Raw genomic sequence first — 139,171 nt, forward strand, 5'->3', positions numbered from 1 at the left:
CTTTGTTGGAGATTTCAAGGGGATGTCGGAGAGCTAATGGTGAATTCTTAAGAAGAATATACCTGGTTGAGGTCGCCAGTATGATAAAACACCGTCATTCTATGATAAGGACCACAAATAGCAACAAGTTTTGCAAAGAGCCTGCACAGTCATGTGCAAGTTAGAATGAAGGAAATCGAATGAAGCACCCGTTCATGAATTCATCACATAAGACAACGAATTATATACCTTTGTGCCATAGTTAACATCATCCTCAGGTTTCCCTTTATCCAGGAAAGTCTTGGATGACTCCAGCAGGGTGCGGATGAGCATGCAACATGCTGCAAATAGGCAACAAAAAAAAGATTGATATCCATGAATTCTCTAAGAATTTTTTTATTCAACTATTTAATTTAGAAATGAAAAGGTTAGCCTGTAGATAGGAACAACACTGATAATATCCGATGTTTTGAATGGATGTGTCATATCCATGTCATAATTTTTTGTTACTGACTCAACTCCTACCTAAATTGGAGGAGTTGTTATCTGATTCATGGTTCCAGACTGAAGAAATACAACAAAAACGTTAAACCTTAATGAAATGTAAGATTATATTTCAATAAAAATGTAAAATTATATCACTAAATTACCTTATGGCAGAGACCACGGAGAATTACATATTTTCTTAGATCAAGACAATATTCATCTTTCCACTCCAACCAAATATCTTTATCAAGTGTGCATAAATCTGTTAATGTCCTTCCATCAACAGGGGAAAGCTCAAGTGAGCCAAAGTCCGCAACCTGATGGTACAAAAGGATGACAATAAATTAAAGTGTAACTGAAAATAAGTTTTTGATTGCTGCAAGGTAGATATATTACCAATTTCGGCAGCACCGTACCATCATAATACTTGTGTGACATCTCATTCAGTTCATCCAGTGACTACATACAGAAGCATAAAATCAAATAGCATAACATTAAAAGAATGCGCAGTCCATGATGAAGATGGACGTAAACCTTGCTAACTCTCTAGCGACGGGTAGAGAAACAGGAGGTGGGATTTGGAAGGTTACCGTCATAGGAGTTCGTGATGTCGATGGAACCGTGGGAGAAGGTGCTGAGGAGGGCGCCGCCGACGTGCTTGCCGGTGTGGCCGCCCCCGGCGGCTGTGCCCCCGCCAGACGCGCCCCTGGTGGCCTGTGCTCGTGCTGCCTTGGTAATCAGATCATATCCAAGCACAAATAGTAAGTTAGAGTTTGGGTGCTTGTTTTGGCAGAGCATGAAAGGACGACCAGGGATGAGCGTACCTGGTGGCAGAGAGGTCGTGCGGATCCTTGGAGGAGTGCCCGACGAGGCCATCGCAAGGGCAGCTCGCAAGTCACCGGAGAGGTCGCCCGCCGAGGAAGACGAAGTTTGCTCGTGACCTTGGAGTTTTTTTATTTTTTTTCCTTCATAGGCATAGACATATATACATACGTTGTTTTTTTTCTATTTTCCGGTGACTTCAGGAGATTCGAACTTGCGTCGTTCATATTCGTGGGAGGGGAGGGCGTGGCTTGAGAGGGTGAGAAGCCTCACATCAAAAGCCGAGGGTGTGTAAGGTCGTGATCATACTTCTAATCTGGGCCGTTAAATTTGTAGGATATGTGCCGTGAGTCATTGATCTTGCAGGTGGGATTTGCCTGGAGAAGATTTCAATTATAGTAGAGATACGGTAGTTCTGCCGCGTCACGCGTGCATCCGATCGGCAAGGAGAAATGTATGACGGTGGTACTTTTGATAGATATATATATACAGATGGTGCCAGTGATATTTCTACGAGAGAAGAAACCTTGTTGAGAATAATTAATTAAATACTACCAAAATAATATGAACTTTGGTGTGGGTACTCCTAAATAGCGCGCGGTGGACTGTTTGATCTAGATGGTTACTATCATATAAGAAGATCTAGCGATATTTTACGCCCCTTTAGAGTATGGGATTTTTTTCGTGTTCCTGTGTTTTTCTGTGAAAAATGAATTGATTCTTGTAAAATTTCTGTACAATTCTGTAAAATTCTTCCCATGTTTGGAGGAGGCCTTTATACCCTTCCAAATTGAAAGAATATATTTTTTTAGCGAAAAGACCCTCTAAGAGCTTCTTCAATTAGGAGTGTGTTTGATAGGGATTCAGATTTTCTTAAAATTTTCTCATCTAAATTCTCTCTAGAAACATTTCCCTCCTAGAATGATTTTTGTGGAACCATTTAGCTAGTTAGCTAGCTAGAATCTTAAAACTAGAACTAGTAGAATTAGGAGAACATAGGTTTTGGGTATTTCTCTGGACTAGTACTGAAACAAGAATCGGTCCCAAGTGATTCTCTCTTAAACCTTTTGTTCTCTCCTTGAGTCTTTTTTGGCGTTTGGCAACGATTCTACTGATTCCATCCATTGAGAATCTGAAACATTTCTTGCTGCCAAACGCACCATAAATCTCCAAGTATTGCCATCCTCTATTAATTCATAGTTCTCATTAGCAAAAAATAGAGAGTGAAGATGACTTTTCATCATAAAATTAAATGCGCACAAGATTTAGAGAAAGTGAGAAACTATTGAAGGGTAAAAAAATATAGTGATCAATTTTACGATGCTCTTACACTGACATGAGAAAATACTAAAAAAAACTGCTCCATATACATGCATGAAGAAGTGTGCCAAAGCTTGCTTGAGTTAGAGAAATTAAACGTGTAGAAGGGTGGCACCCAAAGTTTAGAAAAATGGGTGCCAATCTCGATGATGACCGCACCAAACACTAGGAAGGCCTTGTTTAGTTCACCCTAAAAACCAAAAAGTTTTCAAGATTCCCCGTCACATCGAATCTTGCGGTACATGTATGAAACATTAAATATAGACGAAAATAAAAACTAATTATACAGTTTAGTTGTAAATCACGAGACGAATCTTTTGATCTAAGTTAGTCCATGATTGAATAATATTTGTCATAAACAAATAAAAGTGCTACAGTACCGAAAACTTTTCACTTTTCGGAACTAAACAAGGCCGAAGACTCATTGGATGTTTTCCACGGATAACAGAAAATCACCCGCAAGACTGTATAGGAGTAGGAAAGCTACATCAGTTGGTCAGCATGGCTGTCAACAGCTCGTTAGACTATATGGTGATGGGCCGCTTTCCTGATGAGAGTATATCAGCACAGCCCAGTGGGCCTGCAACGCTCTAGTACGTCTCACAAATTAATAACCATGCTCTTAATAAGTCTTCTTATTACCAAACAAAAAAAAATTGTCTGTAGATGTTGGAAGAAATGTCGATGGTCCTGAATTTTTTTATGTTTTTTCCTTTTGACGTAGAAGATGGCTTTGAAAGGTATAGTAATTCAGCTGTTGTCATCGACAATTTGGCGGCTTGTGAGGAAGAGTGATTATTAGGCTACTCTCAATGCATGTTTCATGAGAGTGTCATGCATATTAAATAGAGTGTTATATAAGTAAAATTACTGATTTGGCAGGGTCATTAAATGAAAGAGTTTTATCAGATGAGAGAGGAGTTTCATCCCCATAAAACTCATATGGCTCGGTTACCTAATTTATAGTTTTAATAACTGTGTCATAAAACTATACATTGAGACTGACCTTATATACCCGACCTAGTTATTTCGACTGTTCATTTAGTGAGATGTTTAATCACCCAACGATAATACTTCCTTAGTTCCATTTCTTTAAATAAGAAAAATGGAAGTTTCCCGCTGTATATACTGATGAATTGTGTATATACCATCTCGCGGTTATATTTTATCTATTTTAAATGGTATGTCATTTTGACTTTTTTTAAATACAATGCTGAAAAAAGTCAGAACGACATACAATAATGTTTTAAACGGAGTAGTATACATACTTCTATATCATGACAAGAAGCTGCACAGGTGATGGTCGACCACCAGGGGCTGATGATACTACGTACGAGTACGATGACCAACAAGAATTCCAGTCGCCAGTACTACTCAAAATAACAAAAGGGTGCATGCATTTGCCTGAGGTAGCTATAGTCGCCTAGCCGTTCAGGCAGTTGAGCGGCGGATTGTTGATCTACCGCTACCGGTGGCCGGAGGATGAATTAACACCGCCGCAAGAGCTAACCGCCTGTGGATGTCGTGTGTACCGTGTACGTGCTGGCACTGGCATACTGTATGAGGGTGGTTCATCCATTGGCCATTGCATACAAACCGTGTGGATCCTTCAACGACGACGGATCTGAATCTGATCGATCGAGCAGCATAGAGCTGCTGCTAATTAATCAAAGGACAAGACGACGTTTGGCGATTGGATAGCACTTCAATCGATCCTAAATTATAAGCCGTTTGATTTTTACAACACCAAATTTAACCACTTATCTTATTAAAAAATTTGTAAAATATAACTTCTTTTATCGTGTCTTGGCTTATTAACAAAAGTTCTTCAAAAATGACTTGAATTTGACTATATTTGCATAAATTTTTTGAATAAGACGAATGGTAAAATTTGAAGTAAAAAAAAAAAATCAAACGTCTTATGATTTTTTTTGAGAAATCAAACGTCTTATGATTTGAAATAGAGGGAGTAAGTATGTAGGTCTAGGGTGTGGTCATTGACAGAAATGGTCTTCTACTTGACTGATCAGCACGGGTACCATTTTCATCTCAGCTTCCATAGCCTTTGCTTTCTCCAACTCTAGCGTAAGTCGTAACACGCTGGCATACTGCTTCAGGATGAGATCAAACATGTCACTTCATAATTTGTTCTGGTAGGAGGAGTGGAGGACAGAGGCGACGCGTCAATTTTAGAGGCTCCAAAGAAACTTTCCTGTTAAGCCTTATTTAGTTCAAAAAAATTCAAGATTCTCTGTTACATCGAATCTTGCGGCACATACATAGAGTATTAAATTTAGAAGAAAACAAAAACTAATTACACAGTTTGCATGTAAATCGTTAGATGAATCTTTTGACCCTAATTAATCTATGATTGGATAATATTTACCACAAACAAATGAAAAGTGCTATAATATCCAAAATCTAAAATTTTTGCCAACTAAACAAGGCCTTAATTGTCACTGAGACACGCTAGCTAGTCTTCTTTTAACACCGAAAGTTCCAGCGGTGACAGCGATGGTCATCGAGGACGACGAGGTTCTGTGTCATGGCAAGAAGGGCTGTCAGGCAAGCAGGCGAAGCCAAGTCCAAGTCCAAGTATCTGAAGGCAAATCAAATGGGCCGCCGCGATCAGGAGATGGGACGGCCCAGGAACAGGCCCATTGGGAAAGAGAGAGTGGTGTAACAGTAACGATTAGAGAACTCTGAACTCACATCCAAAACTTCCCCTCCACGGTGATCTCGGTGAATCAAAATCCTTCAGGCCGCCAAGGGGTTCACGGCGTAATGTTTGGGGGCTCCCATCCGGGTTCAAATTCTAGGTACGGTACTTTATTCTGGATTTATTCTAGAATTTTCTGGCGCTATGCATTAAGTGGTAGGAGACGTGTCCGTCGACAGCGAGGCGTCTGTGCTAACTTCGTGAACTTTAAGATTTGCAGGCTCAGTCCTTCAAAGGTGCTCATAGGGGTAGAGTTTGCGTACGTGTGTCCAAAATCCTTCAGGCCCCCCAAGTTTCAAAAGAAAAAAAAATCCTTCAGACCGCGTTCGATTAAGGCAAAATCACGGCAGGAATCATTCCGATAACTAAAAGCTTATATAAATTGCATAGCAATTCCGGCCAGGAACTCCGTCAATCGTGGAAAAGCGAACGGGGCTTAATAGTGGTTTCACTAGCTCCCTGAGAGAACTCCTTACTATATACTCCCTCTTCTCGAGAAATAACTTTAACTAAATATATAGTAAAATATATTAATATTTACAATACATAATCAGTAGTAAAACCTAAAACGACACTCTTTTTGGAACGAAGGGAGTATAGCGTACGGAAGAGCCAGAGCCACCTAGAGTTGTACTAAACATAGCTTAATTCTAGAGTTGTGGAGCCAGAGATGGAAGAAACTTCACCAGTAAACCCTTAGGTCAGTCTCAATGCATAGTTTCATGGCACTGTTACCAAGACTATAAACTAGGTAACCGAGCCACATAAGTTTTATAGGGATGAAACTCCTCTCTCATCTGATGAAACTTCTTCATTTAAGGTCAGTCTCAATGCATAGTTCCATGACACAGTTACCAAGACTATAAACTAGGTAACCGAGCCACATGAGTTTCATGGGGATGAAACTCTTCTCTCATCTGATGAAACTCCTTTATTTAATGACCCTGCCAAGTCACCAATTTTGCTTATGTGGCATCATATTTAATGTGCATGACACTCTCATAAAACATGCATTGAGAGTAATGACTCTGCCAAGTCAGCAATTTTGCTTATGCGACACCCTATTTAATGTGCATGACACTCTCATGAAACATACATTGAGACTGGCCTTAGCAAATGTCACCGCAACTACTGCACTTAAGAGCTCGCGTCCCATGGCCATTGTCATTCTTGCACGGTTGTGGCAACCTAACTGCACACCAATCTAGTCTAGGCCAAGAGTGCCTCTAGCACAAAAACTAGGTTTGAATACTGAATTTGAACAAAGTACAATTCTAAAACTTTTCGTTCTACAATGGAAGTCATTTTACTTTTATCTCAAATCAAATATTATTTTTATCTTTGATTAAATTATAGATAAATACACAAGGTTCATTAGATACAAATGAAAAACATTTTGATAGCACATTTATTTAATATATACTGTAGATTTTAATACTTTTTATAAATTAAATCAATTTAATTTCTGATAACAAAACTCTAATTAATGACTTAGAATTTAGAACGGAGCGTGCAAATCAATTTGCAGTTGCAGGTATGGCTGGCTCATTATTTTTATTTTGAAAAAAAAAAGAGAAACAACTTAACGGATCTGTGCGGCCCAAATCCACCGCGGTGCTCCTCGGCCCGCACGGCCGCGCCCGGTCACATCCTGTCCGCAACGGCTACTTCCCCCCCCCAATCCCTCCGCTTCCATTTGAATACCCCAGCCGGGCCTCCCCGAGACCCCGACCAAGCCTCCACCCCGTCTCCCACCGCGCCATGGCCGCCGCCTCTCCTCCCGCTCCCGCCTCCTCATCTCCGCCTCCTCCCGCCGCACCCGACGGCGACGGGGACGGGGCTGGGTGCGGCGCCGCCCGCTGCTCCTCGCCCACGCCCGCGCAACGCAGGAGGACCTCCCCCAACCGCAGCGGCGGGAGCGCCCGCAAGGTTTCGCTCGCTCGCCCCCATCCATCTTGTTTTGTACTACCTAACGCTTTGGCGATTTCGCCCTGTTTGGATCGCCGGGTTCTCGGCTCGGGGCATCGCTCGCGCGGTTGTTGTCGGAGGAATCGAGGTCGCTGCGTGGCCTTCCGTTCCGTGCGAGTGGCGGGCGGCTCTGGTTTCAGCTGTCGGATCTGCGACGCTTGGTTGGAGCGATGCAGTCATCCGATTTGTTTTGTCCAAATCCATCCGGTTTCTATGCAGTTGTTTCTTCTCGGTACAATTCCTAGTTGCTCGAGATCGCTTGTCAAATGTCTGGTCAAAACCCTATTCCTGTTCTGCTAGCCGCGTCTTCCTTGTTGATCTCGGTGATCTCGTATCCATTTATGCAGGAACGCCTGCAGCTTACAACCTGGTGGATCAGTTAGATTACAAATGATTTGATGTGCTATTTATACAGACCATTTTTAGTCCTTTAGGCCTTAACTTCGTAAGATAAGATTTCCTGTGGCATGTTAACTGATGTCGTCATGTGGTTCGGACTTTGTACCTAGACTAATTTAGAGATGGATCAAATAAGGGTCGTCTTTTAATCTTGAATTCAAGTTCATGCACAAAAGATTATGTGAGCCATATGCCCATGTGTCTGTATCAGTTACGTGGTTACAACCAGTGATGTTTTTCTCATCTCAAAAGTTTCGTGCTTGCCTTATTACTGTCCAATTCCTTAGCCTCAAACGTGGTTACAGCATTTTGACATGGAGCTTCATATATATTGAGGCTAGACCAATATATCTCCAGAAACAGCAGTGTGCTGTTTTAGTTCCTTTTTTTCTAACAAAAATAAGTAGCTGCCAACCAATATAATAGATAAATTTGTGACACAGTCATGAAAAAAATGTTTCTACTATTGGAGTTGTCAATTGTTGCCAGAAAGTACTATTACTAACTTTGAAGGTGTATTTTTTCCTTGTTTCGTGTGAGGTACTGAGATGTACCATCATATACTTACAATTCATGATTATCACATCGTGAGCTGATTAAATATTCTGTCTGCTCACCTCTAACCGGTTTCATTCAACTTATAGCCTACAGAAAGTCAGTAGAAAAAAACTTCTGTTCTAGTTTCAAATATTTCCATTGTAACCTTATGATTGTTAAATAAATGGTAACACGTATTTCTGCATTTGGTTCTTGCAGAGTCCGGGGTCAAGAGATTTTGCAGGAGGTTCAGTTTTAAAATCTGTGAATAAGTCAACATTGCACTTCAAGAAATCTAGGAATCGCAGAAGTGGTTCCCCTAACAACTGGACCCCTCGGAAGAAGACTGAATCATACATGAAGAGAAAGATCAAGCATCTTCAGGTACTTGATGAATTATGTGATGCTTCTCACTGATTATGAGTATGGATTTTCAATATTTTTTTTAGTGCATTTTATTGCATTTTGCAAGATTACAGAAGTTGCAATTTAAATGATTTTTCTATTTGAATATTCTCTGTCCAGAGATAAGACAAAAGAAAAAGGAGCAGGAAAATCAAATTCTAAAAACTTTTAATAGTATGAAAAATAAAGGCTCTACCTTTCTGTCATCTGTAGGAAGCTGATGGAATGACTGCGTCCCTCCATGAGACTCTAGGAAATGCAAATCCTCACTATACTAGGATGGCAAGGGAGAAGATAGCAGCGAGAGAGGCAGCCAGAAAGGCAACAGATGCTCGCAAAGCTGCTATGGTTGAAGCTTCATGGTGCAGAATTCTTCGAGCGGCCAGGTGAGATTACTGCCTCACTCTTTTAGTGTCTTTGCTGGACCTTGATGCATTCATTCTTTAATCATGTTGATTATCCTTGATCAATTATTTTATTTTATTTTGCTACAGGATCCAAAATAAAAATGCTGAAGAAGTTATGGAGAAAGCCATGCTACATGCGACTGAAGCATTTGAGGAAGCTCGAGCAATGGGTGTGATGATGTATGACAGACCTGACTGTCCACATCAGCAGTATGAGGTGGAATCATCGTCGCATACTGGAGCACAATCAACCCATAAAGTTACCGCATCATTTCAGACAGCTTTTCAGGTTGATATGGAGGTTTCTGCTGCAGTCAAAAAGGCATTTGTTCAACTTGCAAACTCTCCAGATTCAGCAAAGAGAGAAGAGTTTAAGGAGCTATTATGGAAAATCAGCCAAAATCCTGATTTCGCAGAGACTGGTGAGAATTCTGAAGATAAACAGCAGCTGGTTGACTGTAGTAATGAAGATACAAGTGTGTTGAAACTCAATAAAGAAAACATCAGCAGCAGATGTGTTTCTTCTGATTTCAATACCACAAAAGTTCAAGAATCAATAGATGTTGTTAACATTATGCTTGAAAGGCTAAAAGCTCTTCATGAAGAAGAGCTTGCCTCCTTAGCAGTCATTGTAGCTACATCTGGCCTTAATGCTGCACTTCAAAATGAAAGAAGCAAATATCATGAAACAGGCGCTGAAAACAACATTCGTGCTGGGTCACTCAGATCACAAGCAAGGAGGTATTCTACTGCAGCAAGTTTTATTGGTGTCCAAGGACCAAAGAAAGAAGTCACTTCTGAGTTACCAAGTCTGGATAAGTTCTTGGTGAAGCATCTTTCAAAACTTGAAAGAGAAGTTCAGGAAGCAAGAGAAGCAAGCAGAAAATCCATTTCAGTAAAGTCTGTCACACAAGGTGCCCACAGCCAATTTACAGTCAGCAATGCAAAGGCGCCAGAATCAACTTCAGACCTCAGCAGCATTCTGGTGAAGCATGTGTCTAAGCTCGAGAAGGAGATCCTGGAAGCAAAGAAGATCAACCAAAGAATTCACCAGGTGGAAGGAAGTTGCGAGGATGTCAAATTAAATGACAAACAATTAGAATTTAACAAGATTCAACCAGAAGCTGAAAATAACTGTGATTTAAAGGGAAGCTGTGAATCCAAGGGATCCTTTAAAGACAGCAATCGCATAGAAGATAATTATGATTGTGTGCAAGAAGACAAAGAGAACAAAATTTGGTATTCACGTCAGCTACCACCCTCTGGTGCAAAGAGCAAACAGGGTGGCAAGAGGTTAACTCGAGTTGAAGCTGCTAGGCTGGAAGCACTTAAATCATTTTGTACCATAGATGGCAACACATTAGATGCTGGCCTGGACAAGATCTTCATTAAGCCAATCCATAGATTGGAGAAGGAAAAGAGGGAAGCACGTGAAGGACAAATCAATGTGCAGAAACATCCCCAGAAGCTTGGTCAAAGCGCAACTGTGACAGAGGGTGGCTTAGATGATATCTTAGTGAAGCATGTCTCAAGGCTGGAAAGAGAAAAGATTGACTACCAAAAGAGGGACGCACTGGGAGAAGGATGGAACAATGTGCCACATGATCAGCGGAGGAATGATAACAGTGGCAAATCATCTGATAGTTTAGATCAAGTCTTAGTGAAGCATGTAAGTCGACTGGAAAGGGAAAAGTTGGAATATGAAAAGAGGAATGCACTAGGAGGAGAAAGCAGTGTGCAGGATAACAAGGAAATGCACTGTAACAATGCTGCAGCTTCTGACAGTTTAGATCAAATCTTAGTGAAACATGTCTCCAGACTTGAAAAGGAGAAGATAGAGCATGAAAAGGATGGTGGTATGATCCTGCTAAAGAAGAGTCAAAGACATTGTACAAATGAAGCTGCGGGAAGCCTGGCTGACATCTTTGTCAAGCGTCCAACGAAGCTTGAGCAGGCGAAACTGGCTTCTGCTGCCGAGGAAAAACCAGCTAGTGGCTTAAACCCTGTCGAAGAGCGTAGAAGAGCTAGACAGAAGGAGCTTCTGGATGCGTGGGGAGGAATGGGTCTGGGGAACTCGATGAAGCCCCATGTATCCAAGATTGAGAGGGATAAGGTAATTCTAGTGAACCAAGCACATCCTATGAAATGTGTTAAAGAGACATAACGCTTGCAGGCTGATATCTAAGCTAAAATGTTTCTACTGCTTTCCAGGCTGCTTGGAGGATAGCTGAGGATGAACAGAAGCAGATGGCTGCTGCAAGGGAGCCATGACTTCACTGAACCTGGACAAATATCTGATGCATTGTGCTCCAGCTTGGAGGAAAATGCATCCTCTGAAATCTGAACTCCTTCCTTTTGCTTAAGACAACTGACAGTTGTTTGGGAGGATGAGATGTGAAGGGCGTCATGACCTGTACCAGTGCTGCAAAGCGTGACACTGTCAACAGGTTACATAGATCGTATCCCCTTTATATTTGTTGTTGCCTCTGGTACAATCTCCTTCGGTTGTTGCTCCCTTGTAATTACGTATTATTGTCCAATTCTCCAGCATATAATTGGGAGCAAGTTCAAGTGAAATCAACTCTTTTGGAGATGATGAACAAAAAGGCCCAATGCAGTTTCCTAGCTGCAGTTACTAACTGCTGTGGCCTATATAGATACTGTTATTTTTTTCTCTTTTGTCAACACCCGGCGTAGATTCTGCGCATACATGCAACATTTCTGGTTGCTCTTGCATTTCCTCATGACGGATGAACAACGCGCAAAATGGCCAAATGAATATTTTCGCGTTGCGCGTTGTCTTTTTGACCTTGAGCCCTTGAGGCAGCTTTGCCATGATAACTGTTTGCATACAACTTTGGTGCATTCTATTTCTCCTATAGCTTCTATGGAACTTTGAACTGCAGCTATTACTTTTCCTTCAGTTGACATTTTTTGCATGCATGCTCTGCTCTTTGCTTCTTCTGTGAAAGTTAGGTGAAAAGTTGGGTCATCAGAAAGATAAACAGGGGGTGGACCTAGCTAGTAGTAATGATACCTGGTGCCATGTCGGCCCGAGAGATTACAGAGTGGTGGGGAGAATGTTTATAGAGAGAACTTTTACTGAATGAGTACAGTAGTAACCTTAGTTACCAGTACTAATGACATAAGGAGCAGCTGTGTAATTAGTCTCTTCATTTCGCAAGCTGCAGTGGGGTTATGCAAAACCTGCAGTTACTTTTATTGAATTGTTAATTTCTTATGGGGTTACTTGCTGATGTTTTAAAGCGACTTTTTCTACCACTGTCGCTTTTGCATGCGCACACATGTAAATCATGAACTTACATAGGCACTCACAATGCAAGACTCTATCATAGAGTCCAAAACATTTAATTACATATTATTTATGGTATTTTGCTGATGTGGCAGCATATTTATTGAAGAAAGAGGTAGAAAAAATAAGACTCCAAGTCTTATTTAGACTCCAAGTCCACATTGTTCGAGGTAATAAATAACTTTAGACTCTATGATAGAGTCTGCATTGTGAGTGCTCTAAGGCCAGTCTCAATGCAAGTTTCATGAGAGTGTCATGCACATTAAATAGGGTGCCACATAAGCAAAATTGCTGACTTGACATGATCATTAAATGAAGGAGTTTCATCAGATGAGAGAGGAGTTTCATCCCCATGAAACTCTTATGGCGGCTCGGTTACCTAGTTTACAGTCTTAGTAACTGTGCCATTAAACTATGCATTGAGACTGGCCTAAGCGTGATCATCAACACTACTCAAAGTTAACATGCAAGTAGTAGTTGTCGTTAAATCGGCAATTTGTCAAGCGAGAAGCTGGCAATTTTGGTCAAACTTAATTTTTTTTACTTTTTAAAAAAAATTAAAATAACTTATAATTTAAAATGGAGCGGAAGTACAATACAACCAACAAAACCTTGGAATCCTACAAACGCATTGACCACGTCACGCCATCTCGAGGCTGACTCGCTGCACGAGCCATGGCGACCGCGGCGGCGGCTGCTTCACCACCGGCGTCGTCGCTTCCTGGAGACGGAACGCCGGCATCGCCCTCTGAATCTGATACGGCGGCGATCCGCCGGTGTCCGTCGACGACGACGTCGTCAGCAGGCTCTCGCCGGAGATGTCCGACTCCGAGGCCAAGGGGGGAGTAGCGGTGGCCGTGCTCTCATCAGCCTCATCCCGGCGCCGCCTCCGGCCCCGGCCGCCACTACCACTACTGCCGATGGCCAGCGTCAGCTCCAGCCCGTCGTCCGCTGACGGCGGTGGCGCGACGACGACGCACTCGTCGGCGGGGAGGCGCAGGTGCACGTCCAGCGCGCGCCGCGGCTGCTGCCTGCGCCGCCGCCTGATCTGGCGCCGGCAGCTGACGAGCTCCGACGACAACATCAGGTGCTTCTGGACGCGGTACAGCCGGTGCAGCTCGTGGACCTGCTGCCTGAAGGTCTCTTCGTGCCTGAGCATGGCCATCTTCACGAGCTCCATGTCGCAGTGACTCGCAAGCTTATTCTCCATCTGCACCGACCGTCCTCTGCCCTCAATAAACAACAAGCAAATCAAGAGATACCAACAAGACAAATAACAAGGACATCAATATGCGCTCTACTGTCTAATCATACAAGTAATGAAGAAACTAATGCATCCTCACTCATAAATCATAATGATGCGTGCGTGATTACATTACATAGCACTGAAACTACACCCTCTGGATCACACACATATACAGAGGCAGGCAACTGACGACTGACCTGATATAATCCTGGTTTATATCCACAAAGAAGGTCAAAAGATGCTTGTTGTCCTCTACCTTGCTCTCTCCTTAATTTGTCTCCTTCAGTGTAGTGGTAGATTAGATTCTTCTTCAGTCAGTCAGTGACCATAGATAGATGGTGCTTGAATAATCCAGCACGCATGCATGCAGCATGAGACAAAGAGAGGAGCAAGAGATCTCTAGAGAAGATGGATCGTTTCAGGTGCTAGCTGCAGCCAGTCCACTGCTGGGGAGTGAGTGACTGGAAGGGACTAGGGGGTGTTTATATAACCGAAAACTTGGCCACCATCTCAAATCAAATTCACAATTGTCAGCTGCAGAAAATGCAATGATGCTTGGAGAGAATATTTGGGCTGGCCCTGCTGGCGCCCTGGCCCTGTGCCTTTAGGCCTTGTTCAGTTCGCAAAAACTTGTGAAAAACGACGTTGTAGCACTTTCGTTTTTATTTGACAAACATTGTCCAATTATAGAGTAACTAGGCTCAAAAGATTCATCTCGCGGTTTACAGATGAACTGTGCAAATAGTTTTTGTTTTCATGTATATTTAATACTCCATGCATGTGCCGCAAGATTCGATGTAACAGGAAATCTTGAAAATTTTTACGAACTAAACAAGGCCTTAATCTCGGTTCGGCATGCCGAACAGGCCTTGTTTAATTCCATATAAATTTTGCAAAATTTTTCAGACTACCACATCAAATCTTATGGCACATATATGGTGCATTAAATATAAATTAAAAAATAATTAATTATATAGTTTGTCTGTAATTTGTCAGACGAATCTTTTAATTCTAGTTAGTTTATAATTTAATTAATATTTATAAAATACAAATAAAAATATTACAATATTTATTTTGTAAAAAAAAATTACAACTAAACAAGACCCATAAGCAGTGGCTGGCATGATCCTTTGCAATGCATGAGCTGTCCCTCCCGGAGCAGACAGAGCCTAGTTTAGCCGCTGGGCTGGGCCCCCACGCTATGTGGGCCCTACATGGCCAGAGGCAGGGCCAGGCCAGACCAGTACCGGTTGCCGTACACCGTTTCCCTGCCCTGTGCGCGGCATGGAACGGCAACGCAGTGCATGCACTGACAGTGCTTGTGTCCACTCTCAATGCTAGAAATTACATGTAGTTTCTATACTTATTAATTTCTATAAACACTACATATAAAAATTATGGTTCCAATGGATAGTTTCTATATAATAATTTGTTATCCAATCACATTCATTCTTTCTCTATTCTCAACCAATCATATCACTTCATGTCTTGTATCTCGCGTAGATATGGTTTCTAAGTTAGACCCAGTTTCTATAATTTTTGCTCTCTCCTTTCAATAACTATCTTACCACATCAGCAAAATACTTAGATGAAACTATAATTAATATTTATAGAAACTATAATGGTTTCTGCATTAGGAGTACTCTAATCCGGCTCCAATGGTGATCGGCTATTTGCTCTCCTTCTGTTCTTTGCATTGTCGTCCATGTAGATAAGCGGCGACCAAACTAAACGATGTTTATCGGGAAGCAAACTATAGTGTTGCAAAGTTGCCTATGTGCAAAATAATTCTAGAGGTCAAGAGAGCACATTGGGTCCATCATGTCATCATAGTTTCGATCATGAGAACGGGACATGACGACATGAGCAGTAGGCCACACATATATGATATATATGAGCATCTTTCTTAACACATTTACAAAAGTAAAGTTTAGGCGAGGTGGTCGATGGGTGAAACTCAAATCAAAATTAGTGACCGTTGCCTCGCGAAGCATGCACTTGCTAGCAATAATTCATTTGGGCCTTGTTTAGTTAAAAAAAATCAAAAATTTTCAGACCCGTCACATTGAATCTTTACACTTATATATGGAGCATTAAATATAGACAAAAATAAAAACTAATTACACAGTTCACTTATAATTTACGAGACAAATCTTTAAATTTAATTAATTTATAATTAAATAATATTTATTAAATACAAACAAAATTGCTACAATTTCTATTTTATAAAAAAATTTTGAAACTAAACACGGCCTTAGCCGCAGAGAGAGCAGCGTTGAATACGGTGGTAGCAGCCTAGCAGCAGATTTATGATTAGCATATATGGCCATAATAAGGGATCTGCAGCTCTATCAAGTTACTGTCCACGCTACTTTTTCTCCTACCTACAGGTAGAACTGACAACATTAACAATGATCACATGCCTTGACTGCATGCCCTTTTGAATTGCATGCATGTATGGCGGCGAAGGCGATGGCATGTGTCTGCCTTCACCGTTGGACCATACCATGCGCAGGGCACAGGGCAGGCCCCTACCACTACCAACAGTCTCTGCATCCTCTTGTCAAAAGAAAAAAAAAACAGTCTCTGCATCCGCTGACCAAAACAACTCTACCACACCATACAAATAAAGTGACAGTATAGCCAAAGAGCATCAAAAAAACATTTGAAGCATCCGTGAGTTCAGAAAAACTTGAAACGCATGATCTAGAGGAGCGAAGAGGTAGCTAGGTGAGCATGATCGAGTTGGACGGACCGGAGGCCGGGGCCAGGCAGCTGCAGAAACTGAGATAAAAATGCACCTTTTTTCTGTCACTGAAAACAAGCACGGGCGTCGGTGGATCTTCCATCGATATGATGATCCATCCTCGCTATGACCGATTGACCGGAAGACACGGCGATCGACGCCAAGGTGCGTGCATGTATGTACTGTATCATAGCAAGGTCAATAATAAAACCAAGTGTTTAGCTATAAGCCAAGCGATTAAAGCCAAGTTATACAATAAATTGTCTCATACCTATCTCTAAAAACACATTCTTTTTTCTATTTTTTCTCACAACACTTGTTATTTGGGCCCACTACTACCTATGCATCCGTGCTCAGCTTGGTGCTTACATAAGAGCCAAACTATCATCTCTCCTCTCTTCTCTCCTCCACATCACCATTAACTTAGCTATAAGCCTATTATTATACCGCTCTCATATTGGCTGTGTATCTGCGGACGCACGACACCAAGGACGACGCACATTGCAAATGTGCAAGGTATGTAGCAAGCTCTGCTCGTTCTAGGGCTTTGGAGCTGCACGCATTGATGATTTTTGCATGCTACATCCATTTTCTCTCCATCACTTTTTAAGTGTCATTCTTACCTATTAGTGAGTCAAACATATTTAACTTTAATCAAATAATGTACAAAAATATTAATACGATACATAATTAATGCTATTCGATAGATCTTTGAATATATTTTTATAATATAAACTTATTTATAGATTTAAATGTTGCTAATATTTTCTATAAATCAAATTTGACTAGCACAAATACTATAACAACACTTAAAAAGGGATAGAAGGAGCATGATATATCAGTCCCTGTGTTAGTATTAACACTCTTACGAGGGAATTAGTTTTAGTCGTTTATATTTGCAGCACCGATAACTCTACCAAAAGGCATCACATATGCTGATTGACGTATCTTTCACATTCCTTTTTCTTCAACCAAACTTGTTGAGTAACTCCACATAACCATTGCTTCCAACATTCAGCAATTACTTGATTCAGTAAGACCACTGCTAAAGATGACCCACAAGAGTGAATGATATGGTAATGCATAGCGCGCCACTAATATAAAATTTGATTCTAAGATTAGAGGAAGAAAAAACTTACGATGCAAGAACCAAATAAGATCGTCTACTTGAGGGCGTTTGAAATGATGAAGATTGATGATAGATGGGTTATTAATGGTTGGTCTCGCTTCCTATCGTCTCTCCTCGCCTCCACAATTCGTCTGAGGGCAATTTAGTCACTACGCACAGGCCTCTCACTCCACCACCCCACGCCCAAACTCGCTGGTCTCTCCAAAATTGCACGCACCTCGCTCGTGTGCTTGACCACCGCTACCGCAACCCTGCTATATCGTTGGTTTCATCTTTGTGTTGGACGAATCATTGCAGCCTCTTTGCCCAAGTTAACATGTCGTACAGATCTTCAACTCAAATAAAAACTAAATACTCCAAACTGAATTGAAATCAAATACAATACTACAAAATCGAATTGAATCACAAAGTAAATGTCGCCCAGTCCCATACTAAAGAAAAGACATAGTTTCATCTCGGTCACAAATAAGCTTCATCACGCAAGGCTTGGGAGTCAAGAAATCACAAACCGCCATATAATCCACCAAGATAACCAATAACCAAGAAGTAAACATCAGAGAGGCAAAGAGAGGGAGAGGAAGTCAAAGCCGAGCCAACAACAACGAACTCTCCGAGGCCAAGCTTCATGGCTTGTGAGAATCACATTTCCTGTAGGTATCCTTCATGGATCCGAGCACAAGAACATGGTCTAAAAGATAAACTTTCTCTTTGGTTGGCACAACATTGCCACATGGACGTGGACGACACCTTAGCAGCGCCTGGCGAGCTTCCTGAGCCCATGGCGGTGGCGGCGGCTCATTGTGGCTCTGGGCGGACGAGAGCGTGGGTCTCCTCCGTGCAGGTCGTGGCTCCAGGTGGATGGACGCGAGAGGTGCGCATTGGGTCTTGTAGCCAACCTAAGACGAGGAAGGTGAGGCCGTCAAGGAAGAAAGAAATGAGGACGACCACGGAAGAAAGATGGAGATAAAAGAGCCAAGTTGTGTGAGCATGCGGTGGATGAAGATAAGGTTGTGTGGTGACTTTTGTGCGTGCGATGGATAGGTGAGAGAGAAAAGATGGAAATAAAATAAGTGAAAAAATTAATTAATTAAGAAAAATAAATAGAAGGATAATTCTACACCATTCGCCTTTTTCAACAAACAGAAGAAGTTGTTCTATCAAATTAACTTCGGCTTCATCATCAATAAAGCTGCTTTATCGGTCAAAGCTAAAATAAACCTGCTACACTAACGATGTTGTACCACAGATCAAAGTGCTCATGGCACAGTCGCACTGAACAATCAGACTCAAAGTTGTAACACTGATGAGTAAACTAAATGTTGGCCATGTTTTTATTATATTAGGTAATAGAGATATACATATAAATTTGATAGCTTTTTTTCCTCTCATGTTGCAATGTACGAGCATTTTTACTAGTATATTATTTAAATACAAGAAGTAGATCTTATCGAGGGCTATATCTTTTATATAGAAAGTGTATTTATTCAACATTATACAAAAAGATATGCTTTGGTATGTAATTAATGTGCTCCTTAAATTTTATATTATTTTCTTAAGCGTGTCAATGATCTCAAATAAAAACTTTAAAGCTAAAATTTGTAGGTCTCATTGATAGCTATAACTTTACTGGAAAAAATATCTTCAACGGGGAAGTTTCAGAAAAATATAATTTTTCTGAGGCGATAAGCCTTGGAGGCTAGAGCATGATTAATATACTGCTAAAATTTTCAGTTGACTCCATACAAAAAAAATATTGTTTTTCTAATACAACAAGCACTAATACACAATTATTATGTTGATGAAATTTTGTATTTTTTTCTAGTATCTTAATGTTCTCAAATAGAAAATAAACTCAAAAACTAAAAAGTTGCAGATATATAATTTTTCATATAAAAGTCAAATTGAACCGACATCATATCAAAAGTTATGATTTTTTTTAAAAAATTAAGTCTTGTAACACCACTGCCGGTGACACAGTAAAACAAAACTGTCGTACCAACAGAAGTGGCGTAATTTCCACGTAGGAAATGCCGCGCAACGTTGCAGATCTTCCCGCACCAACGAAAGTGGGCATTATTTTGTCACGCCAGCCGGACTAGCTCGACCAAATAATTATATTTACAATTTTTTTAGACGCTGTCATTTTTGAAATAAATAAAAAATATTCTCCCAGCGCACCGAGTGTCCATCGATTGGTGGCGCGGGCCAGGAGTCCGATCAGGCGCGGCCCAAGGAAAACCGTCATAATTTTTTTTTAGCCTAGCCCGGCCCGACCCGGCCTAAGATCAGATGTAGCCGGCTAGTCAATTGTTGAGGCACCGAAGCGGTTTGCATACCACTTCTGCTGAGCGCTTCGCCTGCTTCCTCCGACTCTTTACATTCAACAATGGTCGTAATAATAATAATAATAATAAAAAAGACTCTTTATATTCTCACTCAATCGGAGCTTGGAGCATCCAAAGGTTCACTCCTTCCGCCATCAGCGGCCGACGCGATGAGGCAGCCGAGGCCGCCCAAGAGAGGAGGACGCCGGATCGACGCCGCCATTCACGACCTCGCCCAGTACGGCTTCGCCGAGCCCCAAATCCGCAAGATCATCAAAACGAACTCCTGCAGGTAGCTGTTCCTCCCCTTTCTTCTCAGAAATCTTTCTTCGTCCAGTAGCGTTAGGGTAGTACTAGGGTATTCTTTTCTTCTGTCCATGTTGCTCGTCTTCAGTTCAGACTTGCTCGATCTGCACCTCAGACGGATGGGAAAGAAAAATAATTCCACTTTTTTTTTATTTATTTCTCCCAAGATTGCTATATATATATACGTCCAACCAAGATTCTTGCCATTTCGCTGTGTATGGAGTATGGACGTGGGTGAAATTCTTGTGCTGGTGGAGTAGAAAAGGTAGCGCCATTCCCTGCTTCAAGAAACCACGGGGACACGGCTAGGTTTTTTGGGGGTTTTTCTCGTCGCAGTGTTTGATCATCTAGCTCACTGCTGGACAACATCGCAGTGCTGTTCATCTGATGAAATTTAGACAGTCATGCTACAGGCATGTTCCTAGCAAAGAAATCACCTTGATTTCGTCCTGTGGGAGAGACAGAGAGAGATGTGTGCACTCTCGCTGGTGTCATATTTTTACCTTTTTTCCCGTTTATTTTACCTTTTTTCGCTGACCATGCAGCAGGATCAGGTGAGCTCCGTTTTCTTCGGCCCTGTTTGGTTTCCTCTGGTAAGATTTAACTCCTATCATATCGAATATTTGGACACATGCATGAAGTGTTAAATATAAACTATTTACAAAACTACACAACTAGAGAGTAATTTGTTTTAAGCCTAGTTAGTCCATGATTGGACAGTAATTGCTAAATAAAACGAAAATGTTATAGTGAACAGCCACAACCAAACACCCCCTTCCTCACCTGTCCATGGCACTTCGTTGTCACTTTTCTTGATTTACATTGCATGGTTGTAGTGTTTTCCTGAAAGTTACTTACATCTCAGTTGTGCATAGCCTCTTATGCCATAATGTAGAGTTGTAGCACTGATCCATATATATGTATCTGTGCCGCACACATTACTTTAGAAAATTGAAATCCACTTTTTGTTGAGCATTTTTGTTGGTGCTTTCATAAATCCACTTTGGGTTTCATCCCAATTCTTTTTGGTGCTTTGATGACTTGTCTTGATGAAAAAGATGAAGAAATGTAGTATTGCTATTGTTTGCTTCTGTATTCAACTTGTGGATTTAATTTACAATGCGTTGAACGTTCAAGTAACGAGCTGCTCTCTCTCTATTTTTATTTCACAGGATGAAGATGGTTCCACCATAACTGATGAATGATGAACTCATCAAGCGAAGATGAATGACTCATGCCTCCAGTTGCCTACCTATTTGATCCAGGAAAAAACTCTATAATAATGTTATCTGTTTGGAGGCCTACTGTTATTTGTTTGGAGGACTATGGATGTTGACTTGCTGTTTTGCACTTGTATTGAACTTGGAGTGCTTCACCTGTGGTGTTTCTCTTATCTATATCTCTTATAAAGATAATCCCCACTATTCTATCTGGGAAAAAGTCTAAATAACCCCCCGAAGTATTGATGGGCGTCTAGTTTTGGGCTTGACTTATGAAACCGGGTAAATGAGACATTAAACTTTAGATGTTGGTTTAATTTACCCACTGGGTGAGCCGACGGCCCGTCCCCTCTCTCTGCCCACGTCTTCTCTCATCGACACATGGTCCCCACTCGTCATCCCTTACCTCTAGCTCTATCTTCTGCCTTTCCCATCCATGGTTGTACGACACTAAGCAGTGGAGGTGGAACTGGCTAGGTGTGGCCCTCCCATCCTCTGATCGGTCTCAGTCATGAGAATCACGTAGCAATCATCACTGCCCCCTTCCTTTTCTCATCCGATGCAATCTCTGGCCATCAATGGTGCTGCCGCCATTAACAACATGGGAGCTGAGCTTCATACCAGCTCCTCTCCCTCGCCTCCTCCCTGTTAAAGCATAGCCTGAGGACCCTCCGCATGCGCAGCAGCCACCTCACCCCTTCATGTGCCCTCTCTAGCTCTCTAGCACCCACACCCATCGCCACCATCGCCATGGCCGAGCCCGCCGCCGCCGGTTCGATCTCCTCACCAGAGTGATCTCCCGCCACAATTCCACCTCTATTGGATTCACACTGACATAAGGAGCTCGCCCAACCACTCCTTGGCGTCGATCCATGCCCACAGCGTCTCCTCCCATGCTTAGTGGATCACACCGCGTAGCAGTAACAACGATCGGCTCCCTTCCCAGTGCCGTGAGCCCCGCCGGTGAGTTTCACTGTGGCCTCTCTACACTCTCCACCGCCAGCTAGCTCCACTCGGTTTGGTGCCATCCAGCCATGGATTGAAGCATGAGATGGAGCTGGAGGTGGGAGATAACTGGTGGGGACCACCTGTCGGTGAGACAACTAGGCCCCACAACCATCGTGTCACTACCTACCAAGTTGGAGTGCCACGTAGGCAAAACCAGGTGCCCAAAACCGTCCAGGGGGTAAAATGATTGGTTTTGTAAAGTTTAATTTGTTGGATAACCGGTTTTATAGGTTGAGGGGTTAAGTAGACCACCCACGATACGTCAGGGAGTTATTTAGACTTTTTCCATTCTATCTAATTCTAGAGCAATCAACGTCATCAGAAACGAAAACATTCAACAAGCCACGTACTAGCAAACTACTTAGGTTGTGCAGGTTTTCGTTTCATATCCCAATAATGAGCTTGTGTGCATAGATCCCACTAGCGCCCGTGCGGATTCCTCCCTAGCGTTTACATGAAGCCTTTTAGTTTCCAACGTGAAACTGTCAAACTGATGCCATAAATTGCCCATGATAGTGATTTTCCTCTACAAATCAGGTCATTTATCGTGCAACCATCAGTGTGTGTGTCTTTACACCATCATCTCAAGATCAAAGCTGAAGAGTATCTGCATACTATTAGCTATTCGTTGTTGGTTTCTATTTGTTTACATAGTTTGTATCCATTTATGATTTCTTCACAATCTCTTTTCCATCATATTTTGTACGTTTAAATTGCTAATTTGGATTTGCCATATTTCCTAAATAAACATCCTACATGAAACAACTAGGCGAATAAAATGAAGATTGTGATAATTATTCATGCATTTTTTTCACAATAGTCTTATCATTCACCTTTGTACATCGACAAATGTATGCCCCAGTTTATTGCATCTATAAGCATAGATGTAATAGATATGAAAGTCATCCTAATTCACGTGGCAATGGTGTGGAATTTACATTTCAATACTTTTGGTCTTTTTGCAAGATAGTGAAGAGTGCTTATTATGAGTTATTCAATAAGCAGCTAGATGCTTACATTTCCAAATTATACCTACAAATTCTAAATACTTTGTGCTCCATAATAATAAATCATCTAATAATTCCTGTAGCAACGCGGCCGTAAGTTCTTCTAGTTTGTAATAATCTCAACTCTCTGTGTGATTGTAGTATTTCGGAATCTGGACTAGCCCTGAATGTTCTGGTTCAGCATGGACAACATGGATTTGGACATATTGCCATGCTCTGTTGATGCTTGTACTTCTACTTTCATGGTCTATATAAATCTATAATTTTGTATCTTGTTGAAATAATGTATCTATATTTGATCATATAGGCCACCCGACATGGTCAACCCAATCCTTAATCTTCCTGAAAAAAAAACCCACGAGGCCACAATAGACACACTAGGTACTGGATGGGCGTGAGATGCAAATTTTCGACCCGGAGCAAAATTCGAGTTGGGCTGCGGCCAGAACTTTACCTCGCGGGCTAGCCCGACGGCCCAACTGAACATAAATCTCTGTTCTCCATGTTGCAGCCCAGAAACATATTCTGGCCCAACAACAGCCTGCCACCGTCCCAGCCAAAACGCCAACAGCCAACGCTCACGGCACACCACTCTTCGCCTGTTCCTTGTCGTGCATTCAAGCGGGGGAGCTTGGAGCATTCAAGGTGCTCAGGTAGGATTTTCCTACCGTCGTATTCGAGACCGAATTTGTTTAGAGGGTTCAAATCTATCCGTATTCGAATCTAAATATTCAACATTCGATTCTATATCCGTATTCGAATACTTAGATCGTATATTAATAATGTCGACATCCAATACTATCTTTTCCAACATGGTTAATATTATCCGTATTCGAATCCGAATTCGACCAGAAATATAAAAACAAATATGAATCACCGTCCGTATTCGATCCGTTTTCATCCTTATGCTCAAGTCTTGTTTAGTTCTCAAATTTTTTTCAAGATTCTTGCGGTATATGTATAGAGCATTAAATATAGATAAAAAAAAATAAATAATTATATAGTTACTTATAATTTACGAGACGAATTAAGCCTAGTTAGTCTATAATTAAATAATAATTATCAAATAAAAACAAAACCAAAAATTTTGGCGGCTCGCTTCCTCCGCCTTCAGTAGAGGGGACTGCAGGTCTGCAGCGGCCGAGTCGACGATGCGGCGGCCGAGGCCCGAGAGAGGAGAACGGCGGATCGACGCCGCCACTGACCACCTCGCCCAGTACGGCTTCGCCAAGCCCCAAATCCGCAACGTCATCCACGACCTCCTGCAGGTAGCTGCTCTGCTGCTGTCCTTCCTCAGAAATCCTGCTTGCCGTCTTGCTTGCCATCGAGTAGCGTTAGGGTACTACTAGGGTATTCTTCTGTCCATGTTGCTCCTCTTCAGACTTAGCTCTGCACCTCAGACGGATGGGAAAGAAAATTCCACTTTTTTTTTCTCCCAAGATTGCTATATACGTCCAAGATTGTTGCCGTTTCGCTGTGTATGGAGTATGGACGCGGTTGAAATTCTTGTGCTGGTGGAGTAGAAAAGGTAGCGCTTTTCCCCGCTTCAAGAAACCACGGGGGAGAACATCCAAGTGCATCTGAATTTTAGACAGGCGTGCTATAGGATGTTCGTAGCAAATAAAATACTTTGATTTCGCTCTGTGGGAGTTAGAGGTGGGTGCACTGCACTCTCGGTGGTGTCATAAATTTACCTTTTCTCCCCTTTTTTTATTTTTTGGGTGAGGAATGTAGCAGACCTTACACTTTTTTCATGATTGAAGAGCTGATCCATTTATTGTTCAAACTTTGAAAGAGATTGAGGAATTCCTTTTCTTTTCTGACAAATGCAACGAATCCTTGACTGAGGAATAAGGAATACTAACTGGTTTGTCTATGATACTCAATGGTACAGGTGTACGGGAGAGAAGGGTGGCCATTCCTAGAGGAGGGATCATACAGTTTGGTGCGTAACAGACTCCTGGAAGAACAGGCGCAGCAGGATCAGGTGAACTCCCTTTCCGTGGCACTTTGTTGTTGCTATTCTTGATTTGCATGGCATGGTTGAGTTCTGTTTTCCTGAAATTTACATCTGAGTTGTGCATAGCCTCATATGCCAGAATGTAGAGTTGTAGCATTGATTTCCATAGATATCTATCTGTCCCGCATACATTCCTTTGGAAAATTGAAATCCAGAAGCATTTTCACTGGCTAATGATCCAAGTAACAGACACCTTAGGATAATACTTTTTAGGAAAAACAACTTAATGTTCTAAATTTGCATATTTATGGACATACATCCATGTGAAGCTCTCAGCCCTGTCAGCATTTGCAAACCTGCTTACAATTACTATGAAAACTCGAAACATACACTATTATGATCAAAATTTTATGCTAGTTATCAAGAAATTGTCAAGAAAAGCCGTTCGTTTTGAGAAAATTACTTCCTGGGATTTATTTTGCCATCCAGAAATATTTTCAAATTTTTAGGCTTTCGTTATGCAGAAACAAGAAGCAGTGGCTGCAGAAGAGGCATCACCACAAAATGGTATGGAAGTCTCACGAGTGCATGGTGGGGCACCGAACGAATCTCGGTCAGCCCTTGAACTGCAAGCTTCTGCCAACAGTTCACCACACCTGAAATATGTACTGCCAGTGCCTCCAGCAAAAGGACCTCCTTGTGCAGGGCCTCCCTGCTATGGATGGATTAGTGAAGAGTCTGAGACTGAGAGTGAACCAGAGGATGGAGAAATGCTTTCTGATGCAGGGCCTGTAATTTTCGTCAAAAAGGATATACCAAATCCTGTGGAGAAGTTGCCTTCTAAAAGGAAGTGACCAATTAGATGGGATGTGCACCCTAACTGGTAATGATTCTGACTCACCCACGCTCTTCTTCTTGGTATTCTGACATAATTGTTGTGACTAGTCTCTATTTCTTTTACTATAACATGTTTTCAATAGACACTAGCATATCCACATAACATGACGGTCCATAATTATCTTTATTTCTGTAAGAACAACAGTTGAGCTTTGGAGCTTCATCTGAATGGAAAGGTCCAAAAACCTGCATAAAAAAAGTGAATCTGGTTAGATGTATATATCTGCTCTGGTTTCACATCAATGTGTTTAGGTTGATACTACTCATGTTGATCAAATCTGAAGGCCACTAATTGTCGCATTGCTTCCCTACCTCTGTTAATCCATATTAGGGCCACCTCATAGCTTATCAATGAGAACCTTGTTTTCCAGTTCTAATTTCTGATATCAACTGTACGCTTGTCTTGTGAGCCTCAGAGATTAGGACTGAGATCAAAGTTGCAAGATGGTGGGTGGCCTTCAAGGATCAACTTCACCTATATCAAGTACATATATGGTGTATCTAGCTGGCAGCATCAGGCAGGATCAAATGTAGCTGCTGAGTGGTTGCAGATTGACAGCAGAACGCAGATTGCTGCTGTTTGCGTCCGAGAAAAAAAGATTGTTGCTGTTTGACAGTGTGCACTTTAGACTTATATGTAGAATTGTCTTTGTTCATCTATCCATAACTTGGTGGCACATTCTTTTAGAATCTAATGGATCAAATTTCTCTTTACTCATTAACTTTGGTGGTGCAAGTTGATAGTTAATTTCCGTGGCTAATTGGTTTGGCATTCCGTGAGGATTAAATGATATAAAAAAAAAGCCCACCATAATCATACCAGTGTCTGAACAGTAGGATCAGAAGTGAAATTGTGAAAGCATTCAAAAGGTCAGGAGTAAAATGGACTCTTTGCACAATGGAGAATCAAGAGATGGTACATTCCACCCAGAAACTGCAGAATGATTTCAATCTTATTGTGGCTTCTGTGCAAGTCAAGGAGTGTAAACCTATTTCCCTATTTGTTTGTGCTTCTGATCGGTTTCGATGCAACGGAGGATACATTGTGTTGGTCTTTCATAGTATGCAATAGAGGAACTAATGATGACTGCATATAGATGATTGCACATTTCTGTGAGTATGGCAGTATGTAGTCGAATAGATTAGAGAATATTAAGGGTCTGTTTGGATCATGGCCATAGTTTGCTAAATTTTTTCATGGAAATGTACTTTCTTAATTTTAACTTTATGATCAATAAAGCTTTTTTTTTTTAAAAAAAATGTGTGGCAAATTTGGCATAAAACTGACTAGCTAATAGCTGGGCCCCATTATCATGAAGATGAAGATATATAGTTGACGAGATGAAATTGGAATCACATTCCCCTGTCTTCTCGTTTGTAAGTTATAACCACTACTAACTACTAATAAGTGATTAGAGAATGAATAGTTTTACACGTTGCCTTGATATGCCTGAGCCATGCAGCCGCACCTTGACATGCCTACTGCCGTGCAATGCTTAGGACCTCTTTGAAAGGGCTTGTAGGGGCTCTAGCTCTATCGGCTTAATTAAAAGCTCTACAAAACGAGTACAGAAGAAAATGGTTCTAGAAGCTGAAAACAATCCAAAAACAGTGAACCCAAGTCGTTTTGGAGTTAGAAGCTAGAGCCCCTAAAACGTGGCTTTTCATGGCTTCTCTGTTTTGGTTATTTGGATCTATACCATTACAAATTTTCAAGTTTTGAGATACACCATTATAATTCATTTATTTAGACAATTGTCATTACAATCTCTTCTCTATCTGCGCCATTCTCTACATTTTCCACCTACATGGGCTCTGACTGATCTCGGACACGAGGAGGCGCAGAGCCACGCACTTGTTCGGGACACGCGCGCGTCGAGATGAACATGCTGCAAGTGCAAGAGTCGCACGCGTTCGGCTCGGGACGCAAGCAACATTCGTTGGCATCTCAGCAAGAAACACTCGTTGGCCAACAATCTGTAATTTGCATAATGCAGAGGTACTCTATAACAATTCGTTGGCATCTCACCAGTACTGCATTCCCTGAACGAGCACTGCGCAGCAGAGGAAGAAGGGACGATCGAGGACGAACGGGAACAGGAGGGGCACGCAGGGACCTCGATGAAGACGACGCCGGAGCCCATCAACCTGAAACCGGCCTCCTGTGTTCGCGTGCGGCCGCTGCCTCCACGCTTACCATTGTTGTCAGTAACAAAACTATCTACACTTACCATTACCATAGAAATATCCTTTCCTAACTAGTGTTTTTTTTTTCCTATGGGCCTGTGAGGCATCAGGTTGGCGTTGAAAGCACTTGTTTTCCTAAGCCTTGTTTAGATCCGAAAAGATTTTGGATTTCGCTACTGTAGCACTTTCGTTTGTTTGTGGCAAATATTGTCCAATTATGGACTAACTAGGATCAAAAGATTCGTCTCGTGATTTACAGGTAAACTGTGCAATTAGTTTTTATTTACGTCTATATTTAATGCTTCATGCGTATACCAAAAGATTCGATGTGACAGAGAATCTTGAAAACTTTTTGGTTTTCGGGGTGAACTAAACAAGGCCCTAGTGTTTTGGCTTCGCCCTGGGGAGAAGAGGTACACCAAGTGCAGCCGTCCATGCTCCGTTCATCCCCGTAAGTCTGTTCGCTTGGCCGAAAAATTGTAGCTGAAAATACTATTAACTGATTTATTGTGAGAGAAAAACACTACTGAATGATTGACAGATTCGATAAATAAGCTCAAGCGATCAGAAAAGAAAACTAAGACCGAGACCAAATAAAATTACCGATCCGCACTTCAAGAGGTGGCAAGTGAAGTTATGTTGGTTTTATTACTTATGTGTACTTCAAGAGGTGGCAAGTAAAGCTATGGCTGGTTTTAGTACCAGTGTGCACTTTAAGAGGTGTCACTGAAGCTATGGCTGATTTTACAACCGAATAGATTTACTGATTTGGTGGTAAGTGAAGGTCAATAGAATAGATGCATCCAACATATTTACCAATGAACACTAACAGAGGTGGCAAGTGCAGATCAACACAAGATGATAAAAAGGAGGCTCTATTGACTTCAGTACCATGTCTTGAATAGAGTTAAAAAAAACTTCATGAACAAGAAAAAACTCTATTTTTAGCTCTTCAACTTTTATTGAATATAGATTAACCCTCGAACTCTAAAATCAGACATACGCTACCTCCAACTATTAAAACCAAACAACTTTAGTTCATGGCTGATTTGGAAGGTAATTTTGAGTATATATGTATTTTTTTTTAAAAAAATAATAGGTAAATTACTAAAATGTATGAATATTAATCAAAAAGTTAAAGTTTTCTAAAAATACAATATATCTATTTAAACATTTTAGTTATGAATTTTTAGAAATTTGAATATTATTTTATTTAAACTATAATATATGTTTAAAATTTCAAATTATTCGAACAAATTCAAATGGACAAATGACCAAATCCAAAGTTATAGATCTTATGAGGTCTACAACTTTGTAGTTGATGATTGTTTCATTTGAAATCATTTACATACCAAAAATTCTGTTTCAAGTTCTCATATTTTTAAATTTATATTTTTTTTTATTTTTTGAACATACTCCAATGAAGAATGATCACAATAAATTTATAGCTGTTAATTTTTTATTTAAAATCATTTACGAAGCTAAAATTCCTTTTGAAGATCTACTATTTTGAAATTTATTTATTTTTCGAATTTTTTGAATGAACTTTGGATGAAGAAATGACCAAAAATGATCTACAACTTTGCAGTTGATGACCATTTTATTTTGAAACTATTTATGGTTCCAAAATTCTGATCAAAATTCTCATATTTTGAAATTCAATTTTGAATTGTCCAAATCAACTCATGTGAATAACTTAACAAAATTAAAGTTATAAATCTCGATGAGATATATTACTTTTCAAAAAATTATTTTGTACCAATTTCATATTTTTGTTTTAAATAGAAAGAATTATTTATGAATTTCGGCTATTTACCTATTATTTTATTATTTTGTTGAGAGTGTACTCAACGCGCAATACGACGCCGTTTACAGCTTTTGTTGAGCACTTCACCTGCTCCTTTCTCGTGCTTTCCCTGTTCGTCTCCGAGACTACTCCGACTGTCGTTCAATCAGAGCGTGGAGCATTCAGGATTCACTCTCTCCGCCATCAGGAGGGGACCGCAGCGGCTGAGGCGATGGGACGGCCGAGGCCCAAGAGAGGAGAACGGCGGATCGACGCCGCCATTGACCACCTCGCCCAGTACGGCTTCGCCAAGCCCCAAATCCGCAAGATCATCAACGAACTCCTGCAGGTAGCTGTTTCTCCCCTTGCTCAGAAATCTTTCTTGGAATCTTGCCGCCGAGTAGCGTATTAGGGTACCTGTAGAGTGTTCTTCTGTTCATCTTCAGAGTTCAGACTTGCTCTGCACCTCAGACGGAAAAGAAAATTCTGCTTTTTTTTCCTCCCAAGATTGCTATATACGTATATGTTTCTTGCTTTTTCGCTGTGTACGGACGCGGTTTGAATTCTTCTTCTGGTGGAGTAGAAAAGGTAGCTCCTTTCCCTGCTTCAAGGAACCACGGGGACACGGCTAGAATTTTTTGGGGTTTCTCGATGTGCTGCGTGATCATCTAGCTCAGTGGAGAACATCGCAGTGCTGTGCATCTGAAATTTAGACAGGCGTGCCACAGGATGTTCCTAACAAAGAAACCACCTTGATGGCTTGATTTCGTCCTGTGGGAGAGAGAGGTGGGTGCACTCTGTGTGGTGTCATAATTTGACTCCCCCCTTTATTTTTTAATTTTTTGGGTGAGGAATGTGGCAAACCTGAAACTTATTTAATCATGATTAAAGAGCTGATAAGCATGGCTGAAACTGTTCAAATTTTGAAAGAGAGATGGCTCAGTTTTTGATTGAGGAATTCTTTTTCTTTTTTGACAAATGCAACAAATGCTTGATTGAAGAATAAGGAATACTAACTGGTTTGCCAATGGTACTCAATGATACAGCTGTATGGGAAAGATGGGTGGGTGTTCCTGGAGGAGGGATCATACCGTGTCGTCCTTGACAAACTCCTGGAAGAACAGATGCAGGAGGATCAGGTGAACTCCCTTTCTTCCTCACCTGTCTGTGGCACTTTGTCGTCATTATTCTTGAATCTTGATTTGCATGCGTGTTGAGTTCTGTTTGCCTGAATTTTACATCTTAGTTTTGCGTAGCTTCTTATTCCAGAATGTAGTGTTGTAGCATTGATCCATAGATACATATATTTGCCACATAGATTCTTTTGGAATATTGAAATCCAGAAGAATTTTCACTGGTTTACGATCCAAGTATCACAGACACCTTATGACAATATTTTTAAAGGAACAACTTAATGTTCTAGATTTGCATATTTATGGACATACATCCATGTCAAGCTCTCAGCCCTGTCAGTATTTGCAAACCTGCTTATAATTACTATGAAAACTCGCAATGAAACATGCAACATTGTGATCAAAGTTTATGCTATTCATCAAGAAATTGTCAAGAAAAGCTGCTCGTTTTGAGCAAATTACTTCTTGGGATTTATTTTGCCATCCAGTCAGATTTCAAATGGATAGGCTTTTGTTATGTAGAAACAAGAAGCAGCGGCTGCAGAAGAGGCATCACCACAAAATGAATCTCACTCAGCCCTTGAACTGCAAGCTTCTCCGAACAGTTCACCTCGCTTGGAATGTGTACTGCCACTGCCTTCAGCCAAAGGACCACCTCGTGCAAGGCCTCCCTGCTATGGATGGATTAGTGAAGAGTCCGGGACTGAGAGTGAACCAGAGGATAGAGAAATACTTTCTGATGTACCAAAAAACGATATACCAAATCCTGTGGAAACTTTGCCTTCTAAGAGGAAGCGACCAAGTAGATGGGATGTGCGCCCTAACTGGTAATGATTCTGACTGACCTCAGTCTTCTTTATTTAATTCGGTATTGCTGACATAATTGTTGTGACTAGTCTGTATTTCTTTTACTGTAACAAGCTGTTAACCTACACTAGCATATCCACTTAACATGAAGATCCATATTATCTTTATTTCTGTAAGAACAACAGTTCAGCTTTGAAGCTTCATTTGAATGGAAAGTTCCAAACCCTGCATGAAAGATGTGAAGTTGGTTAGCTGTACATACCTTTTTCTTGTTTTGCATCAATTTCTTTAGGTTGGTACGACTCATGTTTGATCATACACCCTAGGGGTGTCACAGGCGAAGCTCTGCAAATAGTTCATCCATAAAATGTCATGATAGCAGTAACTGGGTTGCTAGCGCTTGCAGAATTAATATATATAGATAGTTGCTCCTATACCTCTGTTAATCTTAATCCATATTAGGGCCACCTCATATCTTATCAAAATCAGAACCTTATTTTCCTGTTCTAATTGTTCATATCAACTGTATGTTTGTCTTGTGAACCTCAGAGATTAGGACTAAAATCAAAGTTGCAAGATGGTGGCCTTCAAGGATCAACTTTCAACTATATCAAGTACATATATAGTTTATCTAATCTGGGAGCATGGCAGGATGAGACAAATGTAGGAACTGATTGGTTGCAGATTGACAGCAGAAAACATATTGCTGCTGTTTGTATTCGAGAGAAAAAGATTTCTGCTGTTTGACAGTGTGCCCTTTAACTTAGTAGAATTGTGTTTGGTCATCTATCCGAAACTTTGTGGCATTTTCTTTTAGAATCTAATGGATCAATTTACTCATTAAGTTTGGCTCTGCAAGTTGATAGCTAATTCCTGTGGCTAATTGGTTTGGCATCCCGTGAGATTATATGATAAAAGAAACCACCATACCAGTGTCTGAATAGTAGGACGAGAAGTGAATTTATGAATGCATTCACAGGAGCGGAGGGGTAAAATGGACTCTTTGCACAATGGAGAATCTAGAGGTGGTTCATTCCACCCAGAAATTGCAGAATGATTGCAAACTTATTGTGGCTGATGCGTAGTCAAGCAGTGTAAACCCATTTCCCTATCTGTTTGTATTTCTGATCGGTTTCAGTGCAGCGGAGGGATACTTTGTGTTTCATATGTAGTAGAGGAACTAATGATGACTATTACATTACATATAGATGATTGCACATTTCTGTGAGTATGGCAGTAAGTGGTGGAATAGATCACAGAATGTTAAGGACCATGGCCATAGTTTGCCAAACTCTTTCATGGAAGTGTATTGTTTGAATGGGCCTGATTGATTTCGTATCATGCTTTCCTGGAATATACTGCATAGCTTAAATTAGTTACAACCACTACCACACTCATGAATCACATGTACGCAGGCTCGAGGCTACTAGTTTGAGAAGAAGCGCTAGTTTTATTTATTTTACACCAAATCCACACATAAGTAGGTGGTGTACGTGTGTGCACATAAGTTTTATCTGCTGATCCTATTAATACGGCACAATAAAAGTTACAAATAGTCTTACAATTTTGCTTAATTTGGTTAGTTAAATCCTTTAGAGCATCCCCAACCGTTTTGCAAATAAGCTTTGCATTCATGTATTTGCAAAAAAGTCTTAAAAATACTTATCCAACGGTTTGGCATTTAGACTTTGCAATTTTGTTAACTTGGCAAAAAGAGAGGAAGGATTGGCATATATGCCAAACCGGTTCACACTTGGCATTGGAAAATTGGCGCGAAGTGATTAATGCCAAATCATTGGAGATTGTCTCTTTTCACCTTTGCCATATTTTTTTGAGACTTGGCAAACTCCCTCATTTGCCAAACCAATTATGCAAAACGGTTGGGGATGCTCTATAATAATAGTATGTATTGCAGAAAATGTGACCAGCGATATGTAGAAAGGTTGGAACTGTGGAAAATAGCTCGTGCCATTAAAATTTGTCAAGTTTCGGCAACCTTATCCTTTCCACCATTGTAATGTACTGCAGCTCAAGTAATGTCTCTACCTCAGTGATGACCATGTGCGTTGGTACACAGTCAAGTATAATGCCATAACTCTTGTTTATTCTTGACAGAAGGCCGTCCATTGGTGCTATATATCTCTCTCTATACCAAAAGACCTCATCTGAATGCTACCATCCACTAGATCAGAAATGCTACAACATAGAAGCAACCAAACTTAGCATTGTTGTTGGTAACAGAAATACCCACACTTATATATACCATAGAAACATCCGTTTGTAAGTAATAGTATTTTTTTCCTATGCTTCTTCTCGGCTATGAAGAAAATGTATGTGCTTGTGAGGCATCAGGAAGCCTGGATACTCCCACGGGTTGAAAAAACCTTCCTTCGTATACTTCTAGGCTCTGGTGTTCTTCCCCAAGCATATCACCTAAGAGCCAAGGAAAACAATGGAAGACAAGTGGTCTCCTGCGTCAGTCATGTGTCTCGTGTCTACGTGTAAACAACAAACCATCCGTCTCTCCCAGGCCCTACATGTACACGCACTAGGTGATCGTCGACTGAACGTGGAATTGGCGCACTGCACGCACCGAGAGGAACCGGCGAGCGACGAGTGTGGGACTGTGGGTGCGTGCGACATGTCTACATGTGCAATCCTCCTTGAATCACTGGATGCCAGTAGTGAAGGGTCCAATCCAATCCTTTTTCTCTTGGTCATCGAGGCCGCAATGCAACAACATCCCGAGAGGTTAAGGTTAGGATTTTCTTGTTCAATGGATCCTTTCTTACCTAGCTATCAAATGTGACTCTATAAAGAGTAGGACATAACTAATAGTTAATAAGTAGTATAGAAATTGGCCATGGTTCTTGATGCTCATAGTCATATGTTTTATACTAATTAATTCAGGTGTTGTAAAATTTACAATGTTGTCAAGACATTTGTCTGACACTGAGAAAAGGAAATTAGAGGATCAGTTAATTCAATTGTTGGCTGTGTACGTTTATAGAGACCAAAATTTATTCCTTTTTTTCCTAAAAAATAGTTGATTCAATCATGAAAAGTGGCATACAAAAGGTTTTTTTAGCATCAAGTAGTGTTGTTACTGATGATTTTGCATCAAGAAATGTCTAAAAAAATGTATTTGCAATGTTGATGAAGTTTGAGAGTATGAAGGTCGGCATGACACACCTCAACAAGTTTGAAACGCTACAATATGTGAGTACGATGCACCCAAATAAGTTTGAAAAAATATTACTAGTTACAAAGGATGTTTTTATAATTAATTCGTTGTCAGTGGTGAATGTTGGTGAAAAGCAGAGGAGGTGGCGAAGCAAACTAGTCATAGAGCTAGAGCGGTAAAAGTGAGCGGCCATTCACTTGTCAGCACATCCTACCATCTCCTTTCCACCCTTGCACTACAGCTCAAGTATTGTCGTCAAGTAATTTCGTCCACCCCAATGATGAGCATGTGTGTTGGTACAGTACTGCCCAATATAACTCTTGTTTATTCTTGACAGAAGGCCAAAGCTACCTTTCACCCATTCGTGCTATATATCTCTCTCTATATCAAAAGACCCCATCTGAATGCATCCGATCACTAGGTTAGAAATGCTGCAACACAAAAATATCCACACTTACCATTGTTGTTGGTAACAGAAACATCCTTTGGTAACTAGTATTTTCCTATACTTCTTCTCGGCTATGAAGAAAATTAGTATGTGCCTGTGAGGCATCAGGAAGCCCATAAACGTCCAAGTTGGCGTTGAAAGCACGTATTTTGATCACCATTCAGCTTGAAGACATGGTCCTCTATGGGGAGAGGAGTGCACCAGGTGCAGCCGCCCAGACTCCGGTACTTCATTTCCAACAAAACGGAGGGCCGACACTGGAAGGCAAGCGGTCTCCAGCGGTCCAGCCTGCCTTCTATTAGTGATTTGTCTCACACCTGCACAACGGCAAACTGTCTATCACTCCTAGGCCCTAGACGATATCGCGCAGTGGTGGAGCTTAGACCTAAACCCAGTAAGGGCCAACCATTGAAGAACAATGTGTTAGGATCGGGAGAAGGGCCAAGTGCAAGTCTACTGTCTGTTGTCCGACAATGGAAGACGTAAGTGGGAAGAGTCTGAGAGAGCGGTAGAGTTGTCAGGTTACACTTGGGTGAGTTGGGTGAGCTGTTGCCAGACTGCGGCGGGTTGCTAAAAGTACATAAAGATCTGTAATTGAATGTAGCGTTAACGAAGAACGCAATACATAAACACCGCAACTCTGTTCTCTGAACTTTCTGAATCCATTTGTCTGTTCCATTATGTTCTGTCCCAATTCTTCCTCTTCTTCTACGAATTTATACGATTCCTGGCGGGATCGTAACAGTTGGTAATCAAAGTGGAGCGGTTTGATTCAAGAGGGGGAATTTTTTTTCTGACATTGCGCTTGATCTGGTACCATATCGGAAACCATCTAAGGTGCAACTGGAGATGGCAGTGTTTGTGGAGAACCTCTCCACCAAGTTTGATGAACTCTCGACAGAGTTATTATAGTCTAAACCCCACATAGTAATCCTAGAGTTTTGAATCTGAGTAAGCTTTACAACTTTGCTTAGGGCTTGTTTGGATCCATTAGCACTAAGAATTAGTAGCTAAAATTATTAGCACTAGTGGATCTAAATAGACCTGCTAATTATTAGTTGGGCTAACCACTATTAATTTCATTAGCTAATTTGGAGTTGTGAATGGATGCTAATAGTTTATATGTATCTTCGACTCAATATCCAACCACCTATTAGCTGGTTAAAAAACAGTAGCTATTAGCTTGCAAATTTTTAGTCCTAAAAGATACAAACATGCCCTTAATTTGGTTGGTTAAATCTTTCACATAACAATAATATGTGTTATTGCAGAAAATGTGACCAGCGATACAATCATACAAAGGGTGGAACTGTGGAAGATAGCATGTGCCATTAAAATTTACCAGTTGGGCAACTTTATCCTGTCCACCATTGCACTGCAGCGCTAAGTAATGCCTACCTCAGTAATGAGCATGTGCGTTGGTACACTGTCAAATATAATGCCATAACTCTTGTTTATTCTTGGCACAAGGCCAAGCTACCTTTCAGCCATTTGTGCTATATATATATCTCTATATCAAAAGACCCCATCTTAATGCAACCACCCATCTTACTAGGTCAGACAAATGCTAGAACACAGAAACGTTCAAACTTACCATTGTTGTTGGTAACAGAAACATCCACACTTAAATATCACAAAAAAAATCCTTTGTAACTAGTAATATTTTTTCTATGCTTCTTCTCGGCTATGAACAAATTAGCACGTTGGGGACCTTGGGGTTGAAAGCACAAGTCCTCTGTGACTTTCGGCTTCGATAAAGGGTTGGCCTTGGGGAGAGGTGCACCAGGTGCAGCCGCTCAGGCTCCGCTCTCCCCAAGCATATCAGACTAGGTCCAAGGAAAACTCAGAGCCCAACAACGGAACGCAAGCGGTCTCTCCAAGCTCCAGCCCGCCCGCTCGTGCCGTCCGTCTCTCCCAGGCCCTAGACGACCACCTACGCGTCTACATCTCCTCCACGCGAAATGCCTTACTCTTGCAAAGCTGCAATCCTTCTCCACTCAAATCACCATGTACCAGTAGAGTCCGAGGTTTAAATACAATCTATAGCGTCGTCTCCAGGTCTATGTAAACATCAAGGCTCTAGCACGTACTTGCACCCCCAACGGGAGGTTAAGGTTATTAGGGCTATGATTTTCTTGTTTCATCCATCCGATCCTTCAAGTGTGAATCTGTGAAGAGTTAGAGTCTGTAAATAATAGACAAAATAAGTAGTAAGAAGTTGGCCCGGATTCTTGATGCTCATAGTCATATGTTTTTCTACTAATAATTTAGGTGTTGTAAAATTTGTGTTGCCAAGACATTTGTCTGGCACTGAGAAAAAGGAACCAGTAGAAGATCAGTTTATTCAATCACAAAAGCTGGCATACATAAGTTTTTTATTTACCTTCAAGTAGTGTTCTTACTTAATAATTGACACCAAATCTTAGGCATCAGTACTTCAATACAAGGTGGACTACTCTCCTGTAATGGATCGGTACCTGGATTCAAACTTGTTGCATTGCGCCTTAGGGCAGCTAGGCTATGAGCGATCAAATTACAGGAACGAATATATATGGTAAGCTACCACTCGTGAGGTGAAATTACAGGAACGAAGATTATATTGTAAGCTACCACTCATGATTGCAAACTTGATGTGTAAATAAGTATCCCTGCCTTGTATACTGGGACACAGTTTGTAATCTGGTTTTCTTATCCTTAACTTTTTAGCAAAATAAGAAAAAAAACTCTCTCTAATAGTTTGACATTTTCTCTCCTCATCTTTTCTAACCTCAGCAAAAATTTATCCCAAGCGCGTCTATATGTGCGCGGTCTAGCACGCATTTGGAGTTTCTCGGCCTGTCTAGTAAGCAGGAAGAAAGTCATGATTCCAGGTGAGAAAAACACAATGGAAAAAGATCTGGTGGAAGAGCTTAAACGCGTATAAAAACAAATTCAGGGTTCCTGATATAAAACATAAATCCGGATTATAGAAAAAAGTGCCGAGAAAAAAATTAGAATGAAAATATAGGAAACTCTTGAAAACGACTTCTTTTTTTCTCTCCATACTAATTTAGGAGTTGGCAAATATAATATTTTAGGTAACAAAATATGAGGATCTCTTGGAAATACTCTAATATCCTCTAATCATGCGAGGCATGGGTGGACATGCAGCCCCTTCCTTGCGCATAGCTGCATCCTTTCTTTTGTGCGGTTGTCGTCACATCCTTCTTTTTTCTTTTTTTTTGTTTCCATGGCTAAACTAAAATGACAACTATTATTCTCATGTCATGATATGTATAAACCTACCATATTATATGATTACAACTGTACACCAATAATAATAGGTACCAGAAATAAATTTTTAACAGGTTCATCATGTATAAAGCTTGATGATATTTTATGTTAAAATTAAAAATCAGACATATTGCATACATAATTGAGAGGATCACCTAATAAGACAACAGGTAGCTATCGAAAGTTTCATATATGACATAGGGTTTCATATATACGTGCATATATGTTGGGCATATATACACACACGTTATGTTATAAAATTTCATATATGACATAGGGTTCATATATATGTGCATATAAGTTGCGCATATATATATATATATATATATATATATATATATATACACAGAGAGAGAGAGAGACACACACGTTATATTGTGTTCTTAAGTAACAAGTGCGTCAAAAATAATTAGTTTATTTTAAGTAAATTATATTATGTCCAAAGTTGCAAAAATAAAAAGATCCATCATATCTAATATATCATGCATACATCAATTAGATCTAAAAAAGATCTTTATATCTAAACTGTACTTATTTCATCTATTACCCTAAAAAGTAATACATAGACGATTCTAGCTCTCCGATCTAATCAAATGAACGGCTCATAGTCATTTGAACCACAACAGAAAATGTGACCATCGATAGAAATTTAATTAAGGGATAGTATGTATCAAGTTTGGCAACCTTATCCTTTCCACCATTGTACTGTACTGCAGTCATAATGTCTCTACCTCAGTGATGATGAGCATGTGCGTTGGTACACTGCCAAATATATATATATATATATATATATATATATATATATATATATAATGCCATAACTCTTGTTTATTCTTGAGAGAGAAGGCCAATTAAGCTACCTTTCATTCATTGGTGCTATATATATCTCTATACGATCAGAAATGCTACAACACACAGGCATCCATACTTACCATTGTTGTTGGTAACAAAAATATCCACACTTATATACCATAGAAATATCCTTCCATAACTATTAGTAATTTTTCCTATGCTTCTTCTCGGCTATGAAGAAATTAGTATGCGCCTATGAGGCATCAGGAAGCCCATATACTCCCGCGTTGGCGTTGAAAGCACGGCTTGTGGTCGTCCGGCTTCAAGACAGAGTCGGCTCTGTGGAGAGGTGCACCAAGTGGAGCCGCCCAAGCTCCAGTGTTCATCCCCAAGCATATTATTAGCTGTGAGCTAAGGAAAACCGAGATACCAATAATGGAAGGCAAGCGGTCTCCAGCCCACCTGTCCATCAGTCGCTTGTCTCGCATCTGCGAGTAAACAATCTGTTTCTCTCCCAGACACTAGACGATCACACATTTACGTCTTTTTGCCAAGATCACCAAGTTTGTTTGTAGTGTCTCCTGGTCTCTGTAAACATCAAGGCTCCAACACTTGCACTCCCACGAGAGGTTAAGGTTAAGGATCGATTTTCTTGCTCCAACTACCCTTTGAGTAGAGTATAGATAATAGATAATAAGTAGTAATATCGATGTTGATGAAGTTTGATTCTTATTCAAGGTTCATATTACTTCCAGTTTGTTATTCTTTCGTCTTTCTACGTCGCAATATCGATGTTGTGCTGATCATCATCATCATTACCTAGCCTAGGCATAGCGATGAAAACACTCGAAAAAACCCATTTCTACTTCTGTTCATTTATTTTCTAAACATGATCGGGTTTAGAAAATGCGTGTTCAGAAACGGAACTGGAATATGTGGGTGTACGAAAATGAATCAATATGGTCAGAAATTTAACTAATACGGTTGGAAGTTGGGAACTTAAGTAAGATACCGCACATCTGTACACTTACAAATCATAATCACACACAAAAATAGTTCACAAATGACAAAGTTCACTCACAATTCAAAATAACTTAGCACAATTTTATACTCACAATAGCTAGGTCCACACATAATAACTTAGTTTGGAACTCTTGAATTAAATGTACTATAAAATGTGTTTTCGCAAAACATTGTTTGGTTGGCCACCTCGTTATACCCAACCTATATATGAGGAAGAAGAAATTTTTACACAGGAATATAGTGTGTGTGTGTGTGTGTGTGTGTATAATGTGTTTTAAAACATTGCTTGAACGGAGGGAGCGTTTAATGCAATTGGCACCAGGTTGCCTCAAATTCAAGCATCTCTCTCTTGCTCCCTCTGTTCGCAAAAGAATTCAATTTTCAGTTTTTGAGAAGTCAAGCCATTTAAATTTAATTAAATTTATATAAAAATATTAACATTCATGATATAAAATAAGTACCATTAGTTACGGAATATATTTTATTAAAAAATTATTTAAACAAATAAATGCTAATACTATTTACTGTAAACTTGGTCAAGTTTGAGTTAAATTGACCGGCACGGATCTCATCTCATAATTATATTTTTTATGCATGGAGGTAGTACTTTTCCCATTTTGCGATGACCACCTTGTTTGCTAGGCGATGGCAGCTGCACCGTGCGCCCCTATGAGAGAGAGATAGAGTCACAAGTGTGAGAGGGATGAGATTTATGGACTGGGTTGTTGGGCCTTCGGAACAAGCTATTATGTTTGATGGGTCTGGCTTGAATTCGGTAAAATCCATGAAAAGTTCGACCAAATATTGAATTTTAAAAATAGAGTAAAAAAATACCTCTCTTGTTACATTCCGTACTATTTATCAATTTTTTTCCAAAAATACAGAAACGAGCGAGTTAAATGTGAAAAAACCAGATGGTTTGGAACGGTGTTTTCATCCTTACCTAGGCCCGGCCAGACATCCATTAGAGCCCCAAGCATCCGTCCATTAGAGCCTCAGACATCCATCCATTAGAGCCCCCAAGCATCCGATTTCGGAAGTTCGGATGCCTAGGAATGCTGCCTGGACCAGGCAGCCCCTGGGAGGAGCAAACCAAACAGCCCCATCATCATTGTGCTCCCCAAGAGGCCAAGACAGAAAAACGAATGCTAAGGTATTCAAATGGGCTGGGAATTGTGAGATTTGGTGCCATGACTCTACTAGTTTAATAAAGATAGGCAAAGGATGAGAAGAGGGCAGGGGAGAGATTTCACGGCCCACAAATCTGAGAACAGCGGAGAGATATACAGTACTCAATGTTAATTACCCTAGTTTTCCATGTTAATTAATGCACCATTCTGTATTAAGCCTGTTCATTTGTCTTATAGCCGTACTTTTCAGCGAACAGTATTTTTTCAGCAATGGCTTTTAAGGTCAGCGAATAGCCTTTTATTGTTGTGAAATATCCACATGTTTTGTGTATGCATGTGAAGTCCCAAATCCCAATATAATGGATGTGAAATATCCACCAGATTGCTCACCATTACATCGTTACCTATAGTTCTTTTCATTTACAACTGTAGGCGAGGTGATGATGTACCCTTGAACAAAAGTTCAAATAAATTAATGTCCCGATCCATAGACATTAACTTTTCTTTTCTTTAATAAAACACAAGAAGATTTTCTTGACTGTACGTAACATGGAGGACGTATGCAGAATGCTGATGAAAAGCAGGGGAGGTGTGTGAAGCAATCTGGTCACAGTCATAGAGCTGGAGCGGTAAAAGTGGGGCGCTCACTGCACTACATTCGCTCGTAGCCGTTCACTTGTCAGCACATCCCTTCTCCTTTCTCCTCTTCTTCCTCACGCCATTTCACATGCTCCATTCCTTTTGCTGTTCCTCGTAGCACCAACGAGTCAAAGGTTTGCACCTCGATCGATCCATCCATCTCTTAAAACTCTCTCTTTTACTCTGATGAAGATTACCGTGTTCTTGCTAGTACTAGTAGACTGTAATGCACTAACTTACACTCCTAATAATAAGTAATAATAATAATAATAATGATGATGTTTGGTGTTTGTTGATGCATGGGGTGTAGCAGGTGCCGATCGAGTGACCATGGTGAAGATCTGCTGCATCGGCGCCGGGTACGTGGGCGGGCCGACGATGGCGGTGATCGCGCTCAAGTGCCCCGCCATCGAGGTGGTGGTGGTGGACATCTCGGAGCCGCGCATCGCCGGGTGGAACAGCGAGCGCCTCCCGATCTACGAGCCTGGGCTGGACGACGTCGTGAAGCAGTGCCGCGGCCGCAACCTCTTCTTCAGCACCGAGGTGCACCGCCACGTGGGCGACGCCGACATCGTCTTCGTCTCCGTCAACACCCCGACCAAGACGTGCGGCCTGGGCGCCGGCAAGGCCGCCGACCTCACCTACTGGGAGAGCGCGGCGCGCATGATCGCCGACGTCTCCCGCTCCGACAAGATCGTGGTGGAGAAGTCCACGGTGCCCGTCAAGACCGCCGAGGCCATCGAGAAGATCCTGGTGCACAACAGCCGGGGCGTGCGGTACCAGATCCTGTCCAACCCGGAGTTCCTGGCGGAAGGCACGGCGGTGCAGGACCTGTTCGCGCCCGACCGCGTGCTCATCGGCGGCCGCGAGACCCCCGAGGGCCGCGCCGCCGTCGCCAAGCTCCGGGACGTGTACGCGCAGTGGGTGCCCGGCGACCGCATCATCACCACCAACCTGTGGTCCGCCGAGCTGTCCAAGCTCGCCGCCAACGCGTTCCTGGCGCAGCGCATCTCCTCCGTGAACGCCATCTCCGCGCTCTGCGAGGCCACCGGCGCCGACATCACCGAGGTGGCGCACTCCGTGGGGAGGGACGCGCGCATCGGCCCGCGGTTCCTCTCCGCCAGCGTCGGCTTCGGCGGGTCCTGCTTCCAGAAGGACATCCTGAACCTCGTCTACATCTGCGAGTGCTACGGCCTCCCCGAGGTGGCCGCCTACTGGAGGGAGGTGATCCGGATCAACGACCACCAGAAGAGCCGCTTCGTGAAATGCGTCGTCTCCTCCATGTTCAACACCGTCGCCGGCAAGAAGATCGCCGTGCTCGGGTTCGCATTCAAGAAGGACACGGGGGACACCCGCGAGACGCCGGCCATCGACGTCTGCAACGGCCTGCTCGGGGACAAGGCCGTCATCAGCATCTACGACCCGCAGGTGACCGGGGAGCAGGTGTCGCGGGACCTCGCCATGAACAAGTTCGACTGGGACCACCCGCGCCACCTGCAGCCGCTCAGCGCCACCGACCTGGCCAAGCAGGTCGCCGTCGCGCCGGACGCCTACGAGGCGGCGCGCGACGCGCACGCCGTCTGCATCCTCACCGAGTGGGACGAGTTCAGGACGCTCGACTACAAGCGCATGTTCGACGCCATGCACAAGCCGGCGTTCATCTTCGACGGCCGGAACGTCGTCGACCCCGCCAAGCTCCGGGAGATCGGCTTCGTCGTCTACGCCATCGGCAAGCCGCTCGACGATTGGCTCAAGGACATGCCAGCCGTCGCGTGATCCATCGATCGATCGATCCATCTGCAGGAGGACTCCTCATATATCGTAGCTTCCAGCTTCCCCGTGCATCCATCTTGCTATTCGTCATTAATTAGGTTTCCCCGGTAAATTTCATTGTGTTCTGAATTCACAGCCTTTTACAAGTTATTAGCTCGATACAGTATGTCTTTTTTTTCAGAGCATGTAAGATCGATTAATAGAAATCCTTTTTACATATATACATGCATGGAGTATACTATAATAATATATATAAGTTTTGCTTTGTTCGTAGCTCTATTTATATATGCTTTCAGTGTGAAACATTGGCAAAGCGTTGATCATGTTTCCTACTTTCCTATCATGAAAGTTAACTCCGGAAATGATCAGTGAAGGATCTTACGGCATTGAAGTGAGTCAAAATATGGACATCATTGAGTTTAGGAGCAATGGAAAATAGGAGTACTTCATATTGTATAAGGCACTTGCAAATACACTTCTCAAAAGATGCTTTAAGAAAAATCACATTTTTGAGTGTTATAGGTAGGCACCCACGATAATTTTGTCAATTTTAAAATTTGCCTGCCTAATATTATTTCAGTACACATCCAAGTGTACGTGCATGTGTGTGTGAGTGTCTTTCAAACAAAATTTCGTAGGTCGATGTTAGCCTTCATTTTTCTCGTGGCCCCATACTACTTTACTGTGCTTGCCATGGCGCCAACCAAATGTCGGTTCTCTTTTTTTTTTTACCAAACTGGAGGGGTTTATACCCCTAAAAAAATTATTGAAAAAGACAGAAGTCACAAACCTACAAGAAGAAAACGTCTGCTAACTGAGCTTAAGGGCACTCCCAATGCAAGACTCTATCATGGAGTCCAAGACAATTAATTACATATTATTTATGGTATTTTGCTGATGTGGCACCATATTTATTGAAGAAAGAGGTAGAAAAAAATAAGACTCCAAGTCTTATTTAGACTCCAAGTCCACATTGTTCGAGGTAATAAATGACTTTAGACTCCATGATAGAGTCTGCATTGTGAGTGCCCTAAGAGACAAAGAAAGAGGAGAAGAAAATAAAAGCTAAAACTGAGAGGGCCCTAGCTAGCTCAGATTTAAAATCCATTGATTAAACCTTGGTAAGGATCTTCTTATTTGGTCCTCAGACCTAAAATGTTTTTTGGCTGTATGAAAACTTAGATTAAGCTGGATTACCCAGCACACATCAAGATTATTATCTCCATGAAAAACGGTACTCACAATTGATCTTTGAAGTTCTGGAGATTCTGGAAAGGACCGACATTGTAGTCTACTTGAATGTCAATCCATGCCCAACACTGAGAGGCGAAAGGGCAATCTAAGAAACGGTGAGCGAGAGATTCTTCAACTGATCCGTTACGTAGGACACAATTGTAGTCTCGGAGTGTCATGTTTTTCCTTCTAAGCAGTTCACTAGTGCTTAACCAGTCCTTCATTAATAACCAGAAGAAAACTTTGTGCTTGATTTGCCGAACACAAACGCTGACTTCATGGAATGTCTCTGGTGGGTGTCTGCTGCGATCATGTTGCGCAATTTATCGTAGGTGAAACATGAAATGCGTGGCCGCACTACATGATCCATGGACCAATTGCTGATATCCATGTTGTCTAAGTAGAACATCTATAATTGATAATTCATATATCAGCACAAGGGAAGTAATAAAATTTTATTTGCCATAAAAGATGGGAACATGTAGATCTATGTGAAATTACCTGTAGGAAAAGATAACAGCCGGTTATATTGGGTGCCTTGCTTCCAGTTTCAGTGTCGGCTTTATATTTCGCAGCTGATGCAATTAACCTTTTATGGACATAGGCAGCCCAGTCGAACTCATGAATTTTTTTGGGGTTGGACAGGGCGCCCCAGTAGTCGACGTGCACATAATCATGCTTTGCTCCTGGCACAAATAGGGTCGACATTACAAATACCACAAAAGCAACTCTGAAAGCATCCTCTTGGTCGGGTGTCATGTCACTGCTGTACTTAGTACCGACTAGCTCTTCAACTGCCTTTATACTCTGTTGATCTTTACCTGATAATGGCCAGCATTGAAGCTTCATTCTCTCTTTCTCCGTCTTGTCCAGTTGTCCAGCCTCACTGATTTTTTTACCGCTAGCTGGTATTCCAAAGATTAGGCCGATATCTTTACTGGAAAACTTCAAGCTGCTCCCATCAAGCAAGGTTAGACAAGACTTTCTTATATCTACCATCCCCATCAACCATGCTGAGAACCGTCTGTTTGTAGACTTAGAGCATCTCCAAAAGACTTTGTATATTTTTCCTAAATGCTAGGAATAGTAATTTTGGTGAAAAACTACCCTCCAACAGCTTCTCTAAATGGTCATCCAAATATAGCCATTGTCTATTCCGTGTTTTTCGCTAGCCAAATATAGAAGACGAGAATGACTCTCTAGAGTGCGCATGAGATTTAGCAAAACTGTTGGAAAGTAAAAAAAATATAGAAAGCGATTTTTATGCAAATGACTCTCCAAATGATAATTAGAGAGTAAAATTTAGAAAGACTCTTGGAGATGCTCTTAATTGGGGGAAATTTCAGAAGCCCACCGAATCCTATGGACTCAACTAGTTTCCTTTTCCTATCATCAAATGTGGAAATTATGTCATGAATGGCCTTTACCGAGCACCTTGCCTGAATAGGTCTGGCATCGGAAACCATTGTGGCATCATTCACACACTTGTGCTGTCGGTTGGAGCAGTCTGAAACTGTTGGAGTAGCCGATCTTGTGCCGGACGCGCTACCCATTTCGAGTTGAAACTCAGCGGACACACCAATGTCGCCGTCTTGACCCACCTTGCTCCTCCCTCCAGAATCTGCCATCGGGGGCAAATCGGACATGTTATATGAAATCTAACTAAAAATAAGGAGCATCAATGGCGGACAAAAGGCAAATACATCAGCTAACCTCTTTTCCGGGGAGGAAGATGAACAGGCACACCAGCCATCGTCTGTGGGGGCCTTTGGGGGTGGGGGGGGGGGGGAGGGGAGGATTTGGGAAGAATCCAGGTATGCGAGGAGGAGCCTTTTACCTTCCAGGAGCCAGTGGAATTTTTTTTGAGTAAAAGAGCCAGTGGAATTTGGTGTACAGTAGAGCATCCGAGGCGTCGGGTGTCTCAAGTAGAGTTGATTGATTTTGGGCAGCCGTCTGTGATACTCGTCGACACGTCAACTAATGACTCAGAGTCTTTCAGGTTGCCATTACTATTCGCCCGAGGCCTTGTCTAGGTTCTTGTTTAGTTTCAAAAAAAATTGCAAAATTTTTCAAATTCCCCATCACATCGAATCTTTAAACGTATGTATAGAGTATTAAATATAGACGAAAATAAAAATTAATTGCACAGTTTGATCGGAATTGACGAGACGAATCTTTTGAGCCTAGTTAGTTCATGATTGGACAATATTTGTCAAATACAAACAAAAGTACTACAGTGTCGATTTTATAAATTTTTTTGGAACTAAAAAAGGCCCAGATGTGAAAAGATTTTGGATTTCGCTACTGTAGCATTTTCGTTTGTTTGTGGTAAATATTGTCCAATTATAGACTAACTAGGATCAAAAGTATATCGTGATTTACAGGTAAACTGTGTAATTAGTTTTTATTTTTATTTTTAGCTATGTGATTTTCAAGCTGCGATTTTTTTTTATTTTTAGCCCAAATTCGAAACATATTTCAAATTTGATCCGATTTTAAAAATATTTTTCAAACTAGGCCGTTTGGACCCACCACTATGCATGGCGGGGTAAATGTACAGGACCCCGCCATACATAGCGGCGGGCTACTCCTGCTGACGTAGCATGATTCAGGGAATATTTGCTGACGTGGCTTACACGTGGCGGTGTACGTGGCAAAGAATACTCCGCTACGCATCATGGCGGGTTAGGCAACCCCACCGCGCATCATGGCGGGTACTCTGGCCAGACAAAACAGTCCCTCTATCCATTTACTGTTGCATCACATCAGGCACAGTCTCACACGCTGCATGCATGAAGTGCTGACAAAAGGCTGAGCTGCTGAAGTGCTGACAAAAGGCCCAAGTGCATGAAGTACCCCGCCATCACATCAGGCAACTCCTCTTGACCCACAAAAGGCTGCAACTGCATGAAGTGTTGAGCTTAATGCATCTAGGCCTTGTTTAATTCCAAAAACTTTTGCAAAATTTTTCAGATTCTACATCACATCGAATTTTTAACGTATGTATGAAGTATTAAATATATATAAAAATAAAAACTAATTATATAGTTTGGTCGAAATTGACGAGACGAATCTTTTAAGCCTAGTTAGTCCATGATTGGACAATATTTGTCAAATACAAACGAAAATGCTACAGTATCGATTTCCAAAAACTTTTGGAACTAAATAAAATAGTTCACACTGTTCACTTTGATCTTGTTCACACTGCTCACTGCTGGCCTTGTTCACACGCCAAGTCAGCTGTCACGTCAGCTTGCCCACGCGCAGTCTGACCCCTCTCCGTGCATACACACATACACACTATGGCCTGGGCCTTGTGTAGTTTGTAAAAATTTTTAAGATTATCCGTCACATTAAATCTTTGGTCGTATGCATAGAGTATTAAATATAGACAAAAATAAAAACTAATTGCATCCTATCATGCAACTTGTATGGTTGTTACTTTGGTTCTATATAAGCTGCAAAATGTGCAAATGGACATGAACTTGTCAAATACTCCATGATTGGTATAGAGAGAAATAGCTCTAGGCCTTGTTTAGTTCCAAAATATTTTGCAAAATCGATACTGTAGCTATTTCGTTTGTATTTGACAAATATTGTCCAATCATGGACTAACTAGGCTCAAAAGATTCATCTCGTCAATTTCGACCAAACTGTGCAATTAGTTTTTATTTTTATCTATATTTAATACTTCATGCATATGTCTAAAGATTCGATGTGACGGAGAATCTGAAAAATTTTGTAAAATTTTTTGGAAACTAAACAAGGCCCTAGTACCCCTATATATTAGAGGTGTTTACCCTAAAACAAAGTTTGTCGGCTTGTCGCTGGGGTAACCTTCTACAATAATATTAGTTACCATTCTTGGATCTAATTAATTGGTGCAATAAATTAATGTGAATGTATTCATTACATACCCTAGCTTATAATGATAGTTTTTTTAGATAAAATTTGGATGCAAAATTGAAGTTTTTTATAGGACACATATAGGGAACCTGATGTTGTCCTTGTTCGTTTGGCTTGATATTTATTATGAGAGAAAAACTGTAGAATAATTCGGCTGATAAACTCAAACGAACAAGGCCGTTGTTTTTTAGTTCCTTTTTATCTCTTAGCGATCTGTTTGCCCATTAACAGATCGCAAGTTTTTTTGTTTAGCAAACAGATCGCAGCTGGAGGTAGAATTGGTATATAACGCCCACTAAGAAAACAATGCATCAGAAAGCCCACGAAGCATTGTCTATTGGGCTTGGGTATTGGCCTTCTACTGCCTCTGTACTGCTCCTCAAGGAAGGGTTAGATGTGCAGTGTCTCCGTACGGCCAAACATAAGGTCTGGAATTTATGAAAAATAAAAGAAAGCTAACACTTGAGAATCTGAGATCTAATTAACTGGACCCAAGGACGGTAGCTAAATAGTAATGTACAATAGTCTTAAAAGCGGGGTCAAATGTAAATTTACCAATAAACAGGGGTTCTGTTATCACATGGAATTCAAGGTACAAGAGAAAACCATAAGAAAAATGAGAGTATTAAAGCACAACAGCCATGGTGTTGGTAAAAAATTCACCATGTGTACAGAGTATACAGACATTATTGAGCTCAAAGAGAGCCAAAAAAAGATGATCCCAACTTCTAAAGTTCATAGCCTGATACCTCATGTCTCTTCACCCAGCTTATCATCAGTAGGTTATTGCATCAAATTATTATACAAATGTCTGTGTACAAAAAGACCTATATTGAGCGAATCGAAATCTGTGAAACCCACTATCAACTTTTCTGTTGTAATCACAAGCCGAAAAAATAAAGGCCAAAGAGAAAAAACAGTGAGACTTGGTCACTTGGAAATTCCAGACTCCAATAATAATATCATATTAGCAGCTATTGTACTTTTCTATAACCAAGCCATGTCAACAATGGACATAAGAAAATGGAATTGGAACTATTAGCTCCATAAGACATGCAAACAAATCATTCTTGTGCTATACATGTGAAGTAAATCTGAATATGAGTTAGCACTAATCTCTGAAAAAAAAATCAAGATTCATTCAAACCTTACCATTTGGGGAGTAACTATAGCAATATTTATAAGGGTTTAGAGTTTTGTTGAGGCACCAGGTTTGAACATAACTCTGCAAAGGGAGATATATGAATGTATAGAGAACAACTGCAGCATCCTCATTCCTTGAAGAATAGAAAAGACAGCAGGCTGCTAGTCCGCATCAACCTCCCTCCTTCAAGCACATCTGTTGTGTGAATATGAAGCTGCAAGCACTGATACCAGTATCTTTTGTTGCCTCCACTGCCAGACCCAATGCCAACCATTGCTTTGTTCCTATGTTGCTACAAATACAGAAAGGGATGCAGGCTTCTATGTGAGGAAATAAAGAAATCAGAAATTGAGGCACTGCATATTGAACTGGACTACCAAAGCAGTTCTCAGGATCATTTTGTGGAACAATGTAGCACAGTAGTTATTTTCAGTGAGATAAGAGTTCATTTAAGTGGTGCTGAAAAGGCACCTTGGTCCTAACTTTTAAGAAAATAACTTTTTTTTTCTCACCTGTGCTGCCAAAATAATTTCAGAAAAGTTACAGCAGACTGAAAACAAATCCATATTCATCACCTACTGCCTGAGAAACTTTTTTTCGTTCACATACAAAAAATAGAGAATGGCCCCTCTAGAAAAGGCATATTTATGGACTTATTGTTAGATAGTTCAAGAAAATTTTCATAATATATAAAATGCGCACAAAATGTCCGTATTGTTTTTATTACAAAATCTCTGATGTTACCCCTCTAAAAGAAACTCAGATGTTATTACAACATAAACAGATGGGCATGTACCTTAGTTGGGACATACAGACCAAGACTAGTAGTTGAAAATATGACAGGAATTCCAACTATCTTCATATAGGCTGTGCATGGACCAGTCAACTTAACATTTCCAGAAAATTAAGAGCTAATCAACTGGTAAAGGTGCCAACAATGAACTACAATAGTACATCAATAAGAAATGTTCCGTTAATGTTAAAACATCAGAAGATTTGTGGAGCACTGCACAACAAATTCCTCAAGCAGTGTTCTTGTGAGCACATAAAACACAACGCCGAGGGCGATGGACACTGGTAGGGCAGGCAATGCCTTGCGGAAGAACGCCAGCAGGAGCAGAGTGATGCCAAGCCCTGCAATGATGGCAAGGTAGCAGGCATACACTGTCATGTAGTCATACATTGCTGCCCTACCGACCAAAACGCTGTAGAATATGAAATCCCCCAACCCAAGCTTGATCGCCCCAGATGAGCTCAACCCAATGCCATCTTCACCTTCCACCTCTTCCCCAGATCTCTGTGGACGTGGCTGGATCAAAGGTACACTCATTTCAGCAACAGCCACTCTATGCTCTGGCAATGCTGAAACCTCCCCAGCTTGTGCAACAGTAGAATCAGAGGAGCTGAAAGCAGCCCCCAATGTAACCCTGGGCCTTGAATTACTAACATCACCAGCAAGAGTGGCAGCTTCATGAACTTGGGATGATGAACTGTTTCCAGGGTTGGCCTGAAGATTCCTCCCCAACACCTCCCCAATCACCTCAACCGTGGAACTTTCATCCAAATCCGCACCGGGTTGCCTCCCTTCCCTCCACAAGCGCCAATTTCGGCCATGGCGGGGATCCACCGGCCTGGCCTCATAGACCAAGGCCGGTATCTCCTCGTTCCTCTGTATGGCCAGCTCAAGCAGCACCCTCAAAGGGCCACCGGGGAGCAGCACGGCCGCGAGGTCGTAGATGGCCATGGCGACGAGCAGCGCCCAGGTGGTCCACTCGGGCAGCATCGTGAACCAGAAGGCGGTAAGCACGGCGACGGCGACGAGCGCGGCCTGGTGGAGCGCGATGGGGACGGATGCCGGCGCCAGCGCGGCGAGCGCGAGCGCCCCCGCGGCGTTGGGCAGGAGGAGCGCGAAGGAGACGGCGTCGAGCGGGAAGCGGAGGCGGGAGAGGAGGAGGAGCGCGACCTGGCCGCCGAGGACGAGGAGGACGGCGAGCGCGGAGAAGCCGAGGTAGGCGCGGAGGCAGGGCGTGCAGCGGAGGTAGAAGAGGAGCGCGAGCAGGAAAGTGGCGGCGGTGACGGCAACGACGAAGGTGAGGGCGGTGATGAGCGCGGTGGGTATGTCGTCGCCGTCCCCTCCTCCGGAGACGCCGCCGGTGGCGGCTGCGATGGAGGCGGAGAGGGGAGAGGGGGAGGAGGGCGAGGAGAGGAGGGAGACCAGGAGGACGACGAGGAGCATGCAGGCGGAGACGGGGTAGACGATGCGGGTGATGTCCTCGCCGAGCGAGTCCAGCACGGTGGTGCTGGCGGGGACATCGCCGGGCACGGCGGCCGCCGCCGCGGCGTCGGCCATCTGGGTGGATGTGGAATGGGGATCGCTTCCGCTCCGTGGGACTTGGGCGAGTATTGACTTGTTTATACGCCACTCCAGGCTCAGTTAACAGTTGAGTCTTTTCCGTCTGGTGATTGGTGCCTCTCTTCTCATAATTCTCAAGATTTGCCAATTCTAAATGCCTAATCTCAAGTTCATGGAATTATCTGATTCTCCATCTTTGTCAGGCAAAAATGCTTTGCAAGTTTGCAACAACCTGAAACAAGCCTGCTAAAGTGCTAATGCTATGCACCAGGGTACAATGAAAAATGAGACCATGGCCCCAATTCGCTGGCACTGAACACAGTTCAGTATTGTGGAACAGAACTGTAGTGCTACATGTAAGAACACTGACCATTTGTAATGCCAGGGTACTACTACTAAGCAAATCTACCAAAGGGCATCATGACATCAATATCCTTCACATTAGGAGCTAAGCTATATAGTTTTTTTTTTCCCAACGGACTGATACAGAAACTGTGACAATCATGGCAGCACTGGATCACACCGATAGCCTCTTTTGGTCAGTTCAGACTTTGGACTCCTGCTGCTGTAGTTCCTGTAGAAACCTGAAAGGTTGAGACAGAACAACTGGCTACCCACTTGGCCACTTCAAGCAGCTGCTTTCGGTTGAGACACTGCAGAGTTGGGTGATGCTGCAACCTTTTCATGAACAGGAACTTTGCGGAACTTCCTTGCGGCATGGCATGCCAATCCTTTGCTGGATGTTAAGACCTAGCCACAGAGCTTGCAATCGTGGATTGCTATCACCTTCAACACTTGTGAAAGGCTGGTGAATCTCAGCTTCACATCAGAGTTGCGGCATTCTGGCATCAACAACTCAGCATCCCCAGTTTGGAGGTGACCAGAGTAATCCACTCCATCACACTCTTCTGCACACAATGGATCAAGTTGCCATCTAGTATCTCATAATACTCATGACAATGCTCATAAGCTGAGTGCTTAAGTCCATGCCGGATCCATGCCAGAATGTCCTGAAATCATCATCAGAACACATGCAGCATTCACCTCATGACCTCCTCTATCCCATATGTCAACATCACTGGAGTAGACATAGGGACATTGTGGTCCCATTATCCATTGCTCTCTCTCTCTTGGCACCTCCTCTGCCACCATCTTCCTCTCATGTCAAGTGTGTGCTCTCATGTGCAACAAATAAGTGAACGGTGTGAGGAATGCCCATAAAAGAATCATGAAGCAAGTGAGCAATTAATCTGTACAGCATATCAAAAACATTAGGAGAATTAAAATGTGGTTTCCCGAGTGGCTTACTTGTCAATTTAATGCGGATTGGATTGTATGGTTATGTTTGTTCTTATGAACTAAATGGTAAAATACAGTCAAATAAGATATAAACACGGAAATTGCTCAAGCTCAATCGACAGAAAAATTGTTTCTATACATCTATAAAAGAAATACCTGGTAACACCCAACTTTGCAGGACTGCAGCTATAACAGTTGGATTTTAGGAGATATGGTCATTAATATTCCTCAATGCTCACTCCAGCCAATCATTGCAGATAAAAGATCCACTGAGATTCCATGCATAATTGTTAGCAATACTAACTAAAAGAATGGGTCAACAAGCACATGATTTTAAATACAACAATTGGCATAGTAACACTTCTTACCTGTGAATGCCTGCTGTAACTTATGCATATCATACCTAACATCATGAATCAGCACTCATAATCCCATTTACCTGTCCCCAGGATCCACTGAAACATATGTGATGTGAGGTTCCTCTTCCTCCCAGGGTAATTTTGTATTTCTGCAAACACAAGGTACCAAACAGATGATAAAGTGAAGACATAGTATTATCAACAAAAATATACACAATAATAAAATTAACAGAACACCTAACCTGAATTATCTGTTTAGGGAAAATCACATATTCAACATACCTAGAGATGGATCCATGGATCCCTCATGGAGGAACACAACAATGTAAGGCACCACAAGCACTACTCAGAAAAGGTACCAATAGTTTTGTACCAACCCTATTGGTCAAATGCTCAAATTCCTTTACGTTGCCGAGTTTCAGTGGGATTACAATCGCTAGCAGCATTACACACGGGTTCAGGATCTACAGGTAGTAGCTCAACCCCTCTAAAAGGCACTTCCTTTCTGCAGTTTCTAATCATGTTTAACCTTCTAATTGCATCCTCCATCTGTCTTTCAAGATTTTCAAGCTGCACATACACTGGAATAAGACCCCTTTCTTCTATATCCTCCAGTAGTTCCTCTCCATTCTGCATTATCCCTGTCGAATACATAGCTCCAGTGAGTGTGATATAGGTAGTAACATTCGGCCAAAGTCCCTTAGATTTCATCTCTTCATAAAGATCTAGTGCATCAGAGATACGCTTGTCTTTGCATAAACCAGTAATTAGAACATTATAACTGACGACATCAACCTTCAGTCTACACGACTCCATCAACCTCTTCAAGTGCAAAGCGTCAGCAATCTTGGATTCTTTGCAAAGACAATGCATTAGAGTAGTGAAAGTAGCAACAGTTGGCACCATTCCTGAACGCATCATAGTACTGAAAACTATGACTGCCTCCTCAAGTTTTCCACATTTACAAAGTCCTCTAATAATTGAACTCTCAGCAACGTCAGCAGGCACAATGCCAAGAGCTTTCATTTCTTCTTTTAGCCTGAACGCTCTATCAATCTTACCAACCCGACATTTTGCATTGACCAATGCAATATAGTGTGTATGGTTTGGTTGAAGCCCCACTTGTAACATCTCACGTAAAACTTCATGACTCTGGTCCAGGTAATTTTTTCTGATCAATCCATTTATCATGGCACTATAAGTTTTACTGCTGGGTGACATACGCAACCACTTCATACAATTGAAAAGTTGTAGTGCATTATGCATCTTGGATTTCTCACTGAAAGCTGTAATCAGTATATCGAAAACTAACCTATCAGGGAAAATGCCTTCTAAGACCATCTTCTCCAAGAACTTCACTGCAATGTCAATCAACCCACACTCAGAAAGCCCAAGAATGAGCAAGCGATATGTAACATTGTCTGGCCTGATTCCTTTCCTCACCATATATTTGTACAGATATAAGGACTTTGAAAATTGTCCCCCCTTGACATACCCATGCATAAGTATGTTATAGCTAGCAGAGTTTGGATAAACCTCACTCTGATACATATCAGACATCATCCTTTTTATAGTATTTATGTTTCCACCCTTGAGGTACCCATTCATCAATGAATTATAGGCAATACAATCTGCATACAGGCCTTCCTTGCATATGATCTCCTGGAAAACATAAGAAGCAGCCTTCACTTGGCCTTCATTGATCAACCCATTCAGCAAGCAGGTATATGCAACAGTATCAGGGACTACTCCTTTGTCCAACATCATCTGCAACATGATTAACGCAGGCAAAATCTTACCTTTCCTGCAAAAACCACTGAGAAGAATGGTGTAGGTATGGATGTCAGGTAAACAGTTATTTTTGACCATTTTCTCACATAGATCCAAAGCTTCATCTAGAGTTCCATATTTGCAAATCCCAAGAAGCAGTGCATTGAAAGTTTTCTCATCAATAGCAGAAGGTATATCAAGAAGACAGAACATAAACTGCTTTGCTTGTACCAAGTGGCCTCCTTGACATAATCCTCTAAGCAAATTCTGATATGTGCAAACATTTGGAGAATGGCCATATCTAACCATAGCATCATAAACTGTAAATGCCTCAACTATATTACCTCTGTGGCAATAACTATCTATTATGCAGTTAAAGGAGACAGAATCAAATGATATCTTCATCCTAGACATGTATTGTCTGAAGTGTTCAGCCTCTGTAATCATTCCCTCTCTATAGAAAGCACATAATAATGCATTATGGATAACTGGATTGGCAACTAGCCCCCTTCGATAAATGTCCACAAAATGCTTTAGTGCTTCCTTGACATACCTTGCCTTACAATAGTAAGAAATCAGAGTTGTATATAGCACATCATTAGGTAAAATTCCACTTTTCTGCATCCTTGACAAAATTTCTTCTGTTTCATGAATCTTAGCCATCCTGCACATACCATTGATCAATGCTGAATAAGTGACGATATCTGGATCAATTCCATCCTCAAGCATACTCTTCAAAATTTGTTTAGCCTTGGAAATCTCACCCACCTGACAGAAACCATCTATGAGAATAGTACACATCGTCTTATTGATGGTTATACCTCTCGATTTCAGATCTTCCATAAGATGTAGAGCGGGTCCTAGCATGGAAACTTTGCAGTAACCATTCAACAAAGCACTATAAGTTAGCTCATTTGGCATGACACCAGTAATTTGCATTTCTGACAGAACACTTAGGGCCTTATCAATTCTCCTGTTTCGGCAGTACCCATCAATCATTGTAGTGTAAGTAGCTACACTTGGAACAAAAGTTTGTCTCAGCATATGATTAAAGACATAGTGAGCATGATTTATCTTACCTTCACCAAAAAACCCATTGATCAAAGTATTGTAGGTACATTCATCAGGTATTAAGTCATCTTTCCTCATTCTTTTGAGCAAAAGGAAAGCACGCGCACTCCTCTTTATTCTACATAATTTATCTATCATGATGTTATAGGTATATATATCCGCCGGTATACTATCCCTCTCCATATCTTCTAGAACACACAGGGCAGCCTTAAATCTCCCCTTCTTAACATACCAATGTAGTATTGTATTATAAGTGACAGAATTAGATAGGCGACAGGTCTTCATCTTCTGAAGCATATCTTCAGCCTTTCTAAATTCTCCATTGGTGCATAGGGAATTCAGAAGAATATTGCAAGTGGTAACATCCAGAGGAAAATTATGGGCCAAACTCTCTCTCAAGAATAACCAAACATACTTTGATTCCCCTTGCTCCACAAGAGCCCTGAGGATGGTATTGCAAGCAATAGGTGAAGCCTTAAATCCACAGTCATCCATAAAGAGAACTGCCACAGCTGCGTCTAGCACTTTTCTTTCCTTGACATAAGCTTTGACAAGGAGTTCAAATACAACATGATTGGTGGAATCAAAACGTGAAATGATCCGCAAGAGGGAGGTAAAAATAGCAGTGCAGGAGAAGCCCATCACAGCAAGACGCCTCAACACTGACATTGCTTGCGAATGCATTTGAGCCTGGATGAGAATTGGGACAGCCATACAGTAAATGTAGGTAATTCGGTCTAAACCTGATCGCTCCACTATAGAACTCAGTATCTTCAAGGCCAGCTTCCCATCAGACTTGCCAAGGCTCCCAAATTTGTAGGCCATATGATTCAGGGTCTCCCACCACGCCATAGTCTGAATGGTAATGATGCTAGTATCCATTCCATTTGCTGAAAGAAAGAACCAAATCAATGAAACAGCGAACTGATACCAACCAGAAAGAAGAATAGCACACAGGAAATCTGCCAGGGCTTGGAGTTTGACTTCTAACTTCTAAAGGAAATGCTACTTCAGTCTCTAGACTCTAGGATTGGCATCTGGTACTGGCACACTATGATATGTAATGTATGTACATTTGTCCAGTGGAATGTGGAGATAACCTTCAGTCGAACTGATAGACAAACAGAAAACAGCCCTAATCAGAGTTTGACATGTTTATTACAGTAATTGTTAATCAATTTCATTAGAAATCAGTCTGCAACGGATGCTACAAATAGATGAAGAGAGAATCAAGATAGAAAACATGTGTGGAAGTGGAATGCACAACCAGCAGCGTTCTGAAATCTTCAGAATTGCAAAGTGATGAGCGCTTCTAGTAATTGCTGAAAGCATGAAGTCAGGGTAACTCTTATAGGCCTGGGTTTTGCATTTTGCGCTAGAAAGACCAACTAAAGTACTAATACCCAATATCTTACCCCTAATCCTTAGAATTAACGAGCTAACGGAACATAGAAATAACAAGTTTGCTGACTGACTGTGACTGTTCCTATTTTTGCTGACACTGGTTGGGCTCAGGCAGCTTGCGTTTTCGGCTTTTCGCGGAGAATTTTACCTGAGGTGGTGTCGGAGCTGGCAGCGATACGGGGGCGGACGGGCGGCCTAGCGCGGGAAGGGAGCCGCGAGGAGCAAGCCGCTGCCTTGCACTCGACGATCCTGCGGCGATACGAGGAGTGCGCCAGCGACGAGAACGGACGCGCCATGGTAGCTGAATAGTTAGCGACCGACCCCCTGGCGATGGCGTGATGAGAAGTGGGGACGCCGGCGCAAAGGCGAGCCGGTCACACGGCGGGGTGCCTGCTCTGCCGTCTGCCCCCGTCGAGCGGCGGCGCTGTGGGAAAGCCGGAGTAGGAGAGGAAGAGGGAGTGGAGCGACTTGCGTCTGCAAAGCCACGCGCGCCACATCCACCTTCCAATTTTTGATCCGATGGTTGCCAGCGTTTCAAGGAAATTTAACTAGTAATCTGCAAATGCACAAACGCATCAAGTAAATGTTGTTTAAGAAACCGTGATACACACTTTGAGTAACAGAAAGGAAAGCACAGCCGTGAGAATGAACCAGGAAGAATCTCATCTCAAATTGATAAGCATTCATACATCTGGATGTATTCTATTTTGTATTTGTGAAAGTCATTCTGCGAGACAAAGAGAGAGACCTGGTTGGTGGCTATGAAAAAAAATTTTAAAAAAACTTTCATATTACTATTTGAATCACACTACATAAGTACACACTTATCCATGTACGCACAATCAAAGATAAATGCACACTGTTTCGCAAAAAAAAAAAAGAGATACACGCACACACCCTGCTTCTAGGAAAACCTCCAAAGCACTGAAAGCATGTTTGGTACTACTTTAATAATTTTGCTCCATAAACTAAAAAGAGAGTTAATGGAGCAGCTCATTAGGTGCTCTCTTAGATCGTGTTTGGAAATGCTTCACAAACTCTGCTCCACAAACTTCACCGTAGAGCAGCTCCATAAAAAATTGGAGATTGTGGAGTACCTCTTTAGTTGCTCTCATAACCTCATCTTTTTTTCCTCGAATTGAGTGCGTGAAGCTGAAACTGTTTGGCTAATAAATCTTAGTATTTTTTTTATAGAAATTTAGTTTAAGTTTAAAAAATTGACTTAGAACAACTTTAGAAATTGATTATTTCGTGAACGGATGGAGTACTTCCTCTATCTCATTTAGACGACGTTTTATAATCTCTCATGGAAACCAACGAAAAGTCATAAATATTTCTCGATGAGTAGAGGGATAGAGGCACACTCCTACGGTTCCCTAAAGTAGTACACTGCCTTATTTACTTCCACCTCAAAACCTAAAAATTTTCAAGATTCTTCGTCACATCGAATCTTTAAACGTATGCATACAGTATTAAATATAGATGAAAATAAAAACTAATTGCACAGTTTGGTCGAAATTTACGAGACGAATCTTTTGAGCTTAGTTAGTCTATGGTTAGACAATAATTACCACAAACAAACGAAACTACTACAGTGTCGTGAATTTTTTCTCAACGGGAGCTAAACACAGCCTAGGTAAAGCCAGGTCTTTGTTTAATTTAATGGTTCTCTTTTCTCCTGTCATGAGGGTGATGTGGGGCACCCTAACCCCCCTTCATCTTTGGGCCTACAAGCAGGTTATCTGACGAGTACAGATATGAGATTAGAGCACGCTCAACGCACCAGCGTGGCGTGCAGCCCTAGAGGGCCACGTAGGCTCGGATGCCTACTTGGAGGAGAGAGGAGGTGAAATGGTGGCCCTGTAGAGAGTCAGTGGTGCTTGCAGAAGCACCTATGGCCTGGTCAGAAAAAGATGTAGCTCTAGCTAAAAACAGAGAGAGAATATCATCATTTCTTTGGATCAAAAGCTGAGCAGTAAAAAAGGAGTGTACAATGCTGTTGCTGCGTGCGTTGGGGTCTATATGCCTGAAATTTATCTTGGTCTATGTGTATTTTGCTTTTGGTGCGAAACCACCAGGGCTGTTAGCCCCCGTTGCTGCTGCCCTTAGCACTACCCAACGGGCACATACCCGTCCATCTCTCTGGTGTAGCCTAGGCTCCAGACTCCTACCTCCCTATTTATACACCGGATCTTCATCACACAAAAGAGTAGCCGTGCAGCATGTCCTGCTACCTGCAGAAGTCACGGAGGCTTAACTCACAAAACGCAGAAGCTCCCATGGAGTAGGCCATCTACTTCCTCATCTAAAGAGTAAAGAGTGTCGCTACACGATTCGTATTGGTCAAACTTTTTTAAGTGTAACTGGATTTATAGAAAATACTAGTAAAATTTGTATATCTAAATAACTTTTTTATAAAAATATATTTGGTGATTCACCAATGATACTAATTATACATCATAAGTATTAATATTTTTTTTATATATACTTGGTCAAAGTTAAAAATATATAACACTCAAATATTTTTAACTTTGACCAAATATTTATAAGAAATCATTAATATTATGGTGCATAATAAGTATCATTATATCAATTATTGAATATATTTTTATAACAAATTTATTTAGAGATATAAGTGTTATTAATATTTTCTATAAATCTAATGAACCTTAAGAAAGTTTAATCTACACAAGACTTAAAGTGACACTTATTTTGGGACGTTTATCCCTAGTCTGTCAGGACTGAAGATAAAAAAAATGAGACGGTGTTTGCAACAGAAAGAGAGGTCTGTATTGAGATCTGTATTGAGAGATTAATAGCTTCGTTTATCCCTCAAGTACTTAGGCCAGTCTCAATGCATAGTTTCATGACACAGTTACCAAGACTATAAACTAGGTAATCGAGCCAGATGAGTTTCATGGAGATGAAACTCCTCTCTTATCTGATGAAACCCCTTCATTTAATGACGCTACCAAGTCAGCAATTTTGCTTATGTGGCACCCTATTTAATGTGCATGACACTCTCATGAAACATGCATTGAGACTGGCCTATTCCGCATAGATCAAGTATTGATGGGCACAAAGGCCACAACGCAGGCACTACTACTAGGTTGGTTGCTCTAATCTACTCTCCTTCCTGCCTATGCCAGGCTCACATGCTTTTGATCTAGAGAAGGATACACGTGCTTCCGCCCACAGCGTCCCCTTGAGCAAGGACCTCCGCCTTTTGGGCCTCGTTTAGTTATGACAAAAAACCAAAAGCTTTTTAAGATTCTTTGTCACATCAACAACATATGTATGAAACACTAAATATAGACGAAAATTAAAACTAATTGCACAATTTACATATAAATCGCGAGATAAATCTGTTGAGTTTAGTTAGTGCATAATTAGATAATAATTGTCAAATAAATATGAGAGTGTTATAGTATCAAAAATCAAAAAAATTTCGAAACAACGGCTGCTCCTGCAAGCCTCTCTGACACGCTGCGGAGCCAACACTTTGGTTAATGTGGACACTTTGCACCATCACGGAGGCTGAGTCATACAGCCAACGTGTAGCGTCGGACTTGGTCTAACATCTCATAATCATCACTAGCATTTGTCATCCACTTTTTTCTACAGGATTTATGATTTTATTTCATCTATGGGTTTTTTGGGTCATATTGACAAGGTGATGGCGATGATAGCGATTTGAAGTTAGGTCCCTCAGACCTTTTCCTACCTCAACAACGTTTGATCTGGTTGTTGAGGTCTCTCTGTGCTTTCCAAAGGGAAGCGGTAATATTGACAAGGGAAGTAGTCATTTGGCTTAATTTCAATGCCATGATTTCACATCTTCTCCGGTGTGGCACACAAGGCTAACGGTTAGTGGACCGAAGTAGGCTAAGGTACGAGCATGATTATTAGCGATGTCCTTGATGTCAGCATGGGTGAGTTGTTGTTTGGTTTTCAATGTTGCGATTTCAACATTTTATTTTAGTTTGTTCTATGCTAAATTTGTCAACACTTCTGGTCTGGTTGTCAGCAGAGAGTGGATTTGTTTGGTCTTCAAAGACTTGTATGCCTAGGTTATCTACATGTGTTCGTTTCTCTTAATACCTTTTCAATATATTTTTCAAATTTTGACGGATAGCAAACAATTGAGAAACAAGAGGGCAGATCTTTTTTTAATATGTTGTTTTATGACAAGTTGAACTGTCATGTCCTAATAATTTTAAAGTCTTTTTGTGTCAAGTTGTTGTGCATTGTGCTTATGTACTAACTATTGTTTTCTTTGATAATATCATATAGGTGGACTTTTCTACGGTATTTAAACAAAACACTACACACTTCCTCTTCTATAGCATAGTATAACTTATGTGACTTACCATTCCAACAATTTTCTCTATGAATAAAAAATGCACTATACACTTTTCGCAACATAACTCTTTTTTCAGTTTTGCAAAAATGCACCACACACTTTTGGCAACAACAATTTTTCACTTTATTTGTGAGTGTACATGAGAAACACTACCCACATCACTCCTATCTTGAGTCTTCCTTTAATTTGGCAGTTCTTTGGAAACTCTTTTTAAGTGGCAAACCTTTTGAATTCTAGGGACCTATTTGGTTGATAGGGACACTGATATTAACAAGTCAACCCAATAACAGATTACCCAAAACAAAAATGGTGGTGTAAATACGCAAAATTTGGCCACTGAGTTTAGGTTCAAATTAGTGTCAAGTTTATCAGGTAACCCAATCAACTTGTCTTCATCGTTCATCAAATCGGGCCAGGATTCCTCAAGGTACAAGAGAGTAGCAGTCTACAACATATCTGTTGTCACAAACATGTGTGGTGAAGCTGCTACAAGGTTGATGTGCAATGGACTGAAGAAGTCGACCAAGGTGCAGGCGTTATTCTTAGTGATGTCCTTGATGTCGGTGTGGCTAAGCATGACATGCACATCCTTGAGGATGTTGGGGTGTGGCACACTAGGCTGACGGGCACTGGATTAAAAAGTCGAGTAAGGTGCGGGTGTGGTATTAGCAATGTCCTTGATGTTGGTGCAGGTAAGCCGGACATGTGCATCCTTGAGGATGTTGCAGTGCAACACGCCGGGAAGTTGAACTTGCACGGCTGAAGGATAGTGGACTGAAGAATTAAGTTGGCCAAGGTGTTAGTGTAGTTATTAATGATGTCCGTGCAAGTGAGATCAACACACACTTCCATAAGGATGATGGACAAAGGATTGAATACGTGGACTAAGGTGATGCCGAGGTGATTATTAGTGATGTCTTTGATGTTGGTGCTAGTGAGCCTAACATGCACATCCTTGAGGATGTTGGGGTGCAGCACTCTAGGAAGTTTGACTTGCACGACTGATGGGCAGTGGACTGAAGAAGTCGACTAAGGTGCAAGCATGATTATTAATGATGTCCTTGATGTCAATGTGTGCGAGCCCGACACATGCACCCTTGAGGATGTTGGGGTGCAGCATGCCGGAAAGCTGAACTTGCACGACTGACGGGAAGTGGGTTGAAGAAGTTAGCCAAAGTGCAGTGAATGTGATTATTAGTGATGTCCGTGTGGGTGAGCCGACACATGCATCCTTGAGGATGTTGGGTGTGGCACACAAGGATCGTGACGGTGGATTGAATAAGTTAGCTAAGGTGCGAGCATGATTATCAATTATGTCTTTGATGTCGGTGCAGGTGAGCCCGACACGCACCTTAGAGCCCAACACTACACACTTCCTCTTCTATAGCATAGTGTAACTTATATGACTTATCATTCCAACAATTTCCTAGGTGTATAAAAAGTGCACTACACACTTTTTGCAATGACAACTCTTTTTCCACTTATGTGAAAATTGCACTACACATTTTTCGGAACCACCTTTTTCACTTTTGTGAGTGTACACGAGACTCTCGACATCATTCTTTTGTTGAGTCTTCCTTCGGCAGTTTTTCGATACTTTTTATGTGGAAAACCTTTAGAATTTTAAAGACCTAATTGGTAGACAGGGATATAGATTTTAACAAGTCAATACAATAACCCATTACCCAAAATAAAAATGATGATGTCAATGCCCAATAACTTGGCCCACCGTGTTTTGATTCTAATTAGTGTCAAGTCTGTTGGTTTGTGTCGGGTAACCCAATTGTCCTGTCTTCGGCATTTGTCAGCTCGGGCCAGGACACCTCAAAGCACAAGAGAGTGGCGTCTACATTGTTCACCCATGTAGCTGTTGTCGCTGCTACCTTCGGCCCAGAGCTTGCATGGCCCAGAGCTCTTTGCCAGGAGCCCAGGACACACTGGGGAGTTGAACTTGCACAGCTAGCAGCTGCACCTTCGCCGGTAATAGTAGCACCACTGCCACTGCAAACAGGTATGATGAAGCAAGCTGCTACAAGACTGACAGGTCCTGGCTTTCCGGAGAGCTCACACGGTCCTCCTCTACCTCTGTTGCCATGGCCTCCGCCGCTTGCACCGTCAGGCTGCCAGTACGGGGGGCAGACCGCATAGCAGATCTGCTAAGGCTTTGTTTAGTTTCCAAAATTTTTCAAGATTTCTCATCACATCAAATCTTGCGGCATATGCATATAGCATTAAATATAGATAAAAAAGATAACTAATTGTACAGTTTACGTGTAATTTATGAGACAAATTTTTTGAGCCTGGTTAGTCCATAATTAGATAATATTTTGTCAAATAAAAATGAAAGTGCTACAGTAACAAAATTAAAATTTTTTGCAAACTAAACAAGGCCTAATAACAAAAATTTCAGTTCTCCACCATGATCCAATCCCTCTTCGCCTGCGACCCTGCCACACTGGCGGACCTGAAGTTGACCACCTGCACTGGGTTATGTGGCCTGACCATATGCTAAACCTTGACTACGTCATATTCTCCGGAGAGAAGGCATGGGAGTGGCTAGAGACCATGATCTCGGCAACCATATCAATGTTGGAAAGCCGTGGCTGGCGAACATTGCCTTCCACCATGTTGCCCCCGGCGGGGGCCTCCCTGTCCCTGGCGCGTGGATCGTCCACGCGCCCAAGAGCCAAAAGACTACGGGAGGCTGATCCTTAACTTTGAATGTGCCACATTTCAGGTGTGTGCGAGCATATATCACCATCATTGCATAAAAGCGTTTCACTGAGGCATTTTTTATTTCCATAAGCATGCAAGCGGACCGCACCTAACAAAGGATTCCGTTAATTGTGAACTGAGCCTAGCTCAGCTGGTTAGGGTCCTTACGGTGGAACCTTCCTCTGGGTTCAAGTCTTCAACTTGACACGGCTCGCATTTTCAGAATTTAACGGCGTTGTGCTTTCAGTGGTAGGTGACGTTCTCGTCGACAACGAGGTGTCTGCACGGCAACTTCGTCAATCTCGAGATGTGCCAGCACATACTTTCAGAGATGCTCATAGAGATAGGGTTTGCGTACGTGTGTTCATAGGAATGAGTGTGCGTACGTGTTGAGCTTCAACGTCCGTACTTGTGTAATTCACAAAAAAAGAAATTCCGTTAATTAGCTAGATATCTAAACACCCTTCCACCTAATATGTAGATAGTGATCTGTTATCCAACCATATTAACTATGTGCTATTAGCTGGCTAACTACTATCAGCTAATGGATCCAAACATACCCTTAGAAGCCAACAAGCCCTTACTTTATGTGTAGCACACCTTTTTTCTATGACATTTCCTATCCGATACCTCTAGAGAAGTGTCAGACACACTTACTAGATAAAAAGATAAAAGTGTCTGAAACATTTCACAAGTGGTGAAGCAAGCCGCTACAAGGGTGATGGGCAATGGATTGAAAAAGTCAACCAAGATACGGGCGTTATTCTTAACGATGTCCTTGGTGTCGGTGCGGGTGAGCTCGATACACACATTCTTGAGAATGTTGGGTGTGCAGCACAACCGAGAAGTTGAACTTACATGGCATGAAGCATGGCATTCTAGGCAAGTGGAGCCTGCAGTGCATGCTCAAACCGATCCATGGGTATAAATGGACATGCAGCCTCAGCCCCGTCAACATGAGGCTCTTTTTTGGGCTGGTCTAGTGTTGTACGGCCCAGGCCAGCCCAACACGATGCACAGGGTCATGCTTGGGTTGCATCGCAAGCACGACGGGCTGGCACGGCACGGTAGGCCAACATGGCCTGACATTTAGAAGAAGGCCTGGTGGTGGCCCGATGACCTCTAGCCTGCTAAGAGCCCATAACTGCGCCTCCTTCCATCCTAAGAAGTAACCCTAACTTCCTAGTTCCCATTCCCCTCCCTCACGATGCAGGAGCACAACACCGCACACACGGCCCTAGCCCCATGTTCCCTCGGCCCGCGCATCCTCTAGCTTCGAGTGCAGGGCAGCGACCGCCTCCATGCCCATCCTCCACGCCTCGTCCCTTGGCTCCCGACCTCGCTTCATTGTGGAAGGTGCTGGCGCCCCTCTCGGCTCCATGCCTCTCGCGCGCTAGGCCTCCTCCATGGCGGCATTGACCTCCATGCTCCATTCTCCCCTATGGATAGATCTCCGTCGAGTGCGGCATCCTCGAACTCACTGCCTGTCACTGCAGATCTAGCATCGACCTTGTGGTAAGTTGCGAGCGTGCCAGCAGGGCGGCCGCCGCCACCTCCCACGGTGGTTGCGACCCCTCCCCCCCTCTCTCTATGTGCTGGTATTTGGTCGGCCTCGAGATAGCCTGGCCTGCTAAAAAGGTCGTGTTCATTAGGCCAGCCTAACCTGAAAGGTGGCCCATAGTGTTGTGCTTGGACCAAAGGCTAGGCCCACATGTCTGAGAGGCACGGCCCATAGGGCACAATGTGACATGCCGGCTTGATGTCATCATATCGTCAAGCCAATGGTGCTTCTATCTAGACAGTAAACTAGCTAGATCAATGCACGGATAGTTGGTTGTTTTGCTGCAGCTCGAAAAGCACGTGCCTCTCGCCCATCCTCCACGCCTCCATGCCCATCCTCCACGCCTCGTCCCTTGGCTCCCGACCTCGCTTCATTGTGGAAGGTGCTGGCGCCCCTCTCGGCTCCATGCCTCTCGCGCGCTAGGCCTCCTCCATGGCGGCATTGACCTCCATGCTCCATTCTCCCCTATGGATAGATCTCCGTCGAGTGCGGCATCCTCGAACTCACTGCCTGTCACTGCAGATCTAGCATCGACCTTGTGGTAAGTTGCGAGCGTGCCAGCAGGGCGGCCGCCGCCACCTCCCACGGTGGTTGCGACCCCTCCCCCCCTCTCTCTATGTGCTGGTATTTGGTCGGCCTCGAGATAGCCTGGCCTGCTAAAAAGGTCGTGTTCATTAGGCCAGCCTAACCTGAAAGGTGGCCCATAGTGTTGTGCTTGGACCAAAGGCTAGGCCCACATGTCTGAGAGGCACGGCCCATAGGGCACAATGTGACATGCCGGCTTGATGTCATCATATCGTCAAGCCAATGGTGCTTCTATCTAGACAGTAAACTAGCTAGATCAATGCACGGATAGTTGGTTGTTTTGCTGCAGCTCGAAAAGCACGTTCAATCAGGCCTATTTGGTTCCTTGTATTGTAGATAATATCTATCTGCTAATAACTATATGTTTTTATCCAAACAGGTATAGATAGTATACCAACTAATTATCAGTTAGAGATCTCTAGATAACAACTATCTCACTAGTTCGTTCAAATTAGTATCCCTTTGTGTGACTGTCTCACAGTTGCATTGCACGCCTATGGATGGCGGGGGGGGGTCCTCGCTCTTCCGCATGTGCCCCCCACCCTACCTCGCTTCCCTCGCCCAACCATCGGCCACTACACAGAGCCCACACGCCCTCCCGTCGCTACTCGCTAGGCCTCCTCTTCCTGTGTTGTCGGGTCGTCAGCATAGGGCCACATCGCATCCCTTCTCCGAGCGGATCCGTTTCAGTTCTCCACCGCGCTCTCGTCCCTCTTTGCCTACGGCCCTGTCATGCTGGCCGACCTGAAGCTGACCACCTGCGTGCTCCCGCCACCGCCCGCCACTTGCCGCCTTCGCTGGGTTCTCGGCAGCCACGCTAACGCTGGAGAAGCTGCGGGTAGCGAACATTTCCTTCATCATGATTTAACCTTTTTTTACAATATTTTCGATCCCTAGACATCTAGGGCATGTTTGGTTCCTCTTGCTAAATTTTTTAGCTAAAAATATTTTAGCTACTCTTGGGTGACTAATAGAACTAAACTATTTTAGCTCATTTTAGTCAATGTGTTTGGAACTTTAGCTACTAAAATGACTAAAGTTTAGCTAGCTAAAATTTAGTAAGGGAAACCAAACAGAACCTTAGTCTAGAGAAGTGTCTGAAACACTTCTACATAAAAGTGAAAAAAAATGACATCTAGTCTAGAGAAGTGTCTGGGACACAAAACATTTCTAGATGTTCCGAGACATTTAATAAGCGGTGAAACATTCCACCAAGACCATCACACATTCACATACTCAGCAATCTTTGGCTATAAATAGCACTAGACACGCACACCATACATGGTATATTGGAGGAATTTATTTTCATCTTATACAGCATCTCATTTTCGTCATGTGTTCATGTCAGTCATTCAGAGTTCCTGCAACCATATACATGGGATGCATTTCAACTTGCACATGCCTCCTTTCGACCATACTGTGTAAGAAATTACATACAAAGTGTTAAGCTTGGCCAGTGTTAGGCTTGGCCCCTACCTACTTGGGGAATGGGGATGCTCCAAAAACAAATGTCATCCCTGCTGGGAATGAAGTGAACAATGAAGAAGGCTGTTCTGAAGGTTTTGCAGCTATAAGAATATATGATGATGTGAACATGAAACATCAAAGCAAGAAAGGATGACTCTTAGTATTATTAAATCATATATGATCCTTTGCATCTCCACCCCACATAGACTTAGGACAATGACTATTACGGTCACACAAAGTGTCAAAAACCAATCTTGCTGCTAAGCTATTATAGACTCCCCATAAGGTACAAAGGCTAGAAGCCAAGTGAGGAGCTCATTGAGCATGTTCCACTAATTCCGCCACTCTGAAAGGTGTACTGTATGCATCATCCCAACATGCAGCTCCATCAATTTTGACACTCTGGATTACTTCTTGGGGGAAAAGCCCTAGATTTGACGCTCCAACTGCATCAGAAGAACATATCAAGATTATGGCCAAGAAAGGAGTAACAAAGGACTAAACATTCTGTGCAGAATCTAGATAAGTGCATAGCATGTTAGGGGAAACACAACTCAAGGGGAAGCAAAACAACCACTGATAGGGCAGGCCATCTCCAAGTCTCAATGTATCATTGCTAGCTGTTCCTGCCCTCCCTGACGCTCTGACATCGCCACCAACCTGAAAATTTTGCATTGATACAAACAAATGTCCAATGACTAGCTCACTTTCACATAGCACATCACACAACACACACATTTACCAAACACAGCTGCCTATTATTATTAACCAATAGCCATAGCATTTTATTTTGTTACACCACCAGGTTCCACCGGCAGACTCCTAAGAGATAGATTATTGAGAGCGACTACTACAGAGTAAACAGACCACCAGCAACTGCTTGCAGGAGATCCATCACCCAACAAAGACACTTGCGATGACTACTCCAGTGACACAAAGATGACGACGATGACTACTGCTATGGTGGTATCAACACTAATCCTGCTGCATGTTCTGAGGCTTGGAAGGTGCATGCATCATCCCAACATGAAGCTCCACTCCGCCATCTGGTTTAATTGTTAGAGGGGAAGCCATTGACCTGATGCTCCAGCTGCATTAGAGAACACATGTCATCCCAACCTGACGCTCCAGCACGCCTTTTTTTGTGACAACATTTCCTATCCTCAACATCTAGAGAAGTGTCAGAAACACTTCTAGATAAAAGTGTCAAAAACATTTCTAGATATTCTGAGATATTAAGTATAATCCACATGATTTAGCCTCGTCATGATTTCACAAAAGTCAACATGTTAGCAATCTTTGGCTATAAATAGCACTAGACATGCGCACCATATGTGGTATATTGGAGGAATTCATTTTCATCTTATACAACATCTCATTTTTGTCATGCATTAATGTCACTCATTCAGAGTTCCTGCAGCCATACGTGGGATGCATTTCAACTTGCACATGCCTCCTTTCAACTATACTCCCTCCATACCTAAATTAGTTGACGTTTAGGACATAATTGTGCTTACCAAGGAGTCATTAATTAGGGGCTATTCTTCCATGTTTACCCCTATTAAATAGGGCTGCGGGTATCCTATATACAACAATCGAGGCAATGCTAGGATGGCCAGGTGGATGTGCTTTCAGCTAGGCGGGCAGAGTTCGAATCCCTTCATTAACGTTTTTTCCCAGTCCACGTGATTTGATTTTGCATGGCGCGTGCTGGTGCTAGTTTTACATGTGGGCACACACGTTTGGCCGAGTTTTACGTGTGGGCGCGCGCATTCGACCGAGTTTTACGTGGTTTTTGTTTTTTTGGTTGTGCGCTCGACGCTGCGATTGTTGGTGCTCGACGCTTCTAATTTTACATGTGGGCGCGTGCGTTCTTAATGTGGCCGGGAAACGAAGCGATACTCAAGGGCAACTGGGTCATTCTCCACCCATCGGCAGCCAGGACGTCAACTAAAACGCAAACGCACCTCCCCCTCAGAACGTCAACAAATTGAGGTACGGAGGGACTACTGTGTAAGAAATAATTGCGTAAAAAGTGTTAAGCTTGGCCAACACCTACTTGGGAATGCTCCAAAAACAAATGTCATCCCTGCTGGGAGTGAAGTGAACAAGGAAGAAGGCTGTTCTGAAAGTTTTCCAGCTATAAGAATACATGATGAAGATGTGAACATGATGTTTGTTGGGCGCACTAGAAGATGATTTGAACGCACTGTTGAATATTGAGATTCGTGTGAGTAAACTTCAGAGCCGAGCCAGTGCTCCTCCACCTCTTCAAGCTGAAAATCTTCCACATGGAGTTGTTACAGTGCACTGCAATATCACAACTTGCAGTTCTGCATACGTGTCATTTCCTGTTTCTGGCAGTGACCAAACTTGTTTTGATGATAACCTTGTAGAGAGCCATATCAAGAATGAATTTATGAGAAGAGGCAGTTAGTTCGTGTTCTATTGAATAGTGAGGATAACTGTAGCCATCCTCATATGAGCCTTTACCTTCCATGTGCTTGGCTTGTGGAGCTTCTACTTTTGAAGTCTGGATAACCTGCCTAAATGGGCAGCACAGTTTTGAAACATCTTGCACCAGAAATCTCCTACAGAAGCTTGGTTGCACTTGGAATCGCTTGGGTAAATGGTACACCAGTGTCCTCATTTGATAGGCAGGATGCTGATCGGCTTCTTTTCTTTTGCTCTAACCAGTGCAAAGATCAAGCTATTCAAAATATCTCATATGCCCATCTATCAAGCTGGTCAGCATCCCTTACTAAGGATAGAACCACTGGAAGTATCGAGTAAAAACAGATGCCATTTGGTGCAAAGGAGTTGAAGAGGATAATAAGATTTCCCTAGCATTGAAACCAAGGCTAAAGCCTGCAACAATGAGTACATCCCTTTATGGGGTTTCCTAGTCCATCATTCATGATGCTAGCCAAGTTAAACCTAGCTTGCTATCTAGAGAAGTGTCAGAAACACTTCTGGATAAAAGTGTTATTAGAAACACTTCTAGATAACAATGTCAAAAACACTTCTAGATAAAAGTGTCAGAAACACTTGATTTTCTCGATACAAGTGTCAGAAACATTTTAGGATAAAAGTGTCAGAAACATTTCTGAATAAAAGTGTTAGAAACATTTCTAGATGTTGAGACATTTAGTAAGTGGTGAAACATTCCACTCAGAACATCACACATTCACACTCAAGTCTCAGAAACAAAGAAGAAGGCTGTTCTGAAGGTTTTGTGAACATGAAATATCTTGTCTGTGGAGTACCATGCACCTTGGATGCATATTTGTTGGGGGCACTAGAAGATGGTTTGAATGCACTGTTGAATATTGAGATTCGTGCAAGTAAACTTCAGAACCGAGCCAGTGCTCCTCCGCCTCTTCAAGCTGAAAATCTTCCACATGGTGTTTTAGCCCCTCCCAACAACTAGATTTTTACCCATGCACTTACATTGTCTTATAGCTATATTTACACCGCCTTATTACTATATTTACAATGATTTCTTCTATGTAATTATTAGAGGAAGTGATGTAATTTAGGAATAACACAAATATATGCCTATGTTTTGTTTTAAAAAAATTAAAATATTTCTGTGGATTCCAAGCATGAGAGAAATATGTCAAATTGTTCACAAATTATGTTCCAGATCATGGCGTAGTACCTGTTCTTGCGCTGCTGCACGCCGTGATAGTTCTGCACCGGGGGCACATGGCCGCCACCTGCGCCGCCCACTCGGTCCTCGCTGAGGCCACCGCCTTCCTCGTGAGCTCGACGATGCCGCCGCCGCCTTGCATCCTCGATCTGAACTCGATCGCTCGCCTCCTGCCGGATGGATGTGCAGCGACTGCAGCTGATGTGAATGTGCTAGGGTTCGACTTGGACGACAATGGACGGACAACCTGGGGGCCAATGGCGGAGGGTGTTTTCATTTCCATAAGCAGGCAAGCGGACCGCCTCTAACAAATGATTCCATTAATTAGATGGGTATCCAAACACTTCCAGCTAATAGGTAGAGCAGCTAATGGATCCAAAGCCAGGCCTCAGAAGCGAACAAGCCCTTTATGTATAGCACACATTTTTTTGACAACATTTCCTATCCTAGACATCTAGAGAAGTGTCACAAACACTTCTAGATAGAAGTGTAGGAAACACTTCTAGATGTTCTGAAACATTTAACAAGCGGTGAAACATTACACCAAGAACATCACACATTCACACTCAAGGTATAGAATCAACACGTTCAAAGCAATTTTTGGCTATAAATAGCACTAGACATGCACATCAGTGGTGTGTTCTACTTTAAGTAAACACTCCTCAACCTCGTTTGGGATCTAGCCCCACACAAGATCAACTAATAAAAGCACAATAAATTGTGAATCATTTTATCTGAGACAATTTTAACCAATTCCCAAGAGCTGTCAGCATCTACCTTTGGCTGTACTTTGCACTTCTAGCTCGAAGAATAATCTAGTCGCATAAAACGGGTTCACCCCCTTCGACCCTCGACCCAGGTTCACAGGTTCATTTTCGATCCGAAGTGTAAAAATCTCTCGCAGGTAGCGTGCCACGTACCACGACGCCGTACCTTGAACCCATCGACCCAGAAACTTTGTGCCTATTCTTTCCCTATCAATTGTGGCCTTTGACGCCTCCTTCCCTATAAGGGCACTCCAATGCAGAAACTACTATAGTTTCTATATGGGCATTAATCGTATTGCCATCTATGCTTTTTGCTGATGTGGCAAGATAGTTATTGAAGAGAGAGAGGAAAAATCATACAAACCTGCTCGGTCCTGCGTTGGAGAGAAGTGTGATTTCTATCTTCTTCCCTAGATCACATGCGCTCGTCTCTCGGCACGTGGTCCGACTCTCGTCTCCCGACCGCCGTGTGGCGCAGACCTCGCGTGCGGTCATCCCAGTGTCGATCTGACTCGTCCGGCGACCGGCGGGGTCATCATCTCGGTGTCCAACTCAGGTGGGGTGCTGACCCACACGACGCACCAGCGGGCGCGCTTGGTTCCGCAAGATTGCGCCATACGTCCTCTGCCTCCCCTCCCCCTCACTGCCACACCATCGCATGCGCTTTCCACAAGCGCCCTACACATGGCCCCGACCACTCCCGTGTGCGCTCGATCCCATCCCCGATGCTTCTTCTCCACACGTGGGTAGCCGCAAAGATGCATGGCGTAGGCCACCGCAGAGCGGTCGGTCGCACTTGTGCGTGTCGCAACAAGTCTGTGCATGTTGTTATGTTCCACGTGAAGATGTGTTCCATGGCTGTGGTCCTGTGCATGTTGCTGTGGCCTGTGGCTCTCGTAGCATGTTCCATTACCATGTTCACAAAGCCATATCAACCTTCTTGATCCATGTCTGGATCCTAACACATGTGTTAGGCATTTCGAAGTCCTACAGCCACTCTAGCAGAAGCATCATACCTCCTGAATGTTAGTAAACTCAAGGCTGGCTAAAGCTGCATGCAGTGTAATAGAAACCCAGGAAGCGTGAACGTGTCTTGAATGTTAGTAAACTCAAGGCTGGCTAAAGCCACATTGACCTGACGCTCTAGCTGGAGAATACATATATCATCCCAACCAGACGCTCCAACATGCCTTTTTTATGACAACATTTCCTATCCTAGACATGTAGAGAAGTGTCAGAAACACTTCTGGATAAAAGTGTAAGAAACATTTCTAGATGTTCTAAGATAAAAGTGTAAGAAACATTTCTAGACGAATGACCGCATGAGGGGCATGCAGATGCAGGATACGTCACCGCGTGTCTGTAGCGACAGGTGATGTGGCTTGCTTGTGGCTTGCAGCCAACATCCCTTGGACTTTGCAGTGGCTTTTCAGTGAAGTGGCAACATGACTGCATGCCGCGCCTGCCGGTACCAGACAAGAGGTTGTTGGAGCATGCATGCAGTAGCCAAACTCTTTTTAAAATACCGACTCCTGACACAAGTGTTCGGCATTTCAAAGTCCAACAGCCACTCTAGCAAAAGCATCATATCTCTCGAATGCCAGTAGACTCAAGACTAGCTAAAGCAGCATGCACGATAATGGAAACTCAGGAAGCATGAACATGTCATGAAACTTCAGTTCATGGTGAAATCTCTGTTTCATTTGTCACAGGTGACTCCCACTTTATGGCCTTATGGGCCACACACAAACCTAGCAGGCCATCAGGTAAATGTGAGAAATCCATCCCAAGTCCAAACTTTGAAAACTACGAATAAGGATGACATTAAAGATAATGGAATCACCATGCTTGTATCTAAAGACGAGTGTTTCAAAAAAAGACATAATGACATGTTTCTATCACTAATATACAGCAAACAACAATAAATGCAATAAAGGTCTAGAAAAGTAAAAACAAGAGGTACGGTCAACTAACACATTCAGACACAAGTCACCTGAAGATTGGGCACGTCATCAGTCATCACCAACAGCAATCCTCCCTCCTCTAGCTGCCCTGCCCCTCCCCATCACCTGCCGCTGCGCCACTAGCCTAAAATCAGTGATATGAAACGCTGCAATGAAACAACTATGACACATAGCAGGCTCACTTTCACATAGCACATCACACAACACACATTTACCAAACACGGCTACCTATTATTATTAACCAATAGCCATAGCATTTTATTTTGTTACACCACTAAGTTCCACTCCTAAGAGATAGATCATTGAGAGTGACTACTACAGAGTAAACGCACCACCAACAACTGCTTGCAGGAGATCCATCACCCAACATAGAAACTTACGATGACTACTTCAGTGACACAAAGACGACGATGATGACTACTGCTATGGTGGTGTCAACACTCAACACTAATCCTGTAGCTAAGCTATTACAGACATCCCAGAAACCAACTGAGGAGCTCATTCAGAATGTTCTAAGATTTGGAAGGTGCATGCATCATCCCAAGATGAAGCTCCACTCCGCCATTTGGTTTAATTGTTGGGGGGAAAGCCATTGACCTGACACTCCAACTGCATCATAGAATGATATACCATCCCAATCTGACGCTCCAGCACGCCTTTTTTTGTGACGACATTTCCTATCCTAGACATCTAGAGAAGCGTCAGAAACACTTCTAGATAAAAGTGTGATAAAAGTGTTAGAAACATTTCTAAATGTTCTAGGATATTTAGTAAGTGGTGAAATATTCCACTCAGAACATCACACATTTACATTCAAGGTATAGTATAACCCACATGATTTAACCTTCATCATGATTTCAACATGTTCAAAAAAAATCTTTGGCTATAAATAACACTAGACACGCACAACATATGTGGTATATTAAAAGAATTCATTTTCATCTTATACAACATCTCATTTTCATCATTCGTTAATGTCAGTCATTTAGAGTTCCTACAACCATACATGGGATGCATTTCATCTTGCACATGCCTCCTTTCGACTATACTGTGTGAAATAATTATGTACAAGGTGATCTCATCCAAGATATTGTAGAGTATTCAAGAGCTAGATCGGAGAACATTGCAAAGACAAAGATTATAACTCACAGCAGTTTAATCCAATTATTACCATCACCATGATTTTTTACTGAAACAAAAAGTGATCGAAACGATGCCTCAAATTTCATTGTTTCTTATTAGAATGTAATGCCAAATTATCTGCACTGATCAACAAGTTTTTATGCATTGCCAAACACATTGGACATATGGTAGGATGTTTCATCAACATCGCCTAAACTAGGCATCTGTTGCTGCTGGAGGTGGCACAAGCCACTCATCTACTAAAGGCGGCATAAACCAGACTAGGTGACGATGCTTTCTAGGCTTACACAGCAATGCCCAAACACTAGCCATAGTATCGTGCACGACTTGCTCCCGGCCATCAATAGATGTGCTTGAGCTTGCTTCATCATTTTCTATGTGATCAATCTGACTCACTATCTCCAGCCTGCTAGTAACCGGCTCTGTGGCATGTGAACATTGCCTATGGTGCGGACCATGAGCACTCTTAGGCCATACAGAGAGTTTGAAGCATGTTCACAACTAGCAAGCCATCTCCGGCGTTCAAGTTCTGTCGCTTGGACCTTTATGGATGCCTGTGTGCCGACTTGAGGCCTTGGAGAGCACCATCCAAAGAACCCCATAATGCTGGAGTGGGCAGCCCTGGTCGCTCAATCTTTATCTTGCCCATGGAGTACATCTCAAAGTCAGCGAAGGAGAAGATAGAATTCATCCTATCTGCACCCACCGCATCATCCAGGAAATATATGCTCCCGCCTTGGAACCCTTTGTACTGCACTGCCTCGAATGATCTAGAGCAACCTCTTGCAATGGTGACCTAAAGAAGTCTGACCTTTTTTGGTGATGACATTTCCTATCCTAGACATCTAGAGAAGTGTCAAACATTTCTGGATAGAAGTATCATGAACATTTCTAGATGTTCTGAGACATTTAGTAAGTGGTGAAACATTCCACTCAGAACACAACACATTCACACTCAAAGTATAGTATAACCCATATGATTTAACCGTCATCATGATTTCACAAAAGTCAACTTGTTCAAAGCAATCTTTGGCTATAAATAGAACTAGACACACGCACCATATGTGGTATATTGGAGGAATTCATTTTCATCTTATACAAACCTTGTCCAACAATAGGCTAACTTTCACATAGCACATCACACAACATACATTTTTACCAAACATAGCTGCCTATTATTATTAACCAATAGCCATAGCATTTTATTTTGTTACACCACCAGGTTCCCCCAGCAGACACCTAATAAGAGGTAGATTATTGAGAGCGACTACTACAGAGTAAATGGACCACCAGCAATTGCTTGTAGGAGATCCATCACCCTACACAGACACTTACGACAACTACTCCAGTGACACAAAGACGACGACGACTACAGCTACGGTGGTGTCAACACTAATCTTGCTGCTTAGCTATTACAAACTTCCCCGAAGCCAACTAAGGAGCTCATTCGGAGACTTGGAAGGCACATGCATAATCCCAACAGGAAGCTCCACTCTGCCATCTAGTTTAATTGTTGGGGGAGGGGAGCCGTTGACCTGACGCTCCAGCTGCATCAAAGAACACATATATCATCCCAACCTAATGCTCCAGCATGCCTTTTTTGTTACGACATTTCCTATCCTAGACATCTAGAGAAGCATCAGAAACACTTCTGGATAAAAGTGTTAGAAACATTGTTAGATGTTCTGAGATATTTAGTAAGTGGTGAAAACAAACGTGATTGGAGGGGGAGAGGCCCCCACCGTATTTCATTAAGAAGAAAGCGATCCTTCTCGATCGCGAAAGAACCCCCAAACCCTAGCTACGCCAGCGAGGGGATTTTTATTTACCTCCAGCCTGAAATTCGCTCCCACAGGGATTCAAACTCAAGACCTGAGGGGTGCCGCAGGAAAGTTCTAACCGATTGAGCTAGAGTCCTTTGGTGAAACATTCTACTCAGAACATCACACATTTAGTATCACACACATGATTTAACCTTCATCATGATTTCACAAAAGTCAACATGATCAAAGCAATCTTTGGCTATAAATAGAACTAGACACACGCGCGCGCACACACACACACTATATTGGAGGAATTCATTTTCATCTTATACAACATCTCATTTTCGTCATGCGTTGATGTCAGTCATTTAGGGTTCCTGCAGCTATACATGGGATGCATTTCAACTTGCACATGCCTCCTTTCGACTATACCGTGTAAGAAATAATTATGTACAAAGTGTTAAGCTTGGCCCCCGCCTACTTGGGGATGCTCCAAAAACAAATGTCATCCTTGCTGGGAACAAAGTGAACAAGGAAGACGGTTGTTCACAAGGTTTTCCAACTATAAGAATAAATAATGAAGATGTGAACATGAAATTTCTACCATGCACCCTGGATGCATGTTTGTTGGGCACACTAGAAGATGGTTTGAATGCACAGTTGAATATTGAGATTCGTGCAAGTAAACTTCAAAATCGAGCTAGTGCCCCTCCACCTCTTCAAGCTGAAAATCTTCCACATGGAGTTGTTACAATGCACTGCGATATCACAACTTGCAGTTCTGCACACGTGTCATTTCTTGTTTCTGACAGTGCCTTGTTCCGATGACCAGCTTCTACAGAGCCATATAAAGGGGCAGACCCAGTGCTGGAGGCTCCCACATGAGTGGAGTCTAGGGGAAGGGAAAAACCGAGGCAAGCCTCCCCCCGCAAAATCTGCGGAGAGGCTAGTTCGAACCCATGACCTGGTGACTCAGTGAGACAGCTCTCCCCATTGTACCAGGCCTGCCCTTCTTCTAGAGAGCCATATCAAGAATGAAATTATTGAGGAGAGGCAGTTACTTCATGCTCTATTGAATAGCAAGGATAACAAGCCATCTTCATATGAGCCTTTACCTTCCATGTGTGGCTTGTGGAGCTCCTACTTTTGAAGTCTGGATAGCCCTGCCTAAGTGGGCAGCACATGTTTTGAAACATCTTGCACCAGAAATCTCCTACAGAAGCTTGGTTGCACTTGGAATCCCTTGGGTAAATGGTACACCAGTGTACTCATTTGATAGGCAGGATGCTGATAAGCTTCTTTTCTTTTGCTCTAAGTAGTGCAAAAATCAAGCTATTCAAAATGTCTCATATTCCCATTTATCAAGCTGGTCAACATCCCTTACTAAGGATAGAACTACTGGAAGTATAGAGTCAAAAGAGATGTCATTTGGTGCAAAAGCAGTTGGAGGCGATAATGAGAGGTCCCCATTATTGGAACCAAGTTTAAAGCCTGCAACAATGAGACCCCTTCCCCACTCTCGCAAGCAACAAATGCATCCCTTTATGGGGTTTCCTCAGTCCATCATTCATGATGCTAGTCAAGTTAAGCCTAGCTTGCAGCAGCTCATGTAAAGGACAATGCAGTACCTGTTATCGCAGTGACTCAAAGAAAATAATCATCCAGGTCACCATCATCCCAGTCATGTGTTCAGCCATCATTCCCATTGAATCCTCAACCAATGAAGAAGCATCGGTGCGATCGGTTGCCTATCCACATTTGCTATGAAGAAAACTTCTTAAAAGATGTCATGCAGTTTCTACTTCAGAGGGGCCAAATCCGACTTGTACCTCAGGGAGGACTGGACAAATTTCCTGACGTAGTGTTAAATTCGAAGCATCTTGATTTATATAACTTAATAACTTATACAAAGAGGTGGTATAACTTAACACAATACACGAACAACTAGCTATTCCGCTACAGCCTGAAAAGCACCTTAAATCAGAAGCGAACAAGCCCTATAGCACACCTTTTTTTGTGACGACATTACCTATCCTAGACATCTAAAGAAGTGTTAGAAACACTTATGTAAGAAGTGTCAGAAACATTTCTAGATGTTCTGAGACATTTAGTAAGTGGTGAAACATTCCACTCAGAACATCACACATTCACACTCAAGGTGTAGTATAACCCACATGATTTAACCTTCATCATGATTTCAGAAAAGCCAACATGTAACATGTTCAAAGCAATCATTGGCTATAAATAGCACTAGGCACGTACACCAGCGGTGTGTTCTACTTTAAGTAAATACTCCTCAACCTCGTTTAGGGTCGAGTCCCACAAGTGATCAACTAAGAAAAGCACAATAAATTGTGAATCATTTTATCTCAGAAAGTTTTAACAAATTCCTAAGAGCTGTCAGCATGTACCTTTGGCATCAACTTTGCACTCCAAGCATGAAAGGTAGTCCTTCCCAGGCAATTGTGGCCTCTGATGCCTCCTCTATGAGTGCATATCATGTTAGGGGAAAACAACTCAAGGGAAAACAAAACAACCATTGATAGGGTAGGCCATCTCCAAGTCTCAATGTCTCATTGTTAGCTGATGTTGCCCTCCCCGGACGCCCTGACATCGCCACCAACCTAAAAAAATCTGCATTAATACAAACCATTGTCCAAACACAGTTGTCTACTTTTATTAACCAATAGTAATAGCATTTTATTTTGTTACACCACCAACAGACTCCTAAGAGATAGATTATTGAGAGCGACTACTACAAAGTAAAAGGAGCACCAACAACTGCTTGCAGGAGATCCATCACCCAGCACACACACTTATGACGACTACTACGAGGACACAAAGATGACGATGATGACACGCACAACATATGTGGTATATTGGAGAAATTCATTTTCCTCTTATACAACATCTCATTTTCATCATGCATTAATGTCAGTCATTTAGAGTTCCTGCAGCCATACATGGGATGCATTTCAATTTGCACATGCCTCCTATGAACTATACAGTGTAAGAAATAATTACATACAAGGTGATCTCATCCATAGATATTGTACAGTATTCAAGAGCTGGATCGGAGAACATTGCAAAGACAAAGATATATAACTCAAAGGTTACTCCAATTATTCTGATCACCATGATTTTTTACTGAAACAAAATGTGATCGAAATGATGCCTCAAATTTCATTTCATTGTTTCTTATTAGGAAGTCATGCCAAATCATCCACACTGATCAACAAGCTTTTATTTATTCCCAAACACATTGGGCATATGGTAGGATGTTTTGTCAAACATCGCCTAAACTAGGCATCTGCTGCTGCTGGAGGTGGCACAAGCCACTCATCTGCTCAAGGCGGCATAAACCAGACACGGCGACAATGGTTTCCGGGCTTACACAGCAATGGCAGAACACTAGCCACAGTCTCGTGCACAACTTGCTCCCCGCCACCAGTGGATGTGCTTGAGCTTGCTTCATCCTTTGCTACATGATCAATCTCACTCACTATCTGCAGCCTGCTAGTAACCAACTCTGTGGCATGTGACACATTGTGTATGGTGCGGACCATGAGCTCTCATGGGCTATATAGAGAGTTTGAATCAGGTTCACAACCAGCAAGCCATCTCTGGCGTTCAAGTTCTGTCGCCTAGACCTTCGATGGATGCCTGGGTGTCGACCTGAGGCCCTGGAGGGCACCATCCAATGAACCCTGCAATGCTGGAGTGGGCAGGCCTGGTCACTCAATCTTTCTCGCCCATGGAGTACATCCCAAAGTCAGCAAAGGAGAAGATAGAATTCATCCTACCTGCACCCACTACATCATCCAGGAAATATATGCTCCCGCCTTGGAACCCTTTGTATAGCACAACGTCGAATGACCTAGAGCAACCTCTTGCAATGGTGACCTAGAGAAGTCTGACCTTTTTTGTGATGATATTTCCTATCCTAGACATGTATAGAAGTGTCAGCAACACTTCTGGATAGAAGTGTCAAAAACATTTCTAGATGTTCTGAGACATTTAGTAAGTGGTGAAACATTCCACTAAGAACATCACACATTCATACTCGAGGTATAGTGTAACCCACATGATTTAATCATCATCATGATTTCACATGTTCAAAGCAATCTTTGGCTATAAATAGCACACCAGCGGTGTGTTCTACTTTAAGTAAACACTCCTCAACCTCGTTTAGGGTCTAGCCCTACATGTGATCAACTAAGTAAAGAACAATAATTGTGAATCATTTTATCCCAGGAAACTTTTATGAATTCCCAAGAGCTATCAGCATGTACCTTTGACATCAACTTTGCACTCCAAGCTCAAAGGATAATCCTTCCCTGGCAATTGTGGCCTCTGACGCCTCCTTCTCTATAAGTGCAAAGCATGTTAGGGGAAAACAACTCAAGGGGAAGCAAAACAACCATTGATAGGGCAGGCCATCTCCAAATCTCAATGTCTCATTGCTAGCTGATGCTGCCCTCCCCTGATATTCCACCAACCTAAAAATCTGCATTAATACAAACCACTGTCCATGTACAGGCTCACTTTCACATAACACATCACACAGGACTCAAATTTACCAAACACAGCTGCCTACTATTATTAACCAATAGCCATAGCATTTTATTTTGTTACACCACCAAGTTCCACTAGTAGACTCCTAAGAGATGAATTTGTCGAGGATGTCAATAGGGGGTACCCCAGCCAACACTCACAACGAGAGGATTCACAAACAAATCGAGGCTCCAGCTCAACGCTCCGACATAAATACGAGATCACCGAGGCACGGTGTCGACCGTGGCCTCGAACACGGAAACAGGGTCCAGCGAATCGATAGGGGCTCGATGACCAGCGACCGTCGAATACAGAAGTAGCGTCGAGCGAATCGACGGGCCTCGAGCGCAAAGGCGTCCCCCGCCGCCTATCACGGGTACGGAAGCCAGGGCATTTAATGCGACTGCCATGCTCCCACCTAACCCGACAGTCACGGGAAGCGTGATGGGGGAACAACAAGGTTGGATGAAGGTACGATTCGGCACAGTGCTGCAGGCATGATATCCCATCACGGCATCCCTCGAGACGCATGAAGTCAGCGCTCCCCCGTAACAAGGCCGCCCGTGCCATCCGACCCTCGAGCAGACACGTTCCTTCCCAGGAAAGGATCGGGCGATGGATGTCAGCGCTTCAACCACCTCAGACATGACTACTGCCACGACGTACAAGCGTGCTCGCGCCTAAGCCAATACAAGATGATGTATAGGAGTTGAATTCGGGAAACATACGCACCATCATCACCAAAGTACCCCATAACGAGACGGCTCGAGGCCACGCCGGTATGGAAGCCTTGAGTAGGCTAGCGCCATACCCCTATTGAGGCTTATTCTAATGCCTACACCCTGTAACCTAGGTCTCCCCTTGGAACTATAAAAAGGGATACTAAGGACGACACAAGAGGGACACACGCAACACACTCATAGAATACGATCCTCACACACCACCATCGGCTAGGACTTAGAACTCTTGGCCACATCCACTTGTATTCACCCCTGCGCAAGCACTTAGGTGCAAGATAATACAGAGTCTCCCCCCCCCCCCCCCCCCCGCTGGACGTAGGGCCTTCTCTTGCCCGAACCAGGATAAATCTTGGTGTCATTCTTGTATCACCATCCGGAAAAGGGAGCACGCACACAAATTCACTCGGTGTCACCTCCCGGGGTCAAAACACCGACATAATTATTGAGAGCAACTACAACAGAGTAAACGGACCACCAGCAACTGCTTGCAAGAGATCCATCACCCAACACAGACACTTACGACTACTACTCCAGTAGTCCAGTGACACAAAGACGACCACGATGACTACTGCTACGGTGGTGTCAACACTAATCCTATTGCTAAGCTATTACAGACTTCCCAGAAGCCAACTGAGGAGAGAGCTCATTCAGAATGTTCCGAGACTTGGAAGGTTCATGCATCATCGCAACATGAAGCTCCACTCCACCATATGGTTTAATGTTGGGGGCAAGACATTGACCTGACGCTCCAACTGCATCAGAGAACACATATATCATCCCAACCTGATGCTCCAGCACACCTTTTTTGTGACAACATTTCCTATCCTAGACATCTAGGGAAGTGTCAGAAACACTTCTAGATAAAAGTGTAAGAAACATTTGTAGATGTTCTGAGATAAAAGTGTAAGAAACATTTCTAGGCGACCGACCGCACAAGGGGCATGCAGATGCAGGCTGTGTCACCGCGCGTCTGTACCGTTGGGTGATGTGGCCTGCCTATGGCTTGCAGCGCCAACAGCCCTTGGACTTTGTAGTGGCTTTTCGGTGAAGCGGCGACAGGACTGCATGTCGTGCCCACGCTGTGTGCTCTGTGTGTTTAGTCCCTACTACTAGTACCAGACAAGAGGTTACTAGAGAATACATGCAATAGCCAAACTCTTTTTAAAATACCGACTCCTGACACATGTGTTAGGCATTTCAAAGTCCAGCAACCACTCTAGCAGACACATCATATCTCTCGAATGCATAGACTCAAGGCTGACTAAAGCGACATGCACCATAATAGAAACCTAGGAAGTGTAAACATGTCATGAGACTTCAGTTCATGGTGAAGTCTATGTTTCATTTGCCACAAGCGACTCCCACTTTATGGCCTTATGGGCCGCACACAACCCTAGCATGGCATCACTAGAAGGTAAATGTGAGAAAACCTTCCCAAGTCCAAACTTTGAAAACTACGAATAAGGACAACGTTGAAGATAGGAATCACCATGCTTGTATCTAAAGATGAGTGTTTCAAATAAAGACATATAAGGACATGTTTCTATCACTAATATACAGCAAATGACAATAAATGCAACAAAGGTCTAGAAAAGTAGAAACAAGAGGCATTGGTCAATTAACCAGAGGCAGATTCAGGACCGAAGTCACCTTGGAGATTGGGCAGGTCATCAGTCACCACCAACAGTAATCCTCCCTCCTCTGGCTGCCCTGCCCCTCCCGATCACCTACCGCCATGCCACCAGCCTGAAATCAGTGAAATGAAATGCTGCAATGATATAACTATGACACACAGCAGACTCACTTTCACATAGTACATCACATATTTACCAAACACAGCTGCCTATTAGTATTATTAACCAATAGTCATAGCATTTTATTTTGTTACACCACCTGCAGACTCCTAGGAGATAGATTATTGAGAGCGACTACTACAGAGTAAACGGACCACTAGCAACTGCTTGCAGGATAACCATCAGCCAGCACAGACACTTATGACAACTACTCCAGTGACACAAAGACAATGACGATGACTACTGCTACAGTGGTGTCAACACTCGACACTAGTCCTGCTGCTAAGCTATTACAAACTTCCTAGAAGCCAACTTAGGAGCTCATTCAGAATGTTCTAAGACTTGGAAGGCACATGCATCATTAGAACATGAAGCTTCACTCCGCCATCTGGTTTAATTGTTGGGGGGGGCATTGACCCGACAAGAGAACACACATATATCATCCCAACCTGACACTCTAGCACGCCTTTTTTTGTGATGACATTTCCTATCCTAGACATCTAGAGAAGCGTCAGAAACACTTCTAGATAAAAGTGTCCGAAACATTTCTTGATGTTCTGAGATATTTAGTTAGTGGTGAAACATTCAACACAGAACATCACACATTCACACTCAAGGTATAGTATGACCCACATGTTTTAACCTTCATCATGATTTCACAAAAGTCAATATGTTCAAAGCAATCTTTGGCTATAAATAACACTAGACACGCACAACATATGTGGTATATTAAAAGAATTCATTTTCATCTTATACAACATCTCATTTTCATCATGTGTTAATGTCAGTCATTCATAGTTCCTGCAACCATACATGGGATGCATTTCATCTTACACATGCCTCCTTTCGACTATACTGTGTCAAATAATTATGTACAAGGTGATCTCATCCATAGATACTGTAGAGTATTCAAGAGCAAGATCGAAGACCATTGCAAAGACAAAGATATATAACACACAGGTTAATCCAATTATTCCCATCACCATGATTTTTTACTAAAACAAAAAGTGTTCAAAATGATGCCTCAAATTTCATTGTTTATTATTAGGAAGTAATGTCAAATTATCCGCACTGATCAACAAGCTTTTATTTATTCCCAAACACATTGGGCATATGGTAGGATGTTTTGTCAAACATCACCTAAACTAGGCATCTACTGCTGCTGGAGGTGGCACAAGCCACTCATCTACTGAAGGCGGCATAACCCAGATAGGGCAACGATGGTTTCTGGGCTTACACAACAATGGCCAAACACTAGCCACAGTCTCGTGCACAACTTGCTCCCCGCCACCAGTGGATGTGGTTGACCTTGCTTCATCATTATGTGATCAATCTCACCACTATCTGCAGCCTGCTAGTATCCGGCTCTGTGGCATGTGACACATTGTGTATGGTGCGGACCATGAGCTCCCTTGGGCCATACAGAGAGTTTGAAGCAGGTTCACAACCAGAAAGCCATCTCTAGGATTCAAGTTCTGTCGCTTGGACCTTCGATGGATGCCTGGGTGCCAACCTGAGGCCTTGGAGAGCGCCATCCAAAGAACCCCACAATGCTAGAGTGGGCAGGCCTGGTCACTCCATCTTTGTCTCGCCCATGGAGTACATCCCAAAGTCGGCGAAGGAGAAGATAGAATTCATCCTACCTACACCCACTGCATCATCTAGGAAATATATGCTCTCGCCTTGGAACCCTTTGTACAACACTACCTTGAATGACCTAGAGCAACATCTTGCAACAATGATCCAGAGAAGTCTGACCATTTTTTGTGATGACATTTCCTATCCTAGACACCTAGAGAAGTGTCAGAAACACTTTTGGATAGAAGTGTTAGAAACATTTCTAGATGTTGTGAGACATTTAGCAAGTGGTAAAATGTTCCACTCAGAACATCACAACATTCACACTCGAGGTATAGTATAACCTACATGATTTAGTTATAATCATGATTTCACAAAAGTCAACATGTTCAAAGCAATCTTTGGCTATAAATAGCTCTAGACACGCACACCAGCATTGTGTTCTACTTTAAATAAACACTCCTCAACCTCGTTTAGGGTCTAGCCCAACAAGTGATCAACTAAGAAAAACAAAATAATTGTGAATCGTTTATCCCAAAAAAAATTTAACGAAATCCCAAGAGCTGTCAGTGTGTACCTTTGACATCAACTTTGTAATCCTAGCTCAAAGGATAATCCTTCCCTCGCAACTGTGGCCTTTGACGTCTCTCCTTCTCTATGAGGTGATTGAGCAATCATGACTAAAGAAACATGGGCTCCATCTTTAAGCACCATTGACCACCAGAGATAGACAAAAACCATCAAGCACACACAAGGTTTCAGCTCCGGTTGCAAGCTGAGCAGCGTCTTTTCAGTGATTCAGTCATCCATTACCATGTTCACAAAGCCTTATCAACCTTCTTGATCTATATCTGGGTCCTGAGTCCTGACACATGTACATGTTAGGCACTTCAAAGTCGAGCAACCACTCTAGCAGAAGTATCATATCTCCCGAATGCCAGTAGATTCAAGGTTGGTTAAACCGGCATGCACTGTAATAGAAACCCAGGAAGCGTGAATGTGTCATGAGACTTCAGCTCAAGGTGAAGTCTATGTTTCATGTGCCACAAGTGACTCCCACTTTATGGCCTTATGGGCCACACACAACCCTAGCATGGCATCAGTAGAAGGTAAATGTGAGAAAACCTTCCGAAGTCCAAACTTTGATAACTACGAATAACGACGACATTGAAGATAATGGAATCACCATGCTTGTATCTAAAGATGAGTGTTTCAAAAAAAGACACATAAGGACATGTTTCTATCACTAATAAACAGCGAACGACAATAAATGCAGTAAAGGTCTAAAAAATTTAAAACCAAGAGGCATTGGGCAACTAATGAACTTGTTAATTATCCACAAATTCACAGCCACAGCTGATCTAAAACTCCAGGCTTTTATTCTGGAGTGGAGATTATAGGGTCTCACATATTCTGTGGCAAAATCTTATAGCTTCAATGAAAGAACAATATGTAAAAGAGGGAATTGTGCTAATGCAAAAAAAAGCAATATGCCACAATACAAATATATAATATAATAAGTTCATATATTTTATAGAGATACCAACATTTGTACTAAGATAATTCCTATAAAAGCAGCGAGACACATATAGCAGGTCAAAGCCAAGTGTAATGATGTACTTACTAATATATCAGCTTGTTTAAATCACAGCCCACGATTGTTTAGTTCCTTTAAGTAGATAACAAGCTAAATAAAGTAATCTTATTTTTGCAGTAGTTAATACCATATAATTAGAAAATGGATATGATACCAACATGCACTAATGGTTAAAGGTTGAAACTAAAAAATCACTACAAGCTTCCCTGACATGAGAACCAATTGTTCACTCTCCAAATAAGTGTGTATATTAGGCGAAGGATATAGTTTAATGACTTATTCACAAGGTTATCAGGTGTATTTATGTTACCAGTTCGGTTTAAGTATATGAAAACAATGCTGTTATCTAGGTGATTGGGTGCTAGCATAGTTCTCAATTCTCATTGTAAAGACTAGAATCCAATAGTCAATAAAAAGAACAACCCACAGGAGCAGTTACTCAAACATTGTAAGCGACAAGTTTGTGAGTGGAACAACTTATTGGGCTGCTTTGCTTAAAAGCTAAACACAGAGGGGGGTCAAATGTGTAGCTTCTCCTTATTTTTTCAGTGTTTTTTTTTTTGCAAATGAACTAGGACTGGGCTTTTCCAACAAGCCCACAGGGAGGAACTTTTTCCCGTTCCCAACGGTTCAGTTCCTCCTCCGCCTTTCCTCGCGTGGTTCTGACTCTACCATTTCTCACCCGAGATACTGCTGTCCCACGCCAAAGCACCCCTCCCCTGCCGGAGCCCCTCCACAGCCAGAGCACTGACAGACACACCCCACCCCTGCAGAAGCAACTCCCTCTCCAGGCGACTCCCTGTGCAGGAGACCCACCCTGCCATGTGCCTTCTCCACAGGAGGGTTACATCAGCGTGAGGCATCAAAGTAGGTAAACTTTTGCCAGCTTTTACTTCTTCAAATGCTAACTTATCAAAAAAAATATGCTTCTTGCAAAAGCTCCTAAAAGTTAAATCATTCGAGACAGAGCCTATACTCTTAGCACTTGCTGCTTACTGACCTTAGTGCATCTATGCTTGAATAAGGGATCACATGCATCCAGAAGAATTTCTATCCTCTTTCTATAACCATAAGCCCATTATTTCTGATAAGCGACTAGTGGTAATATCTCAATCAAATATCTGTTTAAAGGTAATAGAATCCTAATAGTAAATAAATAAGCTAAAAGTGAGACGTGGATTTGAACATTAGTAAAAAATAAATATGTACGGTGGTGCAATATTTCCTTGTCATCCTTAGCACTTGGCTTTATGGAATCATCATAATATATGGGTCTTTGATGGGGTCCCTCCCTGCTTGGCTAGAGCTTCGCTAGCAAAGAACTGCAGTTTTGGAATTTGGCCAGGAGTATTTCTTACCTCATGGCCCTTGTGCCGGAGTAGTGCAAAGCTTTGGACAGGGTTGTTTATGTTTTCCTCACGGTGTGTGTGAGGGCTCTTCCCATTGTTTTCTCTCAAGATAATGATACACTGCTCTCCTGCGCGTTCAAGAAAAAAAATCTCAAATTGTAGCAAAATGTTTCAAAAATTGTCTAAATGATGTGAACGGCACAGAAAAGCTCAACGCATACAAGCTAGCTAAAAAATTAGAGTCTTGATTTATGGCATATTGTATGTTCGGCATGTAAATCTAAAAGAATTTAATTCACAACAAATTAATACTCTTGTTCAATTATGCTAGTTCATACTTAAAATACTGCAATTAATATATACACCTGACATGGTAAGCAAGTAAGGTTGCCAACCCAACAACAAAACTTGAGCTTTCGGGCACATGCAGGCAAACAATAAATGGTACTTTTTGTGTCATAAGTTTACCACATAACTCGTTATGGTATTGGACACAAACAGAAGCAACACTACAGTGACTACAATACCCCTGAGTGGCTGAGTTGTAGTCTCTACATTGCTTCGCTTGGTGTCAACCTTCCCTTGTCTAAGCATCCTCCTTCCCCTGCTACTTCAAGGCAATTGTGTTTTTTGATACATCATTAGTTATCTCTAATGCCGCATTTGTGGCTGAAGAAACAACACTGCCTCTATCTTACAAGCACTATTGTCCACCAGCAACGGGCACAACTCATCAAGAACACACCACGGTAAGCTTCAGCTGCAAGCCAAGCGGTGACTCTTCAAACTTCGTCGACTGCATCACTTGCTATAAACACCCCCTAATATCTCTACTAATCCTGGAAGGTCCAAATAATCCAATGATTAGCAAGCTCCAAACTAAAACACCAGTATACATTGGTGAAAACTTCTAGCACTCATGAAACCTTAATGTGAAGCCTCTACAACCGTGGTTAACAACTTGTATTGTAACAAGAGTAAATAGACATCTCAATTTTGTGTTATCCATGCTATGTCAGATAAAATGGCATCGCATCTATGTCGGCTGCAATTGCAAAACCTTACAACTTGTGCCCCCCAGTCCCCTCATGGCCTCATCCATGTGTAAATCCTTGTATTGCCCACATTGCTGCTGGCGTGCTGTAACAGAAACTTTGGCATAGCTAAGCAAAGTGACCAAAGTGTGTTATGAGACACTAGAACTACCGAGGCAACTAGGTGCCATCAAACATGGCAATATACCTCAGAACGCCGGACACGAGGAGTAGTGGCCAGGGGAGACGGACCCCAGGCCCCAGGAAACCTCCTCGAGAGAGTCTGGGACTGCAAGCCGTGGCACAAGCTGGAGATTGCATGGCCGGGAGGACGACGCGGTGGGCGGTGGGCGGCAGAGGTGACGAACGCGCCCGACGTCAAGAGGTGTGCGCAGACGAACCCCGCCCGCCGCCTCCAGCGTCTGAGCCACCGCCGCACTCAACACCTCGCGCCCATCACCCCATGCCCCGGCTGCTGCTGAGGTATGCGCTCCCCACAACCCGCTCAGATCCAGAGCTCTTAGGGTTCGAGGGGAATTGTCAATTGCGCCGCTATTTCATCCTGCTAGTTGGTGGACATTGAACAGGTGGGTTACGGTGAATGGGATTAAAAAATTTACCGGATATTTTATTATTATTATTTTTTTGCCACACTATAAAATGCCAGCTTTAGAACCTTAGAAGGGTTTTTTTTGTGCGCGGCCAAAAAACTGAAAAAGTGTTATATTCAGCTTCTAGTTCTATTTTACTCATTTTATACTCATAATACATATAACCAGCTATTAACCTCCAAGTATTATTGTCTTAGATATTTACATTTTCGAATATTTTTGCTTGTGAGGCATGTGAAGGCATTCAGGACGTATTTGTTTTATGGCTGATCAAAGTTGTTGGCACATGCATCAAGACGGTTCTAACTCGGGTTCAAAGTAAAATGTTCTATTGCCTCTTGATATATCTTTTCATCTCACATTTTTTTCTTCTTCTCTCGCTCCTCTCATGCTTACGATGAATATAACTAGTCTCGAGGTTTGACTTAGGACCACCCGCACACCCGCAATGTGTTCCTCTCTAAGTCGAGGATTTCTTAGAAAGCTTTTCAACACCGCTTTCATGTCTATTCTTCTTCTTGGCGCAACCGCCAATGTATAAATACGAGTTGTGGCTAGACTTTGTTAGAGCCTTTCACATCTACAGTCACTTCCTATAGAATTTTAGCAACACACTTTGCATGACTCGTGAGGGCAAATACATTTTAGATGGATAAAAACTTGCCAAAATTAAATGTCACTCTCACTCGCCGAGGTGCAATGGGCGCATGGGAAGGCCATCGAGGATCGTGTCCAAATCACAGTATCGAGGAGTGTGGGTGTGTCAGGTATCAATATTAGGGATACATAGAAGCAAACAATTAATAGTCGTGAGCATTGTTTCGCTAGGGCGGGCAAAAACATAACTGCGGGCTCGCCCGATCCCTCGAGGAGAGATCTCGCCTCGCTCAACCCCCTAGGGGCGGATACCATCTCGTCTGACCCCAAGGGGGCAGACACTACCTCACCCAACCCTGAGGGTGTGGAGCCGGCCTGGGAGGAAATGCAGGGCCCACGAGGGCCCACACTGTTCCCAACCACTACGAATGTGGGGCATGCCGTGGGACCACGCTTCTGACACCAGGAAGGGAGCAGACATGTCTCGATGTGACCTGTGGCCACGATGGGCCATACTAGGGAGCTCACATCGCCAATAGCACGCGTGGCGGATCGGCACTATGCTACCTAACTCTCATACAACTCCCATCAGGGGCGCTAGTTGTAAGTTGACCATACCATCTACCGGGACAGAATGGGATGCCACGCCCGCCGATGACACTTGCGCGTGGCGCCACAAATGGTCGCATCGTGAAGCCATCCCATCATCATCAACAGGACCGGCGAGTCCCACATAAAAAAGATAGAGGACAATGCGGCGCCCCCAAAGGCCCTCTTCCTTCTCGCTTCTCTCTCTCTCATGTAATATGCGCCTTCCCCTTGGCATATAAAAGGGGAAGCATGGCTCCATTTAACAGCATCAAACTCGACTCAACTCCACTCCATTCGACTCCCCAGAGTTTTGGGACCTCCCTCTCTCGTCTATTTGTAATCTCTACTGCAAACGAGTGTCGGTTACACGAGCAACCTCAAACTGGATGTAGGGACGTTTTGTCCAAACCAGTATAAACCATTGTGTCCTCCAAGCACACAATTTGAGCCGGGCGCGTAAATACAAATTTACTAGTCAGCGGATCGAAACATTGACAGGGTGGACCTTCATTGTAATCCATGATGGCACGAAGGACGTCAACACTACTTCTATGGACTTTATCACCTGGCGCTACCTACTCACATGGCTTATCGTTGGCCTATGCACTTCCCACCCTACTCGTAGTTGACCCATTAATTTGCCAGCTTGAGTACGCCTGCCTATGCCCCTAGCCTGGTTGTGCATGCATGCCCACGTCCATGCAGGATCTACTTTACATTTTAATCTTCACATTTATACTGAACAACTCCTTAATTAATGGACAATATGCCATATACACCATTGTAAGAGTTGGTTCTTACTTTATGAATCATTCCACAACCCATCCTCACTCGTTGAAGTTAGAAAAACAAATATATTATACATAGAAACCTTTCTAGTGTATGTTTTCAGGTGGTTTCTTATGTTAATGTGTAGAATAACATCATTTGGGGCATAATTGGTTGTCCTAGTTAATGCAAATAACTCAGCAATACGAGCAAGATATATAGAGAATTGGATCAGTGAGATTTGTATACTCCATTCAGGCTTCTGTAGAAGTAGACGCCAATAAAGCCCTGTTCTAAAAAAAGATTTTTGCTGCATGTTCGTCTGACTATCTGCTATACTGTTAGCACCTCCGTTGCTTTACTAATAGCATTACAGAGAGTGGAAAACTAAAAAGGGTGCGTCGCTCTTGATGGTGGAAGCAATAACACAAATCTGAAAAATGAAAGGCAACCTATCCTCAGTAGCCATCATTCTTCAGCATGTTCGCGATCTCACGCAAGAGTGCTTCCGGGTTCTTTTCCTTCTGGTATGGTGTAGTCCATTGTTGGTACTTGTGCAGACTACCGGTGAAATCAGTGAACAGCCCGTCCACGCCGATCTCGTTGAGCCAATACTCATATTCAGAATAAGGGTCTTGATGGAAATCGAAGTGCAGGTATTGGTTCTCATTTCTGAAAGTGTATGGATGCACCTGCAATGTGTCATGATTTACAGCTTCATCAACTACTAACAGAGTAAGAGCGCTCGATCGCATGAAGGAAGGAGGATATTTGTGCAATTTGAAAGGAAAAATCTGCAGCTGTCGAATAAGATCAGTCAGTTACCTGAAGATTCAGAGCATGTGCTCGTGCGACGAGATCAGTGGGCTGTCCTAAACAGTTATCTTTTGGGTTTGGAGGAACAATTGTGTCCTTCCACGGCCCAATCCCAATAACATAGTTTCTTATGAATGTGAGATAAGAATTTGAAGTTATCTCGTAGTATGACTGCACAACAGGAACTGATTTTAGATTATGGCTGGTGGCTTGGGGTCACATCACATGAGAGGAAACAAGCATGAAAATTTCGGTTCTGACAAGTGATACTATCATACCTGATTGGTATCTTGTGTTGGAATTGTTGTGTCATCGATTAGGAACAGTTTGGGAGAGTTTGTCATGTTGGAGATGTAAATCAGTGAAGTTGGAGCGAAGGATTGTATGAACAGCGGTTGCTTGAGCCAATTTTCAGACATGTATTCACCTTTGTAGCCATACTTCAGTAGCATCTCCACAAACTTATCCTCAAAATTCTTTCCACCCGACCACTTGACCTGAATGCCAAATTTTTCTTGAGAGATGTTTCCACGCCAATGTTTTTTATTATATTGAAATTCTCTTTGGAGTTTGTCATGCCAGAGCTACTTAGTACTTACATGCTGGTTGATGAAGATGGGATTCTTGATCTCAGGGTATATTCCGACTATCCTGTCAGCGTAAAGCGCAATCAAGATATACTCCTCAAAAGTAATAATCTGATACTTCCCTGTGATCCAATACAAGAAAATTATAAAAGGTCAGCGTTACGATACAGAGTGGATGGTTGCAATCTACTCAAAATACACATCTCGGACACAATTAAACTAAGAGAGAAAGCCAAGTACCATTGTATCGTTGGTCCCTGAAACTGAGTCGTTGTTTCACCCTCAGTGATTTAAGTTCTTTAAGAGTGAAATCCACTGCAAATAAACATAATTCAATTCCTCAAGTCAGTAGCAGGTTGACAGGAACACGAGAATCGTTACAGAGAATTTCATTAACACACACACACACACACATACCAATGAACCATCCGGTGACATTTTCTCCTTGGACTTCATAGGTCCTCTTCCTGTCAGCAAACTCCGTATGGTTCGCAACATTAGTTGTTGCGTCTAACGTTACATCATGGAAACAGATGAGGTGTCCATCCTTTGATGCAAGTATATCGGTCTCGATGAAGTCTGCGCCTTCTTCGATAGCCCTCTGCAAAAAAACCGATATTGAACCTCAATCTTCAGAGAATCTCTCGTTCAAAAAATCTTCAGAGAATCTCTTTCGTTTTTTTAACAAAAATCTTCAGAGAATCTCTAGGAGCCATATTATACTCTGGGATAATCTTAAAAATATTGCCATGGCATACTAAAATATTTTCCGTTGTTTGCAGCCAGTGTGAAGGCTTGTTCGAGGAGTTAGACCATAGTTAACTATAATATCAATGCAATTGAGTTTCACGCTCCAATATAATTTCATAGTCCAGCACTTGTCATGTCCTTTAACCTTTTTTTTGGCAAATTTAAGGACTATACCACTTTATTCTGAAATTATTCAGAGAGGAAAAAAAACTGATGTGGGCTGTTGAGAAAATTAAGAGTTTAGTTACCAGGTAGGCAGCCGCTGTCTCTTCGGGTAATTCACCATTTGATCCTCGGTGGGCAATGTTGTAAGGTCTAAACGTCTGTATTGGCTTCTTGTGGTTCACATCCAGCTGGCTGTGGCTGGCTTTGGAATTGGATACCCCAATAAGGAGGAGCACAAGGACAATGAGAGAGACGTCGTGCCCTGTCAAAGATGCCATCCAGGCATCCACTCAGTACTAATATCTTGACATCAACGATAGTACACATTGAGGACACAAGATCTAGTCTAGAGTCTAGACATGAATTTTCAGTTGAGCACAGAAAGCAATAGGGAATCCTCCAATCTCAATCTCAGTATGGACAAAGTCACTGAAAAAACAGTAAAATTAATAATAAAAAGTAAAGAAACTTCTTTTAGACATAGTAACTTGTTCTTGCTATTAAAAAGGACGGATAGTATGGAGTTATCAAAACATGAACATTCAGATGAAACTCCATGGAATGCGCTTACAGGAGAGAGAGAGAGAGAGAGAGAGAGGTACAAGAACTGATGTGGTGATTGGTAACCGATCGGAGAGGAACAGCGGGAATTAATAAATGGGGCAACAAGAGAGCGAAAAGCATCTGCAAGAACTTGAACTTACAGAAGGAAGCCATGGCCCCTTGTCTTGTGCCTCCGGCTCTGCTGGGAGCAGAGTTTACAAAGCAGAGCCCTCTGTCTGAGGAGGCTTTGCTTTGCTTTGTGTCTCCACCTCCTCTGTTGCAGTTGCATGCAGTCCCTTGGGCAGGTCAGCTCAGCTCAGCTTCTTTCTTATACGTGCTATACAACAAACAGGAGACTAGGGAGAGTTGGACTTCCCCTGCCCCTGCCCCTGCCGGCCTCGGAATATTCCCAAGAGACCAGAGATTGATTGACCGACTTGTTTCTAATTCTACGGTAGTGATTTGCGACGCAGTTTCTGATCTGTAGCTCTTTTTCTGCACCAGGTGTGACTTTGTGAGCTCAGCCAAGGCTCAAGACTCAAGAGACAACTCTGAAACATGTGTGGGTATACTCGTCACTTCACTAAGGTCTTGTTTAGTTCTCAAAAAATTTTGTAAAAAATTTTCAGATTCCCCGTTACATCGAATCTTTAGACGCATGCATGGAGTATTAAAAATAGATAAAAATAAAAACTAATTGCACAGTTTGGTCAAAATTGACGAGACGAATCTTTTGAGCCTAGTTAGTCCATGATTGGACAATTTTTGTCAAATACAAACGAAAGTGCTACAGTGTCGATTTTGCAAAAAAATTTGGAACTAAACAAGGCCTTTGAGTAGCAAGCACATGCAATGGAGCCCGGAAGCCTCTGCACTGCGGACTTGTATTTATTTATTTATTTATTTATTATAAGATACTTTCTGTCACTACACACGGCATGGAATCGTGTAGATATGGTGGATTATGCAGGAAACTGATGGAACATGGTAACCCCAACGGCATGTGCAAGCAAAGGGCTTTAAAAAAACAGATGGCATCGTTCATCGTTCATCACAACTCGCAACCATGCGCGCGTACGCACCGGTGTGTCGGTGTCGTCGTCGTCGTGGCCGCCGGACGGTCCCGGCCAGCGTCCACTCGTCCTCTTGGCAGCAGCGACAGGCAGCGACCGACCGTGGCTCGCCAACTGTGTCAGCGTCACCTCTCTCTGCAAGTCGTGTTGCTGCAGCGGTCCAGCTTTTCAGCGGTCAACCAAAGACACCCATCCCGGCCGTGGCCGTGGCATGCAAATCCCAGCAGATGGCCCCATCCTGACGCTGATAGAGATTGGAGACTCTGCACTTCAAACATTCTAGCCTCTCGGCCTCCTCTTGAACAAAACTGAACACTGAAAGATGCGGCATATTCCTGCGGCCTATGCGTGTATGATGGGCTTATATCATGTGTTGACTGCCTGTTTTCTTTGAAAACCAAAGTTGACGCGTCATAATAAATGGCAATAGCAATGCAATACCCAATTATCAGGACACTGGAACAACATCCATTTGTTTCTCAGTTTGTTTGCTACTAGTGCACACAAGGCCACGCCACAAATGCATAATTGGGGAGGATTCAGCTCTCTTGCTTCCTTCAACAGCAATCTATTTTCATCATTCCTCAGTCTTTATTACCCCCTTTGTCCTGAACCAAACACTCTTCTTGATGATGTTACTATTACGGGAAAAATGACACACAAGTGTACTTCCTCCATTCCAAATTATAGGACTTTTTCGCATTTCTTGATACAATTGCTTGCTCTACATATCTAAACTAAACATAGTACGTTTAAAAAACATATTTAAACATAGTGTATATCTAAGTACATAGCAAAAGCTATGTATGTATCTAAAAAAGAAATAACATCTTATAATTTAGAATGGAGGGAGTACACACAAACTTGCAACAATTGAAGTGTGCTAATTTGAGCAACAGTATCGCCATCCAGATGCTCTGCTCACTCATATGAGAAAAGATGCAGCCCATGAACATAAAACAAACAAAACTCATCTAGTAAAACTAATTGCCCCCAGACACCACTTTTGTGCATCATAAACCCTAGCCTCTGCGACATCTTGCTCTTAAATTTTAATAGGTGAAAAATATGGAGGTAGATACCATCATTCCAAAATATTCATGATACAGGGCCACATTAAAGCAAGATCTAATTTCTATTGCTACATCACGCCTGACGGCCTGAGTTTGCAATGGCCAAGAGGCTAATGACCAGATCGTCCTCTTTATGCATAGTATGAATTCTTGGAACACCAAAACAAACTCATAGAATCCAAGTAGAGTAACTCCACAGGGGCACAATCCCACGATATTGACTGCCAAACCACTATGCTTCTAAACAACACTAAGCCTGCTTAAATGGCCATCAGATCACCAAAGTTCCGCATCAGGAAGATGGATCCCGCAAACAGACCAGCAGCCTTCAGCAGCTTCTGCAAATAAGAAACATCAAAAGAAGTGTAGTTAGCAACTTGGCATCCAACGCGGTGCTAAAGAAACACCTGGGGAGATTATTAACAGAAACAAGTGCAATGATTAACCATGCCCAAAATATTTTCTTATGTGCTACACTAAGTTCATGACAGGACTTCAAACTGCAGACTTAAGATCCTGTGCAAATTTCAAGTAACAAAGGCTACAAAAATGAGCAATCAAGTATTCAACTGTCTACAAAGATAACCCACAAACCTAAGAAAACATTTCATCAGTAACTAGAGATGCTACCATTTGTGACACCTAGGTTGCAAACTTCATAATTATCAACCAAGCACTCAGGTTGGTACAACAGTGGCAATCGTCATACTGAAGATCAAATCCTTGCAAGGCATGAATAAGGTGAAATCAGATAAACTTGTCAACAAATTGCACTGCTTAGAATTGTGATGCCTGGCCACCTTAAGTGGCCCTCCATCTATGACTGCCTAGGGAATTTCGGTAGAGATTAAGTCCTCAGAGGACACCTTCAGGCTAGCACACCAATAAACTCAACTAATAATAACAGACAATCTGAAATGTAACTTAGATCTAAAATCAAACAACAAAATAACACATGAACTATAATATATTCACCAATTCAATTTCTATCTCAAGGTCAGACCAGGCACCTACCTATATTAATAATAAGAATAAGATGACTACATGCTCATTTGTAGAGCTAATTCTGCTAGCTCATTGAATTCATTTATCTCATAAAGCTATTTATGATGATAGAACAAAAAAATGAGTGCAGTAACATATATACACATTTGATGTAAGTCCACTTCAGGAAGAGGTAGGTATGTGTCTTCTTAAAATTTAACAAGCCAAAAACAAACATTTCCTACTCCTAACAGTCAAAAAAATGAGACAAAGTACGTGACTAAATAGAATTCCATAGTTAAAAAAAACTGTTAGAAAAAACTGTCCTGGACCATTACAATTAGGATTCTGATGCCTGAACTTCCTCGATAAAATGTCGGCATTAAGCCATAACCTTTTCAAAGTAAAGTGTAACATGCGATGAATCTTAGCAACCTCACAACTTCAAGCATCAAACAACAAATTCCAAACAAAAACTGAAAAAGGGAAAAGGAATTGCATGTGAAAACTTCAGTTAGCAGGCATCACAACCACAGCGGAAATATACCCATCATAAGTATCTAGTGCCTGGTGAAGGTTCCAAAAATCATCTGATTACATCAATTAAACTATGCTATGGACAGTCGATTCAATTTTTAGGAGCAAAAACACACATACAGAGAGCTCGCCGCAATAAATCCTGAAGTACTATCCGTGCAAGAAGAATGAACATGTGAATCACAGCAACTAGCACCAAACATTCCAAACCGTCAAACATCTCCGCACGTATGGATTGGTACGGCTGCAGCCGCGCGTCGAATCAAATCGCCCACCTCAAACCACTCGGCAACAAGGTTTACCGCCACTAGCGCCACGGGTTCGAGCTGCAGTATTTGACACGAACTACCAAAGAGGGAAAAAAAAAACAATCGCCCACCTCAAACCACTCGGCAACAAGGTTTATCACCACTAGCGCCACGGGTTCGAGCTGCAGTATTTGACACGAACTACCAAGGAGGGGAAAAAAAAACAAGTTCATGAAGAGGTGGAGAAAGCGGGGTGAGAGGGAAAGGGGGTACGGACATAGTTGAGCGCCCACTGCTCCTCGTCGTTGACCTGCGAGTCCCAGAGGGCCTTGAGCTTCTCCACCGACGACGACGCCGCCATCTCCGGTCCGGTGAGATCGCCTTCCTCGAGGGTCGGGGTTGGGGTTGGGGTCCGGGCTTAGGGTTTCGCTTCCAGTGTGTTCGGTGTTCCTACCTTTCAGTCTCGGCCTTGCTTCACGAGCATCTTATGTAGATTGGGCCGGGCTATTATTGGGCCGTACGGTCAGATTCCAGTTCGAATACGGGATATGTTATTTTCTTTTCCAAACTGACTGCCAAAATTTTTTTTAAAATATGAATAGTAGCACTTTCGTTTGTATTTGAAAAATATTGTCCAATTATAGACTAACTAGGCTCAAAAGATTCGTCTCGTCAATTTCGACCAAACTGTGCAATTAGTTTTTAATTTCATCTATATTTAATACTCTATGGATATATGTCTAAATATTCGATGTGACGGGGAAACTAAACAAGGCCTGAGACTGAATTGAAACTATCATGGAAAACTAGACCAAACCTAAACATATGTTGGGACAAAAATCAAGAGAGCACATGGCGGTGGGCACAAATCAAATTTGATCACAGACCAAACTACAAATAATTAAGAGCAACTTCAGCATGAGCCCTCAAATTAGGGCCCTTGTACTTTTGATATGAGGGCTCTCTTTTTATTTTGGAGGGCCTGGTTTTTGTTTTTGGCTGACACCGACAATCAGGACCTACTCGTCATTCTCAACGCTCTACCGATATGACATGGAATCTTAATTAATGTATAGTTGGTGGCTGGGTAGCATGCCAATATGGAGCGTTGGGAAAGCCCAAAAAAAGAAATTTCACATAATAATTCTAAACATATAAGTTGTTTAGCTAAACCTGACTAGCATTTTCAATAAAGATATAATGCCTTGAACGGAGATAATCATATATTGTAAAATCGTTTCTCATGGTGGATCTATAGTACTAAGTTTATGCTATATAAATTTATTTCAACTTAAATGAGAGCAACAAAAAAAATGCATGACTTAGGACTTATAGGAGAATTGAAAGTATCAAGCACTGAGTGGATCTGTGTATGAAACAACGGATGCAATTAGAATTTTATTATAGACCTGTGGATGAAACAAGGGATGTAATTACAAATTGCTGGGTATCTTCTGTGGATGAAATTTAAATTTTACAGGGAAAAAAATTCAAAAAAAAATATACATTCGACTCCGCTGGGGATCGAACCCAGAATCTCTGGTTCCGTAGACCAGCGCCTTATCCATTGGGCCACGGAGTCATTTGATGTTTCTCGAATGTAGACATTGTTGAACACTGAAAGAGACCACAAATTACCATGGATTACAACCACCGGACACAGGCCATCAGCACTCGGCAACACAGAGGCATGGGTTTGCCATCACCAAGCGAACCGCGGATCGCTCCACCCCTTTTTTTTTCCATGTGTAGAGGAGTATGTTCCATGATGCGAGTCTCCTGCTCCGATATGGACCTCCTGGAAGAACATGACCCATGTTCCACGTTTTAGAAACAACTACGTTCAGAGAAATATGAATGTTCCTGTTTTCACGTTATGATACTTTAAGTTCTTGTTTGTGTTCCGGGAATGGTGATGAGAACATAGCTACTATGCTCTGATATAAAGATTGAGCAACGGAGATGTGGAAAGAAGCGCAGTTGCATGGCATACGGTGGCGACTGGTTGGAGCTTCCACACGTACTTCCTTCAGAGGCATTGCTAGACACAGACATTGTTGGCTTGCTGCTCTAAAACTATTACTCTCTCTCTTTTATAATATAGTGCATTCTATATTTTTAAGGACAGATTAAGATAGAACACAAAAGACACGTATGCTCTCACTTTGTTTCCAAACAAGACGCTATCATCAACAAGATTAGTGGCGATTAGTTGATAAATAGAAAGTTTTAAATGCAAAACTGGTTTCTGACTTCTAGACTACCTTATATTTGAGGATAAATTTTGAATGCTAGAATGTGCTATGTTACAGGATGGAGGGAGTATGTAGTAAAATAATCTAAGGATAGTTCTAATGGATAGCTTCCATATAATTAATTAGAGTGTTAAGCAGCCAAAATGTTGATGTGACATGAAAAGCTATGAGATGATAGATGATTGGATAAAAAAACTAAGCTGAAGAAACCAGCCTCTGTGAATATAGTTTTTGTGTATTGTCTACATTAATCAAGGAGTCCCTCCATATTGAAATATAAGGTACTTATAAGTGATTTTCTGACAAAATAAAGAGGCTAGTAAAAGATCATATTGCCCCTCACTAATTAGAATGAAGGGAGTAGTTTAGTTGTTACTTTTCTCAGTTACTGGCCGATTGTTTTCAGTGAAACCAAGTTTAAAAGAATCTTAGTATTTCTAGCCATAAAAACAGAGGAGAGAGTACTTGAAACATTGACTATTGAGGCATAAAAAAGGTAAAGAAGAGAAATTTGGGGCTTGAGAACCTAGAATACAATGTATTTTGATATAGTTTTGAACACTATATCCCCCGCAGGTCAAAGTTTTTAACAGGTGAGAAGCGAGAACACATTTTCCGTGAGCAACTTATATTGATTTTGCCGGACTATTATTTGGTTGTCTAGTCAGAATACAATTCAGGTCCATTTTTTCTCATTTAATTGTGGGCCTGACAAAATAAGAGTTCCTCTAAGGTCAACAAGTGGATTAATCTTACTTTGATCATGACTCATGTATTTTCGTGTCCAGTTTGTCAAAGTTGTCTCACCCCAAGATATATTCATGTTCTATTATACTTTTCTACTAACAAAAACCACGCTATTCAAAAAGAAGAAAAATAAGGTACTCCCTCTAACTCTAACATTTCTATAAAAGATATAATGCTATAATGGAGATGATTATATATTAGGAAATTGTTTTTCATGATAGATCTATAGCATTACCTTTGTAGCTTTGTGTTATAAATCTATTTTGACTCTTTTAGCTAGAAGAGATGGACTGAGCTAAAAAACCATAGTCTTTCTTAACCTCATTCTCTAAATTATCATTTAAAGAACTATTTGAATAAAAACGGTTCTTTCCGTCCTTCAATAACTTTTCTATACTATCTTGTACACACTACAAGGATATAAAAAGAAAAACTCTTGAATTTACTCTAAGGATACACTAAAAATAGTCTGGCTTTCAAATCGGAGGTAATATACCCAAAGTTTGCTTGATGTTCTAAATAAAACACAATAAAGATACTAAGTCTATCATGGAAGGCCCCAGCGAAAAGGAAAACGACATGGACTGAACTGCTTTTGTTGCTTTGGGGGCAAAAAGAACTGTCTTTGTAGGAATTCATCAACGGTCAGCACTGATTGGATCTGCCATCTGTGAATCAAATTTCAAATCAAAGGGGAAAAACATTTTGGAGGAATTCATGAACAGTCATCACCTGCCTTGTTTATTTCGCTAAAAAGCCAGGCGGCTGATAATAAATTGAAAGTGAACAGGGCCAATTTCAAATCAAGGGGAAAAACATAATGAAATTTCGAATCAAATGAAAAACAGAACAAAAAAATTATGACAGGTCGACTCCGCTGGGGATCGAACCCAGAATCTCTGGTTCCGTAGACCAGCGGCTTATCCATTGGGCCACGGAGTCATTTGATGTGAGTGAGACGTGGCTTCCACTATTGTCTGAATGCGGCAGATTATGGTCCCCCGCAAATGTTCTAATTTAGTTGCAATACTGATTAGGATGGTCAAAATTTGACATGCGGAGCTAAGAGTAAATCAAAACTATGGAGTGTATTTTGATTGTTTATGCATGCATTTCGAACTTTTCTTTTAAAATGGAGTTGGAGGTAGTTTTTTTTTTCAAGTCATGTGACTTTCTTAAATGGTTTTATATTGACTAACGATCTAATGGACTCCAGCCTTAAGGGGGGCGAGAGGGGCGAGCGTTCTAGACCCCTGCATCCAAAGAGCCCCTCCCCACGGAATTACAGTGTAGTATTAGGCGATCTCTCACAAACGGCTTGATAAGAAATTAGCAGTGCAGTAAGCAAGAAAACAACGAAGCCAATGATTGGTTAGCCTCCTCTGATCCTTCCACATGCGACGCATAGCAATCTCTTCAATTTTTTCTAATCACGCCAAAAACGGCTTGATAAGAGGCGTTCTGAAGCTAATCATGGTAGTGTACTAATCTGATCACAATAATATGTTCGTTTCGATCAGCGTGACAAGCTCTACGTAATGGTATATTTTAATTTATCATTTGAGACACTTTTATTCAGTGAAAAATTATATATCCTGTAAGAAAACCAGAACTCATGGAACTTGTTAGAAACACCCGAGGAGATCTGGTCGATGATTGGTGGTATCTACATCGTGACACTCCATGCATGCACAGCTTCGGTCAGCTACTAGAGGTCACACCCGATCGAGGAGATCTGGTGGCCTCCCAACGCGACGACGAGAAGAGCGATGGCTTCCCATTGTGAACCACTCCAGTTCAGCCTTGGACAGATGGAAATAATAATGTGGCGGCGAGGGCGCCGGCGGCCGGACGACGCCGACGTCTACTTGCCACCGTCGAAGACCACAAGGGGGCGCCGGAACGCTCTGCTCTCCGGCCTCCCCTCCACGCACTGACGCACCGCATCATCGCCGTCGTGCGCCTTTTCTCCACGCACTGTACGTGTCGCCCCGTCATGTCGGCCAAGGTGCTGGCCATGCTACGTCGGGTCAGCCGCACCCGCACGGCTGCCGCAATGGCAGGGTGCGTCTAGCTCAAGGTCTTGTTCAAGCTCTTCCTCAGCGTGCTCGACATGGATGACACCGACGGCTAGCTGTTCAGGAGGGGGAAGCCGCGCAGGTGCCGGGGGAGACACTCGTGCTACGGACGACTGTCGGCCTCGTGCTCACCACGCTAATCTAGTACTCCATGTATAAGCAGTTAGACTGTCTCCAACAACGCAACCTATATCCAAAATAGGTCTTGCACAGTGCTTTGCCTACCCAGAAACACCATCCAACAAATGACCCAAATAGGCAACCTATTTTGCGTACTGGCTGAATCGAGACGCAAAAAAGCGTCCTCTCTGAACGAGGACGCAAATGAAACACGCTCATTGTGGTGGGCCCAACGACGGTGAGGCAGGGTGGGAGGCGGGCGGCGGCGCTTGATGGGGACGGAGGCAGGCAGACGCGCTTGACCGGGTGATGGGCAGCACTTGACGGGGAGGTGGGCGGAGCTCGACGAGGTGGGAGGCGGGCGGGAACGCGACGGGGAGCCGGCGGCGGCAAATCCGACCTCCTCGCCTGCGGCCGCCGGATCCGAGCTCCTCCTCGCCCGCGACCACCAGATCCAGGAGGGAGCGGAGGGAGAGACGGCGTGCTAGACGATTGAGGGGAGAGAGGGATGGGCAGTACCGGGATAGAAAGAGAGAGGAGGGGCGGCGCAAGCAGAGAGGAGGCCGGTGGAGAGAAGATGTGGCGGCGCTCAGTGGGGAGGAGGCGGCCGGCGCTCGGGAAGGAGGAGGAGGCCGGTGCTTGGCAGGTAGAAAATAGGTCTCGATTTGGGTTCGCTGTTGGAGGATTGTAGTTTTGGGTCCCTTACCTGTTTACTCTGCACGACCCATATGGGTGAAATAAGTCTCGGTTTGGGTCACCTTTGTTGGAGATAGCCTTAAGCACAGCTTTTTGGCAACGCAAGTAATGGCAGATAGAAGGAATAAAGGATGGGAAGAAGTGTTGGGAACTTCCGTGACTAGCATAGTGCCCGTGTCACGCCACGACTTCATTTTAAGGGCGCACTTAAAAAGAATCACTGTGGAATAAGTTTTATAAATTTCAATTTTTCATTCAGTGCAGACATCGTGTATTTTCTTTAAAAGTTCAGAAGTCCATAATTACCAATCTTGCAAACTAAATCAGTAAAACACATACTCATGAAACTTATCTGGCTTGTCCAGTTTGAGCAATCTTAGTGATATCAAATCTACCACTTGCAACGCAGCAGCATATCGGCAGGGCTCAGATCGATCTTTTATATAGTTTAAAGTTAGAATCTAAATAGTTTGTTAGCATATTCTAAGCGTATATTTTATTGAATCAGCGGCAATGCCACACACAAGCTATCACCATCTGCTTGCCAACGCTGCAACGCACATGTCAGGTTTCAGTTCAAGTTTCAGAGAATACTCATATCTGCCGCCGATTACCAGTTTACCACAGACCTCGCGTGGCAGCAACAGCAGCCATCAAACAAACTGAAACTAACTCGTGCTTTGACAGGTTTGTCCTTCGTTAGTGGCTAATTTGCCGCCAGTGCCGTCGAGGGGAATGACGATTGAGGCATAGTCTGCGGTGGAGCGAGCGTTGGCTGATCCTGCCGCCGGCGTTGCTGATAACTGAAGCCACCGGACCGCACGGCCTCCTTCTCCCCTGCTGCTTGCGGTGGAGGTGAAGCGGCCGTTGGTTGATCTACCGTCAGCGTGGCCGAGGAAACTGAAGCCACCGGAGCGGACTCGTGTGGTTGCTGCACGGCGATAGGGGCGTAGGGGCTGCACGGTGACTGCACGACGTAGCGTCGAGGAAGATGGCCGCGATTTCTTTGGGCGTGAGGCCGCGTTGATTTAGTGGCGGCCTTGCGCGCGTGATAGATGGCCGAGGGCTGAAGAGGACCATACATGCGATCGTGGACGTGGTAGATTTTCTAGGGTGCATGAAGGGGAGCTCTCTCAGCGGGAGAGGTTATATAGGGTGGACCAAGCAATGAAAAGGTTGGTGCATTAGAAGGGTAGATGAAGTAATGAGAGACTGAAGAAATAAAGGATGGAAATTGCCTTAAGTCAAGATGATAAACACAATTGTACGGTATGTATGACAAAGTAGGACACTATATTCAGGTCAGTCTCAATACATGTTTCATGAGAGTGTCATGCATATTAAATAGGGTGCCACATAAACAAAATTGCTGACTTGACAGAGTCATTAAATGAAGGAGTTTCATCAGATGAGAGAGGATTTTCATCCCCATAAAACTCATGTGGCTCGGTTATCTAGTTTGTAGTCTTGGTAAGTGTACCATAAAACTATGCATTGAGACTGACCTCATATTCCTTATTTACGGTAGAGTAAATGATGCTGCAGATTGTAACGTGTCTGAATTAATTTTAATAAGTTGCTCACTTGTATGTGCCACCAACATCACTGTTCACTGGTGTCTCAGCAACATGTGTGTATATATACACATCTAGTGATCACTAACAACCAAGAGATGGAAAAGCATGAGTAATGCCGTCCATGATATTGTGTGGATGAGCAGAAGGGAGTCCTCAAAGGGAATGAGAGTTTCTTTCAAAAGAAAAGGGAATGAGAGTAGGAATAGGAATAGGAGGCACCAGAGGGCACTGGGAGAACGGGAGCCGCACAACATTCCTGGGCTTTTTTTCGTGATAGGGGGTTTAGCCCGTTTTTCATGATATTGAGCCGCACAACATTCCTGGGCACTGGGAGAACGGGAGTCCTCAAAGAGAACCTAGCTACTGCAAACCAAAACCAGAGCCTTGTTTAGTTTCCAAAAATTTTCAAGATTCCCCATCACATCGAATCTTGCGGCACATGCATAGTACATTAAATATATATATGAGAACAAAAACTAATTGCACAGTTCATCTGTAAATTGCGAGACAGATCTTTTAAGCCTAGTTACTTCATGATTGAACAATGTTTATTAATGCTAAGTGTTGTTTTCCCTTTTTTTTTTTGCGAACTGAACGAGGCCCTACATAGGACCAAAAAACTATGACCAAGCTGTTGCCGACAGAGAAATCGAATCAAACCCTGCCAAGACCCAGTCGTCCGCAGATGCGGCCACCGCCTTGTAGATACCAAAGGCATTACTGACCATCGAACGTTCGAAGGTCACCGAGTTCCTCTCCTTCCAAAGAATCTAGGCTACGAGCAGGAACATCGAATCGAAGAATGGTTGTGCTGCCGAGTTTTTTTTAGAAAGGCGGCAAGAGCTTTGCCGTATTTTTATTAGACGAGGAAAAAGAAAAACAGAAAATATTTACAACAACTTACAAAGCAACTCGATTTTAAACTACTATGGCACACATGCCAAAAATCAAAAGACTAACAAAAGGACAAAAAAGTAACCGGTTCCAAACCACTGTATTGCACTAGCATAAACACCTACTCAACCATAGTGCTAGGTCTTGTTGCCATTTGGTATTGTTGAATTTCATCCTTGCACAGCTGGGCTACTTGGATCGGTTGCAGATGTTTTTGTTGGAAAGTTCTTCTATTGCGTTCCTTCTAGACGTTCCACCAAAAATAGATCATGACACCATCTATCTTTCTACGTTCACTTCTATCAAACTTTGCTCGACATTTGCGCAAGTAACCATGTAAGGATCAATTCATTCCAACCGAGTTTAGCGCGTATAGATTGAGCCATTGTTTTAAATAAGACCAGACTTGCTTTGCGTAGGTGCAGTCTTTGTAAAGGTGAGTTGGCGTTTCTGGGTCCATTCCACATAGTTTGCAAATGGGATCATTTGCCCAATTACGTTTTATCAAGTTGTTGGCAGTTAGAATTTTCTTGTGCAGAAGTGTCCACGCAAAGAATCGGCATTTAGGTTCAGCTTGTGCTTTCCAAATTGGTGTCAATTTTAGCTTGCTGAAAGATCCTTCAAATTGGATGTTGTATGCGCTTTTGGTTGTGTATTCCCCGTCTGCTGTCCATCTCCAACGAATTGTGTCCTCACTATTTTCCTCAAGTGTAGTTTCTTGTACTTGTTCCCATAGTGTGGCGTACTCATGCAGCTCTTGAACTGTTTGCAGCGGTAGAATATGTGCCACCCACCGGTTATCTTGAAGTGCCTTCCACACCGTAATATTTTTTCTCTTAGCTTTCCGGAAAAGGTTCGGCGCAATGATCTTTGGCGATGTTCCCTCAATCCAGGACGACGTCCAAAAGTTCGCAGTTTTACCATCTCCTATTGTTACCACCGTGGAGGCCGCAAAGAGATCGCGATCACGCCAATCGCATGGCAAATCTAGGCAATTCCAAGCACGCTCCTTGTGTTTCCACTTGAACCAAAGCCATCGTAGTCTTAGCGCACGGGAAAAACGTTCTAGGTCCAGCACCCCAAGCCCTCCTTTTTCTTTCGGTCGACACGTCGTTGGCCAATTTACTAGAGAGTGACCGCCATACACTTTGTCCGGGGTGTCACCCCTCCATAGAAAACTCCTCCTAATGCGATCGATCTTCTGTACTAACCATTTCATTTCTAGGAAGGCGGTCATGTGATAAATTGGTTGTGCTGAGAGAACCGTCTTGACTAGAGTTTCCCTTCCGGAAGTAGATAGTAGCTTCCCTTTCCATCCCGGCAGTCTTGCACCAATCTTATCTATGCGTTGGCGTAACCACCAGGGGCCAAGACTGTCCTCGCCATCCGGCATCAATGAAGCCAAGCCCAAAGGAGACAGGAGCATGAACCAAGCCTGTCTGGCGAGGACGCATCCAAGGACCAGATGCTCCACCGTCTCCGGTGCTTGCCCACATAGGGCACAGGCGTCACAGTTCTGGAAGCGTGTCTCTTCCTTCTATCTGTGAGAAGAGCATCTCAAATGTCACTAACCACCCGGCCTCGGAACACTCTTTTCACATCTCATGCTGTGAACTCTCTTCCACTTGTGCCACTTGGGGAGCATTGAGCAAGAGCGTTAGCCGGAGCAATGAGGAGTGTGCAAGGAACTCATGGGTCTTGTGTACTCTAAGCGTTGACTGGAGCGTTGCGACACGAGGAAGACGATGTACTCCTTAGTCTCATACTCTGGTCAGTTCTTGCGACATCTTCTCCTACATTTTATATTTCATTTTGCAGCATGAGTGATGTATACGCGTGCCCCAAAAAAGCCTCCCCGGAGGAAAGGAAAAGGATATAGGGCGGCCACCTGCGACAGTGCAAGCAAACATAGGACAGTGACCAAGAGGTGGTTGGCAGAGCGAGTGCATTGTGCATTGGTCAATTAGAACTCTCGAACTTTCTGTAGTTGCTCTCCATGCGGATGTGGTGCTAATACCTCCTGCAATCCTATACCCTCTCTGGACTGTCATTCTTTGATATTTGTTGCTTGATGTAATACCTTGCTTATTATGAATCCATTGGCCGTTCTGGAGTCTAGATCGGCCATCTACCAATCTACGATCAGAACTTGCCAAAGGGCTGGTTTTTGTGCAGTTCAACACTAGGCTGAAATCCTGAATCGATCTGATAGCAATGTGAGCTAACAAAATGGAGATGGATGATACCCTCGCCAGTTTGTCACTCATCTTCGTCTTGGTGTTGCAGACAAAAAAAAATGAATCCAGCATCTGGTGGAAAATATTTGAGCACTCATTAGCCCCTGTGTGTCATAAGGGAAAAAAACAAGGTTCATATACAAAGCATATTTGTACCTTTTCCGAAGGGTAGTATATATAATTGGCAAGTACAAACGCTCTGAGACAAATCGTTGGTTGAATTGATCTGGCTCTTTAACAAAATGATATATGCCATCGCCTTGAATTGATGTGGCTCGCTTTGAGAACATATATATCTGAACATATCTCCACCAGAAAGATCACTTGGTAATTTATGATTACTATAGTACTTCTCTTGTAATAGGTCTACCGGTATGGTTTTTTAACTGGGCAAGGAGCCAAGGTGGGCGCGGGTCTACTGGGCCACAACCCAAATGGAGTTGGGCTGCTGCCCTCACCTTCTTCTTTTACTTGTGCCACCAACAGCGCTGGTGTCTCAGCAACATGGGTGTGTATATATACATCCGGTGATCACTGATGACCGCCGAGAGATGGAAAAGCATGAGTGATGCTGTCCATGATACGGTGTCCACATGAGCAGAACACAATCCTCAATAAAGGGAATAGAATAATGGGAATAGGAATAGGAGGCACTAGGAAGGTAGCAGAAACAGTGACAACTCTCTCATGGAATAGGAATAGAAATAGGAGGCACCGGGAAGGCAGAAACAGCGACAACTCTCTCATTGCTTGCTCCTGTGTGTGCATGGCATGCGGAACCTTCTCCTCCGAGCTGTCCGCTGATGTATAGCTCTCTACGGCTTTGTGTCCTCCGTTGGAGCGTCCATCAATATAGAGCCTAGCTTAAGCCTCGCAACTGCAAGGAAGACAATGTCTTCGTGTGGTCCAGTTCGCCTAATCATTCTCATAAGCGAGACGGTTCTACTTGCTGCCTGGGAACGAGAGAGAAACTAGCGCATATCGTGCCCTCTGACGGCGGGGCGGGCTGACACACCATCGGGAGAGGAGCAGGACAGAAGCGAACAAGAAGATATGGATTATGGTGCTCCAGCCGCGCCGCGGTGCCGGTCGAACCCCGGGGAGGTGATGGCGGCGTGATGTTCGCCGGCCCTGCTCGCGGCGTCGACATCCTCGCCGACCGCTGCCAGGCTGACGCTCCCGTCATGTCTAACCAGCTCTCCTTGGTTCATTGCTGGATTCTAATCTGTAAGTTCCGCTCCCTCCAAAACCCTTGAGTGTTCTCCCCTTCTTTGTTTCTCCTGGGTGCTTTCTCTCCATGGCGTTGCCAACCTTGCCTGGTCTCTCCTTCGCCCCTGGCGAAAGTATCCTGGCAGAGGTTGCCAACTCCATTGGCCTTCCTGTGGCTAGACCTGCCTCCGATGCTTTCTCCTTCGCCTTGGTCGTCGCTTTTGGCCGATGCAAATTTCGCCTCGATCCCTTCTCTGTTGGCCAAATCCTCCAAGCCACCATTGGTGGCTCCAGCCACTACCTCCGTGTTTCGCAGCTTGCGGATAGAACTTTCAAATTCTTTGTCTCCTCCAAGGAGGTGGGGTTTTTCATTGTTAATCTTCGCTCATATTCCTGCGAGCTCTACTCCCTTACCTTTCACCTCTGGGGTAACGGTGGCCCCAACTGGCGGCGTGAATATAATCTTTTTCTGCGTGAAGATGATCGTTCCTGGCGAACGACCCCCAGAAAGCGTGTGCCCAAACTTGTCCCAAAAAACTCCTTCGTCCAGCCGGGCAAATCTTTTGCTGCCGTGGTCAGGCCAAAGATTTTTTCCAACCGCCCTGGGTTCGAACCTCATGACAACCTAAACCTCAATGAACCTCCGCCGCTGGAGATCCCGACGCCGTCGCTCGCCGGGGCCATCTCCGCTTCGGCGCTGCCACTCTCCGGGGCCAACTCCATTCCGCTCCCCTCCAAGCGGGCGGTCTTCCGACGCCTGCAGCCTCCGTTGGCTACCCAATCAAATTGCCACTTGCTTAATCATGGTCTGAACAGTAGCCCTTTGGTCCCAGTCAAGGATGCTCCGACCGGCCAATCCTCCAGAAACCACCTTGGGGACACGTCCTTCTGTCAACGATGTCTGACCTGGGGTCATCAACGTGCCACTTGCCGCAGCCCAATCCGTTGCCGTTTCTGTTTCAAACAAGGTCACACGGCTGCAAACTGCCACTCTCAAAACCCGGGACATGGCAGGGAAAGTAACACAGTAACAAGAGGAGGACGTCTCTTTACTAGCAACAGTAACTCGGGGAAAGAGGGACGGCATCTTACCGACAACAGTATCCCGGAGGCGCGTACCGGTTGGCTCAGCTCTGTGGTTGCTGGGCTGCATTCCTCGAGCCCGCCAACTTCAACCTCGGCCGACGACCTCAGTCTGACACTCTCCCTCTCTTCCGGCTGGGCCGCTCCAAAAGCACCGCCAGAAGTAAATGCCAGGCCTTGCAGGCCCAGCATTGTGCTTCAAACCCCGTCACCACAACCTTTAATCCGCTCCAACGCCCCTTCGTCTCCCCCACCGCTCTGTGAAAACCCCACTCACCTGATACAGTACCTCCCGGCGGGCGGAGAGCGAGAGGAACCTCCCTTGGCGAACATGGCGTATCAACGGGCGGACCCGCGACCTTTCATCCCCGATACCTTCCAGTGGGTGGACGTGCCCAATAGGGAGTTCATGACAAGAGCAGTGGCACCCACGAGGCCGCCAGCCAACAATGAAGACTTAGCAATCGTCTGCTTCAACCCTTTGCCTGGTAATGCCCTCAGCTTTGCCTTGATCAGAAACATAGTTAGGGATTTCTTGCTGCAGCATAGGATTGTCCCCCGTGCAATTTTGCCCTGTCACTTGGGCCAAGCATATGTCAGATTTAATCATGCTTATGAAAGGGATATTATGGTTAGACAAGGAGCTATGCCTTTTCAAAACATCCACATTGCCTTTGTTAAGCACAATGAGGGTAGAAACTGGAGGAGGGTTTTTTTCAATGAGGAATGTTGGATAATGCTCCTAGGGGTCCCAGAAGATTATAAAACTGAAAGACACATCCACAATGCCATTAGTGACTTTGCAAAAATAATCCTGTGGGAGGAAAGTGACTCTTATCCTGGTAGAGTCATGGTTAGAGCCCGAGTGATGAGTGTTGAATCGGTCCCGCAGTTCATCGTTTATTCAGACCCAGCCAACGTAAATGGAGATTCCGGACTATCCAATGCGAGGTGGTGCAGCACCATCAGGCAGGGCAAGGACCACCTGAAGAAGATCCTCTGCCTAATGAACTGGAGTTGGAGGCAGTGGTCCCTTATGACTTCTTTGGTCTGGGCCAACCGGTTTTGCAGCAGCAGCAGAACAATCAGGATGAGCCAGAACAGCAGCAACCAGGGAATCAGATAGATGAGCAGCAGCAGATCAACAATGAACTAGGCCAAGGAAACTTACAGATGCAGCAAATCAATCCTTGGGAACCTTGGGCCGAATGGCCGGCCCAACCACCAGCCCAACAGGCCCAACTAGATCTGAACCTTCAGCAGCAAGGCCAACAACAAAATCAGGAACAGCTTTTACCTCTAAATGCAGTGCCACAACATTTGGACCCAATGGCTCTTGACTTAAACTTGGACCCTTTGGAAGTAATTATTAACCCAGTCAACCCACCTGCACAGGAGTTCCTGGAAGTCAATGACTTCATAGATGAAATAGAGCAGCATATACCACACCATCTCCAGCAGGTTGTGAATGAAAACAATCAAATTGTGGCACCACAGGAACAAGCTCCCCAGCTCTTTGAAGGAATCAACGACTTCATAAATGGTGCCCCTTTACCCCATCTGCCTGATCTTATAGGGGAGGAAATCCCACTGGAACAGCTAATGGAACAGGAGGGCATCGAACAACAGAATAACATGGGTCACTTGCATAACAATCTTGAAGACCACAATGAACCCCAGGACATGCAGTTATTGGGACCAGAAGAACAGGGCTTTCCTATAATGAATTTTGAAGCTATACAACCCCCTCTGAACCCTGCAGCGAACAACTTGGTAAATTTGGTAGATGACCTACAAATGCAGGAAGCTCAGCCACCTGCACAGCCACAACAAGGAATTCAGATACAGCAAGATCAAGTTCTGCCCGAAAATGGGAACAATGTCATCAACCAACACCTGCAAGTGGGAATGGTACTGCTGCCAAAAACCCAATGGGAAGCCTGGCAAAACATTGTGGAAAACAGGAAAAGATACCATGAATCAAGCCTAGCCTGGGGAAAATTTTATGGCCAAGGTAATGCTGGAAAAAACCTTGTTACGATACCAGAAAACTGGATTCACTTTTTCCTGACTGCTTTAGCATCTGCAGATAGCTTCAGCTGGGCAAAAGAATTCTTATCCTCGGGTGCTGCATCCATGCTTCAGGATCACTGTGGTAATGTGTCCTTGCCTTTACCTACAGCTTGTCCACACCAAAAACCCAACACTTCTTTCTCCTTCACTGATTTACTTGATGAACAAGCAGATCCTGATAAGGAAGGACACCTGCAGAGCACAGAGAAGCTGAACCTCAACAAGGCAAACTATCTGGAGAATACAATGGAGATGAACCCACCTACTCCCAGGGAGGGCTCAAAAAAGAAAAGGGCAAACAAAAGGGCTACACCCATAGTGGACAGCTAGGTACGTAGAAGTGACAGACTTAAACAGGGCACTAATGGCTTCAAAACACAAGGGTGCTCCAATTGGAAATGCACGACTTGCAATCCACCCACTCTATCCAGTAAAGTAATAAGAAATCTGGGTACTCAGTTTTGCAGTCTGGAGCAGGAGGAGCTGGCAGAGGAAGAACTACTTAAAAGGCAAGGGCCCAAGAACCCAGTCTCCAAGAAGAAGACCAAAACAGGCAAGGAAAATGCAGAAGAAAACAAAGAGGAGGCCAGTGACCGCAAGGAAGAGTAGGGGAACTACAAGGGCCAAGATTATTTTGCTAAAAAGTTGGTTTACTTATGTTAGTTCATCATCCAGGAATGTTTTCTGTTCTTAGTACCGGAGGTGTGCTGTCAACTACCTCCATCAGATATCTAGAAGTCCAGTGCAACCTTTGCCTCAAAACTTTAAAAACTTTATGTGTTGTAACAGTGACCTACCTCTATGTTTCTAGGCTACATGTTAAACATGTACCCAGGTCTGAATGTTTGCTTTAAGTTGTGCTTATGAATCAGAACGAAAAGAGGAAATGGAAAGTTATGACCTGGAATGTAAGAGGTGTTAACTCGGAATGGAAATGGGACTCAATTAAAAACAAAATCACAGCGGCCCAATGTGACATTGTTTGTCTACAAGAAACAAAGAAGGATGATATCAATCACGTCTTCTTAAAGAAGATTTGCCCCCCAAAGTTTGATTGCTTCGATTACTTACCATCAACTGGTGCCTCTGGAGGTATCCTGGTTACTTGGAAAGGCTCTCTTTTTGCTGCAAACAGAGCCCACATCAATCAGTACGCCATTACTATGGAGTTCTGCTCTCTCCACAATTTCGGTAGATGGACTTTAACTTCTGTTTATGCCCCATGCTTGCCAGAAGAGAGGGATCACTTTATTCAGTGGTTCAAAAACATCCAAATAAACCCAGAGGAAGACTGGCTAATCCTAGGAGACTTCAATCTCATAAGGAAACCAGAAGACAGAAATAAGCCAGGAGGTGACCTAGGCAACATGTTTAAATTCAATGAGGCAATCAACTACTTAGGAGTCAATGAAATTGTTCTGCAGGGTAGAAAGTTCACTTGGTCTAACATGCAGGCCTCCCCCCTCCTTGAAAAACTTGACTGGATCTTTACCTCCCCCTCCTAGGCCACCAGTGCAACTGCCCTAGATATGACGCCTTCTGATCATTGCCCTTGCATTGTCAGTATCTCAACAGCCATCCCCAAAAATGTGATCTTTAGATTTGAAAACTTCTGGCTTGGGCACCAAGACTTTCCCTTTATCCTCCAGGACTGTTGGGATACACAGCCTGGCACAACTGACATTGCTAAAACCATCACTGCGAAGATGAAAAACCTCAGAAAGAGACTAAGGATATGGCAGGCGTCAATGACCAACCTCAAAACAGTAATAGCAAATGTGAGACTCGTCCTGCTTTTCCTGGAAACAATAAATGATCACAGGGACCTGAGCCTACCTGAGTGGAACTTCCACAGAATACTGCAAGCACATCTACTCAACCTACTGGAAAAGCAGAAAATCTACTGGAAACAAAGAGGGAATGTCAGATGGGTACAGCTAGGTGATGCAGGGACACACTTTTTCCATGCCAATGCAACCCTAAAACACAGGAATAAGCTCATTAGTCAGTTATGCTCACCAAATGGCACAGTTTTCACACAACACAAGGACAAAGAAGATTTACTATGGCAAGAGTTTAAAGAAAGGCTTGGAGTTTCTGAATTTTCTGAATTCACAATCAACCCATCAACGGTCATCCAGGGTAACCACAACCTGCAACATCTAGAAGAGCCTTTCACTATGGAAGAAATTGACACTGTCATTAAAACCTTGCCCAACAATAAGTCCCCTGGGCCGGACGGTTTTAATAATGAGTTTATCAAAGCATCATGGTCAGTACTTCAACAAGACTTCTATAAACTCTGCAGTGATTTCTACGACTGTAATTGCTGTCTACAGAGCCTGAACAACTCTTACATAATGCTGATTCCAAAAATGGACAACCCGCAATTTGTCAATGACTACAGACCAATATCCCTTCTTAACACTTCAATAAAGCTGCTGACCAAAATCCTTGCCAACAGACTACAGCTTTCAATCAAGTCCCTTGTCCATAAAAACCAATACGGTTTCATAAGGACCAGAACTATCCAAGACTGTCTTGCATGGGCATTTGAGTACATACATTTATGCCATCAATCAAAGAAGGAGGTAGTAATTCTGAAACTGGACTTTGAAAAAGCCTTTGACAAAATGGAGCACCAAGCAATGATTAAAATTATGCAAGCACATGGCTTTGGGACAAAATGGATCTCCTGGATGCAAGCCATCTTCAGTACAGGAACCTCCTCAATCTTGTTGAATGGTACTCCAGGGAAAAGATTTCAATGTAAAAGGGGGGTCAGACAAGGTGACCCCCTCTCCCCACTGCTCTTTGTGCTAGCAGCAGACTTTCTACAAGTGCTTGTCAACAAAGGGAAGGATTTAAATCTGCTACAACCTCCGGTACCACTTCTCAATGACACGGACTTCCCAATAATACAATATGCCGATGACACTCTGATCATCATGGAAGGGGACCCACGGCAACTGGTTTTCCTCAAAACTGTCCTACAAAACTTCTCTGACTCCACTGGGCTCAAGGTGAACTACAACAAATCGATGATGGTGCCAATCAACATGTCTGAGCAAAGACTGGATCTTCTAGCCAGGACCTTTGGCTGCTCAAAAGGAACCTTGCCTTTCACTTACCTAGGTCTTCCCCTGGGAACAACCAAGCCAAGAATCGCTGACTTCATGCCTTTAGTGAACAAATGTGAAAGACGTCTAGGGGGAATTTCGGCCATGCTCAATCAGGCTGGACGGCTACAAATTACAAATGCTGTTCTCTCTGCTCTACCAACCTTCTACATGTGCACTCTGGAAATTCCCAAAGCAGTGATCAAGCAGATTGACAAGTTCAGGAAAAAATGTCTCTGGAGAGCAAGTAATGTCAATGGGAGAACGCAACCAAAAGCAGCTTGGAAATTAGTCTGCAGACCAAAAATTGAAGGAGGGCTGGGCATCATCAATTTAGAAGACCACAATCAAGCCCTTCTCATGAAAAGTCTTGATAAGTTCTTCAACATGGCTGACATCCCCTGGGTAAACATGATATGGGAAAAACACTACAAAAACGGTAAACTCCCTAGCGAAGTTAAGAAGGGATCGTTCTGGTGGAGAGACATCCTGAAACTACTCACAAAGTTCAAACAATTAGCACAGGTCCAGCTAGGCAATGGCAAAACCTGCTATTTCTGGGAAGATCAGTGGACAACACAAACAATGCTACAAAACTTCCCTCAGGCACACTCGTTCGCAAAGAACAAAAGAATTACGGTGCATTCAGCCTTCAACCAAGAAGAAACACTATCTTTATTCAACCTACCACTCTCCCAGCAAGCCTTCCAACAGGTTACAAATATTCAACGCAAAATAGACAGTATAGAACTAAACGAGCAAGATAAGGATATTTGGACCTATTTCCACAGAAAGTCTGCTTACAAATCAGCCACAACATACAAAATGTTAAGAGGACGCAACAACGCAGATCCGATCTTCAGATGGATTTGGAAATCTTACTGTCAACCAAAACACAGGGTATTTGCGTGGCTGTTGGTACAAGACAGACTAAGCACTAGGAATGTGCTGAGGAGAAAAAGAATGATCCTGGATTCTTACAATTGTGAGTTCTGTCATGTGGCTCAAGAGGAAACAACACAACATCTTTTTTGGGAATGCCCCTTTGCACAGCAATGTTGGGGCATATTGAACTTACAAACTGATCAGACAAGTGGCACACCACGGAATTTTCAGGCAATCAAAGACCAGCTTAACAGCCGTTTCTTCGTGATACCATTGATACTAATGTGTTGGACAATCTGGAAAGTGAGAAATGAGCTCATCTTCAACAACAATCAGGTTGGAATTCAAGAGACCAAGTGCCTTTTCTTCAAGGAAGCAAAACTAGTCTCCCTAAGGATGAACAGAGGTCTTTCTTCGGATTATGATCAATGGATTCAAAACTTAGCATAGATCATCGCCTTAGTTTCATCTTTTTTGTCTCTTTTTTCGTTTCCTAATCTTCCTCTGTCCCTCTTGTAACTCTTGTAGCTTTGTAATATGCTGTTTCCTCAAATTTTAAATAAATTCCTGCAGGGGCCAAGGCCCCTCCAGTTTCATCAAAAAAAAAATTTCTCATAAGCGATCCCGGAGAAGGCAGCACCGGCGCAAGAAAACGAGTCGATCGATTTCACATTGGCCAATCGGAATTCTCTGTCGTTGCGTTGCGCTCTGGGTGTCATTGTTTGATACTTGCTGCTTGATATATATATATATAGGGTAAATTTTTCCTACTCCCTGAGAGCAGTTACTCCCTCCTCCAAACTGCACTGCCCACGCCGCCACTCTTAGCGGATCACGAATGAGTAAACCCAATACCGTGTACACGGTCCACCGCATATTCCAGTCGTCTATTGAATAAATGATCTTTTTAATTATTATTTCTCCGCACGACTCGCTAGACAGGTACGACTCTCATTGAGTTCATTAGCCTTCGTCCAGAGACCAGGCGCCGCATGCTAATGTATAGAACAATATATGCACGCATACTCTTTATAAGGTTTTACATTATGCAGACATCTATATCCCCTCTTACAACAAGAAAATGTATAAATATACTCTCAACCAAAAAGTATGTATATATACTCCCAAAAAGTATGCACAGATACGTATATACTCTTCTCAAATAAGTATGTATATATACACTCCCATTCAAAAAGTATGTCTACATACTTCCATCCAAAAAACGGAACCTATAAAGTATGAAGTATATTAATTTCCTAGAGTATATGTATAGCTATAGTATATGTACATACTCAGACCATACTAGTTACCGTACAGCATATGAAGCAAAAGTATGTGTATATACCCGTCTTAAAAATGTATGAATATGTATTCCTTATGAAAATTGTATGTGTATATACTCTTCTCATGCATATACATATGAAACACGTTACATACTCTAGCGCCAAACCGAGAATCATGGCAATAAAATAGTAGAGAATATTATTATTTTTTTGACTCCTTAATTATCTCTACCAGTTATGCATACGCTTAATTGATCCAATTGAACACATGCAGACCCGTTATGGCCAACGGTGTGGCCCAGGTGTAGTACAAAATAAAGGGAGTAACTACTCCCGAGAGTATAAAACATGCACCCTATACGCGTTTCTTTTACACGCGTGTGTAGTTACTTTCATCTGTATATATCTAGATTTAAGGTGTATATGACCGGCCGAAATGTATATAGACAAAGTATATGATCATACTAGACCATCTAAAGTGATATGTACGTTAAGTATGCATGCATACATAGAGTATATGGGTATACCTATTGTATATAATATAATAGTGGCATTTTAGTAATATATTTAAAATATAATTTTTTTTGAAAAATTTTCGCGTGGTAAGATTTAGAGTATCTTAATATGAGTATATAAACATACTCAAACCGATAAACAAGTATGAATACATACACAATGTAGTTTATTGACGATGAGAGTAACTACACGTACGTGTAGAAAGGAATTTCCATATATATATATATATATATATATACATATACATATACGGTAGCATTATTCTACACCGCAACTTAAAACTGAGAAGAAAAAATACTGAGCAATACTGAACAACGTTCAGTATCATTCATGACTACACCTAAATACTGAGAAATACTGAAGTGCAAGTACTGAATAACACTGAATTTTATTTAGTATAATAGTTTGGTGTAGAATAGCACTTATATATATATATATATATATATATATATGAAAATTCCTTCCTACACGTACGTGTAGTTACTCTCATCTTCAATAAACTACATTGTGTATGTATTCATACTTGTTTATTGGTTTGAGTATGTTTATATACTCATATTAAGATACTCTAGATCTTACCATGCGAAAATTTTTCAAAAAAATTATATTTTAAATATATTACTAAAATGCCACTACTATATTATATACAATAAGTATAACCATATACTTTATGTATGCATGCATACTTAACATACATATCACTCTAGATGGTCTAGTATGATCATATACTTTGTCTATATACATTTCATCCGGTCATATACACCTTAAATCTAGAGATATATAGATGAGAGTAACTACACGCACGTGTAAAAGAAACATAATATATATATATATATATATATATATATATATATATATATATATATGCTTATTATGAATCCAGTTCTCGTCCTGGAGAGACCAGAGTATATAGTTTTTGTGCACTTCACTAGGCTGAACCTCATAATAATGTGAGCTAAGAATGGAGATGGGCAATACCATTGTCAGTTTGTCGCTGATCTTTGCCTCGGCATTCCAGACAAAAAATTGATATACTCTCTCCATCTACAAAAGAATGTAATTCTCTTGTTTCGAGAAGTCAAATAATTTCAACTTTAACTATAGTTATATAAAAATATAATATACATACAGTAACATTTATGATACAAAATGAGTATTGTTACATTAGTTATATTGTTATAGAATATATTTTTATAATAAATTTATTTTGAAACATAAATGCTAATACTATTTACTATAAACTTGATCAAAGTTAGATAAATTTGACTGACACGTTTCCCATAATCATATTATATTCTGGACAGAGTGGAGTACTATTAGCATGTAGTAGAAATTGTTTCATCGGTAATTAGCCACCTGTGTGTGATACTACAAACTAAGCAAGATTGATATTAAAAAAAATCCTTTAATACTTTTTCTAAAGGATAGTATAAGGACATTCTCAGTGGGAGTTTTCATGATCTAGTTTCCAACGCATCCATATTTTGAAAATAGTGTAGAAAGGTTTTATCCTCATGAAACTCTCTCTACTCCCATGAAACTCTTATCACCTCTCTCTTCATTAATATAGTGTCACATTAGTATATTTAGTGTCCTTGAAACTATGATGACAATCTTGCTATTGAAATTGGCCTAATTAACAAGTATATACACGCTATTGGTTAGATGAATTTCATGCCATGTCAGCATGTCACATTATTACTCACTACTACACGATCGGCCTTTAGTCCCGGCCGGGAAGGGGCTTTAGCCCCGGATCTCGAGCCGGGACTACGCTTCCGGGACTAAAGGCCCCCTTTTAGTCCCGGCACACGTCAAGTAAAGTAAATGTTTTAAGGCCATCTTCAATGGGAGTTTCATGACTCAGTTTCCAACCCATCCATATTTTGGAAATAGTGCATATGAGTTTTATGGGGATGAAACTCTCTCTACTCCCATGAAACTCTTATCATCTCTCTCTTCATTACTATAGCGCCATATCAACATATTTTATGTGCATGAAACTCTGATGAAACTCCACTGAGACTGGTCTAATTACTATGTGCATAGAACTGTTTTGCTGATGCAAGTAATGACACGCTGACTTAGATGCTTACAGTTACCTAAGTTTAAATTAAACGAGTTCTTTTTTGGATTAAGTAAAGATATATCTGAAACTGAAAGCTTTGAAGTGAGAACTATTCTAGAAAAAAAAGAAGAGGGGGGAAACTATGTGGATAAATATGCAATTTCATTATAGATTTCCCACTCTTAGAAGTTAGAGCCCTTCAGATTGAAGATAGCGACATTGGGAGTTGAAATATTTTTAACTTAGGTGGGAAGTGATTTATAGGTCATGAATGCTCATTACAGTACAACTATTATAAATACTACTAGTATAGTGTCCGTGCTAATGCCACGACTTAATTTCAGGAGATGCACATGCATGAAACCAACCAAACAGCGATATTGCTCGTGCTAATACTATGGTGATATTTTAAAATACAAATCAAACTAGTAAAGGTGATATATATATTTTGCTAATCAAACATGGAATGAGTTTGACTTATGATTCAAAAAATGATAAAAAAAGTAATATCTAATCTAAAGATAAAAAAAAGAAGTAAGGCAAGCCTCATATCTATTGCCGGTAGATAGAAGCTCGATCGAGATGCCAAGTTTTGACAAGCTCGTTTACAGGCATGTTTCATAGAGGATTTAAACATCTTTTGTTTCACAAACTTGATTCCATAGATTGAGAAACCAAGGCAATGATCCCAAATATATAGGAAAGCAAATCTATGAGAAAGCATGCTTGGGAGTCGGTATTTTTTTGACAATGGATTAAAGGCCACCTTGTCACCACAATCCAAGTTATCTCCTAAATAACATAAACAAGCAAATTAAAAAATCATCAATCAGATAACCTGCTGAACTACCAACAGATTTTTAGAAAGGCCATATCAGCCTGACCAGTACATATGAAAGCTAAAGATAAGTAAAAAAAAAGTTGTTCAGGGAAGTGTCAACTGTCAACAAGTGGAATGTTTATTAAAAATATTCATAAAAGTAAGGTATGTGATGTTCAAAATACATCAAGTCTCTTTATGAAACCTGCAAATACCGTTCTTGATAATAAAGGGAAATTACAGCTTGCTTCTTCTTCCCTGTTAGCAGAGTCAGACCGGTAGCTCAGTACCACTGCCAGCATGGTTAGAGACATTTTGGATTTAGTGCCAGCATGGATAACCAACGCATTAATTGACAAACGGATGACAATCACAAACAATAAAAGGGGTAAATCAGCATCGCTTCACATTTCATAATGGTCGTACAAGGGGCCTAGGCTCCTGATACGATGTCGCCTTGTTCGTTTGGCTGATAAGTCGTGTCAGAAATTACTGTTGACTGATTTGTTGTAAGAGAAAAACATTGTTGAATGGCTGACTGATTCGGCTGATAAGCTCAAGCGAACAAGAAAAGCTACAATCAAGTATTATAGTAGGCTGAATAAGCCGGTTAAATACTGAGGTGGAGAAGAGAGAAGAGAAGAGAGAGTAAAAGCGGACTGTAAGCTTACAACACAAGAACCAACAAAGTTTGTGAGAGAGACAAATGAGTCATATATTAATAGTGGTGAGCTAACCATTATATGAGTGGGCTGCAAGAAAGTTATAAAGAAACCTTACAGGCAGTAACTGGCTATATAAGTTTCAATAAGTGCTCGCGTTTTGCATGCATGTTCCACCAACACTGGTGGTGTTCACTATTCAGCAACATATATACATACTTACATGTACATATATACTCCTCGGGTGATCACTGGCAACCAATATACCAAGAAATGTCCCATATGCTTGAGTAGCAGGTCGTCGATCCAGGGGGATAGGAATTGGAGGTATCAGGAAAGCTGGAATAGCTGACAATCTCTACTCCTGCACCAGCCTGGCAGCACGTCGAGCCGGCGATGAGAAGGGACCATCTGTAACATCGCACGTACCGTAAACCCAGGGCTGGGAGCACACTCTTGTCGCCTCCGGCCACAAGAATTCTTCGCTCTAGAGCTCAGACCTTGACTGCATCGTCGCAATTCCTGAGAAAGACACCATGCCAGCAAAAGTCCTAGTGTCCTTATCTAATTGCATCCCGTGGGCTGCTAATGCCTTCTCAGCAAGGGTGAGATTATTATTTGTAGACTTGTGTGGCAAAAGTAAAGAGTAGAGGGTAACTGTGTTTGGGTACCTGACTTCCCAAAGATCAAGCTAGAGCCTCTTGAACTGATTTGACACTTTGAAGAACGTACCTACACCTGAAATATCCCTTTTTAACCGTGCTTGGTAATTTATGATTATTGTATGCAGTACTACTTCTCTTGCAATAGGTCTACCCAAGGTACTACTAGTGCTCCTGTGAAGCACTTACACAATCTTCCGTGATTAGGGGCAAGGCTTCATGATCATTATTGTGATATGTAACGGGTAGTGCAATCAGCATACAGACCGTGCTCTGCTTTCTGTTGAATAACCAAATAAGTTTTTTTAGATAATGGAACAAAGCTCCAGCCTCTATCATCTGAGGATGATACACAGCTGAAAGCCATGAATTATGTAATCCTACCCCCCTAGAACTTGTCAAGGTGCTAAGTAATACCTAAATCCTAGAGAATCGGTGTTTGCTAGTACTATAGAATTAATGTATCCAATAACATAATACAGTCCCTTAATTAACAACTAGCTTAGCTTGGCCTGCCAGTAATTAACTCGATGGCTCGCTTCTAAGGCAGATTAGCATATGAAGTGAACTCAGGGGCAAGGGTCGCCTCCACTACCCTCTGCCAGTGCTCCTCGATCACTGCCTCACTGCCTACTCGGTCGAGTCATCCAATCATCCTTTTTTTGAGGAAACAAATCAAAGCTCTGGGTCATTTTGCTGCATATTTGTATTATTTTACTCGATCATACCTTTGCTACTCTTACTCAACTTTTTCCTTCATCTAGGTACCTCAATTGCCTGCAAAGCCATCCACCCTGCTTTCTTTTGTTGTCCTCGTTGTTGTAATTGTTGTGGTTGTTTTTGCTCACCCATCATTTGAATCTACCTCATGTTCTAATTCTTACCCATTTTGTGGGTACCTAGGATGTGTTTACTAATAAGGAAAATTCTATGCATGTTTAATGGCCCACCTATTAATGAAGTGGATCATTAAAAAAATGCAACAAATCACTCTTCTCTTGGTCAATGGAAAATGAGTATCAACTTCTAAGCTACTTGAAAAGGTTAATTGATTTATTTGGAGAGTCTCCTTTAGACAAGCTTCACCACAAGGAATCTTAACAATCTGAATGTGATAAAAGCAACTATAGTGTATGTATGACAAAGTAAGATACTATCTTGGTATTCATTTATATTTATGGTAGAGTGAATGATGCTGTAGATTGTGGCATGCCTGAATGAATTTGAGTAAGTGGCTCACTTGCATGTGCCACCAACAACGCTGGTGCCTCAACAACATTTTTGGGAAGCTATTGCCTCATTCCTTATATTGCAACTCGGGAAATAATTGACCGAAACTTGTGAAGATCCTTCATAAACTGCTTGTGCAAATCCTAGAGCTAGAACTTTGATACCAATGCTGATTTTTGTCTTTTTGTAAACATTTGTGCTTGCTTAATTCTAGAGCTAGAACCATGGAGGTAGACACATGTGCTTGCTTAATTCAACCACTTTTAAAATGTCCTCTTTTTATTTGTTGTACAAGAAAAAATCTGCCTCTATTTTTTGGCGATGAAAAATATCTGAGACAGGGCATCGGTCTGTATTATTTGTTACATGATATGGGTGCTCAGCACCATCACAATCGAATACAAACTAGAGACGGTTATTAGTCGTCCATAATATTTCTAACTTGAGACGTGGGCTTGGCACCAGTCACATCTTGATACAAAAACCGAGACAGTTTGCATTTTTAGCTGTCGCAAGGTGCTACATAGGAGAGACGGCTTTTTCTCACCGTCCCAAAGTGGTCCGAGATGGGTGGAAGTTGTAGAAGTTGTCGCTGATTTTCTTTATATCGGAGATGGTTTTCATGTAAACAGCCGTCTCATTTAATACTACTCACTCCTCAGAGATGGTCACAACAGCAGCCGTCTGTATTTGTTACACATCAGAGATGGTTGTTAACATAACTGTCTTGTATAGTGTATTATCTGAGACAGGTCTTTGCCCGTCACTAGATCTGGCCACATTAGAGACATAAATTTTCAGACACTGACATTCATCATCACTAAGTGGCCTTGCGAGTCGTCTTAAATTTGCTTTTCTATAGTAGTGATATATACATACCCATGGCCAGTGATCACTAACGACCAAAATATTTAAAAACATGAGTGATGTTGTCAAACATATTGTCTGCATGAGCAAGACGAACTCCTCGAAGGGAATGGGGATAGGAATAGGAATTGGAGTCACCGAGAAGGCAAGAACAGCCACAACTGTAGTTGTCTCTATGTTCGTGTCTGAGAATTGTTGGTTGTTAGTTTGTGTGGGCTTATTGTGGTCGTGTGTGTCAGGCTTCGTTGTTTTGGGGGTACGCAGCTCTCCTACCTGTTCGAGAAAAAAACAGCAACAACTCTCATTGCTTGCTCCTGCGTGCATGCATACGCAAGTCATTGTTCCAAGTCTGAGAAGTAGCATCCCGAACAAGTGATGGCGACCCAGCCTCAGAACATTTATTTCATCTCTGCGGATGAGGAATCTTCTCCCTAGTGCTGTGGTTGTGTTCCCACTTGTGTCCATAGTAGGAGCGTTGAGCAAGAGAGTTAGCTGGAGCATTGCCATGCATGAGGAACATGATGTCCCCTTGGGTCTCATACTCTGGTTGAGTTCTTGAGACGTGACCTGATCTTGTAGCCTACAAATTTATGTTTTGTGGCGGAGTGATGTATACACACGGCCCCCTCTGGATGAAAGGAAAAGGATTCAAGGCTGCCACCGGCAGCAGCTCAAGCAAACATAGGACAGTGACCAAGAGGTGGCCGGCGAGTGAGTGGAATTTTGTATTGGCCAATTGGAACTCTCTGACTCTCTGTAGTTGCACTCCGTGCTGATGCAAGTCATGGCAGGGAATGAAAGATGCAAACTGCCCTGTTGCAAGTAATGACAGACTGATGAAGAAATAAAGGATGAGAACTGCCCTAGATGGTAACATATTGGCCTATAAATTTATTACACTTAATCAACTAAATTTTGTTGATTAAAAATTCCAAAGTTATTTTGGTTATTTTAAATTAACAAGGATTTCCTGCTTGGATAAAGTAAATATTTATGCCTGCCTAAAACCTATTAGAAGCAAGAAGTATTCTAGAAAGAAAAAAAACTTAATATGTGAGTAATATACAATTTCAATCCCACTCTTAGAACACTTCAGATTTTAAAGATAGCGACAGCTTTTAAATGACGCTTCACATTCATATTAGCCAAAACACAGGCACCCATGGTGAGAGAAGAAGCTTCACCATAAGAAATCAGATCAACTTGATCGTGATAGAAGCAACTGTACTATATGTATGATAAATTAAGACACTATCTTTATGTTCATTTATGTTTTTATATCCATATTCATTTATTTATGGCAGAGTGAAGGATGCTGCAGATTGTAACGTGCCTGAATGAATTCAAATAAGTGGCTCACTTACATGTGCAACCAACAGCACTGGTAGGTGTCTGAGCAACATGGTGTGTATATATACACGTCCGGTGATCACTAATGCCTGAGATAGAAATAGAGAAGCACATGTGATCGATCGATTTCGTCCATGAGATTGTGTGCATGAGCAGAAGGTGGTCCTCAACGGGAATGAGAATAGGAATCGGATGCATTGGGAATGCCGGAACAACTAAGACGGCCAGAACCTTCTTCGTACGTAGAAAGGTACCGAAGGCGCCGGAACAACGAAGACTCAGTGCTTCTCGTGTGCGATCGGCCAACCTTCTTCGTACGTAGAAAGGTACCGAAGGCCTGTGCTGACTCCAAGCACTTATCACAAGAAAAAAAAGTCCCCCGCTGAAAAATCCTCATCCATCTACCGACAAAATTGTACCCACAAAAATAATATATTAAAAATAGATTGTTTAGATTTATTTTAAACCTTCTCTTTACTTACTCACTCAAATTAATCCAATGACCAAGATTGCTTATATCATCCTTCTCAGCCAACACCCACGCACGCACCTTCCACCAGATCCCTGTGATTATATTAAGAAGAAGATCACATTCATGCATGATTGGCGGTCCTGCCTTTGAAGAGTACGTTGGTTGTGCCTCTAAATCCCATACGAGGATGACCGCTCCTTACTCCCCCTCTTCCCCACCTGGCCGGCCACACCATCGCCGCGCGCGGCCGGCTCCCTCCACGCAATAATCGGCCGCCATGCGCAGCCCTCCGGCTGCCCTCTCTATCTCGGCATTGGCGACCTCCACGGCTCCACTGTGGCACGCGCGAAGGCGGCCTCCACGGTACATAGCATGCTTACGGCGTAGATCTGACGACGGCGGTTCAAGCGAATCGACATCGGGCGAAGGAAAATTGGTCGCGCGGCGAGACCCACACGGACACGTACGGGGCTACTGCTTGCTGGACATCGGGCGAAGGCAAATTTGGTATTCACAAGCGTGAATTGATCTAGCTAGGCAAGTTGGCATTTTTTCTTCTATATTTGTTTTCTTTAGTTGACGTAGCCAAGCAACTTGCATCTTCTGTATTTGATTTGTTTGAATGATAGTATCCATTTTGTATTGGCTTGGGAGATCCAACACACAAAATCTTTTTTGTGCAGATGTGCTTGCAGGAAAAACAAGACAAGAAGCAGATGAATGCCCCTAGCGAGTTCACTAATGAAGATTTTTTTTTTCAAAACCATCAAAGCATATACATCATTTTGGTTGCTTAATTTGTCATATATACATAGAGTACAGTTGCTTTTCACACTCATCAGATTGTTAAGATTAATGAAGCTTGTCCACTTGGGTTCTTAGTCTCTGTCTCATCATGGGTTCTTGTATTTCGGCTAAAATAGATGTGAAGCGTCATTCAAAAGTAGTAGTTATCTTTAAAAACTAAAGGGTTCTAAGAGTGTGACTGAATTGCATATTATCCATAAATTAACTTTGTTTTTCTTTTTAGAATAGTTCTTGCTTGTAATAGCTTCCAGATAAATCTTTATATTATCCAAGCAGGAAATTCTTGTTGATTTAAAATAACTAAAAATTCAGAATTTTTTAATCAACAAATTAGGTTAATTGTAATAATAATATTGGCCAATGTGTTATCGTTGAATTTAGAGTAGTCTTAGTCCTTGTTGATTTAAAATAACAAAAAATTCAGATTTTTTTAATCAACAAATTTTGGTTAACATATCATTTAATTTAGAGCAGTCTCAGTCCTTTATTTCTTCAGTCTATCATTACTTGCATCACATAGATTGGCCAATGTGTTATCGTTTAATTTAGAGCAGTCTCAGTCCTTTATTTCTTGAGTCTGCCATTACTTGCATCAGGGCAGTTTCCATCCTCTATCAACCTTCAGTCTGTCATTAGTTGTTGTTAGAGTGCACAACGGAATCTATCGTTTCATTCAGAGCAGTCCGGTCCTTTATTTCTTGAGTTTGCCGTTACTTGCATCAGGGCAGTTTTCATCCTCTATCAACCTTTAGTTTGTCATTACTTGTTGTTAGAGTGCACAGCGAAATCTGACCTAGCTCGCAATACCCATGAGTCATTAGCTCCTCGGGCCTAGATCGTCCAGTGAAGCCCACAACATATACAAGCCTTAGACTAGCCTGATATATAGGTTAGAATCGTCCCCCGTCTTACATGTTGTGCTCCATATTATCAATTACTAATGTGGGACTAAACCTAACACTTAATATAAAAAGATACGCAGCTCTCGTGCCTGTTCGAGAAAAAAAAAACCAGCAACAACTCACACCGCTTGCTCCTGCGTGCACAATATACGTAGGTCATCATTCCAAGTCTTAGAAGGAGCATCCCAAACATACACCGGTGACCTGGCCTTAGAACATTTGTTTCATCTCCGTAGATGATGAATCTTCTCCCTAGTGCTGTGGTTGTGTTCCCACTTGTGCGCATAGTAGGAGCGTTGCGCGAGAGTGTTACCTGGAGCATTGCGACTCATGAGGAACACGATGTTCTCTCTTGTGTCTCATATTCTGGTCGAGTTCTTGAGACGTGACTCCTCTTGTAGCCTACAAATTTATGTTTTGTGGCACGAGTGATGTATACCCACGGCCCCCCTCTAGATGAAAGGAAAAGGATACAGGGCCGCCACCGGCAGCAGCTTTACAAGCAAACATAGGACAGTGACCAAGATGTGGCCGGCGAGTGAGCGGAATTTTGTATTGGCCAATTGGAACTCTCTGACTCTCCGTGCTGATGCGTCATGTGGCAGCAGGCAATGAAGGATGGAAACTGCCTTGATGCAAGTAATGACAGACTGATGAAGAAATAAAAAGGATGGGAACTTCCCTAGATTAGATGGTAACATATTGACCTATAAGTTTATTATACACTTAATCAACTAAATTTTGTTGATTAAAAATTCCAAAGTTAATTTGGTTATTTTAAATTAACAAGGATTTCCTGCTTGGATAAAGTAAATAATATTTATTCCTACCTAAAACCTATTAGAAGCAAGAAATATTCTAGAAAGAAAACACTTAATTTGTGAGTAATATGCAATTTCAATCCCACTCTTACTTAGAACCCTTCAGATTTAAAGATAGCGACAACTTCTAAATGGTGCTTCACATTCTTATTAGCCAAAATAAGCACCCATGGTGAAAGAGGGAGAGACTAGCCCCAAATGGATAAGCTTCACCACAAGAAATCAGATCAATCTGATCTTGATAGAAGCAACTGTACTATATGTATCATAAATTAAGACACTATCTTCATGTTCATTTAATTTTTTTATATCCATATTAATTTATTTATGGCAGGGTGAAGGATACTGCAGATTGTAACGTGCCTGAATGAATTCAAATAAGTGGCTCACTTGCATGTGCAACCAACACCGCTGGTGTCTCAGCAACATTAATTTGTGTATATATACACACGTCCGGTGATCACTAATGCCTGAGATAGAAATAGAGAAGGCACAAGTGATTTCATCCATGAGATTGTGTGCATGAGCAGAAGGTGGTCCTCAAAGGGAATGAGAAATAGGAATCAGAGGCATCAGGAATGCCGGAACAACAATAAGAGTCAGCGCCTCTTGTGTGCGATCGGCCAGTACCTTCTTCGTAGAAAGGTACCGAAGGCCTGTGCTGACTCCAAGTAGTTCTCCTCATACATGAAGCGCAAATTGGGTGTGTCCATAGGATTGAAGAGGAGAGTTGCTGAGATAACACATGAGAGATAGACCGCCATCCATCAGACAAAGGCTGAGTCAGCTTACATGAGTGAGTGCTTCGGTTAACCGTGAAGAGACCAAGATCAAGTACCAGGAAGCTCTGTGCTGTGTTGCTGAGTTAACACAGAGATTGACTCTTAATTGATCAATAATAATTCACAACACTCCCCCTTATCAATTAACTCCTTGTAGGCTCCACTATTCATACATCACTATAAATCTTTAGGAAACACTATGGGAAAACCAAAGTAATACCGAATGCAAATAATGACAGACTAGGTTAATAGAGGATGGAAACTGCCCTGATGCAAGTAATGACAGACTGAAGAAATAGAGGACTGAGACTGATCTAAACGATAACACATGGCCAATATGTTATTACAATTAACCATAATTTGTTGATTAAAAAATTCTGAAGTTTTGGTTATTTTAAATCAACAAGGATTTCCTGCTCGGATAATGTAAAGATATATCTGGAAGCTACTACAAGCAAGAACTATTCTAAAAAACAAAAAAAAATATGGATAATATGCAATTCAATCACACTCTTGAGAACCCTTTAGTTTTTAAAGATAACGACTACTTTTGAATGGCGCTTCACATCTATATTAGCCGAAATGCAAGCACCCATGGTGAGACAGAGATTCAGAACCCAAGTGGACAAGCTTCATTAATCTTAACAATCTGATGAGTGTGATAAAAGCAACTGTACTCTATGTATGACGAAATAAAACACTATCTTCATATTCATGCATGGTAGAGGAAATGATGCTAGCTATAGATTGTAACAGTACCTGAATGAATTTCAATAAATTACTCACTTGCATGTGCCACCAACAACCACCGGTGTCTCAACAACATGTGTGTACATAAGTACATTAGTGTATATATATACGCATGGCCGGCCGGTGATCACTAAACCACCAAGAGATCATGGAAAGGCACGAGTGATGTCGTCCATGATATTGTGCGTGTGAGCAGAAGGCAGTACTCAAAGGGGATGGGATCGAATAGGAATATGATGCACCAGGAAGGCAGGAACAAGAGTAGTAAGTCTTAGCCCTTCCTCCTATACGTGCACAGCATGCAGAACACATCATCCCTGGCCAGAGAAGGAGCATGTTAAATGCCACATTCACTACGGGAGAATCAAAATTCCCCGAGTGTCAAAGGCTTCCCCGAGAGCCAAAAATCGAGCACTCGGGGAAGCCAGTCTTCCCCGAGTATTGCTCTCGGGGAAGAATTGCACTCGGGGAAGAGAGGCTTCCCCGAGTGCCGTAGCCTACCTGGCACTCGGGGAAGAATGACACTCGGAAAAAGTCCTCTTCCCCGAGCGCAACACTCGGGGAAGAGCCGCTCTCGGGAAAGAAAAGTGTTCCGTGACGTCCCAGACAGACGGCACCGTTGGGGTTTAAAATAAAAAAATTCTTCCCCGAGTGCCAAAAAAACACTCGGGGAAGGCGCTCTTTCCCGAGTGCTGAATTCTGACACTCGGGAAAAATACTGGCTTCCCCGAGTGCTGCTGTCCTGGCACTCGGGGAAGAGGCCCTTCCTCGAGAGCCAAGGAAGGCACTCGGGGAAGTTTTTTTGTTTTTTTTGTTTTTTTGCCCAGTTTTTTTCTGATGCCTTCTCACATTATTTCAAACTTCTTGTTCAAATTTGGGGATATTTAAACTTCTTTAAGTATATTTCATTTGTTTTTTTACGTTTCATTGATTTTTTTTGCAAACTTCAAATTTGAACTGCAGGTGCATTAAATAATGGAATTTCTTTATTCAAAAAAATGATATTCTCGATATTTGGTTTATGCTAAGACCGTATCCAAAACCTCAAATGAAATGTGAAACATCTTGTTGTCGTAACATAAGATACAACTTGCGGAAAAAATGTTTTTAAATTATATAAAATCCGTAAAAAATCCAAAAATCAAAAAACTTGTCTGGGCGTCATGTTATCGCATGTAGAGGCTATGATAAAAAATTGAGAAGATTTCGAACAAATTATGACGTCAGATGTCTAAAACCCAGACATCTACTCATGTGATCACTTATGATCATGTGGAGAGATGTGTGGGTTTTAGACATCTAACGTCGTAACTTGTTTGAAACCTTCTCAATTTTTTATCATAGCCTCTACATGCGATAACACGACGCCTCGACAAGTTTCGTGAATTTTGGACTTTGTTCGGATTTTATATAATTTAAAAACACTTTCCCCACAAGTTCTTGGTCATGTTATGACAATAAGATGCTCGACATTTCGTGTGAGTTTCTGGACACGGCCTCAACATACAAGAAATATCATGAATATTATTATTTGAAGCACTAAATTTTATTATTTCATATACTTGCAGTTCAAATTTGAAATATGCAAAAGAAATTCAACAAAATGAAAAAACTAACAAAATATAACAAAAAAAGTTAAAATTATTCCAAATTTAAACAAGAAGTTTCAAATAACATGGGAAGGCCTCACAAAAAAAAAAATAGAGAAAAAAGAATAAAAAAAAATTCTTCCCCGAGTGCCTTCTGTTGCACTAGGGAAAATAGCCTTACCCGAGAGTCAAAACATGGCACTCGGGGAAGAAATTGAAAAAAAAAGCCAGCCAACAAATAGACCAGCCGGCCCACCAACACCCCCTAACCCTATCTCTCTCTTCCCTCTCTCCCCACGCGCGCCCTCCCAGCCACGGCGCCCCGCCGCCGCCTCCACCGCGCTCACTCCGCCCCGAACCCACCCCTCCCCGCCCCGCCCCAGCCGCGGCCCGCTCGGCGGCGGCGCGTCCAAGCCATGCCCTGCCCGGCGCCGCTTCGCCCCACTCTGGCCGGCCGTCGGCCACCGGATCCGGTGGCAGGATGAGGCGGATCCATGGCGGACGTCAGCAGCGGCGGCGGCGGCGGCGGAAGCGTCCGGTGGCAGGATGAGGTGGATCCCGAACTGCGCTCTCTCGTCTACTCTTTCCATCTATCCTGGAGCGCGATTGACGTACTGCCGCGATTGTTTGTTCGATCTGGTGTTTAGGGGGTGTTTATTTAGGGTTCAACTCGTGTCTCCTGGGCGAAATCCGCGAAGAATGCATTAGTTTCCGGATCGATGCGATGCGTGTTCAATTCAATCGCCTAGCGATGCGATTGGCTATTTCTTCATCTGTTAAATTGATATAATCACCCGGTCGGATTTTCTTCTCAACTTTCTGTGTCCAGAGAGGAGACAATGGCTGGATTATGCAGGGCTCTGCACAAGGGCAGATCACCTCCGGAGGGCCTTGACCAATACGTAGCAGATTTCGAGGAGGCCACATTCGAGAAAGCAACAGGGTGCCTTACTAACTTCATCCTCACTTACACCAATCCACTAATCCAGTACCACGGACACAATGTGCTTTGGTTTCAGATTTCTGGCTAGTTTGTTCTGCATTTGTTTACATGCTTCTGCTGATTAGCATCATGCCCCCACTCGCAACAAAGAAATGCTATGCAATCCATAATCTTATTTCGGTTTGCATTTCACTGATTCAGCCTCACTTGCTTCTGGCCTAATTTAATATAATATTTTGGTTTGTCAGATCGACTACATGAAAATGATATCTATCAGGGTCAGTTTCGGCCAAAAAGAGGCAAAACTAAAGGCTAAGATTGCTGCAGACCGTAAACAAAAGATGCAAATGGTGCACCAGATGATGCAGTCGGCTAACATGGTTCAAGCTATTCAGGGAGTCAATAGTTCTAACATGGTTCAAGCAAATGGTGCATCAAATTTTTCTGAAACAGTAGCACATTGCAGTATTCAGGTCACGGAAACTGAACCAAGCATGTCCCTCGTTTCTCAGGTAAGCTTGCCAATCAATTTCACATATATAGCCACGATACTAGCAGACCAAGGAAGGCTTGCGGCATGATCAACAAGATCAACAAGCTTTTGAATAACTAATTATTAATTATCAGATCAAAACCACATAGAGAGAGTAATCCAGGGGCATGAACAGCTCTTGATGCGTCTAGTAGCAGTTAATATTTTGTGTTCTGATCCTGAAAAATGCTCTGATCCTGAAAAATTGTTAGATGAATGTGCTGATCCTAATATTGTGTTCTGTATCTATGAAAGTTAATATTTTGGTTGGTAATAAAAGGAATGTTCATCATCTATCATCTATTAAATAATAAACACTACTATATATGATTTGAATTATGTCAATCTAATTTAGCACATGTAACTTCCATAGCCTATCCACTGAAAGATATTTTGACAAGCCTCTGTTTTTTACAGGAGCAGGCCTAACTGATTCCAATCCCCTCGTGCTCAAAGGGAACATATCAAGAACGTTAAGAAGAAAATGTGCTATTGCTCTACCACTGTAGTAACTTTATCATATTCTATAAAGTGTAGGATCGGCTACTAGACTATATTGAGTGTATACTAATCAAGGTTATTTCTGTACTAATACACAATCGGTTCCTTGTTCAGGATATGATCCGTTTGGATGCCTAATTATCATAGTTATTAAATGGAGAGTTGTTAAATGGAGAGTTGCCTAATGATCCGTTTGGATGCCTAATTATCATAGTTACCTGCTGTGTCTTAATGTTTCATTTCTTACTGTAACCACGTGCTCATTGGTTGATTCTATTTATCTTGTTTTGACTGTAGTAGGTAGGGACCAGAGAGATGTGCAGTAGCTGTTGCTGCATTGCCAGCCCGTGGCCATTTAGGAAACAATAGCTACTTGACTCCTACTTATATTTGTAACTTTGCAGCTTCGCTCTTGTCATCTTGTGACTTTGCTTTACAATAGAGACTTATTGGTTGCTATGATTTTTCAGGTGCTTATAACCAGTGCACTAATTGAAGGCAAACTACTCGTCATTTTCTTCATTGGTGTTTGTAGCATTAGTATGAAGGCAAGCTGCTCCTTATCATATTCATCTGTTCATACCTGTATGTTGCCAAAAACTTGTATGTTAGTTGGCAGATAGCAGAATCGAATGACTTGAATATTTCCTTCAAGATAATGATTTTCTCTTTGAATGTCATTCTGCTTTTGTTTTTGGAGCAGAGCTAGACCCGGCCACATGCCTAGTGTTCTATCAATAATGATTCTCTTCGAATGTCATTTTGCTATTGCAATTTTCATCTCTTGAGAATAATGTGCTATCTGTACTGCATCTTTGATAAGCACCGGTGGTTTTAGTTAGTGAAAAATACTTCTTACTAATAACTCTGTGTTATCTTCGTTTCTATTGGTTTGTGATTTTGCAATAGTAGATAAGCCATGCACTGAGAGGAAGCATAGAGCTGTTCATATGGTTATAATGTGTATATATCAATTTTGGATTAATGTGCATGTATAGATTTTAACTAGGCAAAGGATTTTTTTAAAAAAATAAAAAAATAGGCTTCCCTGAGTGCTTGGGCTGCGGCACTCGGGGAAGAGGGTTCCTTCCCCGAGTGCCTGGGCTGCGGCGCGGCGCTCGGGGAAGAGGGTTTCTTCCCCGAGTGTCTGAGTTGCGGCGCTCGGGGAAGAGGGTTTCTTCCCCGAGTGCCTGGGCTGCGGCGCTCGGGAAAGAGGGTGTCTTCCCCGAGTGTTGCACTCGGGGAAGAAAAATTTTAAAAAGAGAGAGAAGGAAACGGCGCCGTCTGCTCACCAACGGCGTCAACTCGTCCCTGAGTGCTAGACGGCTCTCGGGAAAGCCTTCCCCGAGTGCACGATTTTCGGCTCTCGGGGAAGACGCCTTTCCCGTGAAGAGATACCCCGGGCCCTCTTCCCCGAGTGTTGCACTCGGGGAAGGCTTCTCCGAGTGCAACTGGGCCTTCCCCGAGTGCATTTGACACTAGGGGAAGCCTCTGCTTCCCGTAGTGATTGCCTTTCACATCTGCTGAGGATCGAGGGATCTTGTCCCTCACGTTGTGGGCTCTCTTCCGCTTGTGTCATAGAAATAGCATTAGATGGAGTGTTGGGACGCGCGAGAAAGAAATGCCATGCATGTTAGACATTTAGGCAAATTGAGGCAAAATTTAATTTTTAAAAATTAATAAAATATTTGTGACACGGAAAAAGTCTACATAATCCCTCAAACTATATAGGATGGAATACTTCATCCTCCAGACTATAAA

At 42.4% G+C, this 139,171-nt stretch overlaps 10 protein-coding genes, 1 long non-coding RNA gene, 2 other non-coding genes and 3 pseudogenes across 31 annotated transcripts; 9 read left to right on the forward strand and 7 right to left on the reverse strand.

The window, feature by feature from the left end:
* LOC8062526 lies at positions 7,054-11,894 on the forward strand. The gene is made up of 5 exons (XM_002464206.2): positions 7,054-7,255; positions 8,450-8,614; positions 8,849-9,021; positions 9,130-11,155; positions 11,254-11,894. The coding sequence occupies exons 1-5, from the start codon at positions 7,088-7,090 to the stop codon at positions 11,311-11,313; spliced, it is 2,592 nt and encodes an 863-aa protein (XP_002464251.1). The 5' UTR covers positions 7,054-7,087; the 3' UTR covers positions 11,314-11,894.
* On the reverse strand, positions 12,890-14,040 carry LOC8064515. Its single transcript, XM_002466789.2, has 2 exons — positions 13,799-14,040; positions 12,890-13,581 (listed from the first exon to the last, which is right to left on the reverse strand). The coding sequence occupies exon 2, from the start codon at positions 13,563-13,565 to the stop codon at positions 12,996-12,998; it is 570 nt and encodes a 189-aa protein (XP_002466834.1). The 5' UTR covers positions 13,566-13,581; positions 13,799-14,040; the 3' UTR covers positions 12,890-12,995.
* LOC110433177 lies at positions 19,918-21,499 on the forward strand. Its single transcript, XR_002450576.1, has 3 exons — positions 19,918-20,092; positions 20,652-20,699; positions 21,279-21,499. It is a non-coding gene; the product is annotated as an uncharacterized LOC110433177 (long non-coding RNA).
* LOC8062527 lies at positions 24,455-26,920 on the forward strand. The gene is made up of 4 exons (XM_002464207.2): positions 24,455-24,609; positions 25,236-25,328; positions 25,826-26,184; positions 26,615-26,920. Exons 1-3 carry the CDS (start codon positions 24,493-24,495, stop codon positions 26,153-26,155), a joined length of 540 nt encoding a protein of 179 aa, XP_002464252.1. The 5' UTR covers positions 24,455-24,492; the 3' UTR covers positions 26,156-26,184; positions 26,615-26,920.
* On the forward strand, positions 30,272-32,955 carry LOC8064516. The gene is made up of 4 exons (XM_002464208.2): positions 30,272-30,520; positions 31,218-31,310; positions 31,827-32,131; positions 32,661-32,955. Coding segments are annotated over exons 1-4 (516 nt in total). The 5' UTR covers positions 30,272-30,403; the 3' UTR covers positions 32,662-32,955.
* Positions 42,648-44,596, forward strand: LOC8064517 (UDP-glucose 6-dehydrogenase 2). 2 transcript variants are annotated; one of them, XM_021463644.1, is made up of 2 exons: positions 42,648-42,734; positions 42,914-44,596. In XM_021463644.1, exon 2 carries the CDS (start codon positions 42,931-42,933, stop codon positions 44,374-44,376), a length of 1,446 nt encoding a protein of 481 aa, XP_021319319.1. In that variant the 5' UTR covers positions 42,648-42,734; positions 42,914-42,930; the 3' UTR covers positions 44,377-44,596. The 2 variants fall into 2 exon arrangements, with proteins under 2 accessions (XP_021319319.1, XP_021319315.1); XM_021463640.1 differs by having other exon boundaries at positions 42,726-42,823.
* On the reverse strand, positions 45,457-47,379 carry LOC8064518. 2 transcript variants are annotated; one of them, XM_021451812.1, is made up of 4 exons: positions 47,320-47,379; positions 46,428-47,227; positions 46,108-46,292; positions 45,457-46,015 (listed from the first exon to the last, which is right to left on the reverse strand). In XM_021451812.1, the coding sequence occupies exons 2-4, from the start codon at positions 46,609-46,611 to the stop codon at positions 45,830-45,832; spliced, it is 555 nt and encodes a 184-aa protein (XP_021307487.1). In that variant the 5' UTR covers positions 46,612-47,227; positions 47,320-47,379; the 3' UTR covers positions 45,457-45,829. The 2 variants fall into 2 exon arrangements, with proteins under 2 accessions (XP_021307487.1, XP_021307486.1); XM_021451811.1 differs by having other exon boundaries at positions 46,108-47,227.
* On the reverse strand, positions 51,321-92,559 carry LOC8062529 (presenilin-like protein At2g29900). Of its 13 annotated transcripts, none has more exons than XR_002455412.1 (9): positions 91,746-92,552; positions 91,569-91,655; positions 91,031-91,342; positions 90,513-90,631; positions 59,061-59,468; positions 54,950-58,398; positions 54,677-54,816; positions 54,465-54,577; positions 53,179-54,259 (listed from the first exon to the last, which is right to left on the reverse strand). XR_002455412.1 is itself a non-coding variant. In XM_021465742.1 (6 exons), the coding sequence occupies exons 4-6, from the start codon at positions 59,206-59,208 to the stop codon at positions 57,093-57,095; spliced, it is 1,350 nt and encodes a 449-aa protein (XP_021321417.1). In that variant the 5' UTR covers positions 59,209-59,468; positions 90,513-90,631; positions 91,031-91,655; positions 91,746-92,558; the 3' UTR covers positions 56,977-57,092. The 13 variants fall into 13 exon arrangements, 2 of the variants coding, with proteins under 2 accessions (XP_002466836.1, XP_021321417.1); XR_002455413.1 differs by having other exon boundaries at positions 91,031-91,110; positions 91,202-91,655; XR_002455411.1 differs by lacking the exon at positions 91,569-91,655.
* Positions 68,869-73,045, forward strand: LOC110437657 (annotated as a pseudogene).
* On the forward strand, positions 79,199-79,752 carry LOC110437342 (annotated as a pseudogene).
* Positions 80,296-81,289, forward strand: LOC110437338 (annotated as a pseudogene).
* Positions 94,288-97,374, reverse strand: LOC8062530 (glycerophosphodiester phosphodiesterase GDPD6). Its single transcript, XM_002466793.2, has 8 exons — positions 97,127-97,374; positions 96,506-96,684; positions 95,925-96,108; positions 95,748-95,822; positions 95,520-95,629; positions 95,199-95,417; positions 94,930-95,091; positions 94,288-94,796 (listed from the first exon to the last, which is right to left on the reverse strand). The coding sequence occupies exons 1-8, from the start codon at positions 97,137-97,139 to the stop codon at positions 94,563-94,565; spliced, it is 1,176 nt and encodes a 391-aa protein (XP_002466838.1). The 5' UTR covers positions 97,140-97,374; the 3' UTR covers positions 94,288-94,562.
* LOC8062531 (mitochondrial import receptor subunit TOM5 homolog) lies at positions 99,062-101,347 on the reverse strand. The gene is made up of 2 exons (XM_002466794.2): positions 101,158-101,347; positions 99,062-99,449 (listed from the first exon to the last, which is right to left on the reverse strand). Exons 1-2 carry the CDS (start codon positions 101,239-101,241, stop codon positions 99,372-99,374), a joined length of 162 nt encoding a protein of 53 aa, XP_002466839.1. The 5' UTR covers positions 101,242-101,347; the 3' UTR covers positions 99,062-99,371.
* TRNAR-ACG lies at positions 102,390-102,462 on the reverse strand. Its single transcript has one exon. It is a non-coding gene; the product is annotated as a tRNA-Arg (tRNA).
* On the reverse strand, positions 104,752-104,824 carry TRNAR-ACG. Its single transcript has one exon. It is a non-coding gene; the product is annotated as a tRNA-Arg (tRNA).
* LOC110432031 (protein VASP homolog) lies at positions 135,615-138,170 on the forward strand. Of its 5 annotated transcripts, none has more exons than XR_002449493.1 (4): positions 135,615-135,985; positions 136,264-136,377; positions 136,626-136,889; positions 137,327-138,170. XR_002449493.1 is itself a non-coding variant. In XM_021451966.1 (3 exons), the coding sequence occupies exons 1-3, from the start codon at positions 135,929-135,931 to the stop codon at positions 137,336-137,338; spliced, it is 333 nt and encodes a 110-aa protein (XP_021307641.1). In that variant the 5' UTR covers positions 135,707-135,928; the 3' UTR covers positions 137,339-138,170. The 5 variants fall into 5 exon arrangements, 3 of the variants coding, with proteins under 3 accessions (XP_021307640.1, XP_021307641.1, XP_021307639.1); XR_002449494.1 differs by having other exon boundaries at positions 135,707-136,377; positions 137,327-137,802; positions 137,881-138,170; XM_021451966.1 differs by lacking the exon at positions 136,264-136,377 and having other exon boundaries at positions 135,707-135,985.

This window comes from Sorghum bicolor, chromosome 1 (genome assembly GCF_000003195.3).
Source record: "Sorghum bicolor cultivar BTx623 chromosome 1, Sorghum_bicolor_NCBIv3, whole genome shotgun sequence".
In the NCBI taxonomy this organism is placed as follows: domain Eukaryota; kingdom Viridiplantae; phylum Streptophyta; class Magnoliopsida; order Poales; family Poaceae; genus Sorghum; species Sorghum bicolor.

Excerpts from the sequence above, each read along its gene's own strand:
- LOC8062529 (XM_002466791.2), bottom strand. The coding sequence starts at position 53,006 with ATGGCCGACGCCGCGGCGGCGGCCGCCGTGCCCGGCGATGTCCCCGCC.
- LOC8064517 (XM_021463640.1), top strand. The coding sequence starts at position 42,787 with ATGAAGATTACCGTGTTCTTGCTAGTACTAGTAGACT. Across the intron at positions 42,824-42,913 it reads CTTGCTAGTACTAGTAGACT|GTGCCGATCGAGTGACCATG; the intron begins GTAATGCACTAA and ends GGGGTGTAGCAG.
- LOC8062531 (XM_002466794.2), bottom strand. The coding sequence starts at position 101,241 with ATGGCGGCGTCGTCGTCGGTGGAGAAGCTCAAGGCCCTCTGGGACTCG. Across the intron at positions 99,450-101,157 it reads AGCAGTGGGCGCTCAACTAT|AAGCTGCTGAAGGCTGCTGG; the intron begins GTCCGTACCCCC and ends TCTTATTTGCAG.
- LOC110432031 (XM_021451964.1), top strand. The coding sequence starts at position 135,929 with ATGGCGGACGTCAGCAGCGGCGGCGGCGGCGGCGGAAGCGTCCGGTGG. Across the intron at positions 135,986-136,625 it reads GCGTCCGGTGGCAGGATGAG|ATCGACTACATGAAAATGAT; the intron begins GTGGATCCCGAA and ends TTGGTTTGTCAG. Across the intron at positions 136,890-137,880 it reads GCATGTCCCTCGTTTCTCAG|GTGCTTATAACCAGTGCACT; the intron begins GTAAGCTTGCCA and ends ATGATTTTTCAG.
- LOC8062526 (XM_002464206.2), top strand. The coding sequence starts at position 7,088 with ATGGCCGCCGCCTCTCCTCCCGCTCCCGCCTCCTCATCTCCGCCTCCT. Across the intron at positions 8,615-8,848 it reads GAAAGATCAAGCATCTTCAG|GAAGCTGATGGAATGACTGC; the intron begins GTACTTGATGAA and ends TGTCATCTGTAG. Across the intron at positions 11,156-11,253 it reads CCAAGATTGAGAGGGATAAG|GCTGCTTGGAGGATAGCTGA; the intron begins GTAATTCTAGTG and ends ACTGCTTTCCAG.
- LOC8064518 (XM_021451811.1), bottom strand. The coding sequence starts at position 46,611 with ATGGGGATGGTAGATATAAGAAAGTCTTGTCTAACCTTGCTTGATGGG. Across the intron at positions 46,016-46,107 it reads GCTGTTATCTTTTCCTACAG|ATGTTCTACTTAGACAACAT; the intron begins GTAATTTCACAT and ends TATCAATTATAG.
- LOC8062530 (XM_002466793.2), bottom strand. Across the intron at positions 95,630-95,747 it reads CAGGGACCAACGATACAATG|GGAAGTATCAGATTATTACT; the intron begins GTACTTGGCTTT and ends ATTGGATCACAG. Across the intron at positions 94,797-94,929 it reads CACATGCTCTGAATCTTCAG|GTGCATCCATACACTTTCAG; the intron begins GTAACTGACTGA and ends GACACATTGCAG.
- LOC8064516 (XM_002464208.2), top strand. The coding sequence starts at position 30,404 with ATGGGACGGCCGAGGCCCAAGAGAGGAGAACGGCGGATCGACGCCGCC. Across the intron at positions 30,521-31,217 it reads TCATCAACGAACTCCTGCAG|CTGTATGGGAAAGATGGGTG; the intron begins GTAGCTGTTTCT and ends TCAATGATACAG. Across the intron at positions 31,311-31,826 it reads AACAGATGCAGGAGGATCAG|AAACAAGAAGCAGCGGCTGC; the intron begins GTGAACTCCCTT and ends TTTGTTATGTAG.
- LOC8064515 (XM_002466789.2), bottom strand. The coding sequence starts at position 13,565 with ATGGAGAATAAGCTTGCGAGTCACTGCGACATGGAGCTCGTGAAGATG.
- LOC8062527 (XM_002464207.2), top strand. The coding sequence starts at position 24,493 with ATGCGGCGGCCGAGGCCCGAGAGAGGAGAACGGCGGATCGACGCCGCC. Across the intron at positions 24,610-25,235 it reads TCATCCACGACCTCCTGCAG|GTGTACGGGAGAGAAGGGTG; the intron begins GTAGCTGCTCTG and ends TCAATGGTACAG. Across the intron at positions 25,329-25,825 it reads AACAGGCGCAGCAGGATCAG|AAACAAGAAGCAGTGGCTGC; the intron begins GTGAACTCCCTT and ends TTCGTTATGCAG.